Source organism: Magallana gigas, chromosome 1 (assembly GCF_963853765.1).
Source record: "Magallana gigas chromosome 1, xbMagGiga1.1, whole genome shotgun sequence".
Taxonomy (NCBI): domain Eukaryota; kingdom Metazoa; phylum Mollusca; class Bivalvia; order Ostreida; family Ostreidae; genus Magallana; species Magallana gigas.
Window position 1 is genome coordinate 65,603,527 of NC_088853.1, and position 126,281 is coordinate 65,729,807.

Here is a 126,281-nt window from a genome sequence, read left to right on the forward strand (position 1 = left end):
ACCAACCTATCTATAAATGCCTCTTTTCCAAGCGTTTCTCTCTTTCCTAATTAAACGCGAGGAATTAATATCCGCGTAAAATCGCGAGAAGCAACCCTCGCGGATTTTAAAATCTCGCTTTTATTTTTCAGACAGTTTTGAACTATAGAAAATCATTAAAAAAGTTGGTGCTCGCGATTTTATATTCTCGCGATTTAATACAAAACAGCGGAATCGTGGAATTAAGTACTCGCGTAAAATAAGGAATTTACAGTACTTCCATCTGTACTGAAAGATAAGCCAAACAAGCAAGTATCCTAATAGCTTGACCTAGTTCTGTCACTGTTTACGATGCTCTCTATAGCCTCTCTTTTAATTGCTCACGGTAAAGCTCAGTTTAAATAATTGCTTTTTCAGTGCTTCAACCAACATATCATACTGTTGCCCCGTCTCAGAGGAGACATTTCCAAGCACCACTTGCGCAGCACCTCGCAATGATACGGCTAAATAGAGTCCTTCCTCTCTATCAGACCAGTTATCAATGCCCGCACAAGTGTCAAAATGAGACTTGTAATCAATTCAAGAATGACTACCGTCAAAAGGTGCGGGTTTTATATTGCAGTTTGTTGCATTCCTGTTGGTGGTAATTGGCATTTGCGTAGGCGGACGACTATTAAAATCCCTAAGCGCAAAGTCCTGATTTCGTCTCTGGCCCAAATGATCTGGAATTGTACTCAATTCACCTGTAGCTAATTGTTGTTGCGCTTGCGTTATTATCTGCAAATGCACTTGCAGTGGTAAATGGTGTTGCGCATGCACAGGGTTTTCTTGCGGCGCACTCACCGTTTAGATGCGCATTTAATGCGTCTGATAGCCAATAAGTCACGGCTACCGGTGCATCCGCTTTATACTGTTGCGCACTTTCATTATGTGCATTCTGAGCAGAAGCAGGCTTTCGTTGGGCCGTTTATCTTAAAGTAACACCATCAATGTAAATATCGTCCGCCTGAGAGTTTTCCATTTGCCTCAAATTCAAGCTAACCACTGTATTATTTGCAACTTCGTCAGGTATGCATTCCTGCACTACAACTGCCTTTAGTATAGTTGCAATGCCAGAATCGCGCATCGATTTACTCCTTACTGCTGGTGTCGACTGCTTTTCTATTTCAAGGCGCAATCGCCCGGTTACCGGTAATTCAAAAATTAATCTATATTCAAAACGTTTAATAACAGATTTAGTACTGCAGTTTAATCCATGGAATGTAAATTGTTCTAACATTTGATTCTTTCTAAGACAAGTTTTTTTATGATGAGCAAGAGTTGTCATTATGTCCGCCGTCACGATATGTCCGCCACTTTTTTGAAAAAATCGTCACGTTTTGTCCGCCATCACGAAATGTCCGCCACTTTTTTGAAAAATTCGTCACGTTATGTCCGCCATCACGAAATGTCCGCCACCTTTTTGAAAAAATGGTCACGTTATGTCCGCCATCACGAAATGTGCGCCACTTTTTTCGAAAGAAATCATCGTTATGTCCGCCTTTACAAAAATTACGTATATTCCCCCAAAAGTCATTACCATATGTCCGCCACCTTCAATTTTCAAAGAAATTGTATTAAATGCATGCACGTCGCTGAAAATGTCAGCATTGTTTTTGGAAAATGTATTGGCTAATGTCCGCCACCAGTTTTGAACACACTACTCTCTCTATTATTTCTAAATATAATATTTGCTATCCCATTGTGTAATATTATGTTTGCCATTCATTGATCTGAAATTATTTTCAGAATGAGAATTATATGATCGTATTAAACAATATACATAAATGTACACACTATCTCATAACGTTGAAACGTATGTCCGTCAAAAATTCGAGATCGTATCATGTCCGACGCGAAAATTTATTGCATAATGTCTGCACATAGGAATGCACGTTTAAATCGTAAGTCGGAACATTATGTACGCCGCATTATATAGACTATTAGTTCGTTTAACGCACACGATGCACACGCTAAAAATTGTGAAAAATCTGGACAAAATGTCCGCAAACAGGAATGCATGTTTAAATCTTATGTCCGACATTATTTAGTGCACTCCAATTTTCTAAATGTCGTTTTATAATGTCCGCTGCTTTAACTTTTGGAGAAAACGTACTCTGTCCACGCTAAAATCTGTGAAAAATTATGCATGTCCGCAAACAGGAAATGTGTCGCACCATTATGTCTGCCATTAAAAAAAAATGATCACTTCTTTCTTTAAAAAGTCGTAACTTTTTGTTTGTCGCCTATAAATTGAAAAAAAAAATCGTTTGTATGCCCACGTTATAAATTGTGGTATAATGTCCGCCATCATGACTGCATGTTTAAACCATAAGTCGTTATGTCCGACATAAAAAAGTGTTATCCTATTTTTAAAGTTACGCCGCATTAACTTTTGAAGAAATCATAAATGATTATGACCACGCTAAAAATTGTGGCATAATGTCCGCCGACTGTAATGTATGTCATATTGTCATTGTTATGTATGTCATACCTTCATCAGTGCGGACATAATGTGACGCTATTGTTGATTAAAATTAATGGCGAGTATGTTCAGTGTGGACATAATGTGACGCTCTTATTGATTAAAATTATTGGCAAATATGTTCAGTGACGGCGGACATAAAGATTATTTATGTTTAAGATAGACGAATATTTCGTAACATCGAACTGTAAATGGCGATTAAACGTAAAAATAATGAAATTTATAAGGAGGCAGACATAATGTGACGATGTCAAAAAAAAAGTGGCGGACATTTCGTGATGGCGGACATAACGTGACGATTTTTTCAAAAAAGTGGCGGACATTTCGTGATGGCGGACAAAACGTGACGATTTTTTCAAAAAAGTGGCGGACATATCGTGACGGCGGACATAACGTGACGGCGGCCATAACGTGACTCAACAGTTGTCTTTTGTTCGTATCAAACAAGCACTGAATCCACATTAGAGAGAGGGTTATGAGTAAAAAAAAAGAAAAAAAATATATACAAATATGTTCATTGTACATGTTATAAGTGATAATGTAGTAGGGGGCCTTGCTATTAAACACGTTTCGGCATTAAGAGACGTGTTGATAAAAAAGTAAAAAAAAAAAAAGCCGTGCTGCTTTTTTGTACGATCAGACGAGTCATTTTTCTTACGTAACGTCATTTCTTTATGACGTTATTTTTCTGTTTTATATACAAGTTTTATACAAAATGCCATAAGGGCCGTTTTTCTCATGGGCGCACTGATAGATAGATAGATAGATAGACAGATATCGTTAATGTTGAGTTCTCTTAGTATTTAGATATTGACAAGCAATTATAGAAAAACAGAGCTCTGATTTTACCAGGACCTTGTATTCAGGGTACCGTTTCACTAAAGCATCGTAAATTAGTTACTACTTAACGAGTCACGACACTACGTACGCACTTAGTTAAAACCGTTTCACGAAATATTTAAGTTACTTCTCACCTGATATCTAAACGTGGTGATGATGTAATAACAAGTTAAAGAGATTTTTGACCCTATGGAGAATGCATTATTCTTTGTAAAATATTTTAAAGTGATAGAGTTATGCCCGAATGATCATTTGAAACAGTGTTTTTGGTTAATCACCATTAGGTACCCTGAAAATTTCAGACCGAATACAACATTTGAGCTCTGTATACTTAAATGAAGTTTACCTCTGTTTTTAAAATATAAAAAAAAACGTGTTGAAAAATCTGATTGCCAGCGAAGTTTAACTTTTCATATTCCTAGAATTTACATACGGATGAAATGTACTGAAATCATTTGAATATTTTGTTAATGATATTTGTTTTTGTTTTTATCCTTTGTTTTTAAACACTTAGGCACATAAAGGGTTAAAAGAAGACTTTGGGCAACTATTGAATGAAGACGGAGATTTCGTGGTACGGAGACCAGCGTATGACCAGCTTGTGCTATCATTACGTCAAGACAAAGGCTTTATTCACCGTTATATAGGCATTAAAAATGTAAGTATTAAATCTTTTGGTAAAATTGCTAATTACAAGATTTATTTTATAAAAAGGACTTGTTGAATGTTTTATTTCTTTTTTAATTATAATTGTTTTGGTTTTGTTGTTGTTGCCTTGATCTTTTTTTTTATTTGTTTATAATACCGACATCTTTTTCAAACCGATGTTTTCATCTACCAATCCGTTTTAAACATAAAAAAAACTGTTCTTTGCGTTTGTCATATTTATCATAGGTAAATATGTAGGATTTTCAAAATGTAAGCAATGCCATGATCTGTGCTTTTTGTACGAAAAAAGGAATTATATGCTCTGTATTGCTTAAAGCTTGACATTTGGCACACTAATTTTTGTGGAGTCATAGAAATACCATACTGAAGCATTATTAACATTGAAGACAGAAAAAAATGGATATATATCTTGATCATGTCCTTTTAATTGTAAACGATGCTCTAATGTTGCTTTTTAATTTGATACTATACTAAGAAGGTAAATGTGAGATTATCATCAATGGAAGAATAAATATCCATCCCCTAAATGATGCAAATATTTCAATAATAGTCATTAGTCTAATGCAACTTTGTCTTATTAGAGGATTCTCTATCATTATTGTTCACTACAAAGCCGCAAAAAATTATAAGTGGGTTACAACTGTCAAAGAACAACCTTTTAAATCTTAGATTTTGAATATTCCAAAACAAACGATTTAGTCGTCTAGTTTTTGCATTTTTTAAAAAAAATCATATTTTGGTGATGTAAATTTGTAATGATGTACATTTTTTTAGTAACATTTGATATTCCAAGACAGCATTTGCGTTCTTTTAAATTTTCCATCAAGATAACTGTGTGACAAATAATTCATGTATTGAGTTGACAGTTAAATGCATTTGTTTTATAAATATATTAATTATTTAGGCTTGACATGGGGAAGAAAACATGTCATTTACATTTTTTCGAAATAGCAAATCAACTTATGTAATGCATTTACATATTTGTGAAAATGTACTTGTTCTTGCTGACATGATAATCGTACTGTTTCTTCTTATTATTATTTCTTTCCAAAAATGTTGTGCACGCGACTTCTCGAACAGTATTGGACCAATTTTTGTCATTTTCACAAGTGATTGCGAATGTTCATAATTTAAGACCTATTTGAAATTTTGAAATAGTCTCTTCCGGTCCCTTTTAACGGTTTTAAGTATAGGTAGACCATAGTTTTAAGTTGTGAACTATAGATTTATTTTACACCAGTGGTATCATTTCTTGGAGCTCGCCAGTGCAAGAAAACTAGGCACGAATTTAAAAAAAATAAATTTGAACGTTTTGGTCTGATTTTTTTTCAATTGATATTTTGCTAAGAAATAGACAACAAAAGTGGAATAGTTTTAAAAATTGATTCAAAAAATAAAAATAAAAAGAGGACTGACCCCTTTAGTTATGGGCCAAGACATTCGTAAACTCGTAATGCATTATAGAAGCAAAGTTGTTAATCGTAATAATATCTGTTAGAAATAAAAATCATTGCCAGTTTATGACAAGATTATTAAAGACACTATTATGAAACAATGTCTGCATTGATGATTCTAATTAAATCCAGTAACCAAAACCTCATTAAGGATAAGTGTAAGAAAAACAATGTTAGTATTTCCGAGACCTTTCGTATGAAATCAAGAAAAATGGGCAGACCCCTTAAGTTGGGACAAAGACACTAGATATATCTACTACAAATAGATACGATAATATACGATAAAGATTTGGTAATGCATTTTTGAATCAAAGTTGTTGATCGTTACAATGTCTGTTTGAAAAACTCATTACCACGCCAAGTTTTTATGGAATTCTAGTGGCCAAAGTCCTTAAACTTTAATGCCATATATCTAGAGAAGGAGGCAGATTTGGTCTAGTGTTGTAAAAGAGAAAATGACTGCATTGGTGATTCTAATCGATTCCCTAAATAAAACACCAATGTTGTCCTCATTGTGGATAGCCCGTCAAATATTCAATAATTTGAATCAAATTAAAATGGATGTAAGAACATAAATACTAGTTTTCTTGAGACCTTTCGTATACTTTCAAGGAAAAGGGGCTGGTCTCTTTAATTAGAGGCCAAATAACTCGTAAAGTGTGTATGCGGGTGTGTTAAGGAAGCATATGGGCAATTTAGCGTCTTATTTTTACTGTTATTTCAAAATCGTGAAATTAAATAACTATTTTGAATAAGATTAGAAACTTAGTATTATCCTTTGAATAGATGGCAGTGCAATAAAATTGGGTGGTAGTATATTACTGCCACATTGGTTTATTATCACGTGACAACTATAAATAGCGTAGGTCAACATGGTGTGTAAATTTGAAGCGAGTAAAAACTGTTTGTGAAAAAGTGTTGAATTCTTCATTAATAAGAGTTAAATGTTTAGATTTATAGGTATCTTTATAGGTATTTATAGCCTCAAAATGGTTTGTTATAAATAATTTGACTGTTAATTTCTATGCAGCTTTATACATTTTTTTCAAAAATCGTTACGGAGCGATTCTGCAATTTTTTTGGCTATTGGGAGGCATTTTAACTGTGGTGAAGGCCTGTCCCGAGACAGATTCTAACTAAGCAGAGTGGTCTGAAATTATTAGCATTATTGTAGGCCTAAAGTTTGGTTTTGTAAATGTTAGCAATACGATGTGTCGTTCCCATTTACGAAATAGTTACATGACACATCGTATTGCTAACATTTACCAAAAATAACTAGATATACGTTATACAGAAAAATAGAAATTATATATTCAGTTAGAAGAGTTTCTCGTGTCATTTTACGCCTGTAGTTTTTATGATTTATGTTTCTGATTAAAATATGACATCATGCTGATTATTGTGACGTCATATCGATCAGAGAAATTTGATTGCTGAGAGTAGCTCTATCATACCAGCGAATGTTTTTTTTTTCACATTTCGTTGTTTGACATGAAAATACGTTCTGAAAATTTTCTTTAAGGTAAATATTACAACCATTTTACTGTAAAACTCGTTTAGTACGAACACAGATATAGCGAATTCTCGGATATAGGGAAGTTTTTTGAGTCCCCGGTAAAATACTTAACAAGTCATTGCAAAATTTTACGTTATAACGAATTCGGATATAACGAATTTACGAATATAGCAAACTGGTTTTAAATCCCGTAGCTCTGAATAATAACGAAATTTAATCTTCTTTTAATGAATTTCTTAACAGTTTGAAATAGTCTGCACTACTATTTAACAGAATAGATTGAATGAATTTATGTTCATATACCTTGTTGCAATTCACAATTTAATAATTAAAGGTATTAAAGTAATATCTTTTTAGTGTATGGTAAATGAAAATATATTTTCGCTAATGTTTTTATTACGAATTCGTTATACGGAATTAACGAATTACAGTTTTAACGAAGTTAATCCATTTGTCCTTAGGACTTCACTATAACCGAGTTTAACTGTATTTTCTATTTAAATGAAGGTTTTAAGAATAATACATATTTATGAGAACGGAATACCTTTTTGTTGATATAGCAACAACAGTCTAGTAGACATTCTTTTTTTTTATTTTAAAGCCTGGTAGGGGTACTTCAGGACAGTCTTTTTCGAGTGTTCAATCTTTTGTGGAGCAGTTGTGTGACTTAACGGCGAACGATCTATGCCAGAGCTCTTTGAAAAATTGGGTTATTGAACCCAAATGGGAAGTGAGAAAAGAAGATATTGAAATTATAAAACCCAAAATTGGCGAGGTATTTTTTTTTTCTCTTCAACGATAGGCAACTTACTTTTTTTGTTTTAATGCTCAAATGAAAATTTCTTAAATCGATTTCATAAACTGAGGGAGCAGATATTTTCGTTGGATCAACATTTCGTTGTTTTTTAACCAAATAAAATTCCGTTGGCATATAAATTCGTTAAATAGTAGTTTCTTTGTATTGACTAATACTTTAGTTTAGAAAAATCGTCATTGGTTTAATTTTGTTGATTTTTACTTCCAACGAAAATAACGAAATTAAATCCTCAACTACTATTTTTGCTTCTGCAGTGTAATGACACGTTTAGATACTGAATAAGACAATTTATGGTTAGGAATCAATTTTGATGTCGATGAGAAATCAGTCATGAGGCTAAATAATATATGTTTTATAAGGGATATTCTTCAAAAGTGTACAAAGCTATGTACAATGGCAAAGAAGTAGCTGTGAAGAAATACAAAGAAAAAAAGAAGTCACAACAGAAGGAAAGATTTCTGATAGAAGGGTTTATCCTCGGAAAAATCAGCCATCCGAATATTATAGAATTCATTGGAATTGTTATGAATAAAACATACAATATGATTGTTACAGAATTTGTGGAAGGTAAGAATTCAGTTCCATATGCTTATAAAATGAATACCATGATTGTACATCTCCATCATGATTGTATACTTAGTCTAGTACTTTTTCTTCAAAGGAGGTGACATGCTCACATTTCTACAACGAAACGAAGACACTTTATTGAAAGAAAATATGATTTCGATGTGTAAAGATGTAGCTAGTGGAATGGCCGAACTGGAAAAAATAAACTGTATCCACAGGTAAAGTAAATATAAAAAACGACAATATGAGTTTCATTGATGCAAAAATCATTTGGGAACTGTATTCCTGTAATTGTTGATCTTACTTAGCAATAATTTCATTTCATAAAAAAGTATCTCAATGCGTTCAAACGGTCTGTAATCATAAAATGCAAGTAATCTTTAAAGGGAGACAATACATGTAGCATAAGACAATCAGTAACTTAAGATTGTACCTGTCGATTCATCGAATGTTAAATTAAGAATGGGTACATTTTTTTTCTAAAAACGACGGTGAAAACTAGGCAAAACTAAATTAAACATTAAACGCTGAAATAGTTATTTGGAATATAAATGCTAGTAGATCTTTCTTTCTAATTGACTAAAAAACTTTTTATATTTTTAAAATAAAACTGGTGTCAGAAATGTATCTGCCTTACGTTATTGTTTAACAATTTTAATTTTAATGACCTCATAACCGAATTTTTCTTTAGTTAATAACAGAAAATTAAATTGGAAAAGGACGACAGCAGAACACCAATTAGCAATTAGTTTTGGCATATTATCAAATTTAGCATGCTTTTTAACAACCTACCTGCAATCCATTTTGTGAGCAGGTGAATGGTTGCATAATTTATGTTGTAACTGGTATTTACTTAACAAATATAATTGAATAATACAAATTATGGCAGAGAGTAAATATATTTATAGCTAGTAAAATATGAATCCACATAAATTTACACAGTATCCATATGCGTGGAAAAATCCTTATATCTAAAGTTGTCTGCAAGATTAAAACTATCATTATTTTACTGAAAAAGCAACAGCAAGAGTATCTAAATAATGCAGTAACGCAATATTGACAGATTTGATTTGAATAAAATTGAATAAAATGAAACCAATGAATAGAGTTCATGGCTTTGGATGGAATTTCTGCGATGACTAGATGTTGATAGTATATCCTCAACTGAAATTAAACTATCTATACACTCAAATGCATACTTGAAATCATTATATTAACGAATTATGTTAAACTCTGCCTGTACGGTACGAGGCCCACTATCTGTAAGGTGACGCTAGTTAAACTGAATTATGCTTTCTGTGAGTGAACACATTTCATGAAACAAAATTTAAGTTGTACAAGATGATGTTGTTGTAGCGGCTATATCAACTGATGAGATACATAGAGTATATCTATATTGTGTGATTTTATATTTGCTGTATCTAACGAGTTGAAATGGTGTATATATTCGCGAGGCTTGCCGAGCGAATATAACCATTTCAACGAGTTGGATAAAGCAAATATAAAATCACACAATTATAGATGTTCTTTTTATCTCATACAATTTGATTTATATTATTTTTAATTATTATTTTATTATTATTATATTTAATTATTATTAATTGTTTTTTTTTTTCAAAGATTAAAATCGATGATGCAATGTTGTGTTATGCAGCTATTGTGACCTTGCGCAATACAATTTAGTACGTCATTCCTGAGATAAATCTAACTGTTTTAATGTAAAGTTTCACTGAAATAAACCCTAAAATAATTTTTTAGCTCTAAATAATTTTTCTTAGAGCTTATTTACTTAATTAAATGGAAATTCCGATTAGAAGACTTGAATAATCAAGTTTGTTGACATACACAAAGTTGCGAATGCTCGTTAGGCTAGTTTGAATTGACTCGAACGAGGAACAGTTGTTGATGTTTGATAAAACACACATAAGACTAGCCTTATGATTCGAAATTGAAAACAGTGAATACGGATGCTTACTGGTGGTGGAATAAAAGTCTTAAGAAACATTATTTCGGTAAGTTCTTGTATAAAACACAACCAAAGCGCTCTGTTTTCATCGCATCGTCAGGATGAACTCCCTGATAGTGAACGTAATTTGCAGTTTTATAAACTTCACAAAGCAAATTGAAAGTTGGAAGTGGGCTAAACTTATCAAAAATTTTGACTAACAAGAAAAAAGGGTCTTGTGGTTACGGTTATGTATAACTTTGCAAAAAAGGTGTGTGTGTGGGGGGGGGGGGTGTAACACCCCCCCCCCCCCCAACGCACAATCACAATAGCCCCCCGGTTCCGACGCCTGTGCTACGCAGTTATGTGTTTTCCTTCATATTTGTAATTTAAATCTTTGACAAAATCAATTTTATATTAATTTTTGTAGTAGATATAGTTATGTTGAAAGTACTAGCAAATCTTCGAAAATAGGTCACTGAAGCGTTGAAGCGAGGGGTTGTGTCAAAAATAGTTCGGACCGGAAGTATTTGATAAAGCATCACCCGTTCGATATAGCAAAGGTTTATCACACGAGTAATATACACCACACGTATGAGATAAACTACAAATAAAAAGTTGTTTATACTAATTGTTAGGCCATAATTAATCACCTAATTGTCTACGGACTTTTCCGATTTTTTTTCCGATTACGACAAATAGCACACGGCGGGTGTGACCGGTCAGCAGAGGTGCTCACTCTTCCTACGCACCTGATCCTACCTCTATCTATTTTGAGGTCCTTGTTGCTCTGCTTTGAATTTGCGTTTCGTTTTATGGATTTTTGAGATGGATCACGGTCTGTTATACTTTCTTGACAAGGGTATATCATTTTGAAGATAAACATGGATTTGTATGGAGCTACTTTGCGGGTGCAAAAAATGCCATTAGACAGTTGCATAATTACATGCATAATGTTAGTTCAGGCTCCATTTCACATTTTTCAAAGTAACCAGCAAAGATACCGACATTGTTTTGGTTGTAAATCCATTTCATTTTCATTTTAAAGTTTACATCATAAAACCTTGTACTTCGTAAACAAAATGTGCTTAAAAACATGAATATGAATATGCGTGACTTTAAAACAAAACGGTAAATACTAAGTTTACACATGTGTTTAATACATACTTAATTATAATACCCCTTACCCGTGATTTAGAACCCCATAAATCGAAGTAAAAAAAAATTCAGTTTCTAATCTTATCATTGCAGTCTGTCTCTCGTTTGGTATTTAGGAGTAAAAATATATAATTATGTTTAAGATCGTCAATTCTAACGACATTAATTTAAAATCAATAGCCTTTTGGACAAAGGGAGTACCATTTTCATTTCTTATTCACTTGTTCTACAAAATTAAGTCAAGATTGATCAGTTAGTTTCCTGGGAGGAGGTTATACATAGACGATAATACATGGGACAATTAAAGTTCCAAACCGGCGTATTATCACTCAAATGTATTCTGACGTGTTCTGTGAAAAATGTCAATGTCATAACGTCGAAGTCAAAACTGTAGATAAGTATCAATAAGGTAAAATAAAAATTTGAGGTATTCCAAAATCGGTGTAAAAGGTGTTCCAAAAGGATAACAAAAGGATAAATAAATTGTGATAACACAGGAATTTTATGAAGGCGCTAGCCTTTCTTGATATCAGGGGTGAAAAAACAAGGTACTTTATTTTATTTATTAATAAATCCCATTATTATCCTTTATTATAGTAATTAGTATCAAATGAGTTACTGGAAATTATTGCCACGAATGGTCAGCCGTAAACATGACCGGAATATAAAAAAAGGGGAAAGTCTACAATATACAATGTAGTAGGCTTTCCGTAGGGGTATTGTGGCTATAAAAAGGGGGAAAACCTACTATATAGTCAGCTTTTCGTGGGGGAAACACTGCTACATAGCCATTTTTTCGCAGGGAAAACTGCTATATAGCCATTTTTTCGGGGGGGGGGGTGGCTACAGGGAAAAGACACTACATAACACCGTTATGTACACCACAGGCACGAAGCATCGGGAGGGGGGGGGGGGTGGGTGGGGCAGGGGGACCTCCCCCCACTTTTTTGCGCAAAGATTTTCCTTCACTTTACATACAAAATATTGAATTAAGATGGAGTTGCCCCCCTCCACTTTTATGAGACAATGAGGTAAAAACTTGAATAGAAAATAAGGAAATACTCCTCCCCTCAGATGAGTCTGCCCCCCCCCCCCACTTTCAAAAACGATGCTACGTGCCTGTGACCACTATTATATTCTAGTATATATATCTGATACACACTATATCATTTGAATCCTGCTCGGTATTTCCGATGAACCATGTTTTATCGATATTGTCGACATCGCAATGTTGGCCGACATCGAGTCGACATTGTTTTGATATCATATCATCATTAGCAGCGAACCTCCTTTATCCTGTTTACATCATCGACATCGCAATTTTGACCAACATCGAGTAGACACTGTGTCTACATCATTCACCTTCTTTCTTCTTTACAACGTTGACATAGAAATGTTGATTGATATCAAATCGACATTGAGTCTATATAAAACTTTAAGGGCGATAACTGCTTAAAGGAGGCCTCGTACCATTTTGGTATGAATATATTGAAGGAGCTCCTAAATGTGCTGAATACACTTTGCGAATCTCTATACCTCGAACAATTTTGGTGAGTATCTATTACGAGTATGTCGTTCAGAAGGGGCAATAACTCTGTAACTAATTCAAAGTAGGAGCAAGGGCTTTATTTTAAAATATCTTAAGATGTCCTACTACATTCATAAACTATGTATATGTTTAACCCTAAACAAAAAACAATACTTTCATGGACAATAACTACTCGAAAGGGGCATCTAATCCTTTTGGTATGCTTAGATTGAAGAACATTGCGTATGTTTCGTGCTTTTAAGCAGTTCTACCTCATTCCGTTTACATGGAATACACGTTTTGTTCTCCTTAAAAAATCACGTTTAATAACATACATTGTTGGAAAATGATGTCACAGAGTACTAGTAATATAAATCAGTAAGTTTTATTTAGATCTTAACAGCCGTTAAGTAATAAATCTAAGGAAACTTCTGGTCTTTTTATATTTGATCACACGATGGCTAAAATGCTTATCCCATACAGTTACAAATTGTTTCTATTTCAATATCAATATTAATATTTCATCAAAAACTGTAATTATTATATTTGTTATTTATATGGGTCAATTATAATCAGGAGATCATTCACATTATTAATTTTTGAAACATGACTTCTCAATATGAATTTTCCCTAAAGTTTAAAATATTTTTACACCTATTTAACCCGTTATATAATTTGGTTTACAGCCACATTAACATTCAATAGTAACACAAACAAAATTGTTCTTATCATCTCTAGCTAAAATTGTAATGATGTTTTTTATTCCGATTATTCATATTGTTTGAATCAAGCGTAAAAAACATAGCTAGGCTATAATAATTTAAAATTAATATTTTTTACAGAGACCTTGCAGCAAGAAATTGTTTGGTTAAAGTTACTGATCGTTACATGTACACAGTGAAAATCTCGGATTTTGGATTTTCAAGATTGGCAAAGGAGTGCAGTGTGTCCGATGATGACCCGATCCCTGTTAAGTGGGCGGCTCCGGAAGTTCTCAATGGCGGTGAGCAATGATTAATAAAATAAATATGTAGAAATTGAGAAAGGCGTTTGAAGATATCGAAAAATGCCTTTTCATGTATAGTATTGCAATAGTATGTTCATTTACATGTGTCTTATCTCCCACTTATCTGCAAGAAAATGATTTGTTAACAGCAGTCACGTGGAGATCATTATATTTATCATACATTGTCAGTACGGAATACGTTTCCCTAAAAGCATTCTTACAGTATTATGACGTCAGGTTTTCTACACAATTTGAAACTTGAAACTTTGTTATAAAAACGCTTGAGTTTCGATGTTTTACCATCTTTATGTCACTAACACAAAGGTAGTCGGTAAGATGTTATCTCTACATGGCTTGTGGTTTACACGGGGTTAATAGATTACATATGGAGAACAAAGCTCCGCTCTTGCCAAATATAATAACCACGTATAAACATATCAGGGCAACAACAAACCATTTAACTTATAACTAAATAACATCGTACTCATTTTGTGTTGCATCACGTATTATTATGGCGCTTGGTAATGCAAACAGTTAAACAGTTAAACAGCTGTAGTATATATCGTTTGGTAAAAAATAATTTTCTGTCGAGTAAAACAAGATAAGCTTACATTTTGCATTGCAAATACATATGATGGGGGTTTTTCTCACATTAATAGGGTTTGTATTTCTAAAAATCGTTTTGTTAAAGAATGTTTAAATGAAATCAAAAAGCATCGGTCTTGATATTCAGAAGAGCGAGCACGGATGGAAATCTAAATAGAAATTGGTTATACAAGTTATGTAGCCTAAATTCTTTTTGTTCCCAAAAAATTACACCCATATAAATATTCCGTTTGTATTTTATATTATTATACTTTCATGTTAAATACTGAATTCTCGAGGTGTCAATTTCAACTGTTACCCTCCCAAACAGGCACTGTTTATATAGTGGTGACTAGAAATATTTTCATTGTTTCTATTATCGTATTGTATTTGATTGCATTTACATACTCCCCAAATATGTTTTAAGCGTCAATTTCCTGTTTTAAAAAGAAGTGAGGGAGCGTAACCCCCTCATTGATTTAACGGCGGCGTTTGATGCATATAAATTTAGATTATGTCAAAACTATATGTTCATGACTCAGAAATTAATGTTAAATTCAAATCTTTCAGTAAAACAAAAATGTTCGATCAATAGTATCTTCCCCGATACGTGATAAACCCGCCCTACACTTTCCGCCATGATGTTAAATAGTCAACCCGCGTTTTTGGGTACCCCATTCAATAAAGGTCTTTCCATCGAATCTAGAATCGCGCATTAAATAAAAAAAACCAGATTGGCTCATTTCATTTATTCAACATTTGACAAAATCTTAGTTCCTGTGATATATTCACTTTTTACGTAAATATAGATTTTGATACAAACTTCCACAGACCTAGATCCGCCAAAACGTGTCCACCACCTTACTCACTGTTTTGCTGTTTCCGACTGGTATATCAAAAATAAAAATATGTGTTTAATTTGCTTCACAACATTTACTTTTAAAGTTAAAATAAAGTTTATGGCCATCATCTCACACCTTTTGAAATACCAAAGATGTAAGCAATTACTCTGATCAATTTTATTGTAGAGTTATTCACCTCCAAGTCTGATGTGTGGAGTTTTGGAATTCTAATGTGGGAAGTTTTCTCGAAAGGAGAAACACCCTATAATAGCATAGAATGTACAGGATGTGAAGATTTCTACAACATACTATTAGAAGGTATTGACGATACAAAATACAGAGATGATCTTTCATAGTCATAAAATATGAATATTTGTTCAGTATTTTACCTCAGCATAATTATGTCAAGGTTGGGTTTTTTTTTAAATGCAATGTTCTTGCATGTCATTTATCCTGCCCGACCATTAGCCAATACATTTCAGTAAAGATTTTAAAAGAAAAAAAAAACAAATACTGTAAAACGAGAAACTATGGCGCACTACAAATTTTAGTGCCTTTTGCGCAACTGCCTCTGAACGCTAAAATTAATCGTGCGCCAACGATTTTCCATTTTTAATTTCTTCAAGTTGCATAACAATAACGTCAGTTCAATTTTAAGGCTATATAGAAGTGTTCATTTAAATATCAGATGCTGTCGGTTCTGTTTGTTTAAACAATTACACAGGTAAACGGTATGGGTTATCGAGTACAAGTGCCTAAACATGGATTAATTAATTCAGATTTAATTGCTTTTTAATATCTCTCATTAGCACCTTGAAAATTGGTCTTCTCTCCATGCCACTTCCATTTAGCGCCTCGAAGTGAAAATGTGATTAAGCGTGGCGATCGTTAACGCTGACAATACATGACTGCTCATAATTTCTTTGATCTCTGATTAGTAGATATAAAGATAACAAGACGATACCTATTTTTGTGTTTTTAAAAGTAAAATTACTGTAAAAAAGATTATCTCATGGTGATCGAAACTCATGGTAAATGTGGCATTCGATTTCACTTTTAGTTTCGGGACTCTTCTAGTGTTATCCAAGTCGACACGTTCAATTCAAAGTCCTATAACTCAAATTTGTTTACCAACAGAAATTACACATCATCGCCAATAAATGAGGTTTTCATATCTATCTACTGACGATTTACACAAAAGTAAGTGTGTTGTTCTCAACGAAAGTTTACCGTGCATGCAAGATAGAAAATCAAAGTCGTTGTATTCACGTGCTTGAGTGAACACAGAACTAAATTTTGGTCGTGATCGTTTATCAAACAACAACATTTTTTGTATTCTTTTTTAAAGAAAAGATGCATGCGTTAAAATACAATTGCGCTAATGTACTGGCACTAGCGTTTGCGCTAAAATACGTATGCGCCAAATTTTCTCGTTTTACAGTAGATGACTTTATGTGCATTATACATGTGTAATATGCAGAAACACAGTTCTTTTTCTTGTTTTCAAAACAGCTGTCAAATTTAGCATTTAATTCGACAAACAGGTTTTTAGCTCTCCTGAGCTGAAAGCTCAAGTAAACTATTATGTCTGTCCGTCTGTCTGTCAGTCTGTAATCTTTTTACATTTTGAACTTCTTCTCTAAAACCGTTTGGCCAATTTCAACCAAATATGACACAAAGCATCCTTGAGGTAAGGCAAATATAAATTGCAGAAATGAAAGACCAATCTTTATTCAAATCGGAAAAACCTCGAAACTGTAGAAAAAGGGGGTGCATTTTTAAATATCTTCTTCCCAAGAACTACTGAGTCAAATTCTACGTAATTAAGTATAAATAATCATTATGGAAAGAAAATATAAATTGCAAAACTTATGGGCTAATTTTGTTTCAAAAATGAGTTGAAAATTACGAAAATAATAATAAAGGAAAGGCGTGTTTCAATTAGTTTATAGCTTCGGGTTTGGTATTCCATACGGAGTCAAGTAATGTCGTACACAAACCCACACGTACCCAAACAGACTAATAATTCATTGGTCCACGGTGGTAAACAATGAAAATTGGATTGTAAACATAAAAGATAATTTGTTGATATATTTTCAATAACTAAAAAATGATAGTATAAATGAACGTAGATTTATGATAATATAATGTCATCTCCTAAAAAACTTCTAAAACGAGGTTCTTTGTATAACGCAGCCATGACGTATGGTAAATGGGTCAATCTGACAAAAATGAATTTGTTTGTTGTGCAACAGGTCGCGTGGAAAGGGAATCTTTGAAACATGCAAAATACATTGGTGCCGATTTCGAGAAGTAAATTGAGGTTAAATATTTCAATGCGTTGACAGTTTTCACATATATCAGTGGTGTTAACTTTGTTTTTCGTTTCGTAATCAATTTTTATGCATTGTAACCTGCAAACTATCGCCTGTGTTTTGTAATGTTTACGCATAAAATAAATTAGAGACTTCGGTAAATCTGACAGTTGATGTTTACCTGTGCAAATTCAGAAAAAGCTGATGCATTAACAAAGTTCTGAAATACAATTCATTCTATCGGTAATTCGGTATGGTCTTTTGCGTAATGGTTGATTAATGCAATGTGTTTTTATTTTATTTACGAGTATTAAGTATATATATATATATATATATATATATATATATATATATATATATATATATATATATATATATATATATATATATATATATATATATCAACGCCGAAATAAACTCAACTAGTTTCATTTTAAATCATCAGGAGTTTAAACTGCTGATGATTTAAAATGAAACTAGTTGAGTTTATTTCGGTTGTTGTGATTTTTTTCATATAATACTACGTGTGTGGATTTATACTATTTATTTTTGAATTATATATATATATATATATATATATATATATATATATATATATATATATATATATATATATATATATGGCTGCATTTTGAATTATAAGATAATATGACACTATTCATACCAGTTTTAACCGACAATTGTTTTCACTATAAAGCACTATAGAAGGGAAAGAATTCTAAAAAATCAGTCTGTATGTCTCATGACAACATATTTGGAGGACATGTTATTTGTTACCTGTATCATCAGCTAACACCATACCGAGGGAAAGCGATTTCTCAAAAAATCTAGCTCTAAACAGGTCTACCCTCAAAACCACGTGTTTTCCATTTGTAAGTAAACAGACTTCACACTCCCTAGGAAGCTGCTGCATGTGCCCTGAAAGAAGTAGTCCCTGTGAAAAAAATATCATCATCAAAATACATGAAATATCATTCTCAGTGGTACAAAGAAAAATTACAACTTAGGAAAGAAAAATGTAAAAATGCACTCAAGGAAAAAATAATTCTAAAGAATATATGGAACTACAATCGACTAAGTTCATTTTAGTGGTCAATTACCATTGTGATATCTTAATGCACTTGAGCTGGAAGGTCAAATTTTAAAGAGCTTTTTCTGAACACTGTTTATAAGGCGTCCGTATGTCTGTCCGTCCGTCCGTCTGTAATCTGTTAACTTTTTGTACATTTTCTGTTAAACATCAGGAATCTGCACAAAGCAAGAATTTAAGCTTCTTATAAGGCAGACGGGAGATAATTAAGAATCATCGAAAAAATGTTTTTCAAAAACCATTTGCCTAAAAAATCTTAAACTTTTAGAGTCTTTTACTTATAATGAAGATTTAATTGTATTTAAATCATGATTTTTAGGCTGGTGGTAGGATTATGCCATCATGGGATGCATGTTTAAACGGGGTCTTATTTTACCAACAATTAAGAAAACTTTTTTATTTGTTTTTTTCAACAACTGAACTACAAAAGAGGTTTGGTGTTAAAATGTAGAGAAAAAAATGAAATTGATTTCACTCTTCTAAATAGTTCATATGTTTTGTGTTTTAAATTAAAGCAGATGTGATTCCAATTATGTCTAGTTTTGCTCAAGTGATCGATGTGGCCCAAGGGCCTTTGTTATACCTTTTTAAAGGTAAAACATAGCTTTAGCACTTTTTGACGCCTGATCCATACTTTTGGTGTTTTTTAACTTAAATGGAGAAATTGTAACATACACGGCATTTTTTTTTTAAAGGGAACCATTCAAGCCTATGAAATTTTACGGGGTATTAAAGTACTTAGAGAGTATTAGAGAGAGAGAGAGAGAGAGAGAGAGAGAGAGAGAGAGAGAGAGAGAGAGAGAGAGTCTTAAAATTTAGGTAATGAGTTCCCGTTTAAATGATATTTAGTGCATGGTCGATCTGCTGAAAAGTTATTTTCTTTATCAATGAAGGGAATTTGGGAGATTATAATGATGTAATATCAGATAGCAGTTTTGATTAAAAAAAATTTAATATTGTTCGTAGATAAGTTGTATCAATTATTCATTATTTAGTATACAAATATCTAAAGAAAAAATATGCTAAAAAGTAGAACGCTGGAGTTTATCTGAGAGGAGTCATTGATTCCGAACGTCGTGCTATGATTAGTATGTTAGGATTGTTCAAAGATATCATAACAGGTAATGAATGTATACAATTTAATTTTAAATCAAACAACTGATTTACTTTTAGGTGAAAGAGAGAAACCGCCAGCAGAAACTCCTGATGAATGTAAGAAGCTGATGAAAAAGTGCTGGAAGTTCTCACCAAATGATCGCGACGATTTTAAAACAATTGACTTCAACCTTGAAATAATTTATAAACAGGTCATCAAGGTTCCGAATTTTCAACTATCGACCAATACCAAATTGTTTCCAAATAGTATTTAAGATTCTAAAGCTATTTTCTTGGCATTTTTAGTTCATAACTTACAGTTCGTCCTTTGGTGGCTTAAATGTTCATTTTAGGCGGCTAATATACTGGTATCCCGGATCTCGTTATTGTGTAAATTAATATTCTGTTTTAAATGAAAATACCAACTATGCATCGAATCATAAAATGCTGGAGATTGATTTGACTTATCTTTTTATGTTAAACATCGGTTCTGTTGATTGTTAGATTAGAAGTCTGTGTAATACAATTCAATGATATCAATGATTTTCTGATTGCAAATGTTTTATTACAACTTATTTTAATTGTTAATTAGGGACAGGGCAATGACCAAGCTTGAAACAAATCATGTTTGAGTTGTATTAGATACCATGCTCTTGTACTTATGTAGCTCAATTATATGTAAGTGACGCAAGAAAAAAAGAAAAGAACAGAACAGATTTTACTTATGGTATTAAGATAAAATGATTTTTAACTCAATTTTAATCAAATACAATTATAATTCTTAGTTTTTAAATGTTTTGAGTTAACAATTTGTATATGGGCCAGCAGCACTGTTTTATTTGAAAAGGGCATAAGTTTTAAATAAATCAACGAGTACGCGACGGTCAGTCGACTAAAGCCCCCGAATTGTCCTGTCGTGTAAATTTGACAACGACAACTCTGAGACTTAGTGTAGGGCATTTTCAGATTAAAATCAACAGCAACAAAATGTCCTTATTTCCAGCTTTACTTATAAGTTGTGTTCTTGATTGGACGATAAACTGTTATAAGACTGAAACGATGGCTTTGATTGTTGAAAATAAATGTCATTGCTTTATTCTTTTTTTGATACTAAATTCCATATCGCAGGTGAAATGTGTGTGTTGTATACATAAAATATTGCAGTGGGTTACTGATAATCTTTCCTTTCCTTTCCTTAAAGTCGCATAGACCTTGACGGTTGGCATTTATAAGTTTTACCAATGAAATGTTACAGAAATAGTTTGCTTACCTTGAAAGATTAATAATGGAAACATAAATAGGGGCAATAAGGGGAATGCACATCTGTTGGGTTTAAACTAAAAGGCGCGTGCTGATGTATACTTAATTTGTTAGAGAGGTAGAATTTTCACGTTGGATATGTCAACGCGTTATTTGGGTTAGATTAACAAATGGTAGGCATAATTATTATAGGAATGAAAGTTTTAAGCATTGCGAGAGTGAAGGTATATCTATATCTGCCGGTTTTGGTTCCGGTTTTATACACGAAGCCTTTTTGTTGTAATTATAACGGGCGGGTGCAGGTGCAGTTCCCGAAAAATCAACAACTCCAAATTCAATGAGACAAGATCACCTAACCAAAAAAGCAGTCCTTACAAAGTTGATCAAAACCCAGGTAAATAAGTTTAACACTAAAAGCACAACTTTAAAATTTAAGTTCAGGAGTTTGTGAAAAATAAAAGTGTTATGACAATTCACATTAGAATTATCCACAAAAATAGCCATCAAGATTATTATGCATGCCATCAGATGATGGTAAAACGGACCCATTTAACCATATTCAAAAAGCTTTAAAACGCATTTGAGTGAACGGAAAAAATACTCAAAAGTCTTTGAGATGCATTTGAGTTAACGAAAACTAAATCCTACCAATATCCCCAGAGTACGCGGATACAATGGCGATGTATTTAGTTGATTCGTTTCCAACATTAAAACTGCTCTACTTGACGTAACGTGTCTGGTGGTCAAAGTCCTCCATGTCCATCCTCAACTCATACGTCCCCTGACTCAACAGACGATGTACCTGACACCACAAATTAAAAAAAAAAATTAAGCTCACTTTTGAACCACCAAATGGCAAAAACCCAAGCGAAAAATTCAGAAATTTAAACACAGAAAATGATATTGTGAACGTGGTATATTTGGCTTGTACGATATTTGGCGGAAAACAGTTTTTGAACTAGCGTATTCCTGAATGTGACTATTCTTATACATGTATGCATGATATTTAGCAATGTGCTTAATTTCGCGGAAGCCGAGTTCCGCCAAAAACACCAAATAAAATATTCAGCCAATTCGTTAAAACAAGTACCAACTCAAAACTCTGAGGTCAGATCTCCAAATCCGTTCTTGTACTCCATCCAAGTCCTCACGAGGTCCTCAGTACCATCATGTCGCCTTTAAAAAACCTTAAAAACAACGATTTCTTGTACTGTATACAGAGTTAATTTCGTCTGGCGTAATTTTTAACTGTCTACAGTTGCAGAAAGTTCTGCCCGTCCTGAATTCGAGTAGATACGGTTGTGTTTAAAAATAGATAATTTGAGACATTGGAGTGAGAGGTAGAGAGAGAGAAAAAAAGAAAGAGAGAGAAACAGATGGGAGAAAAAAGGAGAGGGAGAGAAACAGAGAGAGAGAGAAACAGAGAGAGGAAGAGAGAGGAAGAGAGAGAAAGAGAGAGAGGTTTATTACAGACGTTTTACTTTAATAGATACCGTCCATCCCCCACCATCCGTCTTCATATCACATAATACTTCCACAAAACCTAGGATTGGTATCCTCACTCTGTGTATTCCACTTGGGTAATTATTATCTTGTTTATGTAGTGAAGTGCAGTCGGTAGGACCAACTTTTTCTATTGAGAAAATAATTAGTCATTTAAGTACATTAGTAATATAGACTTTTGTTTATTCGTCAAAGTATTTCTTTTAAATACGAATACATCACGTTAAGGTTTAAAGAATTTCGGAAGTGAATGCGAATTTAATGAATACATCACATACATGTTTAACGAATTGGGGAAATGAATGCATTTTCAAATTTAAGCTAAGGAACGTTATTGATATCAAATCTCAAAGATTTAACATTTATACATTTTAAAATTTCTTCTCCTGTCAACAAATAAAATCTTTGGATGTCAAATGAGAGTTACTAAATGTCTAATGATCAAATATCAAATTAATCAAATTGTTATTATTTAGGTCACATTTTTAACAACAAATTCATAAACTTATGTCAAATATTAACGTTTATAATTGGTTGCTGATTTAAACATGTTTAAGATCAGGTACGATCTATCTTCCATTTTTTCTATTTTTTCCTATCTCCACAATGTGAAGATTTTCACTAAGTCATTTTGTAAATAAATTTTAATGTTATATGATTTTTTTTATATTATTCAATTGAAAATGTATAGAATGGCTTAAGTTTATTTATACGCATTCAAATGCATTTTGCATGCTATTTTAAGAAAAATTCGAAATATTTTAGCTCCGAAAAAGCCTGGTAATGTACTCTAAATTTTTGGGAATTAAAAGGTTAAAATGTTAATAAATGAGGAATGAAATATCAAAGAAATTTCTATAAAATTGAGGAACGTCTCATGTGTCCATAAGAACAGATAAATGCAAGCTCGTCAAAAGATAAGATATTTTTTCGCTTGCCAAAAACTACCAACCAACAATGGACTTTTTGACTGGTAAGAGTCACACACAAATCTTCATTGGAGCATGACATGCAGTCAGATGAAACATTGTCTGTCTAGGAAATAGTTACAGGTGGTTGATTAAAGAAATGTCTCTCAGAAAACCATCATATACAAATTAAATACATATTTTTTTCCAAAAAGTGAATTGTTACCCGATGAATATGTGTTGACAAAAAGACAGATAATTGTCTTTCACCACTCCGCATGCCCGTAGGAATACAACTTGTGTTACTTTTTTTTTATTTAAACAATATCTTAATTAATATAATATGTTGATTTGGATTAGGCAGCAGGCACAGCCTATTTTAGCCCTCTCCCCGCAACAAGATCAAAATGAACAGATTGAAATATTTGAATGGTCAATATAATACAGATTTGTAGAAAAAGAAAAAAACTCTCAATATGGTACCGTTTTGTAAAGAAAAGATTAGACAACATTCCGTTCTCCTAATGTTGTGTCTTTTTATGCACTTTACCGGTAGATACACATCTCAACATCTCGTTTCCTCTTATTTTTTCTGTTTTACGTACTCTTACAATATTTTTTCTGCTTTAATGCAGGTTTAAGTATGCTGTGTTTCAAATCTATACTTATACTATTTATAAAATCTCTTAAATAACATTAAATAAGCGGAGGTTTAACGGGTAGTTCCTAGTAAATATGAAACAGATCGAGGGACACTGCACCAATAAAATTAAATAGTGTGACCTGTAACAACAAAATCAGTTAATTAATTAAACTTCGAAATGAGAGACAAAAAAAAATAAATGATAAAGAGACAGAAAGTGAATCAAAAAGAGAGGTATAAAGATTGAATTCTAGAAAGATAAAAGTATTACCTGATCAAGTCTGATTATAACGTAGTCAGTTTTTTGTTCCGTCTCGTCGTTGGCTGACACGAGAGACAGACAGACATACAGACAAAATGAGACCCAAATTGAGATGGAGGAATAAAACGAGGTTTACCTGATTAACTTCAATTCTAACGTAGTCAAGATTTATTTCCCTTTCGTTAATGGCTGACACGAGTTCACATAGCAGTTCCTGTTTCCGGTAGTTGACTCCCCGACATAGCTTTGGTCTGTGTCTACATTCCCGGACACACTGCTGTTGTCCTATTGTCTCAAACAACTTGACAACGGGACCAAGGTACTTCTCACCGGGAACAACCGTATAGGATAGACCGGAACACAGACTTACCAAGTAGAGCAAGCAAGTGATAGTGTTCGCATTGAAGGTTCGCTATTTAATCGAGTTAGGATACATCGTTTGTCAATAAATATATGTTATCCCTGGTTTTACCTATCAACAATTGTATTTAGGTTGCAGGCGTAAACCACACTATAGATTCATTTCATCTACATGTTTTTTCTTTTATATTTAGATATCTATTTATACGTTGATTGTATATTCTATTAAGCTAGTTGAGGATTTCCTACATTTTAATTCGAGAACTGTTTCAAAACAAGCATAGCATTGCTATTTAACTTGCACCGTGTTATGCAGGGTTTTAGCTTACGTTTTTATGTTTTATTCTCTTGATTTACACGTTTTGCCTGTAAAACGTAATTGAAATTGTAATTGTTTATTGAAATAGATGCAATCTTTCTGCGTATTATCTTAACGTCCCAAAACTTGATCAATTTCCAATTAGTTTAAAACAGAAAATAGACTTTGATCAAAACTACTGGGAATATATCATACAAAAGTAATTTGTAGACGTGTCAATTTCATTGAAATACTTTATTAAATGACATTGAAATGCAGTGGAGATAGAATAAAGAACTTCTTGAAACATAGATCTAAAATAGTTTTATTTCAGTTTCTTCCCATTCTTTCCCTTCCTTTCCAGATCTTTCAATACATCAGGTAGAACCTTTCTGTCAGATTTCTATTGCTTGGTAAATATATTTGCATCACATCCGTATTTGAACTAAAACATTAGTGAAACTAAAAACACTTAAAAGTAGATTACAAAAGGGTTTTTCAATCACCGAGTTTATGTTTGCAACTTGCCCGACCACAGACATGTTTGTTTATCTTTCGTCGTAAACAAAATATAAAATTATTTTTCATAACTTTAATTTTTTATATTAATAATTATAATTACAAATTTAAATATTAGTGTTGCCTTTTAATTTCCGAACCCTCAACATGTATAACGTTACCAACAGCATAATCTTGAAAACATACATTTTTAATTGGTTTCAATTACAAATATTAGAAAATGTTGACAAGGTGACGTTCACTTAGGATTAGATAAACGGCTAAAGATAGAAAGAGAAAACATTAATCGCAAAACAATTTCTGATTTTTGTAACCCGATATTAATAGTTACTTGGTTTATAGTTGATCTAATTGGTTTATACAGTGTCAGTTATTTCAATATGTGAGATTAACTGATCATTTATTAACTTTAAAATGTTAAACCATGTATCAATTTCATCTTAATGATACCTTTGTTTTAATTACAAAAAGTAAATTAAAACAATGAAAATCATGATTTTTTTGACAACATTACAGGTTTCAATTTGAGTACGTATCCTGACATCGTAATATTCTACGAATGACGTCATGATACTCAAGGGGTGAAATATTTCGTACTGACTATGTATGAGATATTTATGGTCTCCACGTGACTGCATGCGCCGATGATTTTCTTACAATTTAGCAAGAGGTAAAATATAATGCTTTATATAAGTTGAATAAGTTAAATAACAAAAATGAAACAAAAAATTTTTAAAAAGTGATTTGTATATGTATTTAAAAAACTATTACGCACATTTAATGAATTTTTAATTTAACAATGTTTAAATATATCGGCAGATGAATCAACAAATAACGAATCATTTAATCTTGGTGTTAATAGAAAACATAAACTTGACTCATACCGGTCAACATTTGCTGCTGCAACGTTTAAATATTTCTTTATTATTTTTTATATACATTCTTTATTATAATTATTTCATTAAGAGTTGCTTCTAGACTTGTACATTACATCTGGAATGAACAGACATCCCACATCTCAAATGTCATTCTTAAATATGTGACGATCAGACCACCCGTCTGACCTTTAACTCGGTAAACCTCAATGAATAGAGTGCCCCCAGCCACGGTTTATATGTTATCCCTTTACCGTATATAGCTGTCTCCCCGGACAGGTAGAGACCGTTAGGTTTGGCACAGTTGCAGTGTTTGTGCCACCATCCCGACACGTAGAGTTCTGCACAGTTATCGCCGGCCACGTCATTATCCTGATCCAATGTTGTAAACATCATGGTGTCTATTGGTATTACATTACCTGTGAAACAGTCATCTACAAAAAACATTTAACATCAGTACAACAAACTGTAAAGAAGGAACGATAAACATCACGCAGTAAATCACAATTACTATGTTGACTCGTTCAAAACACAAAGCCAAAAAGAAAAAAATTAAGCATCTGCAAAACATTCTCTATTTTATATGAAATGGAAGTTATAAATTTCTTTTCAACCTACCAAAACCACTGTTTTTATCAGTACAGTAAATTGAATATTAGATGCTGTATACCATATCTCTTAATCGAAACAAAGACGTGATTGCAAAAAGAAAAGTCATACAATAACATTTGCTTAAATTAGAATCAATTTATACAGTAAAACTTATGTGCATTTATGATAAGATTGGTACTACGGACATTTGTAAATCTCACCAACATCCCCTGAGAACCCCGATAAGGTCACAGTGTAATTGGTGAATTCGTTCCCAACGTAAAAACTGCTGTACTTGACATGATGTTCTTCGTTAGAGAAGTCTTTCATATCCATTCGCATTTCATACGTCCCCTGAGCTAGAAGATGGTGGATTTTGTCGTTACCTTCAATATTATCAAGTCATCGTCGATGATATCTTAAAAACAATCTCCGAATAGCAAGCATTTAGCTGTCAGGCATTAATTCTAAATCAAATAATAGTAAAAAGAGCTGATGCATTTGAAAAGAAAGAGCAAGAAAACATATAAATACCAAGCCAAAACTCAGATGATACATTTCCAAAACCATTCTTGTATTCTATCTATGTTCGGTTGAAATCCTCGGATCCATCGTGTCGCCTTTGGAAAACCTGGTAAGAAACATGTGCTTATATAAGGCAAACCATCTTCTGTTATGTAGGTTATCTCTATATATCGTTGTACTTTTGGATAATTATAATTCTGGCATAACAACTTTAAAATTATACTTTGAGTAAGTTGTCTACCATGAATGATACATTTAATGCAATAACTTCATATACTATCGTCAATCCACCGCCATCTGTCGCCATATCACAGAAAACTGTCACGTGACCGAAGATTGGCAGCAATACTTGATAGTGTCCACTGGGGGATTGGGTGTTAGAGTTGTATATATCGGTACAGTCTTTCGGACTTGTCACTGCATTACCCTCTAAAAGTAGTCAAAGTATATAAATAAAATAAAAATATGACTGGAGGAACTGTGAACGCTAATACCCGTTTCCCGCCAACATTTTTTCATCCAAATATTTTTGATATTTATGGAATTTCTGTCAGATATTCAAAAACAAATTTATCTACTAAAAAGTATGTTCAAATCCTAATTGATTTATACCAAAATAAAATGTGTAATCAAATTTATAATTTTTAAACAAAAGTTTTGCTTTCGAGGGTCTAAAAGATTTTCATTAAAATCGGTTTCTGTGAGTGACGGAAATATTATTTAGCGGCTGATAAAATCCCTCAAAAGGAATTTTTGTTCCACATTTCCGTTTTCCGTTATTATGCAATGAGCTATTTTAACCCAAAAATACAAAGTTATTTCTCTTTGTTTGACAAAATCATTTATATTAAATGAAAATATACTTAAATGTTTTCATTATTATAAAAAATGACTTTAATTAGACAATTTACAAAATAACGTTTAGTTAGGCGTCTAGACATTGCTTTCGTTTGCAGTCCTTTCATGTGTAAGGTTACCTGCCAACATTGCAAAACATCTTAAACAATATACACTAACCTTTGATAGAATGGAATTTTTGACAGGATAACATAACACAGAGCTCGTCAATGGAACAAGACAGGCATTCAGAGTTAACAGTTTCCTGAAGACAAAACAATCTCACAACTTACTGAATTTAATGCAAAAGGGTTGCAAATTACTGTAAACCAACTATTATTCGCGTACGAGAAATTTTTTGCATTTTTTGATATTTCTCGCCGTGAACCAGTCTTTATCGTATGGTTGTTATAACAAAATATGGGTCTGGATAAGGCTTCGTCTCGAACATTAGTCGTCGCGAACCAGTTTATTGGAAGTAAATCGCGAAATAAAGTCACCGCGAAAAAATGCTGGTTTTCAGAATTAGAATTTTTAATATAGAATAATCAACTTGGGGATTGCGAACCTGTTATACCTGTGATTCATTAAAGTCATCATGTTTTGAAAAAAGGACACCATATTCAAGCACATTATCTATCTCAAAATTCATTCTGAAATGAACACTTAGCATTTCAAAAAAATATGTAGTCGTATTTTTATCATTGAGAAATATACGCTAGATATAGCAATATTGCTATTTTGTAAACAAGAAACCTGTAATATATATAATTTTTGTTTGATTGGCTAACGAGTTAAATTGAACAAATGAGTCCTTACCTGACCGAGTTCAATCCTAACGTAGTCAGAAGTTGGTTCCGTTTCGTTGATGGCTGACACGAGTTCACACAGCGGTTCTTGTTTCCGGTAGTTGACTCCCCGACATAGCTTGGGCCTGTGTCTACATTCCCAGACACACTGCTGTTGTCCTATGGTCTCAAACATCTTGACAACGGGACTAAGGTACTTCTCACCGGGAACAACCGTATAGGAAATACCGGAACACAGACTTACCAAGTAAAGCAAGCAAGTGATGGTGTTCGCATTTTACATTCGCTCTTTCATTGAGTTAGGAGACATTGTTTGTCAATTAATATATTTTATCCATGGTTTTACCTATCAACAATTGTATTTATGTTGCAGGCGTAAACCACACCACACTATAGATTCATTTCACCCATATGTTTTTTCTTTTATATTTAGATATCTATATATACATCCAAAGATGATTGTATATTCTCTTAAGCTAGTTGAGGATTCACTACAGTTAACTTCGAGAACTGTTCAATACAAGCATAGCATTGCTATTTAACTTGCACAGTGTTATGCAAGGTTTTAGCTTACGTCTTCATATTTAATTCTATTAATTCACATGTTTCGTAATTGGAATGTTAATTGTTTATTGAAATAGATGCAATCATTCTGTTCATTATGCGTTTTATCTCAACGTCCTCAAACTTGATCAATTTCCAATTAGTTTAAAACAAAAAATAGTCTTTGATCAAAACTACTGGGATGATATCATACAAAAGTAATTTGTAGACGTGTCAATTTCATTGAAATAATTTATTACATGACAATGAAATGCAGTGGAGATAGAGTATTACATAAGATGAACATAATAAGATGACATTAAGAGCCATCTGGCTCTACGTCTATATACATGCTGTAGCACTGGATTATGCAACTTTTTAGAGATCGCCCATGGCTGCCTTTATCACGGTTATCTTATGATCGCAACCCCGCGTGTAGATAACAGACTATCAAACAAAACGTCCCTTCCTCTTAAATGAGGGTTCACCACTTACAATTGTAAGATGATATGCGTTGTAGAGGGAGGGGGTCGCTTAAGATGGTAATCGGATATACGCTTTTACCAAATGTAATTGGCAAGTAAGTGATCCTAATGTAACACAAAGTCCAGCCTGAAACTTTTGACTGATATTTGATTATAATCAAAATCATTATGCAAATCATAAAAAGAATGCACTCGTTAGAAACCCGCAATAATTCCTCTAAATAGACGAATATCATTAAAAAAACTGTCCTTGTACCGCAGGCCAGCCATTACTAAATTAACAGATAAAAAGATAACTCCCATTGCTCAGACTTATACAAAGGCAAAAACACAATACGGATAAAAAAGTATCTTATACGTAAATTATAACCACTGTACAAGTAAAAATTAAATGACATATGAACATTAATGTTATAATTTACATAAATGCAATTTAATATGTTTACCATCACGAATTTATATGTTCGTTTCGAAAAGTGTGTATTTCTTACCTTTACTATGGAAGTGTGTTGCTAATACGACAAATATTCACATTTCTTTTAAATTTTGTATTTCTGCCACAAGAAATTGTTTTTTCCTTTAATTCTATTAACATATTGAAGAAAGGTGTTTCTCTCGTGTATCCAGATATTACATTAAAGTCTTTTTTTTCTCTAAGGGGATACGTAGCAGTATATATTGGATTAAATAAATTAGTCATACTCTAATAAAACTATTAAGCCTGTTGTTTGTCTGCATTTAATATCAAATAGATTTAAGAATTGAAAATATTTGACTGATACCTTACAGATGAGAGCTTTAAGGATTTTTTTATTCTAATATTATTAACAATAGCAGAAATCGTTGCTGTCATTGGCGCCATTTTAGCATTTAACCTGAAAAATGTAATATGGTCACTAAATGTCAACTCAAAACATTACCTTTTACATTAATTTTGAATAAAATCACAAAACAAAAGTTAAGTATTACATAGAACCCACGACTTCATAAAAATGACAAGCTACACAAAGTGATTCGCACTCGAATCGTACTTGTCCATCTTAAACAAAAATTGAAAATGATAGTAGAAATTCTTATTTGTATCATGATATTAAGAAAACATATATCTCCATTTTCAAATGTTTGTACAGATGAAAATGCATTTTTTTCTTTTACCATTAAAATTCGTGCCCTTTTCATGGTAGCTTCTTGTAAAACTCCAATTATTTGCCTATTCAACTTTTATAATGAAGTTGTAAGTGAAAATACTGACAAAGAGAATATGCGTAAGAGACACCATAATTCCATTGTCTTATTCCATCACACAACGTTAATGTATCTATCTGCAAAAGGTTTATAAATCACAATTAGAATCATAAAATCAATCAATTTTTACGTCCAAAAATGTCAAGTGTCATTTGTTTTAATGTGTGACAGAATAGATCTCCCGGCTAACCTATAACTCATTAATTCCTTCACTAGATACTGTGGTTTCATCAGTATTCGTGGAATACAACTTTTAGTGGATTTCATTCAAAAGTTGATCCATTAAACTTATGTTCATTGAATTGCAATTTCTATTAACATTTTGTATTGATAGGGTCATTAGCCACGTATCCTTGAGACTGTAATTTTCATTTATCTACAAAAATTAATACCCTGGAATATGAATGAAACCACGGTATTGTGGATTCGCCTCCCACGCAGAGACCACGGATCACGTGTAACTTTTATCTCTATTAATTTCTTACTGTGTGTATGGGTGATATAGACCACTAGATCAACCGTCTAACTTTTAACTCAGTGAACTTCAATGAATAAGAGAAACCCAGCCACGGTCCGTAAATTATCCCTTTATCGTGCAAAGCTGTCTCCCCGGACAGGTAGAGACCGTTAGGGTTGGCACAGTTGCAGTTGTTGTGCCACCATCCAGACGCAGAGAGTTCCGCACAGTTCTCGGCGAACATGTCATTGTCCCGATCCTGCGTCGTGAACATCATGTTGTTAATTGGCATTGCAGTCCCTGTGAAACAGTCATCTACAAAAAAACGTATTAACATCAGTACAATAAAATGTAAATAAGGAACGATAAATATAATGTACTAAATCACAATTACTATGTCGACTTGTTTAAGAAACATTAAAAAAGTAAATATCCGCTAAGCATTCGACATTTTAAATGAAAATTGATTTAGTAAATTTCTTTTTAATTAACATTCAAAAACCACTGTTTTTATCAGTGCAATGAATTGTATACTAGACGCTACAGACCACATTTCTTAATCAAAACAAAGATATGATTGCAAAGATACAACTCCTAGAAAAATCATTTGCTCAAATTGTCAGTAGTAAATTAGAAATTAGAAATTTTATACAGTTAAACTCATTTGCATTTATAATAAGAGTGGTACTCTGAACAATTCTTTGAAAATTTTAGATCTCACCTACATCCCCAGAGAACCCCGATAAGGTCACAGTGTAATTGCTGAATTCGTTTCCAACGTTAAAACTGCTGTACTTGACGTAACGTTTTTCGTTGGTGAAGTCTTTCATATCCATTCGCATCTCATTCGTCCCTTGAGATAGAAGGTAGTGGAGTTTTTCGTTACCTGAAATATTATGAAATGAATCATTAATTCTAGTAATAACGCGCTCTTTGTTAAATGCCCCAACCAATTTTAGGTTTGTATAAATCGGGTTGCTATTGGATTCATTCAATCATAAAGTCATTGTCACCGATATTTGACAAAATACTTAATATTTTTCCATTAAGATACATTTAGCCTTAAGCAATCAATCATCAATTGAATTATAATCAACGGTCTTCGATACTTTTGACGAAAGCAAGAAAGCATATACCAAGCCAAAACTCCAATGACATATTTCCAAAACCGTTCTTGTATTCTATCCATGTTCGGTTAAAATCCTGGGACCCATCGTGGCGCCTTTGGAAAACCTGGTAGGAAACAGGTGTTTTATGTAAGGGAATACATCTTCTTTCATGTAGGTTAGCTCAATATATTGCTATACTCTTGGATAATTATAATTCTAGCATATAAAATTATAATCTGAGTAATTGTCAACCATAAATGTTCGTTTAATACAAAAAATACTACCGTCCATCCCCCACCATCTGTCACCATATCACAGTAAACTGTCACGTGACCTAAGTTTGGCAGCCATACTTGATAATGTCCACTGGGGGATTGGGTGTTAGAGTTATATATATAGGTGCAGTCTTTTGGACCTGTTGCTGCATTACCCTCTAAAAGTAGTCAAAGTATATAAATAACAGAAAAATATGACTGGAAGAACTGTGAACGCTAATACCCGTTTCCCGCCAACTTTTTTTCATGTCAGATATTCAAAAACAAATTTATCTACAAAAAAAGTATGATCAAATCCTAATTGATTTATATCAAAATAAAATTTGTAGTCAAATTTATAATTTTAAAACAAAAGTTTTGCTAACGGGGGTATCTAAACAAAAATTCATTGAATTTTGTCTCTATGAGTGGGGAAAATATTATTCAGCGGCCGATATGTGCATAAAAACTTAATAATCACATCTTTACGTGTTAAATTTCATTTTAATTCATATTTTTTAATTATTTTTCAAAGATTTACAAAGCAAAATTCTTTTTTTTTTGGAATTTATTTCGGTCTAAAGACATATGTCCCAACCACCAACCCCCTCCCGTGAAACAATAAACCCATATATACCAAAATGAATTTTTGTTTCACATTTCCGTTTTCCGTGATTTTTTATTATGAAATGAGCTATTTTAACCCCAAATACAAACTTATATCTTACTTCGTTTGACCAAGTCATTTATATTTAATTAAATTTACGTAAATGTTCTCATTACTTTAAAAACAAATTACGCTAATAAGACAATTTTCAAAAAATAACGTTTAGTTAGGCGGCTTAACAATGCTTTCGTTCGCAGTCCTTTCATGTGTAAGGTTACCTGACGACATTGCAAATCATCTTAAACAATATACACTAACCTTTGATACAATGGAATTGTTTACTGGATAACATAACACAGAGCTCGTCGATGGAACAAGACAGGCATTCAGTGTTAACAATTTCCTGAAGACAATAAAAAAAAATCTCAGAACGTACGGAGTTTAACGCAAAAGGGTTGCGAATTACTCTAAACCAACTTTTATTCGCGTGCGAAAAATTTTCGCATTTTTTAAATATTTCTCGCAGTGAACCAGTTTTTATCGTATGGTTGTTACAACAAAATATGGGTCTGGATAAGGCTTTCTCCCGAACATTAGTCGTCGCAAACCAGTTTATTGGAAGTAAATCGCGAAATAAAGTCGCCGCGAATAAATGTTGGTTTACAGTATTAGAATTAAATATAGGATAATTAACTTGGGGATTGCGAACCTGTTATACCTGTAATGCATTCAAATCACCATGTTTTGAAAAAAGGACACCATATTCATGCACATTATTTATCTAAAAATTCATTTTGAAATGAACACTTATCATTTCAAATGAAAATATGTGGTCGTATTTTTATCATTGAGAAATTTACGCTAGGTATAGCAATATTGCTAGTTTAAATAGTTCCGACATATTCTTTTGAAAACTTTAATGTTATTTTAATGTCTATTTACTTTCCTATAATCTTTTTAATCAAGTCACCGATGAACTATACAAGCTTTTAAATCTCACAACCGTCACATTGTAATCTTTAATCATATCACAAGATCGTCATAACACGTAGCCTAACATCTTCAGGACGTTTTCTTTATTGCTTTCAAGTATATATATTTTGTAAACAAGAAACATGTAATATATATCATTGTTGTTTGATTGGTTAACGAGTTAAATTGAACAAATGAGTCCTTACCTGACCGAGTTCAATCCTAACGTAGTCAGAATTTGGTTCCGTTTCGTTGATGGCTGACACGAGTTCACAAAGCAGTTCCTGATTCCGGTAGTTGACCCCACGACATAGTTTGGGTCTGTGTCTACATTCCCGGACACACTGCTGTGGTCCGATTGTCTCAAACAACTTGACAACGGGACCACGATACCTCTCACCGTGAACAACAGCATGCGAAAAACCAAAACATAGAAATACCAAACACAGAAAGCAGCAGGTCAATGTCATTATGTTTATAATTTTTTAGATCGAAATATTTGAAGTATTATTACTTCATTTGTTGATATTGGTATCCTCGAGACCAAATCTTACCATTTTGCAAGATAATGTAAGTATTTTTTATATATCTACCTATAATACTCAAATATACAAGTTTTAGGGTATTCTACCTCTGAAACGCTGAGCCACTTTAACAACTGACAACGTACAATACATCAAGTCAAAAGGGATGAATGATAGATAAGTTCGATTATTATCGGTATTTGGTCCATATACTTTTATCTTCATTACATTTATATCTGCCTACAATTCGATTTTAACTTGTCAATACTAATGGATAGATAGTCATTACTTTGAAAGCAATTCTCAAATAAATGTTCAAACTGGATTTTGAAAATTTATTCATTAAAAGAGTCTACTTGTAGAGCCAAGAAAATTAATTTGAACACGGAATTCACCATTCCAAGTAAATCACCAAGGGAAAATTATCTTTGTCGCTAACAAATTCCAATATCTGCCAATTCTTTTCATGCAACTTGATTGGATTGAACAATTTTCCAAGGCTTGGGATGTTTATTAAATAAATGATCACAAATGAATTAAGGTAAAAGCACTATCAACATTACAAAGAACAATATTTTAATCATACAAAGTTTTTTCTTAATAAATAATAAGTAGCAAAAATGACATGTTTGTATAATGTTGCGTGTTTAAATCCCGTATAACTATTTTAGTCTTGACTCGTATGTATACATTTTGAATCTGTTTACAATGTTTTTGATAACATTTACACGACATTGCACTTTAAGTCAGGAGGTCATTATTGTGTAAAATTATGTACCTGGTATTTTTCTTTATTTGTATTCAGTTAACTTTACGTTGCTTTAATATTACAAGCAATAGATAATAACTAAGATTTATTTTTACTTGGAATTACATGTAATTTAGATTTTATATGCTTCTTTAGCTCCCCTACATTTTTTTCTTTATATTTTCAACACGTTGGAAAAATTACAAACCTATTAATTGTTTTTCAGTAAATATGTTTAATAAATGGTTTATGAAAAGATTATTGTAAAAATACTATGTATAAAAATGTTACACTGCATTGTTATAAATAATTTGAGTTTCATTTACAAGGTGTTCAATGCTTCAAGCAATGAATAAAATGTGATAATTGGTAACATTTAAATGATTTCTAATCTGTTTGGGGTTTTTTTCAATTAGAAATATATTTTGATTTTTTGCTTTGAATATGTTCTGAATTTTCAACCCGTTCGATTTGTTTTATATGGTAATATAGTTAATGAAGTTAACTGTGCATGATTTTAATGTATACCGTATTTCGGTTTTATCATATTTTATTCTTCTTATATACCTCTGAAATAATATTGGGCAATTTAGAATTTTTACTAGATAGCTCTTTATAATAAGGCAATATAAGAATATCGTAGATTTCATATAAATAAAAAAAACAACAACATTTAGGTATCATTTTAGGGTCTTATACGATTTATCATTTCAAAAGTATGTAATTAAATGAATGTTGTTCCAATGATGAAAAAATAAACACAGCGTTTTCGGTTTCGATATTTCAGATGCATTAAGCATTAGATGACCGTGTACACTTGAGTTTATCTTTTATGGCGCAAAAAGGTTCAGTAAAAATTACGCAGATACATAACAGGTGTTTAATTTAAAGCTGAAATTGTATCGAAAAACAGCACTATTTAAATTTTTAAAAAAACTTTCACCGGGCGAATTGCTATAAATCTTTAATGCATATATCAACAACGATATCGAACACTATATTTAATGCATTTTCGTTACATCATATTTACTTCCTAATCACATGACATGCGTACTGTAACATGATCTATATAAATTGCATTGGCGCAAGTGATTAATGACATTTAATAAAACAACATTTTGAAAAATCCTTCGATAGTTTTTGTTGGGGTTCATATTAATTTTCCGTTTATTTGAAATGATGTAAAACATTTTGCGCAATTTTCGAAATTAGGTACATAATTAAATTTTAAGATCAGTTTACACAAAACCTGATACATTGGAAGGTTTCCCTAGCATAATTCACAATAGTACACATTTTCTACCTCAATTTCAAGCAAAATGTACTAAGATTGTATCCATTTTTCACCTTCGCCAAACTGTTTGTTTCTTATATGCATTAAAATATCTCAATTCATTTTTGTTTTTACACATAGCAGTGACACTTTTCAAACCATTAGTTTTTAAAACTGTATTACAGATGTAAATGCTTTATAACTATAGATAACATTGTTACTTGTTACTTAAAACTTACACATGGATGTATGGTATATGTACAAATTCTATCAGATTAGGCACTTACAAAAATAAAGACACTCGCTGCGGTAAACACTATATCAAAATCAGTGTAAAATACAATATTACCAGATGTACTTTCTGGGTAAATACGTTATACTATTGTTTAAATCATTTGATCGGAAAATTCTTATATTTTTAGATATCGATCTACAGCTACTCAATAAAAAAGAGAGATAACTCTTTTGGAAAAAAGTTTGTAATTACAATTTTAGGTATTTGACTAAATAAATATATATGAAAATATTACTCCTATTACATATATTTGTAATACAGTGTAAACACAACACCCTTAACTGCATAATATAAAAGTTTCGTTCATTTACATATTAGTTCTGCATATAACTATCTCCGGTAAAACAAACAAAAGTATTCTAAATATCACATTGTACAAATTATTATTCATCTTGAACTATAGGTTGTAGTTCTAAGCTATGGAAAACCGTTGAGCAGTGCTGCTTATTTTTCTATGTTAAAGACGTATTGCGGTTAGTGGTTGAATGGCCTGAAGATGCTGTATCTATTGTATGCTCTGACGTCGTTCCAAATTTATAATCACACAGCAACTCCTAAACTAAAAAAAAATTAATTAATTGCCAATTACCTCCTTCTTATTTCAAACATGGAATAATTCGCAAAAGTTTCATTTTTTTCAAGATTAATTTGTAGCTTATTTTTGACGCATAAAGTTAATTTTAAAGTACATAGTTATGAAACTCTTAATCGTGAATTTTGATTTGAAACAAAAAGGATTACAACTATCAAACGATTGTTGTCAAAATGATTCAGGTTGCTTTACAGTAGATGTATATGTTAATAGCTCGAAGTCCATGGGACAAAGGAAAAAGTTTGAGGTTTCAAGAATTCGAGTTTTCAAGAGTTCGGATTTTTCCAGGTTGACCGACGGGTTTTAAAATTAGTCTTACTGGATGTTATGATTAAGCCATTTATTTAGTGCTAACCTTATACGCGTGCTTAAACAACGTTTTCTTTTCAGTAAAATATACAGAACTGAATGTTTTTAAAACTAAATACAAACAACTATTAAATTAATTCATAACAATTATTTATTTTATTCATCATATTAAGACTAGATTGCCCAATACTACTGTACTGTGAGACGATCGACATGTTATAAATGTCATAAATGAGATTACTGAGTATCACCCATTGTTCCCATTGTAAGGGTCTTTCACCAGCTGTAAGAACTTATTCGGCAATAAATGATCTTGATAAGCATGATGTTAACAGTTTTATAATTTTAAAATTTGACCATGGCTCAATATTATCTTTTCATCTCAATTAATTTTTCATTTTCATTGCGTCTCCAAATTATCGTAAAACGGTTTGTGTTAATTATAGATTAGGTATCGGTATGGTCAATCATCAACCAATTATCACCTTGCAGGACAAGTGTCGTCTGAATAAACAACCGCTGACACGGGTCTCGCGTCTAACGCCTAGAGCCATATAAATGACCAAGTGGGTGTCAATTAGGTATAACGCTTGGAGATACACGGCTACTTCGAGATATCGAGAGAAAGAAACTATAGATTATGAACAACAGGTCTGCAGTTTGACTTCGAGGGGTCAAGGGTTTCGAAAGTTCAAGATTTCGGGAAATCAAAGGTAAATTTGCTTAGTTATAAAGGGAAAAAATCGGGACCCTAGACTCACTTCGAGCGATCAAGAACTTCAAGCAATTGAAGTTCGAGCCATCAAAAGTTACCTGTGGTACCATTGGAAACAAAATGCATAAATGTTCTTATAGATGACTTTTTTTTCTATTATGTAGTTCGAACCATTCATACCTCAAACCTTTTTTGTGTCTATTGACTCAAGCAATTTTGCTACGTCTTCGTGAAATTCAGTCATGCTTAGTGACATTTCTATGATATTATTATGCTCTGTATCCAGCCTATCGGCATCTTTTCTCATCTCTTCCAAAGCATAAGACAAATTGCTTTCTACAGCAGGTATATGTTCTCTAAAAATGATTCGATAAAATTTACGCAGATGTTTGTCATAGTGTTGAACAAACAATGTTTTCAGTGATTCCTTATCCATCGATTCCACGCGTGTTTCAAAGGAAAGTTTTATAATTGCATCCGTTTCGGGTAAGATGTTAGAAACATATTTTATTCCAACCGATACTGCCTTGCCCAATCCAAGTCCTGTTAGTACACCAGGTAAGAGTGGACCAACGAAAGCAGCCGAGTAACCAGCCCAAGCAAAACCGCTTGCTGCAGTCAAAACAGCTTCCTGCAATCCAATGCTTCCATCGTTACAGAATGTAGAAACCCCCGCAAGGTTTTCAAATACATTAATCATCTCCTCATGACTATCAGCATTTCTCGGAATAATTTTATGAAATACGGAATCAACAACTTGAGGTACGTTTGTATCAAGCCATGCTGTGACAGCGTCTGCCATTCGACTCTGAATTTCGCCTTCAATTCGGGTTTTTGAAAAAGTACTTAAATTTGGTTCTCCTTTTAATATTTGATCTGAAAACTCTTCGGAATTGATGTAGCTGTAAAGATCGTCGACGAGATGTTTTAGTATGTCCATGACTATTTTGTCTTCATTATTTTCCATCTGAATAAAATGGAAAGAAATATTAAAATTTTATAAAGGATTAGAAAAAAAAATGAAAGTCATGATCTTTCGATAATCGTTTTGTAAATAAAAAATAACTATGCGATTTAAAAACCTTGAATTATATTTTGTTTTCTAATGGTAAGCTTTTTACAAACAATTAAACTGACAACGGCAATATTAAATCAAAAACTGAGGTCAGTGTATAAGAAATCGCCAATCGGGTACAAATGGCAAGGACATATAGTTTTTCTTGCCGCTTTCATAGGACAAGGGTTTAATTATAAATACTTCGCATTTAGACTGCAAAAAAACCCCAATAAAATTCAATAACATTCTGAAAAACAGAATTATGTTTATTTCCTAATTTGATTTACATTATGTGGACATAGTTATTAATACTCACAAGGTTGATTGACTCTCTATTTCTGTTGCGTTTTTCAAGAAAGTGTGCATATGAAGTATCGTTTGCTTCCTTTTCCCTTTTTATGGTATCCTGGCCGTCGGAGAGTATCGTGATAATGTCTCCAATCACACTCTTTAAATAACTGATATAAATATTAAGTAAACGCTTTTCTTAAAATAGACCAGCATATGTTTCTGTAACATATTTTGCAATTATTGATTTGTTATATTCAAATTTTTAATTTAAAATGCTTCAGGTCAAGTTTTGAATCTAAAACAATACAATTACAACCTATTGTACACACCACCCTTATAGTATATGCGATTAAATTTAGTGATTGCATTTTTTTTTAGATTATTAACACTTCTTAGTCAATAAATAAAATTGTCGATACTTACTTTCCATGAGTTTGAATTCGAATATTTTCCTTCCTTTTGATAAGATCCTGGATTGAATCTTCCAATTTTTGAAACTGAGATTTGTATTCAATAATGTCCACAACATTAGTTAAGTCCTGAAATCCAATAAGAATATTAAATGTTTTAAAGATCTGGTTTTTGAATTAGACATTGTTTAAATGATACCCATAAATCTTTTCATTATGTTTCAATGATTTCATGTTATTGATCCTGTGATAGACAGTGTTTGTGCAAATTATGATATATATATATATATATATATATATATATATATATATATATATATATATATATATATATAAAGAAAATTTGAAAAATGAAAGACAACCCAGAGTAAAACGTTAGCGCTTTCATTCAATCTTCAGACGTTTTTTAAAATGTTTAGTTGATATAATATGTAATAACTTAGAGTTATCAATACCTAACAATATTTACGCATCAACGGAAAGAAAGTAATAATATAACCAAAAAAAACCCATTAAAACTCAGATAATTCATATTCCTAAGAATAATATAAAACCCATATTCCGTTTCTACATAACATTGCAATTGAATCAGTAGCAATTTAGGTAACTAAATTTTGTTAACACAATCAAAGATAAGAATGGATCGTGATTTGAATAAACCATAACCTAGTCTAACTATAGAAAATGTAATTGTTGAATCATTTTATGTAGGAGCTGCCTCTTCCTCTTAGAGGCTGATTACTGCTCAAATAATTTTGCATGAACTCTGACCTTTTTTAGACATGTATCGAAGATATGGTTTTCTTTCACCCAAGGCCATTCTTCTTTGATCCGTTTATTTAGTTTAATTTAAATCTTTTCTTTTTTCTTGTGGTCAGCATCTATAGAGTCCCACTTGTTTCTTACAAATAAGGTATCTTCAAAGTCAAAACACTTCATTTCTCCAGCGATTGATTTTATTGTCGAGAATATTGGTAGCAACTGAAAAATAAATACAAATTCTTAATTGACATATATTTCCATTTTATTATCCATAAGTACATTAATGAAACAAAAAAAAAAAAATAGAATTTAATTTAAATTATTAATGATAATTCATGCATTAATCAATATAGTATATACATAAGAGTTTAATAAATAGTCTCTGGAAAATTGATTGGTTCCAAGATGGAATTTTTGTTTTGTTTAGGGGGTTTTTTTTCGTTACATATAATATATTACAAAAAAAAGCATTACATTACTGGCATATAACGAGGACGCGTCTTACACTTAATCTTTTGATAATAATAAGGCATAATATAAACCAGAATGACTTTTAACTAATTTTTGATGCTACCAGTATTTAATTCAAATCAATATTTTTTTAAAAACTGAACTTTATTTATTTTACAACGATTGATAAACAAGTTCTACAACTTATATTAATATCTCTCGTTGGCACGGATGTTAGCGCGAGGGGGTCATTGGTGTGGGAAGAAGCCGGAGGACCCGGAGAGAACCCACGTGTCCAAGCGGGCGACCGCCATACCCTATCACATACTACCTCTGTCGATCACGGGGATCGAACTCGGGTCGCAGCGGTGAAAAGCGAGTGCATTGCCCACTACGCTACCTGGACACCCTTTATTTTTTTTAAAAACTAGATGCTAGTAAAGTTTATTTCTCATCTAAGTTATCATTTATTATCAGATGAAATGTCTCAAAAATTTTCAAAAAAACCCTTATATATGTCAAAGTTCTAGAAAAATGCACGCACGTATTAAGAAATATTAAGTAAAGCCATACACTTTTGTTGAAAAACGAGCAAGCAACAACCAGTTGGTCAAAATAGTGATGATAGTGATATTTTATACCCTGTCCTTTTGTAAACCTCCTGCTCTATTCACATCAACGATGAAGATGAAGGCAACAGCTTTGGGAATATATTCTTCCAATATTTGTTTAAAGTCTTCAGAATCGCCAATTCCTGGAGTATCAACAAAGACAACATTTCCTCTCTGAAATGAGAATATCCCATTGATTAAACACACGATGTATAACAAAATGAATACTAAATGAATGATTAGAGTATTTCTTTAACATATTTGTCGTTTTACCTGTATTTTTGAGAATGGCATGTAAACATCTACTTGACAAATTGTATTATCTCTTTTGTCATCGTCCTCTAACTCTTCAAGCACTGCGTGCAATTCTTCTAAACTGTTACAAGGATGATCGATGGCTTCCGTACATCCATGTTTAAATGTCTGCACTTTAATTGTGTCGGAGTATTTTATCCTATATATTTTAGTTGTTGTTTCTAAGACATCCCCAGGTAGAGTGTCACTTCCTATAAGTTTATTGATTAGAGAGCTTTTTCCACAGCTTGTTTCGCCTGTAATTTAAACTAATGTTACATTTTCCTAGTTGAAGAAAAATAATTTTTTTACTCCTTTTATTTTTTTTTAGGTCAACACAGGTTTCTGATAGTTCCCTTTAACAATCTCTTGCATTCTAAAAACTAAAAATTTTGAATTTAATATATATTTTACACATTACATGTACCAAGTTGTTGATGTTAATGTAATTTTAAAAATTGGAGTGTGTAAGGTAAATCAATAACTCAACTGGGAAATTGAAGGTTGAAAAGTGCAAAACTAGCAAATACTCTGCGCCGTGAATATTTCACTGGGTTTTTTTTGGGTTTTTTTTATAAGATACAGAAAAAATAAGAAATATTCTCACAACGATTCTGATAGAGTTGCATACCTTTTTTTAATTTTCCCACAACAAGTTATGTTAGTTATGTTAGTTATTTTCCGTTGATATTGTTTGATACTTTCAATCTTGTTTTGTAACGCCTCCATTGATTGGATAATAACGTTTTGATATATTGTATAACATTACTTGCCTACGCCACAATAGGACGCGTGTGTGAATTAGCCTGACATTATGTTAAATGTTATAAAGAGTCATCTTGTAAAATAGTTGGTATAATATTTAGTTATAGAAAATTAAATGATAAATCATTAATTTAATATCTGCGTTTGCGAGTATAACATAACTGGGTTCTTTTAAACCGCTTAGCGTAAAATGCTTTAAGCTATGTTAAATCCTGTAACGTACGTCGGAATTAAATGCATTTCTTGAATAAAACAAAAGCTTCTCTCGAAAGGTCGATTTTGCAAGCAAATATCGCTTTATAAACAATGCTAGCTTTAATTGTTGACTTTAAACCTTTCGCCTGAATGAAAATCAATGAGGACATTTTCTCTGTAAATTGATACTTCACAGAAGTATACATATTATTAGTGTAGAAACAAAGAACATGTGTAACAAGTCTGCTCGTTGAGTCAACATCACTCAAGGTCTTGCACAAAATATATATTCCACTTTGTTACTATATAGCATTTATTAAGGTAATTGATTAACTATTCTTTTAGCCTATCAATAGTGAAAGAGAAAAAATTATAATAGTTAAAAGTTCAGTTAGATAGGTTATTTTCTTGCATAAGACCTTTAACTATATATATATATATTTCTATTGTTCGTGTCGTTAGCCATTTTTAGTGCTTTTTATATTCAGTTTACTGGCTTAGTATCTATATATTAGATCCGACACTTTAAAGATGCCTAGTGTTGTTGATTCTATTCAGTGCTTTTTATATATATATATATATATATATATATATATATATATATATATATATATATATATATATATATATATATATATTATAAACATTTTTACACTTTTAATTATACATATTTTAATCATTTACAATACCTGCCACAACTATACCACAGTCAAGTTTTTCGAGGTCTTTTATCCTGTCCCTTAAAATTTCTTTTATCCCAGGATACGTTTTCTCAAGGATACATCCGAACTTTGACCAGAACTTATCGTCTTCGACGAAATGGAATACATTTTCTATATACCTTGAAAGCCTTTTCTCAGTTTCTTCTCTGTAAAATAAATTCGTTAGGCACATACAGTTTACAATTTATTAGCATGTACTTCAATGAACGACTATACCATAAGTTCATTAAATGTTATGATAAGAAATCATTCAAAATGGTTTGTGTGTATGAAAATACAATACTTTTTAAAAAAATACGCAAAACAACCTACCACATGTACGTGTTGCAATATGTAGTTGAGGAAAATAAACCAAAGTTATTGAAATAGAAATTATAGCAGACACCCCTTGCTGACCTTCACAATATAAAGGAATATATCTGATATAGTAAATAAGGTGTCGAACATGTTGATTCTCAATATAACGCAATGATTGTTGGGTCAGAATGGCTAATGTAAGCAAAAAAACCTATTCAGGTCCTTTTTTCTTTGTTTCGTTTCTTTCTTTTCATTTTGGCGGCAGGATGTTAACTTTTTTATTCAAATCCTTACCTTCAACCATTAGTTTTTTATTAAATCAAATCAAAGCCTTCATTTTCCATCATGATTGTATGTTTCCACATATTCATCAATGATTCGAGTTTTAAATCAGATCTGTTCCTGTCCTGGCTTAGATAAGCTTTGTACTGCGAGAGGTTTTACATTTCCATCTTGTTTTATCAGGAAAATACAGTTTGCATATTTTTACACACACTCTACTTATGTAACAACGATAACGATGATCATACAATCTATCACAGAAGTATTTATTATCATACCCAGCGTCCGAAGTTTCTCCAGTATCTGTATTAAGGTTATCCATAATTGTCTTAGTCGTCAGCTCCTGAACACATCTAGTCAAGTATGAAAGGAGAACAACTTGATATTAAGAACAAAATAATGACGCGAATATAAATACATGTTCAAGTTGATATCCTTTAATAAAGATCTATACTTGTCCATACGCATGTGCTTTTAACGGAAATGTGAACGCCTTAAGGTTATTTGAGATTCAACCGCGACTCTAAGACCCTACTTATTATATTATGACACGTGCAGGGGATACCTCTAATTGCGGGAGTTTTATAACAAACTGGATATTGCGTTTTACCTCGATTAACGTTGTATCACTAATAACTCTGACCCTTTTACCTCAGACTTTAAAGGGTCGATATCTTTAACATGATTGTTAATCATATTAACGGGGATAATAAGTCGGATTAAAAACAAATCTTCTCCAGATTCTTTAATTCTGACTGTCCCAAAAATCAAAAATAAAAGAATCTATAATGCTCTGATTAAATCAGACTTAGGGTTAAATATATATATTTTCAGGCATTTACCGATTTTCACTATATACGCATTCATTCAGACTCGCAAATAATTTGTTGAAGGAGAGGGAATGTCATGAAACATTTAAATTTGAATTAATAATTTTAAATTGGTTAATAACATTTGGTCATACTGTTTTGAAGATAAAATACACGATTAAACGTTTTTGCTCGTTAGAGAAATCGCTATTACTGGAGGCTGATGTGATGTAGAGCTCCCCTGTATCAGAACCTTAACACTACTGCAGTATACTCGCGCAAAATGTATTCGTCAAGTGAACAAACATGCTGTTTGTACGAAAGACGAATAGGGCCACATAAAAAAATATTTTATCTCGTAATTACGAGAAAAGATCTCGTTATTATGAGTTAATTATCTCGTAATTACGAGATCTTTTCTCGTAATAACGAGAAAATTATTTCGGAATAACGAGATCTTTTCTCGTAATAACGAGATAATTAACTCGTAATAACGAGATCTTTTCTCATAATTACGAGATAAAAATATTTTTTTAAGTGGCCCTATTCGTCTTTCGTATGTTTGTCATTGATTTGTGATTTAGCGAAAAGTCAAAGGCAAAATGTCAAACAGATAGAGTTTCTTATTTTCAACAACTTGTTTTTAGACTTAATGTCATAATAAGCTAATGCTAATGCTATGTTGACATATCAAATCTGAATGGACGATGTAACGTCAACAGATTATAGTTCAATGGCAGCTCTCAGAAATGCGGGAAATTTAAAATAAAAATTCGATATTTCTTGATTTTATCGTTATATTCTGAGGGATTTATGTAAACAAATACGATCATTTACAATCTCAAAAGATGTTAAATAATTGATTTATTATAGAATATATCTATAATTATTAAAGTTTCGATGACTGGTATACATTTTCAATTTCATACTTTGAAGCATTGTTTTAGATATAGACTTCTATTCAGTCACATGAATATTCTGTCATGTAAACTGTAAAATAATTAAAGTACACTAATTTTGCATTCTTAACGTAAGTCAAGTTACATATTTCGGGAAACAACAAAACATCGCAATGTACGCTTTTTGAACCATGTTGTACCTTGCTTCCCGAGGCCTTCCGAAGTGCAAGCACGGACGTTGAACAGGTTGGGATACATAAATCCTATCAGTGAATTTTCCCCTTTATTTATGCAACTTAGTTTAGTATTAAAGCGAATATATTCACTTATATAGGCCTATAATGAAATATGTATGTATTTGTGATTCCAACATGATATTTATGAAATTTTCATCAACTCAGAAATGAAAAGTCTCCAAGGTGTTTGGGGCTTGGGACTTAGGAACGATAACTCTTTCCTGAAGAACTTTCATATCAAATAAATTTTAAAATATTTTTTGTGCTTATTTGCAATGATTTTCATTCGATATTTTAATGTCACTTTTATTGAAATACATTTTCTTATAACATCAAACAACTTTTTCCGATGATTTGTCAACAGAGTAAGAAAATAAGAAAATTTATGTTTTGGGGAAAATCTATAAAACCAAATGCAGTAATAACGTTTTTGAATGTTAAGAAGTGTTATATTTTTTTAGGTGTCCGAAGGAAAATATCCATCATATGACAAAAAAAAATTATCTCAATTTGTTAATAGTTAATTTTTTAAAAATTATTTTACAACTATCCTAAAGTATATTTTAAGCAGTGTTTAAATACTTAAAAATCGAGAAAATTATTGCAATACATAGAGTAAAGGCAATGTTTTATTTATAAAGACTTTGAACAAAAACATAACTAAAAGTCAATATCAATAATAAAAACAGGGAAAAAATTATAAACGACAATAATATTTTTTATTTAAAAAAAGGGGGAGGGGGGATTTTAAAAAATCGTCTCAATCCGTAAACCTCTCCTATTGAATTCCAATAAGCGATCACATATTCAAAAACACAGCTTAATACACGTGAAGAGAAGCAAAAGTTAGAACAGTATAACACTCTATTACTTTTTAATGATTTTAAAGAACTACATGTACTATGCAACATGTGTTCCTTATGATCTTAACAAAAAATGTATGAAAACATGGCATTCTCAGGGGTATTGCTTAAAGAACAAGCATTCTGATAGTATTGCATAAGCAATACACGTCCCCTACCGGTTTGTATTATTCGAAATTTGTGAGACAATGTACTGTAATGCAGAATATCATTTCTTACCCCAAACCAACAGACCAACCCGATAATAAACCCGATTATTATAACACACAAATTATATTTACAACACAGTGCTTGACACTATTTACAGAACTTATTCGTTTGTTAGACACAATAAAATAAAAAGTCTAAGTAATATTATTACTGACTACATACTTTCCTCGTTTATACAATACACACCGAACCCGATAACGAATCCGGACATTAAAAAATTTGAATAGGCCTATAAGAAATTAATTTTCTCGAAAATATGTCAAGCAGACGCTACAAAAGTGTAAACTTGATCTGTGCTTTGACATTTTGAAGCTGTTCGTTTTCGGCAAATTTCATATTATTCCTCAAACACATTAAGAAAAAAAAGTGTGGAAAACTGAAGTGGGACAGACAGACAGACGGACGGACGGACGGACTGACGGACGCAGAGGAAAGCTATAGTCTTCTCCGGTGAAAACCGGTAGGGGACTAAATATATCCCATAACAATATTCCTCATTTCCTGTTTTCCTGTCTTGTTTATCAATTTGTTAATCATTTGTTTATGATCGGGTTCACCCATCTACAGTTTCACACGAAATTATTTTCCAAATGTAACGTTAGTAATCCTTTTGGTTGATATGGGTTTCGTTTGTTCTAAATTATCGTCAAATACCGGTATCTGAAAACATAGTTTTCACATTTAAGAAAATACTTTGGCAGCATAAAAATTTCTTACATTTAAATGGGCACATTTTTACCTAAGATGAGCTGTACATTGTCTAATAAAGCAATTCATTTGGATGACTGTGTATTAAACATTATACAACTCATACAAATACTTATTAAAATGAAAATCATAATGCTGGGAAGACGATCATTGCCAGTAGGCATCGCCTTCAGATCATTTCTTTTAATTCACTTGAAATACCAAAATAATTTTTTTCTATAAATTTTCTATTTTTATAGACACATCTTGGGGATTTAAATTTCCTGGTTTTCACCGTACTTGGATTTTTTCCGCTTAAGCAGAATTCATTTAACCCCATTCATTAGCTTCAATATGAAACTAAATAGACATGCTTCGAGGGCGTTTTCTCTTTTAGTAGGGGATGTTGTCAAAGAAAATACGGATTGCGTTGAAAGTAGGTAAGAGTAGGAAGTTGAAATGTGCAGCGATATATACACATTTACATTTATTGTTATTGTACGTTCACTGTATTTGCTTTCCTTTAATTCCATTAAACGCATTCTAGAATTTCGGAAATTGCATCTTTGTTTTGTTTTCAGAAGCATTTTGGAGGGATATTTATTTTTATTTTTATGAAATTAAATATTGTTATATTATTATTAATACGCAGGACCGACTACGATTTCTTCTCTTATTTATGATCTTGACAATGAGCATACGGCAGGTGCGACCGGTCGGCAAGGGATGCTTACTAGTCCAAGGCACCTGATCCCATCTCTATCTTTTTAGAGGTCCGCCCCACTGTGTTTCTCTGCTTTAAATTCGTATTTCGCTTTATGGATTTTTGAGATGGTTGACGGTTTGTTATTGTCATTTCATCATTTTGCATATAGTTATGTTATTCAATCGTTATCTTTAGGGTGCATTAGATCGTTAAATCGGGTTTTTTCTAGCTTGATTTGTACAAGTTTCCAACATAAGGAAAAAAATGTTTTAGAAATTCATTCATAGCGGAAAAAAAGAGGGCAGGGGTCGCCACATCTTAGATGATAAAATTCAGCAGTCGCTATGCACATGAAATTTTTTTTATGAAACACGTAATTTGTTTGAATAATACGCCATATTTATTATCTATTAATAACCATCAGAAGAGAAAAATCTGCGCTACCAAAAAATGATACCTATTAACAAAACAACTTGCGTAAAATAGATTGTAATGAATCCGAATTGACTGTTACGGAACTGTATACCAATTGCGTGACTTGTATGTTACAGAGGCTATATACATGTATATGATTGACGAGCCAGATTATACCAGTCAAACGATTTAAGCCATTTAAGACGAAGAAACTGGATTGTTCACACTTAAAAAAAACCCATAAGAGCGCATTAGACATAAAGGTATGTTTTGCACATTTCACCTATTAATATATTCTTATCCATGTAGAAATGTACATGTACCAGCTAGTCAGTTGAAGTGGAAATTATTCTTAACTGCGCTCGTATAAATTAAAGGTTATTAAATGTAAGGCTGTCGCAAAATGATAGTGGTAATGGTTTATAGTCATGGTTTTCCTACCAGTGATAAAGATCTATGTCGTCAATGTGATATCGTTACTTTTAGGTAATGATATTCTGTGAGGGTCAACATATAGAATTCATAATATTTTTTTTTGTAATTTTTTGTTAGTTTGTGGGTTGTTTTTCACGACATTTTTTTCTGGTCCATGACGGCAGCTTTCAATATCTGGAAAACTCAGTTACCAGAACATTGAATTCGTCATCCTAAAGATGATATGCATGTATTTTGAAAATAAAATAAATTGTCCTGTTTTCTAGAAGAGAAATGTTCATTGCTTTTAACTTAAACAAAAACTGAACTTTTTAAATTTTGCAACGATTGCCAAACAAGTTCTACAGATAATCTCAGTATTTTTTGTTGGCACGTATGTTTGCGCTAGTGGGTCAATCTTTAGTGTAGGGGACAACCAATGTGCACAGGGAAAACCCACGTGTTAAGCGGGCGGCCATATCTTTTTTTAAAATACAAACCCCTGAAGAAAACGAGGATCGAACTCAGGTCGCAGAGATGATAAGTGAATGCTTTGTCCACTATGCTACTTGATACTTAGTAGTATATTACCTTCATAGAAATATCACATTTTATATTATATTTTGAAAAAAATCATCACTAGACTAAGAGACCTAGTTAAAACAACTTTCGTTTTCAATATTGTACTTTTATTATCTATGGAACATATAAATGACATAATTAAAACATTATGATAGAGAAGGTTGTCGTCTTTTCAACAAAATTCGTCGTTTGTGTTCTGAGGGTTGATTTTTTCGTTTAGATTCTTTTAATCATTACATTGAATTTGGCTCAATTGTAATTAATAAAAAAATAAACACTACCAAATTTAAGTGCGCAATTGTGATGAAAAGTACGTTTACCCATTGTGTTGAACGCTGTAATTTATCGTACATTAACACATGTCTTTTCTTTAAATCATTTGGAAAATGATTATTTTCATAGAAAAAAGTAATCTTCTTGATTTTATAACTCAAAATATGTACATGTATTGCAATCACTTAAAGAGGGATGTGCGGCCATCTTGTACATTTTAGGATAGGAATGAAAACATTTTTTGAACTGACTTTTTTCTGTCCGAAACTGGCCAAAAATTTTGCCAAATGATATAAAAGCAATAAATATGAAGTCCTACATGTCATTTTGTTTGAAAAGTATGCTTACAAGAACAGACCAATGCCTTTTAAATCACTCAGAACAGTTGTCGAACAGCGCAAGTACAGACTTATTCTTAGGTTTAAAACTATGAACAAATATGAATGAGGTTCATTGGTGTCCTATCTACAACCATTTGTTGAGAAAAAGTTTGAATTGTACTCATTTAAAGTAGTCCGAGTATCGCACTACGTCATATTACGGATTTTACGATATTGGTTCGACTTTTACAAAGCGTTTTTGATACCCGGTATTGATTTTGCTCTACATCGCTGCTGTAAACAATGGCAATAATAAGCAATTTGAACGGTAATATATGTATTCTATGAGAGATAGAAATGAAATAATGTTGAGAAACTCGATTCTGTTAAAGTAAAATGAAAAACGAAGCTTCTGATTAACCAGGATCTCAGGTATGCTTATATCTTCTTTGTTTTGACCCCCCCCCCCCCAATTTTTCTTTTTCTTTTACTAAAACCGGTTTAAATTTAGAGACAGAAGCTATTTCGAATTTAATCAATCGTCAATTGATTAATGTTTAAATGATATCTAACATTGTTGACAGATCTAGGCAGAAAACTGTAGCAAAATGTTATTTTTACGGATTTTTTCGTCAGGGTCTACTTGGTTTAGAGCTTATAGCGTGAAAAGTAATCCGTCAACATATAATTTATTTTACCAAATCTTTTTTCTAAGATGTCAATCTATATAATAAACACCATGAATTTAAGTTTGAGTCCATAAAATAGTAACAAAATTACCAAACACGTTACTAGCATTGCATTTTTTGTATTCTATTTTGATACATCAGGTCCATAAAGCGTACTTACTTAAAAAATATTTGCGCAAAATTATTGATGAGATATGGCTTAAATAAATATTTATACTCTTTTTTGTATGTTCAGTTCTCATTTTCCCAAAATTGGTAATTATTTTTAGGAAAAACGGACATCTGGCAAATTTCATAATTGTCAATAATTTTCGCAAGGGGGGTACACCCGCCTGAGAGGTGATAACAGACAAACTAGCATGTAAACATACATATTTTCTTTTGTATATGTATTGCTAGAATGTATATTTACCTGGTTGTCCATCCGAATTTTGTCAGACCGGAATATATATTTTCATATATATTTATTTTGTCAAATACCTAAAAATATAAGAATTTTCCGATCACATGATTTAAATAATAATATTACGTATTTACCCAGAAAGTACATCTGGTAATGTTGTATTTTACATAGCTTTTGGTATAATGTTTTCAGCAGCGAGTGTCCTTATTTTTGTAAGTGCCTATATTGATATAATTTGTTCATATACCATACATGTATGTGTAAGTTTTAAGCAACAAGTAACAGTGTTATTTATAGTTATAAAGCACGTATACCTGTAATACAGAATATAAAATTAAGTAAGTTATTGATGGATTTTATCATAGGTTACCTACATTTTTCATTGAAATTCATTCTGATCACCGGCTAGAGGTTTTCATTTCACAAACTGGAATGTTTTTATAATTATTTTTTCAGTATTTGATTGATATGAGGTTTAAAAATGTGTAAATTTATAAGAAGTGTAATTAAGATTTTGTTGATTAAGATGTTCAATTAATTATTTTGTAAGTTAAATATATGCATATATCTTAAATTGATTTTGTGATTTATTAAAGGATTATTGCCAAAAAATTATTATTGCGAGTATTTATTTTTAGGATCTGTCTTCTTTTTGGATTTCTTCATTCATTTATTCAAACATCGTTTGATCATGAAAAATTACAATTCGAACCCAGCAGTGCACTTTCTTTATTTAGACAAGTGATCAAACTTGTTTTCAACAAATGGTTGAAGAGAGGACACCAATGAACCTCAGATTTTTAAATCTTCAAAATAAGTATGTAGCTGCGCTGCGCAGTTTGACAACTTTTCTGAGTGATTAAAGAGACATTTTTCTTGTTATTGTACGCATACTTATTAACCAAAATGGCATGTAGGACTTCATATTTATTGCATTTAGATCTTTTGGCAACATTTTTTTGCAAGTTTTGGGCAGAAACAAGGCAGTTCAAGAAATGTTTACATTTTTATCCCCCAAATGTACAAGATGGCCGCACATCCCCTTAATGATTTTATGGTTTGTTTTGTTGGTTTTTTTTTTTACAGAAAACTAAAATGGCGGAGGCCGTGGTTCGTTGTGGTGTGTGTGACAGCGTGGCCACGGAGTATTGTAAACCTTGCTTGCTGATACTGTGTGAAGGCTGTGCAAAAGGTCATCCATTTTATAGTGGTCAACATGACATTGTACCATACTGGGAAATAAATGTACCTACATTTCCCACCATTTGTTCTAGGCATAAAAAATACTCGTGTACTACTTACTGCAAAGACTGCAAAATTCCGGTTTGTAAGAAATGTTCGAGTCGTAAAAATGAACATAAGAAACACAATCTAATATCAATAGAAGATTTATCAAAGATAAAAGAAGCAAATGAGTCTCTAGAAAAAAGGAACTCTATGCGACCAAACATTGAGATGAAGGAATCTTCTGCTGACGATATTACTTCTACTGAAAAACAGATAAGTGAAAGTATCAAGATGAGTTATGTTGATAAAGGAGAAATTTTTAAAGTATTTGAGGAAACTGAGACAGCTCTATCAGGGAATGAACCAGAAAAAATCAAAAAGGTAACTATAAGATTTTTGTGTCCGGTTATAATCACTTGGGGAAGGTAATAAGAAATATTGATTTCACTAATATCAAAACTCCCTTATTTAGATCAGTGAACTAAAAATTGCTATAACAATTCTATATTGCAACGTTTATTTGTTTTTATTTTTTGGCACAAAGTATTAGGGAGTGCAAAATGATAATTGGTTTAGGAGTTGTAATCATCTACAAGTGTGGTTTGATTTTATTAAGACATAATAAACAGCAATTACAAACATTAATATAGAGACATGATTGGCAGACCAAATTCTATGAAAAGATCTTATTTTGCATATCCTGTTTTATCTAAAATATTTTTGACTGATTTAGACTGGTAGCGCCTACGTAAATGTGGATTTTGAAGTACAGGAGCTGGATTGCTTTCACGGCATGTTACCACGAGAGGAAGCCGAACGTTTGCTGATCGAGGACGGAGACTTTTTGGTGCGAGAGAGTAATGATCCAGAGACAAATGAACCTTGTTGTGTTTTGTCAGCGTACTTTCAGGATCATCGTCATTTTATTTTGAAATGCCCTGATGTAAGTTATGGCCGTAAGATCACAAAGCTGTATTAGATTTCGCTTGGTCGTTGTCCAAAATTGCTTATTTACCATTAAAGGACACTTACATTTTTGACTAAGCATTAGAGTTAATTTATGTTTTCGTAAAAAAAAAAAAACTGAAAAGCAATTAAAACGTACAGTCCTGTTCTATTGTCTAGTACCTTGGTAATAACAGATAAAGGCTAAATTATAATTATAAATCATACGACATGTAAAAGCATAGGAATGTAAATCGATAATTAGACACGTTTCTCAAAGGTAAAGTTTGCTGGGCTAAAATGTCTTTGGACTTAAGAAAAGGTAACATAGGACTAATGGTAATGCCTTAGCATTTTCAAAAAATACTTTTCTTATTTTTTTTTCATTAGGAACAGAAACATGCCTCCAAAGATAGACATGATTCAATATTAGCTAAGGTCAACCAGTTTTATATAACTGGGAAGCCGTGGGAAGATTGTCCTGATAATATTCTGAAACATCCAATTCCTAGAGAACAATGGCTTATTAAAAATGATGACGTCGTTTTGGAAATGGAACTGGGAAAGGTAAGTCATTAGTAGTATATTTAGAAACTAGTAATTTATATTATACATTGTTTGCATTGTCATCTCTTGTTTATTTTTAAACAAACAATTTAAGTTGTTTAAAATACATTTATCATGAAAAAAATGAAATTTTCACATGGGTTTTATACATGCATCCCAACGTTTAGTTTTTGAAGTTGAATATAGCTTAAATATTTTTAAAATATCAAGTATTATTTTCCATAATAGTAACTTTTTGGGGTGCGCATGCGTCTATTCACTGAGAAGGAGCTTTTTGCATATGTCTTTGTTTTCCTTTGATTTTCGATACTATCGATCATCCTTCTGTCACACAGGGCTACTTTGGAGTGGTTAACAAAGGAATTTATAAGCCTAAGGATATTTCTGTAGCTGTGAAAACGTGTAAAGAAACACTCACACAAAAACAGACGAAGACGCTGCTGAAAGAAGGTAGAAGCCTGGTTGATTACGATCATCCTAACATTGTAAAGTTTATCGGAATTGCGGCCATCAGGCCGCCCGTTATGATCGTTATGGAATATGTAGCAGGTAAAGGCAGGTGCAAACTACATGTGTGTAAATAGGATAAAAGCAAAATCAGACATTCTGTGGTTTCATATTTATTCTAGGATATCCATTTTTGTGGATAAAGTGAAAATCAAAGTTTCAAGGATACGTAAATTTGTATTTATAAGGGACTATATATGATATGGGCCTAAAATGGCCTCCTAAAATGAACATCATCATTTTACTGTTATTCTTTGCTTTCTTTGTACAGATGTATATGTGATGTTTTCACATAATGTTCGTTTTGATTCAACTGCCCACAATTTAGAAATATTACATCGTAAAGACAACCGTTTCCCAGCCGCCATTTTTTCATTTTTAGCATAAAACAGCTTTGTTTTCGAGCAGTTTTTCTTTCAGAAAACATAAAGCGCATGCTTGAACAAACAAAATAGTTTAATCAGAGTTGTATCTAGCCAAGGCTAATAAGTCACCAAAAACATTACATTGTAGGAGGTGACTTGCTAAGCCATCTACAAAAGCATGCAAATACGTTAAGAACAACACAGCTGACACAAATGTGTGCAGATGCAGCAAGGGGAATGACTTACCTGGAGAGCAAAAACTGTGTCCACAGGTAGAATAAAAATAATTCACTTAGACCCTTGTCATACATTTATTCTTATATTTTTATAGATACTGCGCCTATATGCTTTAGCTACTCAAAATTTTAACATGTGAAACCTAACAATGTACAATATAATATTACAGGACTACATTTCTAATTAAATTGTATTCGTACAACAAATTGCATCTACAATGTATTTAATTAAATATCTGAAACACTCAGTTTTGAATTATGTACATACCATTTTTATTGAATAATTATTTTACACACATATAACCAACTACTCGATTTTTAAGGATAATGTTTTTTTCATTATCTCAAAATTTTTAATTATTGCTTTGCATACTTGACGTTTAGCAAATTCGACACATTCTCTTCTTCTTGCATTCATTAAACCACAACATATTTCATAATAGAGAAAGAGATTAGATATAAATGCAAATATTTTTGCTTATTATACCGAATATATCAAACACAAATTTCCTACATTATGTCTTCATAGTTCTTAGTTTCAAGTCAATGTCTAAAATTGAATCATATACCATGGAAAACAATAAGTACCCAAATCTGTTATAACAAAGCTAACGGCACGGAACTAAGTGATTGAAGATGGTCTATTAGTGACATCATTTATTACTTTCCTATCAATGTAACTGGAGTATTTTTAGAGATACGTATGGTACCATGGAACACAATACTAATGCATTTAAATTTGTTGATACAGAGCAAACAGCACAGATAAATAAAGATGGTCAAGTAGTGACGTCATTAATCTGCTTTCCTATTTGTGTACTTGGAATACATTAGAATTGTATCATATGCCAGCAATATGAGCTGTATTTTTAGAATTTTATTTTGCTGCAAAAAGCTGCTGGTATGATTAGTCTGCATATAACTTAAACTTTAATGATTAATGAGGTTTGAAAAAATCATTAATTTTTGTCAGAGAAAAGATTTCTCTTCTAAGGAATATATAGCAAATCAGTTTTTGTACTGGACGACAATAATTCAATTATGCTCCAATTAAGGCTTCTTTACGGCCTTTTCACATAAAAATATGGCTAAAAGATATTTAAAAAACATGGTATTTTTGTCATTTTAGTAGAAAATACCATTTTCGTAAAAACTAATTCTTAAATGAAAATTGCAGCTCATATTGCTTTGTATTATATGCCATCACTGGAATACACTATGTATCTTTACCTGTTTAAAGAGAGCTGGCAGCGCGGAACTGTATGGTTGGAGATGGTTTAGTGGTGAAAATCTCGGATTTCGGTTTGTCACGAGAAAATGTGGTACACACAATGTCCGACGGAGACAAACATATTACGTGGAAATGGTTGGCGCCAGAAGTTTTGTTACAAGGTACAGAAAGAAAATACTAGTGGATTAAGATTGAAAAAAATCAGATAATCCACATGTTTTCAAATTTGTTACATGTTATTGAAGGGGAACAGGATAATGTTTTAAAAAAATAGCATTAAAACTCGCAAGATTTCAATATTGAAATACGCACTATAGGCTATGCAATATTCTCATAGCAAGACATTTATCATTAAAGATATATAATTTTGTCTCAAATTTTACAAAGTTAATAAAATAGCGAGAAGTAAAGACGTAAATTTTTTTGGAATTCATTTTAATAGAAGGATATTCTTTCCCCGATATTTTTTTTTAAATCAAAAAGAAGCTGATAAAAGCATAATTTTAGATACACACATCTTCGCTAGCCAAGGGTTTTCGGTCCACTTTGCTCCCCATAAACCCTTGGCGGATTTCATTATGAAAACTCGGTGACAGGCTCCGCTTTATGATTGGCTGCAGCTGCGAGTAGCTGATCCAATCACAGTGCATGTAAATATAAACTTTAAAAGAAAACAATCAAGTACAGTGCTTCTCCAACGATGGTCTAACCAGATCGCTTTAAAACCTACATGTATCTATTTTACTGGGATAGAACATGTAGCTCTACAAACTTGTCAAGGCTCGCGTGATCAGCATGGGAAGTAAACATGGCAAATGTAGAAGTTGCCTATCCCGTTAGTATATAGGCCTATACGTCCCTGCTTATGGTTATTGCTTTTAAAGATTCAATGATTTTTGTCTTATTTAATTTCTTTGGACCGCAATATTCACGACAGCGATACCTGGTTTTATGGAATGAAAACTTTCACATACATATAAATCGGCGACTTTCTCACTCCCGGTCCTTACAAAACACGATGAATAAAACATTCTGTGCTTTCCCTTGGTTATTACTTAATTCGTATTTAACATGTTTAATAGCATCGTTAATTATGTTCCGACATTTGGTAGTCAGCATGTTTTTAAGTTGTATTAATACTGTAGTGTGTATATTATCCGTTGTTTAATTCGATTAAAATGTAAATATGCAAGGGGCGCAACTCAAGTTGCTCGCTAGATAGCGCCACCACATCACCGAGTTTTCGTAATGAAATCCGCCAAGGGTTTACGGGGAGCAAAGTGGACCGAAAACCCTTGGCTAGCGAAGATGAGATACACATAGAATACAGTATTTGCTACATAACGGGATTGGTATCCTTAAATTAGAAGCATTTATGAAATCGATTTCGATAAACAACTTTTTTTTTTCTTTGTCAATGTAGTTATATTAAAAACATTTTATCCGGCTTTTATATTTTAAGTGAAGAAATTATAGAGGTGCAAACATGTTTCTGGATAAAAAAAAATTGTATGTGTTGTTATACCATTATGATCGTAAGTGCTTTTGTTTATCAATCATGAATACCTTAAATTCTAATTCTAGATCCCAGCTATAACATGTCTACAGTAAAATTGAATAGAGTTCATCTTTATGCATTTTGATATTTCAATGAAAGATAAGTAGTTTTTTTTATTACTATAGATACGTACTCCTCTCTCTCCGATGTTTGGAGTTTCGGGGTTTTGATGTGGGAAATATACTCCAGAGGAAAGGAGCCTTTCTCTGATATCTCTATGTCTGAGCTTCCTAGCAAAATAAAAGAAGGTAATGAAGCTGACTGACAATTGAAAGAGTAACAACAACCGTAAAAGAATTATTTATTTTGCAGTTATGTTTACGTTTTTGTTTCAAATTAATAGTGCAAAAAGTACAGATATTCAGACAATAGCCATGGGAAAATTCTTGCTTGTTTTAGGATGTGTCTTTGGACTCCAATAAACACTGACGCTAACACACACAACTGCAATGATTACTTAGTATATCACTAAATATATTGACATTTATTTGAAAATCATGCGTTTCACTTTAGTTTGAGTTTAAAAAGTTTGTTACGGGAAATGTAGGCATCATTATGATATTTTTTTTTTTATTATTTATTTCTTTTTCAAAGAAACAGACATGCAGAACATCATACACACACATACACACTTATGAAAAAAACACTGAAATGTATTATTTTGTGGTTACTTGCCTGTATGGGAAAAACATTAAGTATAAACCAAAAAACAAAACAAAACAACATTCATAATAATAAAAATAAATCAGATATCAGCAGCAAAGATACCTTTCCAACTATCCCATAACTTTTCAAAATATTGTTATTTACAAGTTTGTATTGCAGCATATCTTTCAGTATTGTATTTTAGTTTTAAGTTACAAAGGAAACCAAACAAGCATGGAATCTTATTTGAAATAAGACAACACAAAATATATTGTTTCATTAGGATAATTTTATTATTAATTCCAAAAAAAAGATGAACTAAAATTAATCACGTTATTATACATTTTGTTCTTTAAGAAAGCAAATGCAATAAATGCAGGTTTGAAGAAGTATCATTAAGGATTTAAATATCTTTACTCGTATGCTTAACAATATTACTTGTAATTATAGGTTACAAAATGGCAACCCCCGAGGGAACCCCTGCAGCGTGTCATGACCTGATGATGAAATGCTGGGAATACAACCCAAGCGAACGCTATCACTTTGACAGAATCCAGAAAAAATTCAATTCAATGATCAGTTCATTGCGATATAGTTACGTTGAGTTGCCGAAGAAAGTTTCATAAATGTTTTATTTTTAGGTATCATATCTTCAAATGATAGCTGCCTGACACTTTTTCATAATCATCTATTAAAACTGTCTATGATTAAGTAGATACATGAACAATAAGTAAAACTAACTTACGAATGTATCAAAATTGTTTTTAACTGATTGCAACCAATACATACGAGGTAATTTTGTTAATTTCTTAATTTCGCTCCATCCTACTTCATTTAATGAGCGAATGTTAAAGACAAATAATTGTAATATTCACTTTTCTTCTCTTCAGTACTTTTTTGTAATCCCTGATGGCCGGAAAAATATTCTTGTATATAGTATTTCAAACATTTGGTTCGGAGAAAATAGTCATGTGATTAAATGTTTGAAATACTCGATCACAACTAAAAAAGTATCAAGTCCTTCAGTTGGGTTGTTGACGTTATACGAGAATATGGTTTGAGTTTAGTTACTCTATAGCGACATCAAACAATGTATTGGAATATAAAAATATCTTATTAGTTACTATATATATATATATATATATATATATATATATATATATATATATATATCTACACAGTAGTTGGCCATAAGTATGTTCCCAAAATGGCCTCTGTAACATTTTTTTTCTGTAAGGTACATTTTAAAAGGAAATAAAGCATATTTTTCTTTGATGGCCAGATTTTAAAAATGTGTCCTATGATTCTCCGACTTTTTTCTTATTTTGCCGAGTTTTTTTTTGGAGTTATTCCCCTTTGGTAAACATTTATCGTCTTCACAACAACATGGCGACGAACGACAAAAAACGTATGGGAAGACAGAAACAAGTCGTCATACAGATGTCAGATTTGGGATTTATACATAAATAAAACTGGAAGGATCAATGGAATAAACAGCCCAAACTGTTATGTAAAGTTTAAAAATACGGAAGACCGGAATAATGGTAAAATCGTAACTCGATCTGAAAGTTGTTGAATATATATATATATATATATATATATATATATATATATATATATATATCTCAACACCAAAATAAACTCAATAAGTGTTACTATCAATCGTCAGGAGTTTGACAATATGTTGCTTAGTCACACAAATACACAAATTCATAGGTATATATAATTACACAAAGCAATATATAGTCAAACCCCTGAAGAATGATAATGAAACTAGTTGAGTTTATTTCGGTGTTGTCATTTTTTCATATACTACTAGGTGTGTGGATTTATACAATATATTTTTGGAGTATACCATTCTAGCTACTTCGAAATTATAAGAGCATAAACATTACATCTGTTACATTTTATTAGGACATTTTATAACGTACAAATGATGGTAAACAATTAAAATCAAATCAAAGACATACATTCTGTAATTACATAAACATATAATAAACAGTTCATCCTACTTTCCTAAAAAATGTATGAAACTAATTCAAGACACTATCATTATTTTTCAAAGTCAACATACATTTTGCTTAAAACAGTTTATACCATATATTTGCATGGGGATTTTAATAGATACTGGTTCTTATTCATGGTATTTGTTGTTGAAACTCCCATTCAAGCCATTTGTATGTAACTATACAACAAAATGTATTCAGAACACAGCTCAGACCAAAATAAGGCGCCTACATAGCACCGTAATAACTTGGAAAATACATTCTTCAGCAACCAACCATTGACAATCAAACATTACTGTAATCCCTATAGTTGACAATTAGAAAATACATTCACAATCTTGGTGAGCCTATTCTTTGATTGTCGGGGGGGGGGGGGTCTTAATGATGGGGATAATGGCTCTCCTGAGATTATTAAAGGCACAACATTGTGGTCCAATATTGAAACGTTTAGAGAACTAAAAAATAATCATCAAGGAGTAACACTGGGATAAACAAAATGTTTAAATAGGCACCTAATTCTTGATTAGCAACGTGATCTGAATCTTTTATAAATCAGACAAATTTATTTAAAGATAATGAACCCCGACGGTTGAATAGTTCTAATGCGCCAAACAACGATGTCTAAGCTGTATACATCCGAGCATGTATTGTCATGTCTCCGCGTGCGTGAAAAACTTTTGAATGGGCCGTCAAAATATCAAGCAGTCTTTACGAGTAAATTCCCGATCAATCAATCAATCAATCAACTAAACAATCAATATCAAAATCAAATAAAATATTTATCGATCAAAACGTTTTAAATATCATTAAAATAAATATAAGAAGGATATCAGAATGTTTGTATTATGTTTGAATGGATCGATTATTTTTTTTCTAAACAGCTAAACAACCGTAACAAAGATGCAATGTAATCAATTAATTAAATGATTTTAATAACTGCTTTTAATCTGTGTATTGTGTAGAGAGTTGTCATAAATGAAAGCCTGCAGGTTTCTTGTGTGTTTTTTGCTGCACAAATATCAGTAAGTCCTTCAGACATAAACGTTATGAGAGCCATATCTTTTGAAAAAAAAACACATTAATCTTTTACAAACAGTAAGGGATAGCAAAATACTCTCGTTTTACATAGATGTTTAAATAACAAATTAAAAGCCTGAATTCATTACGAGGTTTAATAAATGAGTTATCAATTTATAAAATACCATCTACAACTTCACTTGGGATGTAGAAGTAAAAATTTAACATAATCTATCACACTGAAACAAAAGTAATAATATGACATAGGCAGTTACAGGAAGAGATCTTATAACAAATGTAATATATAAACCGACTTCAAATGTCAAAACACTCTCCTGAAGTATACATGTATCTAAAGCAACTTTAACAAGCTCAAAGATCGAGCTAATGGTTTTAACAGTTTGCAAACATATATAGAAGGCAATCTGCTGTCGATAAAGGTTTTATACAAAGGCCCTTGCTAATTATTAAAGAAAATATTTATTCATAAAAACATGGATAAAAAAACCTCATAACATTGTTTAAATCTGTAAAATGGTTCATCTGATATCGAAGGAGTGAACACAGGTACAGAAACATGTTTTAATGTACATAAACAAATACCAGTAAATGATCAAATAGTACAAAACCCTACAACTCCTCATAACATTAGAAGACCCACATGTGCTAGACAACATGTGCAATGCAACTTGTGCTAGACAATATGTGCGATGCAATTTGTGCATTGCAACTTGTGCTAGGCAACATGTGCTAGACAACATGTGCAATGCAACTTGTGCTAGACAACATGTGCTAGACAACATGTGAAATGCAACTTGTGCTAAACATGTTTTTGACAGAGATTGTCGTGCGTTTATCAATATAAAATCAACAATTCAGGTTTAAAGACGATACATCTAGCTGAAAACGTGTGCTATAGACAAAACATTCACAATTAAAATCAAGTGTTCAAAAAAAGTTTATGGAATTGTGTTAATGGCGGAACACTATGATTAATAAACAACAAAGGCATCAGGAAATGTATGATTTGTCTAGCAAACGGAGTTTTGACAGAAAAAAACCCACGAATGTATATAATAGAAATAACATACGATATATAATATGTAATAAATAACACAGAATAGAGTGACATATTCACATGATGCATAGATTGTAAACAACAGTCGAAAACGTATAGAGGGATAAAGGAAAGATAACTGTGTAAGAACACTATAACATAAAAGTCTCACTTAACATAGCATTCCATTTACATATAATTATCAGGAATATTGAAAAACATTTTTTTTTCTCAATACATAAACTTAATGAAACTTAACTGTTCTAACCCTAAACAAACATTAATATACATGTGCCAGCAGTGTATTTCTTTTTATTTACAAATGTTCATTTTTGAAAAAAAAATTGTGATGCATGTACATAGGCTAAGGTTTTCATTGTTTATGATTCTTCTCCGTCAGTAATGTACTCACAACTCTGTGCCACAGAAAAAAAGTCTGGTAATGAGATGAAAATACAAACCACAAACCATTGGAAATAAGTGAAAGTACGTAACCTAATCAAGCAGGCTTAATGAAAAGATATTCAATGTTCTAGGTGTGGTGGATATTGTACACTACACAATTAATTTATTTGTCAATTTTTTTTTTTTATCTTTCTTTAATTATTAGTTAAAATTAAACTGATAATAAAAACTGTTCCAACGGGGTAAACATTCAAATGGTGCATTATTTCACACATGAGTATTTTCAGGTGTCAAATATTTTAATTCGACACTTTGTTCATTTCAACATAGTTTCTATGAATTAATTTATCTAAACATAAAGAATCCACCCTCAGTTTCGATCAGAGATTTTGATCGTGGTTACAAAACTTTGGTTGGGGTGAAGATTGAAGATTAAACTAATATTGCTCAAATATCGTAAAAATGAATATGATATAAGATCATACAACCAGTTTATGTTACAATAATAATGTAACCAATGTAATCATTGTATATCATTACAACATTGTTTTACATGTATAATCGTCGCAAATAAAAATTGGTTACAATAACTGATACTGTAAAAATTGGTAATTTACACTGGTGGTTAAGTACACGTTTTCTATGATCAAACAATACGCGTGGGTATTAAATACGTGGACAAGTGATTTACCACTTTAAATTGTTTAATATTTTACCAAACGTGTTGGGGTATTTTAAGCGCATTTTAGCTTACCGCATAACCACTGTAAATTTCCCCCATGCGTAAATCACAACTTTTACAGTAGATTAGACTATGAATTAACATTTTACTGACCCTTTTCCATTGGGATTCTTATGTCTAGAAAAAGCATTATTGTGTAAAGATATCCATTGTATCAAATACCAGTATAAAAGACCTATTGGAAATTCATTTCAACCGACCAAATCCTTTGGGCAATTAAGAAAAAACACACCAAAAATCCAATACACCCTAATGACATGATTTGGAAGAACTGATACTTTTGCACATATATTGTGTTACAAACATGATAAAGAAATGTTAATACAAATCATACATGAATATATATATGGTTCCATTTCATTCTCTGGATGTATTTTGATTTTGCAACACACAGTTTATGCACATGACTGCCTTGTCGGAAGTTTAAAAATGATGAAGTCTACAATATCTGCATAATTATATATTTTTCTAAATTTTAAACAAGTTGAATAATGATTGTAAAAAAATATCATAAAAAGCAAAATATTGTCAAAAGTTATTAAAACTTACTTTAAACATGTCATAACATCTCGGTTAATTTCTACTTCACTACACATTATGCATATTCTGTTAAACAAAATTGCTAAAATTTTCAAATTGCTTGCTTGTACGGTCAAAAGTCTTGGTAACTTGGTTGACATAAGCAATGACTTTTTGAACTAATTATTAGCAATGGCTACAACAAACTTTTCACAAAGTACATCCTGAAGCCATGTTTTCTTCTTTACATGACCTTCAGCACATCTGTCCTTGACCTTTGAACTTTTCACCCTTTTTCTGATGACCTCTGATTGTCCCATAGCATTCAAGGCAAATCACAAATAAGGCAGCTGTTAACTTTGTTACATAAAGTTCAGCAGTATTAGATGTGATAGCCACTCATATCACACAGCAAACTCAGTATCAGTGTAATGCAGCGGTCCAATGCATTGTGGGTATTCGCCCCAAAGAATCACGGGAGTTTCCATTTTACACACATCATGGGCACCAACGTCAGAAGCACTATTTATAGGAATTCACAAAGAATTATGGGTAATCATGAATATCCTATGTATATATATCGTGGTAAATGTCTATTGCATGATGGGAATCACAAAGCTGGACCTATCATAATGACTTGTATATTGAATGGAGTTCTTTCTGGATTCTGTCAAAGTGATAACGCTCGCTTGGGTTGTATTCCCAGCATTTCATCATCAGGTCATAACATGCTTCAGGGGTTCCCTCCGAGGCAGGCATTCTATAACCTACAAAGGAAACCAACTGGTCAGTTAATCTAAATAAATTACCCAACATCATATTTCATTTAACAATTTTAATTATGAATTATGAAAAAAAAAGAAGATATTCTTGTTGCAAAAATTTACGAAGAAATCAAACATTCATTCTAACTTAGACCAAAAAATTTTATTCAAGGTTTTGTTTCCAAGGACTTATATAATTCTATATTCCTTATGGAACCTGGGGTACAACAGAACAACTTTAACCATTACTTCATTAGGCGGCAACGCTAAAATGGGTAAGAAATACGACAAATTCATAAGAGATAACAGGCTCTATACACTTCCTCGGTCTAACTGCTTCCTGGCTTCAAGTTGGTTAATGTAAATGGAACCCTAACGTAAGAAATAACAGGCTCTATACACTTCCTCGGTCTAACTGCTTCCTGGCTTGGTTAATGTTAATGGAACCCTAACATAAGAAATAACAGGCTCTATACACTTCCTCGGTCTAACTGCTTCCTGGCTTAGTTAATGTAAATGGAACCCTAACGTAAGAAATAACAGTCTCTATACACTTCCTCGGTCTAACTGCTTCCTGGCTTGGTTAATGTTAATGGAACCCTAACGTAAGAAATAACAGGCTCTATACACTTCCTCGGTCTAACTGCTTCCTGGCCTAGTTAATGTAAATGGAACCCTAACATAAGAGATAACCTATACACTACCTCTGTCTATCTGGCTTGGTAAATGTTAAAGGAACCCTAACATAAGATATAACCTATACACTACCTCTGTCTATCTGCTCCCTGGCTTGGTTGTTGGTCATTCCAGAGTACGGTGTGACTCCACTGGAAAAGATCTCCCACATCAGAATCCCGAAACTCCACACGTCACACAGCGAGGTGTACTTCCCTGTGAAAGAAAATCACGTTTAACTTAGTAATGTGAAAAGGAAAATGCTCATACATGTGTATTATGTTGATTACAGTTTAATCTGAGAACAAGATAATCTTCAATGCTCTTTTATTAGAAATAAACCTCTATATTTTAAGGATGCTTGAGAAATGCACATTTTTTAAAGTCATTCTGGTGAAGGAATTACACCCATATCAAATTTAGCACTGTTAATTGATATTAATTACAATGTCAAGTCATTGGGTAAAACAAGCATCTCACTGGATATAATTGGGAGAGCAATTACCGGTATAGAAATGTTTTCTCTCTTACATGTACCATAATGTATGAGTAAAATCAAACATCCAATCAGAAATCATGGGAAACCCCCACTTTTGATCATTCTGATCTTTTTTGTCTCTCTTACCATACAGCAGAGCCTCGGGGGCTGTCCACTTGATGGGGATCTGTTTGAGTCCGTCGGACACGGTGTATTCTTCCTCCTCTCGGGACATCCCAAAGTCCGAGATCTTCACCACTGACTTATCCCCGACCAGACAGTTCCTGGCGGCCAAGTCTCTGTACAAATAAAGCAGATAGACTAAGTGTAGATTGCTAATCATTTGCAAGGAAATAATAGCTTAAAATCAAAAAGTACTTTAGCAGATTTTAAAATCTCACTTTTATTTTACGGACAGATGTAAACTTAATATAACTATGAAAAAAATTCTGCATTTGCAATTTAATACTCTCGCTATTTGATGCAAAATGGTTGAATCGCGGAATTACATACTTGCGTAAAATAAGAAATTTACAGTAGTTTGAATGCATAATTTTTGTCTATGTTAACAAAGATCGAGTTGTGGTTTTTATTTGCTTCCATTTTTGAGTGCTGAATATAAATACCAGGATTAAAACAAAATTGAATGTAAAAATCGCCACATTGTCAATTCAATTTTTAAAAAAACCAAAAAACATTGTATTTCACCTATGTAAACAAAAACATGGCATTAGCTCTTGTTTACGTAAGAGAAAACTGTGGGCTTTGTACCTCACATACATGTATAACTCAACAATTGAATTAAAATTTTGGCTAAGCATTACAAATAACCTAGTAAAGCATTGTACACATTAGAAATAGGAAAATAAAATTGCTCAGCTCAATTTGTGACCTCCATCCCATTAATTTACACCTGTACAATACACCTACCTGTGGATACAGTTCTTGCTCTCCAGGTAAGCCATCCCACTGGCGGCGTCCTCACACATCTTGGTCAGCTGTTTCTTAGACAGGGTTTTTCCCTGCTTCCTTAGATAGTTCAGCAGGGCACCACCTGAGCAAAAAGAGATACCATTGTCATGATAGCACTTAGACTGTACAATAAATTATATATTTAAAAATCAATTCATAATGTCATCTAATTTTACTGTGAATGTTTCTACTCTCCTTCTTCATAAAGATACTGTATGTTCGTCATTCATGAAATTTTTTTTAATATGTGCTTCTTTATTGGATCCAAAAAATCATTAACATGTTCATCAAAAACGGACAAAATGACAGCAATCACAATTAATTGAGGCATTGTTCAAAATTTACATATTATCAAAATTAAGTATTTTCCCAAAATGAAAAAAAATTCATAAACTAAAATTAATGCCCACAGAAATAAACAAGCCTAAAGCATAAGACTCCCTCCCCTTACCCTCAACGTATTCCATGACAATCATCACAGGCTGCCGTTGTGCGGCGATCCCAATGAACTTGACGATGTTGGGGTGATCGTACTGCTTCAGGATGCGCCCCTCCTGTAGGAACTTCTTTCTCTGGTCTTCGGACAGCGTATCCCTACACGTCTTCACGGCCACCACCATTCCCTTCGGCTTGTACTTACCGCGGTACACCTCGCCAAAGTTACCCTACGTTTAAAAATAAAAAGAGTAAATTTTTGTTACCGTTGAACTTTATCACATCTACTACCATTTCTTTTCGGCTTGTATTTACTCCTGTATACCTCAACAATATCACCTTTCATTTAAAAAAACCCCAGCAACTGTTTTTTACTTATGTACTTGTGTGTGTTGTGTCTATTACAGATCATCTAATAATCTACCTGATGTAAAATAAACTGTTACAGTACATAGCGACTCTTTTATCTTAAATTTATTTTTTAAAAATCTTTCACCTTCAGAGGTATATTGAATTCTTGATTTGACTTTGGTTGTAGGTAATCAAAAAGAATATATTTATACATTAACCGTAATGTAGAAAGAATGACATTAGCAATATTTCATTTACTGTTTAGCAAACTTTAAATTCTCACTTATTTTTCTTAAACTAAAATTTTGGAAGAATTATTTTATTTTTCAAACTTCAAACTTCTTGCAAATCAACCCCAAACTGAGATTATGAAATAACCTACGTTTCCGATCTTCATCTCCAGGGCAATGTCGTCGTTCCTGAGCTGCCACTGTTCGCGGAGGATGGCGTTCTTCAGAATGGTCTGTGACTTTGTGGTCACCGGCTCACCAGATGAATGCTGATGGTTCACTAACTCTGATATTGTGGGGAAGGATCGCCCCTCAAAACGCCAACCATTCTGTCCGTGAAAGTTGTCTCATTATTTTATGTTATTCATCATTAAAACAATAGCATCACCTATTAGTCATAAAAACAGATGTACACCAAAGCTTTTGTCGATTGAATTTTTAATGAACAAAAGAAAATCTTTGTTATTGTAGATATCTTATTTTACGCGAGTACTTAATTCTGCAATTCAACCAGTTAGCATCAGAATGCAAGAATATAAAATTGCGAACATCGAATTATTAGCATAGTTTCAAGTAGTAAACTTATGTTAAAAAATAAAAGTGAGATTTTGAATCCGCAAGGATAAATTTAGGAATCTACAGTACATATGTCCGCATACTATATGAAAATAAAATAAAATATAAAAATAATGATCTATGTAATCAGTATTTACCTATAATTACTATTACTTACATCAGCGTACTGTATAATGAAATGGCGGTGACCCTCCCAGAAGGCAGACAGCACGTACTGCGGTTCGTTGGTTTTGCGATTCCTGCTCTCACGGACCAGGAAGTCTCCGTCGCGGGTCAGCAGTCGCTGGACTTCCTCCCTCGGTAGTACGCCGTGAAACCAGTCCTGCTCCTCGACGGGAATGTCATGTCCCGAGCTCGAGGTGTTATTTTTAGCTAGCTAGAAGACATAGTAAGTAAGTAAGTAAATGATTAAACTTAAATTGTATCTATTTATGTATATTTTCAAAGTAAGGCCATTAAACATTTTATCTTGGTTTTCAAGCCAAACTTTATGTGGCACTGAAAAATTTGTAAGAAAAGATCAATTTTCATATTCTAGCTTCAATTTGAAAAATTGAGTTATTCCCCTTTTCAATATAGCAACAAGAATAATTTGACCTGATTTTGCAGTGCTGAAGACCAACTATAGATACTATTTGGCCAAAGTGACGGATTGTATAACAATGCACTATGTCAAAGTTAGTACTGTAAGTGACAAATAATGTTTTGAAAACAAAATACCTACCAAATTACTGAGATACATTGAATTTGTCGGTATATCTTCAGTTATTATAGAAAGACTTAAGTTAGATTTTAAATATAAATACATTGTTCTTACAAGATATCTTATATTTTTTTTTACAAATAAAAGTGTACTGTATTTTTCCGAAGTTAGGTCGATACTTTTTTTTCCTGACACGTGGACCTCGCCCTATTCATCGCTTCGCCCAATTTATGGGGTTTTTTTTGTTGGAAAATTTGATATGAAATTTTGCAAAAATTTATGCAACCCTCCAATAAAATTATGAGTATTTACTATAATACTGCTTGAATTTCAGTGTAAAAATCGTATGGATTTTAATCAATATACTGTAGTAATTTATCATTTAAACAAAATTAAATGTAAATAAATTTATTTCTTCTTACATTCTTACTTAGATCACTGACTGAATCATCTTTCGATCATTATTATATGCTGTCATGCATTTGGATTGTGTGCTTACGATAAACAGGAAATAAAATGAGAAAAGTAAAAAGAGAACCATACAAAGGTTAATTACGGGGGAAAAATATCGTCGGTAGAAATAAAAAAAAAAAATTGTTTTCATAATAGAATACATGAACAAGTTTTTTCTGTATATTCAATATAAAACTTTCAATGAAATTTTAGCCAGGTGTCTCTGAAAGCAGTCTGGGTAGCGCTTACTTTGTTTATACACAGTTGAACTCTCTGCACGTGCTACTCATGCCCGCAGGCTTCAATGAGATCAGAGGTTGACTCATGTGTATATACACAGTAAAAAGTCAGACAGAGACAAAGGGTGGCATGTGCTACCGTAGTCATGCCTCCAGGCTAAGTTACTATCCCCCGGTTAACACCAGTTTATACACATGGCAGGGCAGTAATAAAAAACGATCTTAAATTAAAACCTGCCGTACTGAATTAATTGGTTTGAAAATTTTGATGCAATTTCAGACATTTTTTTACGATGTTTCCAAGAAATACATTTTATTTCCCTTTTGTTTAAAACTGTGAAATACGATTAAAATTAGAACTAGCGGTAATTTTTCGACCAATTCTTCGAAGTCGACCTATTTATACTTTTTTTTTATTTTTTGGCTAAAAACGGCCTCCTTCGCCCAATAAACCGTATCGACCTAATTTTCGAAAAATACGGTAGATCGAACCTTAAATATCATATCAAGCGGGGAACTTAGTATCTACTGGTGCCTGGTATTTTTAGCGAGATGTACATGTACGTTACCTAGTATTTTTTACTGAGATGTGTTTTTGATGTACGTTACCTGGTATTTTGTTTGGTGAGGTGGGTTATTGATGTATGTTACCGGGCCCCACCTCCACCAACTTTCCTCAAGTCAATACTCAGCCTCAAATCTGAGGTTTGACCTCAAATTTATGCACTTTTCTTTAAAGGCTTTAATTTGAGGAATGAGCTGAGGGATTTAGAAATTTTGGTGACGGCGGAGCCTGGTATTTTGTTTAGTGAGGTGTGTTATTGATGTAGGTTACTTGGTATTTTGTTAAGTGAGGTGTGTTGTTGAGGTATGTTACCTGGTATTTTGTTTGGCGAGGTTTGTTATTGATTTACATGTATGTTCACTGGTATTTTGTTTAATGAGGTGTGTTATTGATGTACATGTACGTTACCTAGTATTTTTACTAAGGTGTGTTTTTAATGTACGTTACCTGGTATTTTGTTTAGCGAGATGTGTTTTTGATGTGTGTCACCTGGTATTTTGTTTAGTGAGATGTGTTTTTGATGTACTTTACCTGGTATTTTGTTTAGCGAGATGTGTTTTTGATGTGTGTCACCTGGTATTTTGTTTAGCGAGATGTGTTTTTGATGTGTGTCACCTGGTATTTTGTTTAGCGAGATGTGTTTTTGATGTGTGTTACCTGGTATTTTGTTTAGTGGGATGTGTTTTTGATGTGTGTTACCTGGTATTTTGTTTAGTGGGATGTGTTTTTGATGTGTGTTACCTGGTATTTTGTTTAGTGGGATGTGTTTTTGATGTACGATACCTGGTATTTTGTTTGGTGAGGTGTGTTATTGATGTGTGTTACCTGGTATTTTATTGAGATGTATTATTGATGTAAGTTACACGGTATTTTATTTGATGAGGTGTGTTACTGATGTACATGTATGTTACCTGGTATTTTGTTACCTGGTTTTTTGTTTGGTGAGGTGTGTCCCTATCGTATATTACCTGGTGTTTTGTTTGGTGAGGTGTGTCCCTAACGTATATTACCGAGTAATCCGGCGAGGTGGGTGACTGAGGCCCGTTACTCTTGTTGTTCTCTTTGTTATCCTGTTCCTCATAACTGTCTCGCGGATTTTCATCGTTTTCTGGCGCCGACTTCCGATGGATGGCTTCCCGAAGAGTTTGTGTGAGAGAGTTTTTAATTCCCTTGAAACCTTTGGAACCAAACATGCTAGGCTGAAAAATTTATTCAGTTTGTTATCATTAATGTGAATACTGGTTTTGAAAATAAATATACATTGTCAAATATGACATGTACATGTGTTTAATATTTTCATCAAGGTAATTAGTAAATGCAAAGTTGTCTTTTATATGTGTATAAGTATTACTGAACACAGAAAGAATTTGTAAGTTGAAAAAAAAATTGGAAATACCTTACCCACTTCCTTTTCATGAATAAAAATAACTTCTCATTGAATTTTTAAGTTGAATTGATATACTATGCTTATCTTTATTTCCATTTGTCAATGATACATTTAAAACTTCAGGTAACCAAGTATTATAAATCCAATAAAGATGAACAATAATGGACAGAGAGACAGACACTACACAGAAATAAATTCAACTGTCTGGTTTTTAGATATCTAGGTTCTTAAAATAACTTACAGAAGACCCTGTGTCGTCAATAGAAATGTCGGCCGAGAACTCGAGAGCTGACGGAATGTTTTCTCCCGTGGTCTCGATCAGCTCGCCGACCTCGTTCAGCAGGACTTCCTGTGTGGCGAGCTTCGCCTCGGTGTCCGCCAAATCACAGCGTAGCTTCTCCAGCTCTTGTCTCTTCTGGTGATACCTACTCAGCAATGTAACGGGAAATGTGATTGGATAAAACTATAGATTACAAATGAATGTAACATGCAAATTGATTGAGCAAAAATTTAAGATTTCTTTAAATGCTCCTGCCTAATATGATACCTGGCAATATCAGGTCAGCAATGTAACAGGCAATTTGATTGGACAGAGCAAATAGTTACATTATGTTGAAATTATCTATTTGCTTCATCAAATACATTTAGGTTGAAAAATGTGAATGTCAAAAATTGAGGAGAGAGAGAGAGAAAGAGAGAGAGAGAGAGAGAGAGAGAGAGAGGGAGAGAGACGGACGTACTCGGGTGACTGCCATTGCTGGCTGCCAATCAACTTAAGCTCCTCCTCCACGTGGTGCAGCGAGTCGCTGCGGTTCCTCAGCAGTAGTTCCAGGCGATTCTTCTCCTCCTCTAGCTCTTTCTTCCTGTAAATGGATGAAAACAACAAAATAATAGACATCAAATGTTTCAGAATCTATAAACTTGTTCTTGTTTTGAGAAAAAAAAAATGCTATGTTTTACAGCGAGAGATGGCGAAACATCCAAATAAATTCGCATTCTCATTGTCAATTTGCACACTAAATATTGAAATGTGCAAAGCTGGATCTGCCTATTAGTATCTCATTATTCATAATGCAAAAAGTCAAACACTTTGTCTACATTATGATATTAAGATGCCAACATTACTGAACAAATCATACCAAATACAGAATGCTCTGAACAATTGAGTAAAATATCTGGCCAATAAGGAATAAAAAACCTGCTTTAGGTTGTTCCCACCTGGTCTGTATGTCTGTCGTGGTGAGATCGTTCAGGGACAGTTTGTTGCTCTCCAGAATCCCCTGGTAGTCGGCCAGCAACGTGTTACCAAACTCAAAGCCGATTGGTTCAATCTTCTCCGAGCTGAAAATCAGCGAGAGATGTGTTTTACATTGTTGATAAAAGTGATATTGAAGATCTACCAGATCAAATATTGTAACACACTACTTTTGACAGTGTATTCATTTTTAGCTTATTTGGCAGTAATTCAGGTACATCATCAAATGTCATGGATTGATAGTAGAAATATTTAGATTCAGAAATGTGTTAAATCAAATCTGCAATAACTTGTTCAAAACTAAATTTCCACCAAATATCAAACAAACTTATCATACATTTACAGTTCATATGTAGAGAGACTTACAATATCACTTCCAAATCATACATACAAACTTAACATGCTTAATGAGTCAGAGATATATACATGTATATTTTATAGGCAAGGGGTGATTTACAGTTCATATGCACATACGAAGAGAGACTAACAATATCACTTCCAAATCATACATACAAACTTTTAAACATGCTTAATGAGTCAGAGATAATTATATATTTTATAGGCATGGGGTCCTATTTCTCACAAGAGTAAGGTTACTAACCTGAATGCGTTAACAAACTCTTCATTGTCATACTCCTTTTCAGGGTTGATCTTTTCGATGGCCTCTCTCGTTCCTCGGTATATTGCCTGACAAGTCTCGTCAGAATAATCAGTCAATTCCTGGTACTGGAGGAGAATTTCTTTACTGTCAAATAGAAGATGAAGTAAACATTATAGAGATACTTTTTATCCATAAGAATATCAAAATCAACTCTAGACTAACTAAACCCAATAGAGAAATGCTTTTTGTTAAGGTGCCATTACCACTGTTGCAATAACATTTCTTAGAAGGTTTGGTTGTAGTTATGGAAGAAATACAATATTTTATTTTCTATCATTTCTATATTATAAGACTCAAAGTGTGACAATAAATAAATATAGATTTTAATTAAGCCCTGCATCTTACCACAGTTGTATGAGAATTTCTGGTGATAGTTGAGGAAGATATAAATATTCCCCATTATAATTTTATATTATCAGCACATCTTATCTTAAAGTTTGCAGCATTAGGATTTTACTATCTCCTATTTGGAGGTGACAATGAATAAATGATTGTAGATTTTAGTTAAGTCCTGCATCTTATCACTGCTACACTAGGATTTCGCTATTTGGGGGTGACAATAAATAAATATTCTAGATTATTGTTAAGCCCTGCATCTTACCACTGTTGCACGAGGATTTCTTGCGACGTCTGGTGATAGTTGAGGAAGCTCGGCAAGGTCCGCGTGAGGTAGCCCTCCTGACAGGAACTGACCTCACGTAGTGACATCACGTAGTCGTTATGGATACGGTGTAGGCGCCCCGCAGACTTCTGGTACTTCACCTTGGCTTCCTCAATCTTAGCGGACTTGACAGCTGGAAAATAAAAATGAGAAAAATGGAGTTGCAATTGTACTTTCCTACCTTCTTTAGATTGAATAAAATCATGTTGATATCCTGCTGAATATTCTAACATTGTGATTTATTTATTATATTTATGATATTTATATCAGAAAGACAGAACGTTTAAAATATACGATATCGCAAAGGTCATTCTGACATCTTAAAATTGACCTCTTGACCCTAGAAAGGTTCACACAGAAATAAAACTTTTTGCTACTCATTTGGCTCATATAAGGAAATATACCTGAAAAAGTGGAATAACTTAATGTCAATAGCTATTTCTCCCCATAAAACTGTTCATTTCCCTGACAATGTAATATTTACACCAGTTAAGGACTTTAGCCTGCTGATACTTTGCTACTTCCTGGAACAATTCCTCAATTAATAAGCACTGCAGTAGTACTTGGCTTTGTCTGTACTATCTATTATTATATATACATTAAAAGTTTAACTTTGATATCTCCAACACTGATATCTCGAATACAATGGATATATCAAAAAAACTTGTGAGACTCAACCACTTTTTTTTTTAACTTTTTTACCCTCAGTATCTTAAATACTCGGATATCTCGAAGTTTTTAAACAGTCCCATCTAGTTAGAGATAACGAAGTTTGACGGTACATTACATGTAGAGTGATTATTTGACCTTGACCCTGACTGACCTTTGGATTTGACATCATTGTACTTGGCCTCGTCGGTGGTCAGCCTCATCACACAGCGACTGTACTCCTGTTTGTTTTTCTGTACCTCCTCCTGCACCTGTCAACAGTAGATTATATTTACAGTTAACAAACAGCTCTGTCAACAAAGTTGTGATTCCAGCTATGGTGAGCCAGAAATTATGTTAATTGTACATCAATCAATGTTGAGATGTTTTCAAATGAATTGGACAAAGAGTAGTAATTGACTTGCTGCTATTGGTGGTTAGTCCAAGTGAACTTATCTTTTCTACAAATTCCATTACTGTGAATTCCTTATATTACGCGAGTACTTAATTCCGCGATCCAGCTGGTTTGTATCAAATTGTGGGAATATAAAATCGTGAACGTGGACATTTTTTCTCTTTCTCTTATGGTTTTCAACTCTCAGGAAATAATGGCGAGATTTTAAAATCCGTGGAGGGTGCTTCTCGCGATTTTACGCAGATACATGTATTAATTCCTCACATTTAATTAGGAATCTACAGTACTATGAACAACTTGTTCATGGGAGCAACCATTTAGATGTTTACTACCCGTTTTTTGATTGGTCAGAACAACAGGTCACAAAAGTTAAATAATTAGTTCTCTCACTAGATGGCAAAATATTTATCACTGAAAACTTGCATTTTTTTGTCTGTACGGTTAAGGGTATATGTAGTCAGAGCGGATCAAAAACTCTTGACTTAGGAAAATGGTGGCTAAAAATTTGCCTCTGAATTCTATCTGCATTTTTAATTCCGTCAAGATGTTACTCACACACATCTTATCAATGGCTGTTTGACTGCAGTGCAATTATTGTTGAACATAATAACACCAAATTGTAAATCATTGATTTATTTTACAGTTGTATCTCATTGTACCTTGTAGAACTCTGTCTCTAGACGACTCCGTTCATCCGAGTAGAACTTTTTGGCCTCCTTCTTCCGACTGATCAGGTCGCCTAGCTTGGTCAGGGTCTCACTCTCCATCTTCTGAGCGTTTTGTTTGATGTGTTGTAGAAGGTTATCTGTCTGTTGGAGTACCACATCCCACGCCTGTCAATCAAAATGATTCAACCAATGAAATGCCTTGTTTTGTAATTTAAGCTGGTATGTACATTTATCTGTTGTTGATAAGTTTTACCGGTAATTGTCAATAGTGTAGATTTCTAATAAAATGCAAGGAATTAATATCAACATAAATTGCAAGAACTAAATCTCGCAAATTTTTCAATCTCACTTTAAATTTATTTTTAGGACAGATGTAAACTACATGAAAGTATTCGAAAAATTCGGCATTCGCTATACCATGTTCTTGCAATTTGATCCAAAACGGCTGAATCGCTGAATTAAGTATTCACTTAAAATAAGGAATCTACAGTCAACTTAGTAACAAAAATCATTCTTTTTTCCACATGAATAATTAAAAGATTTCACCATGTTCACAATTTATTGAAACAAAATTATGTTCAAAAACAATTATGAAATCTTTAGTTACTTCATACTTCATTAATCCAAAAGAAAATTATGTTTCAGTTCTTATTCATCAAGATAAATTTGACACCTTTGTGAACAAAATTGTGAATTTTTTTTTTTGAATAAACTCTTTTGGCTTTTCCTTTTTTCCAAAGTTAGTTAATGCTCTCAAATAATCAACTTTAGCAGAGAGCAAATAAAACCCCTCTTATATGGATCAGGTATTACAGTGAGACTAAAATAATGTGGAGAAATATTTCCAATATTAAGAGAGACCTGGAACTTCAAGATATATTAGCAACATTAATGATTGTGTGACCATCAGGATGCCTGGAAACACAGCCAGTGTTGGCTGGAACTTCTGACAGGTGAATTTCTGTGCCTCCTTTGTTCATAAAAAATAAACCCAACTTTTGCAGTTGGCCAATGTATAAAATACATGTACTTTAAATTGTTCTTAGAAACAGCTATTCAAGAGAGTCAAACAAAATTTGGAGTACGGGGGTAAGTAGTTTGATTATCTAAAATATACCTGGAAAACTGCCAGCATTGGCTGGAACTCCGGACAGGTGAACTTCTGGGCCTCCTTGACGAGTCCGGACAGGGCGTCCGCGTAGTTCCGGTCGGACTTGACCCGGATGTTGAGGCATCGCTTCATCACCTCCAGGAGCCGGATCTCGTGTTCCTGGATACGCTGTAGCACCTCATGGGACTTCTTCCCCTGGAACTCCGTCCCAAAACCCATGCTAAAAATGGAGCACATGCCAAGTTTTGTTAAAATTGGCATAGTAATTTTCTAAGTACTGTGGAATCACTTGAATTTATTCAATTTTTCAGGATTTCTTGTGTTTTTTCACCAAATAAAACACAGTCAATATTAATTCACTGATCACAGTTGAAAATCAATGAGCGTGTGAAAAGTTGAATATGCACAAAAATTGCTCCCACAAAATTTCATAATGAGTCAATATTGGTTTACTAACAATGGACACCGAAAGGACTTAGTCCCCACGAGATTACACTCCAAGTTAAGTCGAGATTGGCTAGGTATCTTGTTTTCAAAAAAGGGGTGTGAAACGTTCAAAAGTCCTCTAACAAATGACAACGAGAGATAGCATTAGGTCTGGCATTTGACACTGAATTAGCTAACAAGGATGCAAAAGCAGTCACATTTAGGTAACAAAAATAGAAATATGAGCTAAACATGGAAGCAATTATCTATAAATATTGAGACAACAGATGATACCCTCAAGATCTGGTTGATGGTAAAACTAGACGTCAAAGACAGTAAAAATAAAACCCTTGGTCTTAATTCTTTCTATTTTAAACTACAATATGTGCCTCATGCATACACTGTCATGACTATCTTTTTTCCATTATGAACAGGAAACTTCTAGTAAATCATGCTGTACATAATACTTAATATATGTTTTCTTAATATTAGTCATTTTAATATAAACTTCAATTCCTAGGCTAGTGGGTGCAGACAATTCAACTATATGAAAGAGGTTGCTAAGTAACAAATTTAAGACTCCTTAATTTAAAGTTTTCAGAAGCTTGGATTTTTATATTCAAGAGTTTATTTGAAGTGTCCATTGTGATATTTGCAGGATAGATAAAATATGTGTACACTGTCGACCAAACTGGAAGTGTTTGTGATATTTAGCAAAGGTCAAGGTATTGTGCTGCAACCAGAGGTCAAGGTCAATGCATCATTCTTCACTTTTTTGAAAGTTAGGTGAAAATCAGTCACTCGGACAATATGACCAATAAATGTGCTTATTCTATATAGTAAATACATTATACTGGGTGATCACTTGGAAATTTTGTTGAGACATACTATATATGTGTGTTTTAAGCTCCATATACAGTAAAACACTTTTAAAGCAAACATGCGTACATCATGAATTGACACTTACAGAGAAGTGATTCTCATTTCCTGTGATTTTTTTTTCATGTTGTAAACTTGACGGATATAACGAAATACGCTTATAACAAAGCAAAATTAGAGCCTGTCCTTTGCACTTCATTATAAGCAAGTTTTATTGTACCTATGGTAATGACAACACACGTTATTGAGATTAGAAAGTATCCTATCTTAATACACCATGTCTAAGAGGACTTTAAGAATATCAAGGAAGTAAAATATCTAAATGAAGTCATTTATAAATAAATGTGCTAATCTGATGGCAATACTTCATTCCATCAAACAGAGAAACCAAATTTAACTTTAAAGTTTCCTTCCTTAAAAAGCTTTAAAGATTAAAAAAAAAAATGTCTAAAGATCTGGAAATACATAGACCAGCATTAATTAAATTTTAAACAGTATGAACAAAAAACACATCTTATACTTAACACAACAAACAGGAGATTAAAATTTAGTTTCCTTGAAAATAATAATGTTATAGAAATTAGAGCTTTCATCAGTTTGCACAAGACAGGGGAAAGAAAGAAAAATTGAACATGTTCAAGGAAATTCAAAATTAATGACCTATAACGCAGCGTTATATTGAACCCTTCTTCCTTAGTTTTATATATTTACCGGAAACTTAAAATTTTCGCAAGTATATCATAAATAAAAGTTATACAATTGAAGGCATGTACTGAAAACCTTGAAAAAAATATTACAGCAATACTATTGATACTCTTAATATCACTGAACGTTTTCTTTTTTGTTCAATTTGGGTATTTTTTAGTGAAAGATTTTAAAAGTGTTTCCTAAGCTGGCATGACACAAGCACATTTCAATTTTTGTCTCCAGAAATACAAAACTTAAATTCATATTAAATTGTTACAAAATCATGCTTACTTCGTACGAACGTTCTTTTTATAAAACTATAGAAAATAGCATTATCATTTGAGATTCCATTATCTAGTAATACAGGATTTAAAAACAATCCAATTCTGTTGACCATTTACATCAATTAAGTGTTGAATGTCTTTATGATTACAATTGGTTGGGGGGGGGGGAGTATCAATATTAGTAGGTTATAAATAGGAATAAGTTATCGATGGGTTTTTCCAATTTTAATGATAGGGCGAAGAAGGCGAATACCTAATATGCAAATTTTAATGAGTTTTCACGTGCCACCAAAAGTTTACGTTCATAAGTAAGCCCTAGGGGTACTTTAAAATTAAAACATCACGCATATTTGGTTTACTTCATTCTAATAATAATCATTTAGTAATTTTATACAAGACATATTTAATCTGTTTTAATAAAAATCATGACAAATCATTCAAACTTGTTTAAATCTCTTTTTATATCTAAGTTTACAACTAACTTAACATCAGAAAAACACATTACGGCCTATAGATTCAAGGGCTGCTAGTGAGTGAGCACTTAATCCACTATTTGATATCTAACAATCAATTTCAAGGATTTTCCGTAATTTGATACAACATATATCTAGTCTGTCCACCTTGTATTTAACACGTTCCAGAAAAATCCAGATGTATCAATCACTTTGTCATTTAGCTTCCTGCTTTATATGTGTGTCCTTTAAACCACATTCAATCAATTCTTATACAATAGTCATCATTTTTAAGTGTACATACATACACCTATAAGTTTTGCAAAATTACAAGCCCCCCCCCCCCCAAAAAAAAATTTTTTTTTTTTTTTATAAATTCAAGGTAAAAATACATTAATTATGTGTAATCTTTTATGCCATGTTATACAAGCCCTGTACCCCCCCCCCCCCAAAAAAAAAAAAATTATATCCAGGTTGATATAACTGATTTGTATTCCTATTTGCCATTGGTGTAATGAATGATGTCGTCTTCCAAAAAATCAATCTTCCCTATGTCAAACAAAAATCAAGTCTGCTTTTAACATATATATACAAGCCAAGTTGATCCCATTGGTCAAGCAAAGTAGAGATGTATGGTCTGTTGAAAAAGTCCAGCTGTTTTTAAATAAAATTCAGTTTTCATCCAATACAGTCCCAAACATTTGCTTTACACGGATATAAAATTGGGCAAAAAATTAATATATCTCTAGATTTTGAATTCACACAATGTGACGTGTCGCTAAGTGGTCACATTAAGCAAATTATCGCTGGTGATACGAAAAAGAAGTGTCGACAAATTTTATTCGTTTAACTTGCCTGAATGAAAACTTAAAAACCTGCCCCTCGAACAAACAAATGGCTGGAGAAACAGGAAGAAAAATTTGCTGTTTTATCTTTGTTAGTAATACATACATTGGCGGCTTTTAATTCAGTTGTATAATTGATGATATTATCTAAGCCGGCGGTGTTTGCATTAGTGGGCTATGTAAATCACAATGTCTCTGCTGATACGGACAAATTGGGTGAATAAAAAAAAAAACTGTTCCTATTTACATTATGTGCAGTCCCTGTCAAAAGTCTGCACATTATTCAATCATATTAATATCAGTTTTATCATATTACAACATGTAACAAGATAAATAAATGTTGATAATGTATTAAGTACTTTGTATTTAAATATTATGTATATCTGTATATCATCTAAATATTATCGTTTGTAGTAGAAAATCACTTCAGCTTAGCCTTAATCAAGTACATTATGTATGATATAAGAATTAATTGGCACATTCAGAATTATGCTAATTATATTTAAACCCATGTTAACTTGCTGGAAAATCAATCTCGATCTGACAAATATTGTACACGCTAAATATGATACGTTTAAAGAAACTGTATAATAAGTGCTATTATATATAAACATTTAAATATGAACATAATTATATTTTAACTTTATTAATGATTTATTCTTTTTAGATAAGTAACCTATGTATAGACGTGCTGACTGCTTCCAAAGCTATTTCTAATTGTCTATGTAAGATCCAACACCCCTAACATAAAACAAACTCAAACTGAAATCTAACAATTGAAAGTGCAAGTGTCTGATATTTGACATGCCAAGATGTTAATTTTATAATTTTATTTATTGAATCAAGTAAGGAGTATGCTATCATGGCATCAAGTTTAAAGATGCTGCTACATGGTCATCATTGTTGACCAATATTCGACCTTTTCGGATCCTTACGTTCACACAACAATAAATCATATTACGTTCATATGTCACAATATGAAAATCAATAGCCTTGTTTTAAAAATTTCGAGCTCAATTAAACTTACAAAAACCAAACTTATATGTAACTTAAAGGATTTTTGTTAAAATCATTGCATTATTAATTTTTTAAAATTATGTGGGTTTTTTTTTTTCATCTCAACTGCCATTTTTTATTTTTGCAATCTTCAATTGAATTTCTGTACACATGTCAAAAACACATATCTTGAAAGATTAAATGAGTCTACGCTAATTATCGAAACTTAATTTATCAATTAGGAGTTGAGGAATACAAGTTTATTTAGATTAATTACTTCCCAATAGCTAATTAAATAACATTGTCACTCACTGATCGTACGTAATTCATAGAGCTGTAAACTTACTGTTATGATGACACGTACATGTCCCACTTCTGGACACAAACAATCAAAACTTCCATCTCAATAAAACATGCCCCAAAGTATATTCACTTCCCTTTTAGAGATAAAAATAAGTCACTTCAAACCAAAGCAAGATAGTTTTGTGCTGATTGGGCCCAGAGACAACAGGTTTGTATACAGTTCCTGGACCGACTCTAACTATACACAGCAAACCTTTAAGTAGTTAATATGTTTTTCAGGGTTTAAGTAGAGAAAACATGTATCCTTTTTGTAGAAGAAAGGTACAAAACAAATTTAAGTTGCTATATAAATATCAGCTGTTTCACAGTGTGTCATAACATTTGGTCAAACAAACCAAAAGTTATCAAGTTTTACATGGATATGCCATTCCATCTATGTCAAATAAATGTAAAAAGATTTTATTCATAACTTTATGATCAATTCTCTTTTACAGGTTTATTAAAAAAAAATTATTTTAAAAAGTAGCGCTTGCATCCCTACATCATTGTATATGTATGTATAATTTACATTGTACCAGCCCTGCACTACTGTAATTCACGGTATACAGACATACATTTCTGTTTGGCCGAATAAACAGCAGCTTTTTCAAGCATTTACTTAAAAATTTATTTTTTAAGTACTCATAAGCACAAGCTATCAGATTCAATTTAACATCCTGGTAGCTAAAAACAGAACAAATGATACAGTTATAGCAGTTATAGGCACTAACAGAGGGGGCCGGGGGGGGGGGGGGGGGGGGCTAGCAGGTAGCAGGGTTGGTATGGTGCCAAAATTGGTTCCCTCCAAATCCACAATTCCCATGAATTTTCCTAAAATCAGATGCAAGTTTTGAATTTGGGTTCATACCTGAACAATGTTTCTGTTACATTAGTATGCAATTGTGCTTTTGTCTTTATTTAGTAATGTGTTTTACAAAATGTGATTGCCAAGAGCTATTGGATAAACTGAGGGATCGTCTCTCTGCAACTGTGGATCGAGTTACAAAAAAAAAAACTTGTTTACCAAAAGTTGTTACATTTCATCTAATCTTAGACTAATATGTGGATTTTACTTGTTTTGCAAAATGAAAAAAAATCTACTTTTTGCACTTAAAATTTATATCCCATTTGGGATATTATATCCCAAACATGCTATCATATATCCCATTTGGGAGATGGCCCCCACCTGTTTTTATCAACATAAAGTTCACTAGAAACCTAGTTGGGAGAGAGAGAGAGAGAGAGAGAGAGAGAGAGAGAGAGAGAGAGAGAGAGAGAGAGAGAGAGAGATTCAATCCTCCTTTAGCACTGTTCACTCTGACCTAAAGAGTTTAATCTGATAATTGATTTTAGCATGGCATCTTTGAAACAGTAATGTAAAAGTGTAATAAATATCAGGAAATAGGAAAGAAAAATGTGCATAACCTACAGGACTCTATCAATTTATAAACATGTTTATCATGTCAAAATATACTCTACGAAGAAATGTGTAGATATAAATAAATAATGATTGATGTAACCTGCAGCTAATCATGTCACTGCTGACCCTTTCAATGGGCCCACTCAGATCCCACTCAGACCAATGCCTGACAAATTCCTATAGTATTTCTGTGACTCATTTACAACTTAAATACCTGCTCATAACTTTCTCTTATAATTGAAAACACACCTTCTTCTGATCAGCTATACGCTGAACATAAGTCAAACCCTAAACTTAAAGAAAGCGCTTCAGAAATTAGGTCAAAGTGTTGAACTGTCAACACAATATTTGTCAAGTTGCGTAATAGGTGACAGCATTGCCGCACACATGCGAGTTTTCTAGCCCAGAGCGAACGGGGTGTGTGTACGGGTGTGAATCTCAATCCTGTAAAGCTTGCATTTATCTTTATAAAACACCAACGCGCTCCATACTTACATTCTCACGTGCGGATTGCCGTCTGCTTGTATCCTTATGTTTACATAATGAATGAGAAAACTGCTTTATCAATCCGATTTGTTGGCAATCCAAACGATGGTTTTCCTCTCGGAGCTTCCGCTTTCCCGATATTATGTTGTGATGTCATCAATTTTCGTGGTGACTTCGGAACTCCTTCAGAAATTAAAAAAAAAAACAAGAGCCCGAACCCGATCATAATTCAAACTCGAATATAGTCTCGTTCAACCAGACGCTCGGATGTCTCCGTAAAACTCCGACGAGCAGAGAGTCTCTCTGCCACTCGGAACTACTCTGTCTCGAGCGTAGCGGAATCAGCCGAGGATTGCCGATTGGACTCTCTGCTCGTCGTAGTTTTATGGAGACAGCCGAGCGTCTGGTTGAACGAGACTAACTCGAATAATGAGGTTACAATTCCTGATAAATGTACCATCATAGATTACCAATTTTATTCAAGAGAAAAATGTAACGCGGAAGATACACCGATATTTATGGCAGGAGTAAACAGTTTATAGTCTTTTAACCACATATGCCCTCCCCACATTGCGCATCTTTTCATGCTACTATACGGCATAACCCTCACATATATATATAGGGGAGATTGTACATATTGGTCGTGGTTTACGATGATAACACTGTTAGGCCTTTTAAACATATAAAGAGTACAGTTTCCTATTACGCATAAGCGTTACCTTAAAAGTTTAAAATTTATCAGTCAATTTGAAGTTTATAAACTGTTATAGTTAAGTTCAAACTTTTAATGTAACATATGCATGTAACATCATTTATTTATAAGATACATCAATCTCCAAAAATCATAATCCGGAGGGGGGGTGGGGGTGGGGTTGTGTTGTACATGCATTGGAGGGGGGGGGGGCTGCTACTTTAACACTATAATATTCAAATTCCTGTGTATATCAGTGTTCCAATTATCAACTTGGCATTGTATTTTATGTGAAAGAAGGGAAATGTACTTTGCTGCACTCATATACATTGCTTTAATTCCACATTATATATAATCTGACGTGCTGATTCTTGGTGAGAACTCGCTTGACCTACATGTAGATCGCTTATAAATGTGACTGCTCATGCGTACCGAGACGAATGTCACGTGATTTCTGTTAGCGTGTTCGATTTGACTGCATGTACAAGTATGCCATTGTTCTTCATTTACACAGAAACATTTTTTGTAAGGTATATTTTTATTAACTGGAATTATTTCTAGTCAAAATAATAAGTTATATAATTAAATAATTCCTTCAATTAGCTGAAATCTGATCATCGTCGCCGGCCAATTTTCTTGTTACCCCTATTCCCTTTCGGAATAAAAGACCCGTACTTGCATGTGTTAAAAATACAACTGAAAAAAATATGTGTTAAAAAAGTTTGCTTCACCAGACGAAAAATTTCAACCCTCAATTCAATTTCTCGCAATAAAAGACAAACGATTGAACAAAATTTAGATGAAAAACCTGACATTTCATTTTATTCAGGTAAATATATCACGTACAGATTGCCATAAAATACATTAAATTAAAGAAAAGACATTATCACAGCATCGTGCAACTTCATAAGAATCAATTTGTACCATATCGTTATTACATTGTATATAGATTACATGACATACTAATAATAGTTACTACCTAAAAATAGCACATTAAATTAAAGCCTTGTTAAAAGCTTATTTCCAATGGGGTCTGTATATAACAGTTCGGTTACTATAACTACGAAAGTGCACTACAAATTTACATAATGGAATTTAGGCAGGATACTGAAAAGGAATATAGCATAATGCTTTGAAAAATGACATGTTTCCTTGATCATTTTTATAACTTAAAAGTAATAACAATACATAAGATAAAAATGGATTTGGACAAGCAGTCATTTAGTATCTCTCGCATTAGTAGACAAGAAAGATTTTGCAGCTTTCTCAAATTTTTGTTTAGAATTAATTTCCTTGATCTCCAAAGGCAATGCATTCTGGACAGTCTTTGATAGCATTATAGAAAAAAACACGAAGACTCTTTATAGCTTTTATCTTAATAAAATTCTTATGGTTGCATATTATTAATATTTGTCTGAATTCAAAATTGTTCAACATACATGCACTTACCTTTATAAATAAAAGTGTAAAAGACAAGTAGACAATTTATCATCTCCACATTTATATTTAAGAACTAAGAACTCGATTTAAAAAATATGAGGAGTGCAATATGTGAATGATCGAATAATATGTTCGTCAATGCAGAGCTGACATAAATATATAACATGTTATTTATGTCTCTGGTCAATTTATTGCTTTTTGGGTAGAAAACCTACACGTACAAACACTGTTGTTTCACAACAGTTCAATGTTTACAAATTACATGGAAATTTTTGAACAATCTCTTCGAAGATAATTTTTCTGAATACTGCACTCTGAAACCTCGGGTGGGGGAGTAGTACTAGGGTCTCTTGCATCTTCGCTAGCCAAGGGTTTTCGGTCCACTTTGCTCCCATATGGGGAGCAAAGTGGACCGAAAACCCTTGGCTAGCGAAGATGGGTCTCTTGATGGAAGAGCAATGAACTCATAATGGGGCCTGGGCTTCGCCATTAATTTAAATGGCGAAATTGCATTGACAACGTCTGAGATATTCATTAGCGAGTTATGTATTTTTTTCTTTGTGTTCAACTAAACGCATTTTCACGATAGTTTTTGCAAGTCCATCCGATGAAAGGTGTAAAATTTTGATCGGGATCAAAAGACCGAAGAAAAGGATAAATACCGAGAACTATCGAAAAAAAAAGATTTACAGTCAAGTCGTACACAGACCAACTCGTATACAGGTCAACTCGTATACAAAATTTTCCGCATAAAAAAACGAAAGTCAACTCGTATACAAAAAATTCCCGTATACTAAATCGACAGGAAACACACAGGTGTCGTACCATGTTGAAAAATGTTTGGGAAATGACATTTAAAAGCGGAAAGTTGGATATATTTTTTTCAAAAAAAATAACGAGGAGTATCTTAATTAGCCTTTGAGAAGTCATCCGTTTGGAGAAGCAAGAAACACCGTGCTTGTTGTTTTAACAATTATTGTTTTGATGTGTAGAAATAATTACCCAATAATAATGATTGGATTGACACAATTAATTATCGCTAATTTTTTTGTTGTAATTTCACATCGTTACCGAGTTTAATCATAATGCACAATCATACATCTATGAATTTTGCAATCTTTGTAATGGTTGATGACATCCATTTTATTCTTATGTGTAATTTAAACATATTTTATTGAGTAATCAAGTGGATTAGGCAACAGGCAAAGCCTATATAAACCCTCTCCAAAATATGTTTTGTAACGGGATTTTTTTGTATACGAGTTGACTTTCGTTTTTTTATGCGGCAATTTTGTATACGAGTTGACCTGTATACGAGTTGGTCTGTGTACGACTTGACCGGACACCAAAAAAAATAATGTGACGTAGTACACAAGTTTTCCCCGAAATGTCAGCACAATAGAGCCACAGGCATTGGGAATAGTGCTTTGGATTAAAGTTTTCATGCAAAGAAACAGTGAACAAATTTATGTGAGTATATGGACAAATGCGGACACTTTGCAGGAACAATACTACAACGTTAGATTCTCCAGGCAACTTCAAATTATTTTAACCTTGGGTTCACAGTGGGTATGTACGTTGTCTCCATAAATGATAAATTTTGCTCGCAGTTAGATCCTACGATTTTCTCAAGTCATACGTACCGTCCTTGGAACTACGACTATCTTAAGTCTTTTTCCAGAAGAGAACAGCTTTGCACATTTTGTTCTGTCAGGCCATCAATTTTGTCCATATTCCTTTTCAGCGAGATTTATCGGATAAACTTGATAAATGCTTTGATATAGTAATTTCATAATACGGCTATAACCAGTGTATGACTTGATATATAGTTTAAATTGACTGAATTCTCAGGAGTTTCCGTTAGAAACATTACTAGAGATGCACAACATGTGACTATTATATTTAATTTGCAAAATTGAAACATTTTCCAGCTATTTCAAATATGCTGACTTTAATGTTCTGTAATTTATTTTCAGGTAACTCTGTATTTTCAACAATATATCAGGCAGAGGAATCTTCATGAGAAAAAAGTGAGGTTTATAAAGGGGAACAACTCGCAATGGAGGAGGGAAACCGTCCCTGTAAAAGGAAGCGGACCGACCAGGAGCGGGAAGGCTCTCCAGAGATACACAGAAAATCCGAATCCCATCTTGATATCCAGACCTCGAGCTCCGGATCATGTGGATCAGGGGGGTTGGAATGTGGGAAACTCTCGGGGTCATGTGACTGTGATAAAAATAGATTGAACAGTAATCAGAACTGTTCATTTAGTCTAAGCCAGTCTAACTGTAATAAATGTAATCAAGGTGAATGTAATAACTCAGATGGATTCTGTGATTGTAAACGATCATGCCAAGAGCGTAATATAAATATTACCTCAGTAACCTCACATGAACTCTCCCCTTCCACTGCTGATCTTCCAGAGAAGGGTGCCTCAACGTCAAATTCAAAGACAGCATTACAAGTTTTAGAATCATTACAATTTTTGAATTCCACACCACTTAGTTTACCTGTATTTAAACAAGATTTGGTACAGTGCTCTTCAAAATTGACAGCTAGTACTAGTGCATTGCCTAAAACTTCAACTGAAAATAGTAGGCTAGGCAAACTAGACACTGCCTCTGTTTCATTACAGGGTAGCTCTAAAGCAGATTTGTCAGCCGATTGTGATAAGGCAAGTCCTTTAGATACTGAAAATTCTGTCGACTCAAATGACCTTATGAACTCTGACCCTAAATTACCCCTGGACCCCTTGATGAACTTGTGTTCTTGCTCAAACAGTGGTAGTCCTAGTCAGGAGAGTGTAGCTTATAAGGTCTGTAATCCTGGATTTGAAGTTCTCTGTTCCCCTTCTAGAAATAGCTCATCTAACAATTCAAATGAGGATCACATTAAAGAAGTAGACCTTGAGAATGGAGAAGAGACTATCAGGGGAGGTAATCAGAGCAGCCTGCACAACGAACCCTCATCCGTGACAGATTTGATCACTTCTAGAAGAGCAACTAAATTCCGAATCCAGAGAAGTCTTGGGGAAAGTTCGGAAAATATCCGACGGACATCCTGGAGTTTATTCCATGATCAGAACAATAGTGCGGACAATGTTCCGAACTTGAATAAAAAATCAGATCTGGTGTCTGAACCTGTCAAGTCAGAAGGCTCTTTAGGTTCAACGCTGAAACTTAGATTTCGAGGTGAGAGTTCTGTGAAGAAGGAGGCGTGTCCTAATGTGACATCAGTCAGTCATATTAATGATCTCCCGCCCACAATACTCGTGTACATTCTAAGACATTTAAGAATGAGTGATTTACTACATAGGGCTTCATTGGTGTGCAAACTGTGGCATCAGCTTGTGTACGACCCTGACCTTTGGAGGAGGATCGACCTTAAGTATCAACACAAGGTCACTGATACACAGCTGTTGACCTTGACCCAGATAAGTGACAGAGTGACCCACATTGACATCAGTGACACCCACAATCTGACCTCTGAGGCCGTGGAGCATGCTCTGAAGTGGTGCACTCATCTGAGGTCACTCCATATGTCAAGGTCAGATTTTATCCTAGAAATTGCATTCTTTCAAATACATTGACATATATGAAATATTTTGTTATTGCTTTTCTTTGTATACTCCACAAGTCAAGGTAAGATGTTAAAATATGCTCTCTGTCTCCAGGGGTTACAAGCTGAGTGATGGCGTCCTAGAGGTGGTGGGCCAGAATTGTCACAGACTGCAGACCCTCATCATGGATGGCTGCTACAAAATCACCAACAATGGGCTCTTAAAGGTATAGCCAGATAACAGTATACAGGGTTATTTTTTCCATGTAATTTTCGCTCCATGTAATTTTCGTCCTTTTACACTTGAAAAGAGTTTTGCTCCATCTTAAGCTCATCCAATTACTGTTGTATGTGTTGAAAGAGATATCATTTGAGACAGTGAAATTTGTTCAGTTTAAAGTTCGCCAATTGACAACCAAGGCAAAATAAAACAGGGGCAAATATTTCTTTGTCTACAGTACTAAGTAAAAGCGTTTATTCCACTAATGGTTCAGAACGCGTTTTCTATGGTCAAAAAACACGAGTGGGTATTAAATACACAGATCCATGATTTACCACTCTTAAGTTTAAATTTTTTACTACATGCACAGGTGTTTTTTCCCATGATTTTAAGCTTACTGCCCAATAAGTGTAAATTTCCCTTTGTGCATAAATAAGCCTTTAACAGTACTGTAAATTTGCTTGTCATTGAAAAAGAAAACTTGATTACTACATTCTAAGCACAGCAGAAGTATTTATTTTAGATATCTTATTTTACATCTTTATTTGATTCTTCAGTTCAATCAACCTTTCTGTATCAAATAATTTTAAAAAAAATTTTGTAAGCATGAGTTTTAAACAAGAAATCATATTACAAGACAGTAATTGTATTTTTAATGGTACATGTACTGAAATTTAACAATCTAAAAATATATGTCATTTTAAAAGGATAAAAAGTTACAGAATATCAAAACGGGTACTAAATAAATCTGAATTAATTGTACAGTTATGAAACAAGTCAATATTTGATAGACTTATGTGCCTGTTCATCATTTATTAAACAAAAATAACAATATTTATAGATGGCGGTGGGCTGCCCTGATCTGAGGAAGATAAACCTGAGTCGGTGTTCGTACCGCGTCACAGATGACGGTGTTCTGGCTGTCGCCGAGAACTGTCCACGACTGAGGGAGGTCATTTTGGCCTATCTGTCCGAGGTATGAACATATCTTTAGTGTGAACATGTCACTTATCGGTGAAGATATAAGCACAGAGGTATGAACACCTTGATCATGGGTAAGATTTTTTTTTATCTGAGGCATGAACATAATTTGTATCAAGGATTCATCAAGTTCATGTATAAACATATTTTGCATCTGAGGAGTCTGAGCACAATGATTTTAATGGAATTTTGAACACAACTTATAAATGAGGTTTAAACACAGCTGTGAGTAAATTGTTTGACAAACTGAGTATCTAAACTAAGAATTCATTCATCTTTTACTTGAAAATATGAATACATCTTTTTCACAAAGGACAATACATATTAAAAAATAAACATGAATCATGAGCGTATCATGAAAACATTATAATTACATGTTCTTTCTGTTAACCTTTTGAGTTCCTCTATCATGTGTTTGTTTTTCTCTGTTTCCTAGGTGACAGACACTTCCTGTGTCAGGCTGTGCGAGATGTGTCCTGATCTTGAGGTCGTGACCTTGATGTTTTCTGGGGTCAGCGAGAAGGGAGTCCGGTCCCTGACCAAGGTATGGTTGAGGGACAGAGATTATGCTTTACTTACAAATGTAACTGAAGTTGTTATAATGTCCAGTAAACATTTTGTTATCAATGGATCTTTTTGACTTTTTTCATACAAAAGTTGATTTATTACCTGGTTATTTAAATGCACTAGGTAGAAAAAGAAATAAGAACAACAGTTTCCATACTGTATACAAGGAAATATTTGCCCCCTTTTATATTGACCCATGTTGTCAGCAGGCAAATTTAATACTGAGCAAATTTGAATGTCCCAAATCATCTCTCTTTACACACAAATTTGTGTGGATGAAATCAAGACAGTACGAAACTATTTGCGATTAAAGAAGGGCCAAAATAACACTGGGCAAATATAACACAGGGCAAAATTGAGTCTGCTCACAGTAGCAAACAGCAGAATTAAAACCTTTTATCTCACTCAAAACCTTGGGCTAATATTTCATTTTGATATATTAATCATAAATGGCATGAAAAGAGACAAAAGTACACATTAATACTGTATACAAGATTATTTTTGCTGTGTGTTATTTTCGCCCTTCTTTATTTTGCAGTTTTGCCCTGTCTTGAATTTAGATTAAATTGTCTTGTTTTAAAAAGCAATAATTTGAGTCATAAGAATCTTTAGTTTGCACTCGGACATGCAGCAGTAATTATCAAAGTATTACTGTAGTATGATACATCCTTGCATATCAGGTAATGTTTTACTTTACAGCTCCGTAAACTTAAGGTCCTTGACATCTCCAGCCTGCCTGGCATCTCGCCAGCAGATGTCGCCTCCCTGACCCAGTACTGCCCCGACCTTGAGGCGATGAACGTGTCCTTGAACCCACAGATAGATGACGCGTGTCTGCTGCAGGTCGTTAAGTACGGACACAAGCTCCACCTACTGCAGTGTGTGTCCTGTCACGTCACTGACCATTGTAAGTGGATCAAAACTATTAGCTAGCGCTTTCTGCCAAAATTAAATTAAAAGCGTTGTTAGTTATGTTAACAATGTCGTTGACAAGGTAACTAACAACATTTTATAGTTTGTATAGCTGTCTGAAGGGCCAATTTTGCTGAAAGCGCTAACAGTAAACAATTTATTTAATTTGGACTGTCGTATTCTGTTTTATTTATTTAGATATTTTGCTGTACCAAGACTTTATTGACCTACATATACTATGATATAGGTTATACATTTACATGTAGCGTTAAAATGTTTATGATACTGAGTATGACAACTGTCTGCCATCACTCGTTGAAGATTATCATAATTTTGTTTTGTTACAGTTATGAGTGAGGTAGGAAAGTACACAAAGACCCTAAAAAACCTGGACATAGGGTGGTGCCAGGAAGTGACTGACAACGGAATCCGCACGCTGTCTGCCACCTGTCAATCCTTGCGGTACCTTGGTCTGATTCGATGTGATGCAGTCACCGCAGACGCAGTAGAGGAACTCGTGGCGAAATATCCACAAATCACGTACTCAACATTTATACTCGAGTCCAAGAAACTGATCGAGCGAGCCCGGAGGGAGGGGTTCATGTTTAATGATGATCAAGTCAACATGCTGGTGTAGTCTTTATATAGAATTGTCTTGTTAAAATGGATAAATGTATTTGTGGTTAAAGTGGAAGAATTGAATGGGAAATATTATCTACATTAATACCGTGAAGTTTGATTTTATGTCTTACTGATTAAAATCATGTAGACTTGTTGATGAGAGGAAGATCGAGTCAAGACTTTATATGCTGTATGGGATGTGTAAACTATTATTGTGAAATTGAATGCGTTGGTTAATGGTAAGAACCATTTTAACAAGATCTGGACTTTTAGTAGGACGTAACTATCTATGTCTTGCGTCAAAACAAGTTAAAAATGATGTGGTTTAAAGCTAAATATGCACTGATTGTGTAGTCTTTGCTCAAAAGCAAGACAAATCTTGTTGATTTCAAAGACCCATGACCGAGTGGCCACTGGCCAACAATGAAATAGACATATGCCTGCGTTACAGTGCTGTTTGACACAACTACCCAAAGTCCAAGATCTTGTTAAAATGGTTCTATATATATGATCATATAGCTTCTAGCACCTAGTACCTCTGGCAGATAAAAAATTATAAAGATGGGGGCGGGGACAATATATTGACTTTGCGAGATATGGTACATTAGTGCATGTTAGGGAGGCTCCATGATTATAGCAAATTAACCATCAGATCTAACTTAATTCTTTTAAAACTATGTTCAAGCTATAAACTTTCATTTAATAAAGAACAATTTCAGAACTTTGTAAATTTGATAACTTTCCCATATCTTTATAAATTTTAGAGTTCTTCTTCTTAGGGAGATTCATAAGGTCTAAATAAAATGGCCACGACCATTGAGCCTTCTTAATTATAATCCTTCCCTCAACGCTCACAGAGGGTGTATTTTAAGGGGCATTTTGTTTGTTATTGAATACCTGTATATTTGTTATTATTGTTACATGATTATATAAGATACCTATAATTGTCTGTTAAATCTTTTGAAAATGAAATAAAATTTACAAACTAGACTTTTTCCTTGAATGTCGAGCAAGTAATTGCACATGTTGATGCACTAGTGTTGTTACTTTGTTGAAATCAATACTGTAAACCAACTTTTATTGGCGATGACTTTATTTCGCGAATTACCGGAGATAATCTGGTTCAAGACGACAATTTTTTGTGACCATGTTTTATCCACACTCGATATATCACAAAGCCTAGTTCACAACCAGAAAAATTCTCAATAAAGAGGCTCTCGCGATTCTTGCAAATATTTATCGCTTGTTTGTTTACTGCAGTACAGTATATATTATTGCATACAGGGTTATTTTTGCCTCGTGTAATTTTCGCCCTTTATACACTTGCAAACAGCTTTTCGCCGTCTTAAATTCAATCAGATACTGTTGTGTGTGTAAACTGTATGGAGAGATAATTTGAACCATTAAAATTCGCCCAGTCATGTATATATTCAGTCGCTAACAACAGTTAAGAGGTCATAGAGTGACCCTCCCCCACCCACCCATCACTGATTTATGCCCTGTATCCGGGCGATTAATGTCTACAGGGAACAAAAATATTCATCATTTTGCATAAACCACAATATACTAAAATACCCTAAAAGTTGCATGTTTCTACAGACCTAACAGGAAGTTTATGCTTCCAAGGAGAAGACCCACATAAACACAGCATACAAATAAAAACTGGCTCTTGTGTATGATAAAGAACACCATTTATAAAATTATTAAATTTTTTGATATATTTCATGCACAATATTTGATCAATTTTAAAAAATGCTATCGTCTTATATAAGTTTTTTCTTCATCAAACTATTCTCATGTAATTGCTAACAAATACATTTACAGTGGAAAACAGACAATAGCGTTCTGATCACTCAGGTGTGAAAATCAAAATATTGGCCAGCAGGTGTGAATTGAGAATTTCATTAGCTGGCTAAATTAATTAGAATAAACCAACTGTGATATGGATACACACCGAGACATATCGAAAAAGTTGTGTGGCTTCCCCCTGAATGTCAATGCCAACACAACAGAGCCATATGGAATAGTGCTCGGAAGTAAAATGGTTATGGAAAGAAGCATTTCGAAACAGAGGACACATTTATGACAAATGACGGATATTTTGTACGATCAAAAAATCGACAACGACAGTCAGACACCGTCAGAATCAACAAGCAACAACATATGGTAGTTAGTTTAACCTTTTGTAAACAGAGGTATGTTTGTAATCTCAATATATCTCAATTATGATTTTAGTCAACAAATGGAAAATCGGATGAAAAATTGCATCGTGTGATCCCACCATGATAGAATCGGGGAATGTTCTAGGACAATTTACTTGACTCGAAATCCTTAAGTTTAAAAACGAACGTTCTACCAACTGAGCTAAACTCACTTGCTATATAGTGCTCACTTCCAGCAGAATTATGATTGTTCTAAACCTTTATATAAGGAATAAGGAATCATTCTTTGAGTAATTTGAGGTGATAATTTTGGTCGGGGCGTTGTCAAATCCAATAAAGCTCCGACCGAAATTATCACTTCATAATATTAAAAAAATGATTCCTTATTACACAATGTACTCATATTTATATTATTTCCAATTTGTACAATTTAAAACAACGTATTAAAAGCATAACTTTTCATGTACAACATGCTATGTATTACTACGCGACACAACCAATACCGTTTTTCAGTTATGCTATATGACACGCCCATTTTGTCTCGCTTATCTTTTATGAAGTTATTGGGCTATAACCTTTAAAACTGATTCCTTATGTTATATCACAGACAAAGAAAAGCTGAAAATGTAAATTTAGTTTGTTTAAATTGGGCCTCTCACTGACTTTAATTCTCAGCATTTTCACTATTAAAATGTGCATAACATTATACTACCGGTTTATGTAATACTTGAATTGTAAAATTGGAAAAGATTTAAAGCTATTTCAACAACGTTGACTAAGAAATTAATGGTCTGTTATTCATTTCCAGGTAACTAAGTATTTTCAACAGTATATATTACGTGGCACCTGAAATCTTCGTAAGAACACAAAAAGATAAAAGGGATAACAGGGAAGCAACTCACAATGGAGGGAGGGAAGCAACTCACAATGGAGGAAGGGAAGCAACTCACAATGGAGGAAGGGAAGCAACTCACAATGGAGGAAGGGAAGCAACTCACAATGGAGGAAGGGAAGCAACTCACAATGGAGGAAGAAAACCATCCTTGTAGAAGGAGGCGGATGGACCAGGAGGAGAACAATTCTCCAAAGCTGCATGCAGCTGTCAATCATATTAATGATCTCCCGCCCACAATACTCGTGTACATTCTAAGACAGTTAAGAATGTGTGATTTACTACATAGGGCTTCATTGGTATGCAAACTGTGGCATCAACTGGTGTACGACCCTGACCTTTGGAGGAGGATTGACCTTAAGTATCAACACAAGGTCACTGATACACAGCTGTTGACCTTGACCCAGATAAGTGACAGGGTGACCCACATTGACATCAGTGACACCCTCAATCTGACATCTGAGGCCGTGGAGCATGCTCTGAAGTGTTGCACTCATCTGAGGTCTCTCCATATGTCAAGGTCAGTTTTTGTCCTAAAAATTGTGTCACAATCATGAACATATATATAATATGTAGATATTATGAATTATTTTATTTATATTAAAAAGGTCAAGGACAAATTTTGTCACAGAAATTGTTTTATTCATGCAGTTATATTCATTGATAAATATTTTTTTTACGATGGTCATGCCAAATGCCAATTATCAAGCTAAAGTCCGATGGAGACGGACTAACAACATATATGCCGTCATATTACATGTAAGTAGTCTTTTACTAGTAATTTAAAATTACCAACTGCAGGCTGTCCAGACAATTAACGTTTTTGACAAAGCGATGAAAGAAAAAGGGATTAACAGTCACAGTCCAAATTAAGCTGTATGTCCGTTTTAGCGATGTATCATAATTGTACAAATAATGGCGGAACATCTATACTCATAAATTGAGACTTTTTGCAAATAGACTACGAAATGCCTGCACCACTGTTTCTGATTATATCTTTAATAGTTCGACACTTGTGGGATGATGTCCGTTAGCTGTAACTGAATTATTCCTGATAAGTAGTTATTGTGAAACTAATCAAACAACTTTTTTCATTTTTTGATAAACAAGCCCGAAATAGCAAAAATGAGAGTAATTAAGGTGGTAAACACACGCTTTGGCGGATCCCAGTCAATGGGAGTTTGCATCAAAATGATTATATGTTTGCAATGAAATAATGTAGATTGATTAAGTTAAGAGTGAATATATTTACTCGGAACTTACTTATAGTGCCTATAAAAGTTAAGATTTGACAAACGTTAACTAACAATAATAAGTCAATTCGTTTCTTGAATGCACGATTTTAGTTTTGATGGTTTTGACGCTTGCGAAGCGCGACCTCTGGTGCGGGAATGAGATAGAACTTTCAGGAACGGAGAAACCAAGAACGCGGATTGACTACTTAGCGTTCCTCTAAATGTCAAGCCATATAAATGCGGTTGTTTCTTTATGTTATTTTCAAAGAATAGGTTAAGAAAGCAATTTTAAAAAAATTGGACACAGTAAATACAATGAATGAACAAAATGTGGTTCAACAAATTAAGCATTGTATCCTCTTAATGTGTAAAGTGTTTAATATCATCTACTACATTATGTTGCATTATATTTGTAACGTAAAGGTGTTTACCTTTACCTTGGAAAGCTGCAAATAAAAATCGTTTCCAAATAGAACCATTTTAACAAGGCTTTTGTCTTTCAGTACGAAGAACCTATCTATTTCTTGCGTCAAAACAAGTTTTTTAATTTTATTTTTTTAATGATTTTATTTGAAATTACATACAAATTGCTTGAGGTAATACCTCCGCAGAGGCCCTCTTTGTATACCTTACCTGGGATGCCAGGGGCCCCCTGGATCGGTAACTATGTAACAAAAATATGAACATACCTTATACATTTATATTTTGACAAAGTAAAGTTAATAAAGTGAAGTAATATAATTATAATCATAGTAGATCATACACATATCTAACTTAACAGTGCGAATTTGTCATTTTTTCTTATGTAAAGATTTATTGAAAAAAATATATATGAAAACAATTCTAAGTCAAAATTTAAATACAATTTACGAATATACATGTAATAGGAATTGATAATTGTGAATATAGAAAATATAAAATGCGGTACTATGCGGTAGGACTTGCTTCTACAGTCACAGTTCTTTTTGTCCTATACCGCATGAAAGTACGAGAGCCAGGCCGCCCTCTAGTTAATTATATTCTAATACTAATAATACAATATTAATTTTTTTTAATTATTATTGTTATTACTATTTCATATTTTACAATTTACAGCCTTTCAAAAAGAGTTCTAAGTATACAGTAATCAAAATTGACAGTTTGTGGTTGCTGATTTACAAGGAAAAAGCTTGCAAGCGATGACCTTAAAAAACAAAATTAGGCCTTCATTTGTGACATTGTCTTCTATCAATTTACATTTCATTTTGTATTTAAGAATTTTACATGCAATGAATGATATTACATTGTTTAAAACTACATTGTTTTGGTTTCCATTATAAATAAAACCCAAAACAAGATGTTTCCAAGAAATATTAATTTTAAGTACAGCAGAAACCTTTTTCCAGATGTTTTTTACAAGTATACAGTCGAAAACCATATGTTTTGTATTTTCAATTTCTCGACAATACGTACAATATTTATCAATATTTTTTATACCATTTGCTTAGGTATAGATTATTTGGCAACAGATTGTGCAATAATTTAAAATTAAATTCAGCAATGCTTTTATCATTAATTTTTACAATTTTTTCATCATATATTTTTCGCCAACACAATGAGTTTATATCGCTAAATTCATTTTTCCATTTACTCTCCATGATAGGTTTTTTTGATTTGTCATCAAGTAGTATTTTGTAGAAGAAGCCAGATTTTGTATTACCGATATCTTTTATTTCTTCTTGTAATTTAAAATGAAATTCATTTTTGATATTTATATATCTCCTCCTGCTTGTATCATTATGTATTTTAGAGTGAAAAACGTTTTTTAGTGTTAGATATTCACAAAGATAATTTCTTTTCGATTTTAATATAGTGGCTATTTCATTGAGCGATTTAAAACCATTATCATTCACAAGGTCTTTCACATAATGAAAGCCGCTTTCGAACCAGTTCTGAAAATATAAGACTTTTCCCTTGTCTTTAAAGTTTACATTAAACCAAATATTCTGCCGTAATATTTCGTCCAAAGTATCAATGCTTTTTGGATTTTTGCATTCAATAAATGCAGTAAATACCTCTTTGTAGAATTGTGGAAGTCCTTTCAGACTATTAAAATCAGAAGTGTTTGTTACATATGATTCTAGAATATATTCGATTTTCATCTTATGATTTGCTAAACATGCATTTAAAAATTTACTTAAATTACTCTTATTTTGTGTAAGTTTTGAAATCCAAGCTGCTTTAGTAGCTTTAATTTTGATTTCTGGGTCAATTATTCCTATACCCCCCTCTTTTATCTCGCAAATTAAAGTGTGCCTTTTGATGCGTTCACGATTGCCCCATAAAAATGAAAAAAAAAATTTTTAATGTAATCATTTCCCGGATTTTCTAAAACCGTTGCAGTGAAAATGATTTTTGATAGAATAATCGAGTTTACAATTTGACATTTACCGAAGATAGTAAGTTTCGACACCTCCACGAATCCAGTATCTTTTCCAATTCCTTTAATTTACATATCCAATTTTTTTCGTTACATATATTTTTGTTCAGTCCAACATATATACCTAAGCATTTTAAAGTATCTGTATTTATTCTTACTTGATAAACGTGTGTTTGGCGATCTATTCTTTCTTTAAGAGGTCCTAAAATGATGCATCCCGTTTTAGTCATATTTAAATTTGTGCCCGACATTTTGCCAAAAAAAATTAAAATGTTTAGCGCATTTTCCAATGATAATTGATCTTCCAATGTAAATGTACTATCATCAGCATGTTGTATACATTTAATTTCTTTTTCTAACGAATTAATTTTGAACCCTTTTATATCTCCACAGTTCTGTATTTTTAGATTCAATATTTCCATTACGAATAAAAAGAATAAGGCTGATACTGGACAACACTGTCTTATTCCACGTTCCATTCTACATTTCCGTGACAGCCATCCATTATTTTTACATAAAAACATGGGTTTTTGTAAAGTATTTCTATCCATTTCATAAAGTTCGGCCAGAAATTGAATTTTTGTAGTGTTTTAAATAGGAAGTTCCATTCAACCGAATCGAAGGCTTTTTGAAAATCAGCGAAAAGTAATATGCCAACTTTGTTTCATTTTCACAGTACTCTAGAATATCTAATATAAGTCTAGAATTATTACCTATAAATCGACCTTTGATATACCCTGTTTGGTTTTCATTTATAATATTATCCATTACTTTTTGTAGCCTTTTAGCAAAGACACAAGCTATGATCTTGTAATCTATATTAGTTAAACTGATAGGTCTGTAGTTTTCTATTTTTTCTAGAGAACCTTTTTTATATATAAGTGATAAAATTGAGCATTTTTGTGTTGTGGAAAGTTCACCTTCTTCGAAAGAATGTATCAGAGCATTGTAAAAATATGTTTTTAAGTGTTTCCAAAACATTTTATAAAATTCTACTGGTATACCGTCATTGCCTGGAGATTTATTTTGTTTCATATTGTAAACTGCCTCGGCACATTCTTTTAAAGTGGGAAAAATTTCAATTATTTCTTTTTCTTTATCTGATATTTTGTTATCAAGATTTATTTCACTTAAGTAGTTTTCAATATGCGCATCTGGGACGCGTCTGCTCGAATAGAGATCATCATAAAATATGTAAAGTTGTTTTAAGATTTCATCCGTTTTAGTGTATATATGTCCATTATTATCTACCTTATTGAATACATTATGAGATTGGTGTTTATTTTCAAGCCTAAGAAAGTAGGACGTATTTCTTTCCCCTTCATCGATCCTCTTTGCTCTCGATCTGATCTGTGCGCCTTTCGCTTTATATTTGTATAATTCGTCTAACCCGTTTTCTAATTCTCTCTTCTTTTTGACATTAATTTGTGCATAATCAGAACTTTCAATTTTTTCAATTTCCTTTTCAATCAATTGAATTTTATTTCTTATTGTTTTACCTTTTTGTTTACAAAAATTATACTTAAATTTCTTATCTGTATCTTAATTAAATCCCATTTGATATGCGGATTGATCTCATTTTCTATTTCATCTGGTAGGTTGTTTAAAAAATCATTCATTGTTTTAACATAATTTGCATCGTGTAAAACAGATACATTTAATTTACAAAAGCCTTTTCCTCTTGTGTTACCCGATATTCTAAACTTAAAAACTATTGACAGGTGATCACTCAGTCTGCAATCATTCACATTGGGAGCTTTGCGTAAAAATATGTTAAGAAAGCAATTTAAATTGGACACAGTAAATACAATGAATGAACAAAATTGGCCTATGTGGTTCAACAAATTAAGCATTGTATCATCTTAATGTGTAAAGTGTTTAATATCATTTATTACATTATGTTACATTATATTTGTAACGTAAAGGTGTTTACTTTTACCTTGGAAAGCTGCGAAAAAAAATCGTTTCCAAATAGAACCATTTTAACAAGGCTTTTGTCTTTCAGTAGGAAGAACCTATCGATTTCTTGCGTCAAAACAAGTTAAAAATGACGCGGTTTCAGGCGAAATATGCACCGATTGCGTAGTCTTAGCTCAAAAGTCAGACAAATTTTGTTGATGTCAGAGAGCTGTGGTTGAGTGGCTGACAATGAAATAGACGGGCCTACGTCACATTGCTACCCAAAGTCCAAACTCTTTTTAAAATGGTTCTATCTGTTGCTGCCTGTTGCCCTTATATAGTGTGTTTCAAGTAAGTGGATGACAATCAAATATAAGATGCATGCGGGAAACTTGGTATACGGGCTGTTGATTAGAAAAGTTATCACGTACCATTTCTTAATTAAGTTTTTTCCTCTTTTTTTAAAATTTAAAATACATTAGTCTAATTTCTGTATGTATTTCATTTTATCGGCCTTCTAGTTTATCGTTACGCACATGGACATGCCATATTGATAATGGAAACGGTGATTGTGTTTCTATAAGAAAAATTAGAAACCATGATATACTGACTGGTTTCATTAATTTTTGTTGGTATCAATTTTCATGGATTTTCTGAAAATCACAGTTTCAAGGATACGTAAATTCGTGACCAATGATCCTATCATTACAAAATGTTAGTTGAAATTCAACTACAATAAACATTGTTTTAATTTCGTGGATCAACTTAACAACGAAATCCACGATAATTGGTATTCCTAGGTGCAAGCCCTGATAGAGTAGTGTACTGTCCGCATTGCAACCCTTACCATGGTGTAATTAAAGTGAAGTGTCCGTACAGCTTTAAAGATGTGCATCCAAAAGAAGCAGCCTTAAGTGACAATTTTTTCTGTTATTTAGATGAAAATAAGAAGTTACGACTAAAGAAAAACCATGCATATTATTACCAGGTCCAAGGGGAAATGGCAATTACACAAAGAAAGTGGTGTCACTTTATTGTATGGACAAATAAAGGTCTAGAATTTGAAACAATTTTCTATGATGAAGAACTTTGGGAAAATGTTATGTTACCAAAATTGAATACTTTTTTTTTGCTCTGCAGTGTTACCTGAACTTTTTTCAGACAGAGTTAAACGGGGTCTTAAATTGAAAACTCTGGGCCATGACAGTTAATCCATTTTTTTAAACCCATATGCAAGCTAGTAGGGGTTTTCTTGGGTGTTGTGTATTTTTTCAATGCATTTAAACGGGTAGTAGCTACGATTTTGGAATATTTTTAAAAGTTTTTATTCAGCGAAATAATACTTTAGAATGATAAATTTTGTAACAAAATACAATTTCTGTTATGTCCCAATCGATAGTTTTGACGAACTTGGTCAGTATAGGCAAGTGACTTGAATTTTTGTCTGGTAGAGAAAAATTGAATTAAAGTCCGTTCGTATTCATATGACCTTTTGTGAACTCATTCGACAGCCTCAATAACGCATGCGTAGATTGCTTTATATAGCAGAAGACATGGCCGACACGGGTATGTCAACTCGCGGACGAAAACGTGTTCTCACAGATTCAGTCAGAAAACGAAATCGGCAAAACATTCAGGCGTCTTATAATAAGGCGCGAGTAAATATCGGCGTCAAGTTTGAACGTTGGAAGGGGTTGAAAGACACTCTGAAGCTCGAGAGCCATGCAGATGTCGCGAACGTTTTACTGGACAAGTGAGTATTAAATTTTGAGTAAAGTGTGATAATTCACGATATTATACAGATTATTTCATTAACAAATTTTAATCTAGGCAGAGAAAAACATGCATGCAATCTATGATGTCTTAATTCCTTTCCGAAGCATCTCTATCGATAATGTTAGTTATGGGGTACCCCAAGGGGTAGATGTCATACCGAAAAACATTGTAATGATAGAATTGAATTGGACTTTGAAAAAGGATATCGCAGTTGTTTTGTCATCGATTTATATTGCACACTAGTTATGCTTTATGTTTATTACATAGGTATGAACTGTATAGAAAAGACTGCTTCGGTTCTCCCAAAGGATCTACAGTCGAGCCCATGAGTCCAGCGGGTGCACCTATTACCTCTACCCCAGGACCATCGTCTTTTCCATACAAGTGTGATGTGTCATGAATTACTTCTTCAGAGGCGGAAATAACTGAGTTTATCTTTATTCTGCAAATTTCTCAAAGTTTTTATGTAAACATTTTGATATGCAATGTCTCATTGATATGTTGTGTAGCAGAGAAACTACAAAACATACATAGTAAAAATACCTGATGTCTTACCTTACCTTATGTGGAAGACAACAGTCGATATATATATATAAAAACATTTTCACTACAGATATTCCATAAATGCATGAACTAAGTAATATAATATTTCTGCAGCCAGATAGCTAGAGTCTGGGTAAGGATTTCAGTCCTTTTCCCTCTCAAATATAAGTTTTTCCAATTGAACCATTATTTATCCATGATCCATCCCCACCCACCCCTAAAAAAATTAATATCAAGAGCAAAAGAAATGAATACTAAATAATAATACAGTGCACAAATTCTTGCAAGCGCATTTTTACTTCATTAGGGTCTTCCGTTTCCAACGGAAGACCCTCTTGTTATTCTACGGTTTCTTTTTCTTTATTATTCTTTTTTTTCTTTTTCTGACTTTTTTGGAGCGCTATTTCTCAAAAACTATCCAACCGATTCGCACAAAATTTTCAGGATGGATATAGCATGATCGGCGCTACATTAAATAAAATTTTTAAATGATGACGTCACTTCCGGTTTCAGATATTGACGATTTTGTAAATTTTTTAGGGTCATTTGGTCCACGCATCTCCTCCGAAACTAATCAAGATAGAAGCTTGAAATTTTCAGGGATTGTAGATGAATGTATGTAGATGTACCCACATGCTTCCAATGATGAAAATTGCTAAAGGCCTCCAAGCTCGCCTGAACCTGAAAATTGGCAACTTGTACAAATATGCCCCTCTGTTGTGCCCGTCTCTTCCTCTGGGCCAGGGCCTTTTCTTCTTTTAAATTCTTTCTTTTTCTTTCTTCCGGCGCACCTAGGCGGAAAGGTACACAATGTCCAGGTTCAACGTAAAAGATGTTTTCTTTTTCCTGAATCTCTAAAATGGCTTCCCTGTGTATGCAAATAAGAACGCGACCTTAATTTTGGATCACAAAGTTCTTATGACACACAGAACATTTAAAGATATTAATATATTTAGTATGGACTTTGCTCCAATGGAATTAAGTTTTTTCCTCTTTTTTTAAAATTTAAAATACATTAGTCTAATTTCTGTATGTATTTCATTTTATCGGCCTTCTAGTTTATCGTTACGCACATGGACATGCCATATTGATAATGGAAACGGTGATTGTGTTTCTATAAGAAAAATTAGAAACCATGATATACTGACTGGTTTCATTAATTTTTGTTGGTATCAATTTTCATGGATTTTCTGAAAATCACAGTTTCAAGGATACGTAAATTCGTGACCAATGATCCTATCATTACAAAATGTTAGTTGAAATTCAACTACAATAAACATTGTTTTAATTTCGTGGATCAACTTAACAACGAAATCCACGATAATTGGTATTCAACGAATATTGATTGATGAAACCACAGTACATGAATACCATTTGACTTTAGCATGCCACGCCCTTGTACTTTGGCGACGGCATTGGAACCATCAATCTTTGGATTGCTAAACCATCAGGCTTAGTTTAGACCAATAACGATCTTTGGCGTGGCAGTTTGACTTTAGAGTCCCATTTGCGCTTTGTATTTCTTTGTATACGACATTCATTCATTTTCTGTCCTTTGACTTATTTTTATGGGTCAGATTTTATATCGCATGTATGTGTTAATGTCTTGTCAAATATTTACAACTATATATCTAAAATCCTCGAAATAAATTATCTGTCTCTCCTCCTTCCCCCTCTCTTTCTCTCCCTTCCAGTAAGTCCATGTTGTATGATGGAATCCCAGAGGTGGTGGGGAAGAATTGTCACAGACTTCAGACCCTCGTCATGGACAGTTCCTTACATATCACTGACCGGGGGCTCCTACAGGTACAGTCTAATTCAAAATCACCGACAGGGGCTCCTACAGACTTGTACAAAATCATTGACACGGGGTTCGTACAGGTACAGTATTTTACAAAACCACGGACCATGGGCTCTTGGAGGTACTGTCCTATATAAACAAGTTGCCTTCAGGATCATCCACTCTATAGTAATACACTTATATATGAATCGTAATCAGCAGTTTATTATGACGTGTATCTATTATCCCTTTCACATTCCTAAGATTTAAATCATTCTGAAGGGGGGGGGGTGCTTTTTAGAATCACATTATGCATAAAAAAGGAAGCTTACGTTATTTTACACTTATTATAATGGAAATACGTTGGAATGATGCAAAGCTTTATATCTATTCTTGACCTTTATGCAAATTAAACTTAAAATATGTCACCTATATACGATGCTATAATGAAGTGAACAACTGGCTTACTAGTTAACTTTGAATTAAATAGCGAAACAAAATGTCCAAAGGGGAGCTATATCGATAATTACCGTTTTATCCCTATAAAGCACCCGAAACGTATCTAACATGAAAAAGAGTAAAATGTAAAAAGATGTCAATGAGTTCTATATGATAAAGAGGTAGAATATCAATGTCTAAGAGTAAACATGTATATATTATTCAGTATCCATGTAAAAGTTAAGAAAACATGATATATTATGTGAATAAACATAAGTATATAATTATTTTTTAGATCGCACAGGGCTGTCCTGATCTGAGGAAGATAAACTTATCACTTTGTGGGGCCTTCGTCACAGATAACGGTGTCCTGGCCATCACCGATAATTGTCCGAGGCTGAAAGAGGTCATGCTGGGTTATCTTTCTAAGGTTTGAACATCTCAGTCACTAATTTATGTTACCCATAGTAGGAACATTCATCTTATCTTAAATATAACAACATGTACGTCTTTGATCTTTAGTAAAAACACATTGCTTATTGGAAGTACAAAAACCTTATATAAATGGTAATTGAGGCAGTGCATTGAACATCTTTCATCAGTGGTAATTGAGGAAGTTCAAACAGCTTTCATCAGTGGTATTTGTGGAAGTTCAAACAGCTTTCATCAGTGGTAAATAAGGAAGTACATTGAACAGCTTTCATCAGTGGTAATTGAGGAAGTTCAAGCAGCTTTCATCAGTGGTAAATAAGGAAGTACATTAAACAGTTTTAATCAGTGGTAATTGAGGAAGTTCAAACAGCTTTCATCAGTGGTAAATAAGGAAGTACATTGATCAGCTTTCATCAGTGGTAATTGAGGAAGTTCAAGCAGCTTTCATCAGTGGTAAATAAGGAAGTACATTGAACAGCTTTCATCAGTGGTAATTGAGGAAGTTCAAGCAGCTTTCATCAGTGGTAAATAAGGAAGTACATTGAACAGCTTTCATCAGTGGTATTTGAGGAAGAGCTAGTGCTGAAACGAATGTTCGAATATTCGCGAATGAATAGTAAATTTCTAATATTCGAATGTATATTTAGCATTCGAATATTCGATCAAATGTTAAACACCCATATCAAGCACTGTAAACTATGCAGTATCGTGTTATTTCATTTTACTCGGAACGAAAGTAAATATAAAGCCATATATGACTGCCATGCTTGGTAGAGTCTATTACTTAACCCAGTAATAGACTCCTCCGCCATGCGTGTTTACCTTGAAAGTAAAAGCAGGGTTTACATCGAACGGAGACAAACATTCTGGATTTTTCAATTCATGTCAGACGCTGAAGAAAAAAAATTGCTTAACTGTTTGAACGAGTGTGAGCTACGGAGAGTTAATATAGAAAGGTACATCCAAAGCTTTTTTTAAAAGATACTTCGATATAATTTGGTTTTTTTTTTAAATAAACAGAACATTTCCGGAGTTATGAGCGTTATAAGTTTTCTGTTTAATACTATATCAAACATGGCGGAAATATTTGGACTGACTTACGAAGTTACGTATCAGTCTCATCAGAGACATAAATAACATTATTTATGTCTCTGGTCTCATCCAGGAGTCAGGACTGCAGTATATTCAGTATAATATGTTTTACGGTGTGACCGTTGGGGCGAGCGCAGAAGGAGCCACACATCTGTCATCATTGTTAAATGCAACCCGTGGACTTAACCAAACCAAAAAACTTTGGCTTTGTCTCGAAAACTTTTACCACCGCAAGGAACCGGAAGATATCAAACTTTTATTCCAATGGTCCCTTCCTAGGCTTATACACTTAAACAAAAAACTACCACTGAGCATTAATAACATGTTAAACAGACTTATTAAAATATTTTGATAAACACAAAACCGGTTTTTTTTTATCTCTTCTTTACCTTTTAATAATGATCATTAAATCAATAAATTGTATGTCTGTGTTATTTCTCATTTTGTTCCTTGTTGTTACCGGTGTTTTAATTATTTTCCTCTGTGACATCAATTTTGTTTTTAATCTTTTTAATTTTTGTACGCTATATAAGCCTTGTAGACATATGTGCCCCCCCCCCCTCTTTTTAGTGTGTGATATCCAATATTATTGAAAGGTTTGACAACATAATAATGCAACTATAACAAATACATGTAGATATTTTAACAGTTAAATTTTTTCTATTATTTATTAATTACAAAATGACGTGGCTACACGTAGATCTAATAACGATTAGACTTTTCTTTTTTGATAATTTTTTGTCACCTACCTAACGTATACAATGATTGGATCAATACGACAATAAATTTAGCATGGAACTAGCTTGTGTATTTACTGAGCAAAAAAAAATCGAAACAAAACTAATCAGCCAAAGAGTCACCGTTAATAGCGAGCGCAGTATCAGTATTAGTGACTCCCTACTGAGTACATCCTACACGTTACATTCAGTACAGATGCTTGATCCACCTCTAAATGTATCGCGGGAATATAAAAAGCGAGATCACTGTGACGTCATACTTAACTTTTTGCGCTCGACAGTTTTCGTAAATTGTCGGACAAATTGGGGGAAGGAAATGACGTCATAGGTACAGTTTTTTACGTAAGCATATGTGTTGTTTACTTTAATGTTTTTAAAAGGATTTTTTATTGTTAAATGAAAATGATGTATGCGATTTACAGGTAAGAATTTTCCTTAGAAACGCTTCTGTTCCACCATGTTGCTATGCACCGCAAAGGATCACTGGGATAGTAGAACGTTTTCACGTGGCCTCATAAAAATTTCTTTGAACAATGTGCAGATTTCAACTCGAATTTCCTCCGTTCGTACACGTTGTCTATGGAGCTCGCTATGCGAGCGGCGCTTCGCGCCGCCTCGCTGCGCTCGCTATAACTAAATGTCGCGTGCTCAGTCTACATTATGACGTCATGTTTCAGACGTAAAACGTACACGTTTTGTCTTCGGAAATAGCCGAAGAGAGTTACGTTATTCCGAACTTTTTTAAAAATTTCTTCTTTCATTGTTTATCAATTTAGTTCATATAAATGCCGCGGTAATAAATATGAATACTTTATTCAGTATCTAAAATTACAGTCCCCTGATCTTAATATTTTTATTTTCCATCTAATAATTTGATAAGACATACACAGAACTAGTCGTGTTTCTTGATTAAAGCACTTTTGAAACTTATCTGGTGTCCTCTTTTATTTCTTTTTTAATTCAAATTACCTTCTATTTAAATACTGGAACATTTTAATCGAGTTTAGGGGCAACAAACATCGATAAGTACCGGTCAAACAATGATCGAATTAACTTTTTAAAAACAAAATGGCTGCCAATATGGCGGCGCCCATGGCTGGAAGAAAATTTTTTTGGCCTTAGTACCCCTGATTCAACTTTCATTTTTCAATGATTTTTTTATATATACGTGTTACCATTAATCCTCGCTTCGCGAGGCGGGCTTCGCCCGCCTCTCGCTGCGCTCGGTATTATTAAAGAAGTAATAAATCTTTTGATTGTAGTTGATGAAATTTTTTAAAAAATCGTTATATTATTATTTGCTTAAAAATTAAATGCGTACCCAATATATTCAATAGATACTCATGCATTAAGTGTCAACTTCGAACTGACATGTTTAAGCAGTCTACACATACACCCACTTAGTATTTACAAACTATCATTTATGCTTAATACATTGTCTATGACGTCTACGAATATTCGAATACGAATCGAATAGCACTCACGAATATTCAAATACTGATTTATTCGTTTCAGCACTAGGAAGAGCACTGGTTAGCTTTCATCAGTGGTAATTGTGAAAGTACATTGAACACATTTCATTAGTGGTATTTGTGGAAGTACATTGAACGGCTTTCATCAGTTGTAATTGTGAAAGTACAAACACCTTTAATCAGTGGTATTTGTGGAGGTACATAGAACAGCATTTGTGAAAGTACATTAAACAGCTTTCATCAGTGGTAATTGTGGAAGTACAAACACCTTTTATCAGTGGTAATTGAGGAGGAACAATCAGCTTTCATCAGTGGTATTTGTAGAAGTACATTGAACAGCTTTCATCAGTGTTATTTGTGCAAGTGCATTGAACAGCTTTCATCAGTGTTATTTGTGCAAGTGCATTGATCAGCTTTCATTAGTGGTATTTGTGGAAGTACATTGAACAGCTTTCATCAGTGTTATTTGTGGAAGTACATTGAACAGCTTTCATCATTGGTATATGTGGAAGTACATTGTACAGCTTTCGTCAGTGGTATTTGAAGCATATTCAACAGCCTTCATCAGTGGTATTTGTGGAAGTACATTGAACAGCTTTCATCAGTGGTATATGTGGAAGTACATTGAACAGCTTTCATCAGTGTTATTTGTGCAAGTGCATTGAACAGCTTTCATCATTGGTATATGTGGAAGTACATTGAACAGCTTTCATCAGTGTTATTTGTGCAAGAGCATTGTACAGCTTTCATCAGTGTTAGTTGTGCAAGTGCATTGAACAGCTTTCATCAGTGTTATTTGTGGAAGTACATTGTACAGCTTTCATCAGTGTTATTTGTGCAAATGCATTGAACAGCTTTCATCAGTGGTATTTGTAAAAGTACATTGAACAGCTTTCATCAGTGTTATTTGTGCAAGTGCAATGAACAGCTTTCATCAGTGGTATTTGTGGCTGTACATTGAACAGCTTTCATCATTGTTATTTGTGCAAGTGCATTGAACAGCTTTCATTAGTGGTATTTGTGGAAGTACATTAAACAGCGTTCATCAGTGTTATTTGTGCAAGTGCATTGAACAGCTTTTATTAGTGGTATTTTTGGAAGTACATTGTACAGCTTTCATCAGTGGTATTTGTGGAAGTACATTGAACAGCTTTCATTAGTGTTATTTGTGCAAGTGCATTGAACAGCTTTCATCAGTGGTATATGTGGAAGTACATTGTACAGCTTTCGTCAGTGGTATTTGAGGCATATTCAACAGCCTTCATCAGTGGTATTTGTGGAAGTATATTGAGCAGCTTTCATCAGTGGTATTTGAGGAAGTATATTAAACACCTTTCATCACAGTGGTTATTGATGAAGAAAAAAAACACTTTTCATCAGTTATTGAGAAGGGACAATCACCATTCAACAGTGGTAATTGAGGAAGTACAAACATTATTCATCAGTGGTAATTGAGGAAGTACATACACCATTTATCAGTGGTTATTGAGGAAGTACAACACCTTTCATTAGTGGTTTTTTAACATTACACTACTATCTATAATTTAAATATATCTGTGATTAGAAGAATGAACATATCAGATTACGCCTCTTATCAATAGTATTAGTACATAAATGGAACTCACTATTGAGGCGTGAACAAATTTTTGTAAGAAGAATGAATACATCTCTTATTTGAACATCTTTCTATCTCAGATAAGAATGTCTCTTGTTTTTGGCATGGCCACGATTTTGTGTCTGAGGTTCATGTATGTGTGACCTAATCTGAGGTATTAACATATTTGTTGACAGAGATATGATCACTCCTCAATTGTATAAATTATGAACACAAATACACAATTTATCTGGGAATTGTTTGCATAACAAAAATGAAAGCTAGCACAAATAATTCAAAAGATGATCTTTTTTCTAGAGAGAGGTACATTGACTCAATGCACCTGTCAAATTTTGATATCAACACATTTTTCTAGCTATAAAGATCCGAATTCAGCTTTTATATACTAAGTATGCATTAACTCTGAACACATTAATTTTGTATCCCTACTCCGAAGGGTATACGGTACTTTTTTCCATTTGTGTTTCGTGTGTGTGTCTGTTTGTCCATATCAAATTCACAGAATTAATTTCTGTTGCATTTTTCTCAGCAACCTTTCATTACAGATTCTCGAAATTTTAACGCACTCGTTTTTAAAAAGTCATGTGATGGGATTTATTTTTGTGCCAATAATTTCAAGACGTCAACTTCCTGTTAACAGACAAATTTTTGTATGTAGGCCTCAGTGTCCTCTAAAATAAACACAATTTAAACATAAAATTTATTTTTTCTTAACGCGGCAGGATTTTGGCTCAAATCATTGTAATTTTTAGTTAAACCTTAAAGTTCCATCTGTTAAAGAGGCATAATCACGATTTTGGTCAAAAATTATTTTTCCCATTTTGATTTTTACAATGCTTCAGAAAGGCATTTTTAATAGTCAACCAAAATTTGAGTGTCATTCGTTGAGTAATAAGGGAGTTAAAGTGCTTACAAATCTTTTCTATGTTAACAAAGTGTTTGTTTACATTTTGCATGTTGAAGTTAAAACTCAAGTTTAAGACCTAAAATGAATGTGTTAAACGTTAAGAACTGTTTATTTATGCTTAAAGTGAATCAGAAGATAGCTAGCTGACAAAGCAGCTTTAAAATATTGTAACTAGTATATTGAACCAGTTTAAACAAAAACAGGGTACGATCCATGTTATTTACATGACAAAGAATTGTGAGCCCTGTATCTTGCTTATAACTCTACGACTGACTCAAAGAACTATATATGATATTAATTAGTCAAATTTGGCCTCCATAATTCGCTATTATTAAAATGATTCAGGTACATTAATTTGTTGTGTTAATTTATAAAAGAGTTGATATAAAATATGTTTTTCACCTATTTATTTGATTTATATGCACTCACTGGCAGTATATGACGTCAGAAGTGACGCTATTTTTATAATTAAATCAAAAATCAGTCAAAAATTGTCATTTTTCTTATGTTTTTTTTCGAATGGGATACATAGAGCGACTCTTTGAACAAGAACGAACTTTTTGGCACTTATAAGTATTGGAGAGATACATCTTTAGTGAAAATATTTTGTTTGTTCAAGCAGTCGCTCAATGTTTCCTTTAAAAAAAACTGCTTCAAAACAAGTCGTTTTATCCTAGAAATGAGAAAATGGCGGGAAAAGGTAAACTTTATGATGTCATATTTTTAAATTGTGGGCACTAAAACCAAAATGAAAATTATGAAAAAACTTCAAATGTATATTTGTACAAATAAAACATAGAATTACAGTAAATTGACAATATTCATTTAAGGGGGCCATTTTAGGCTCAAACCATATATAGTCCTTTCATTTGATCACTAGAAATGCATTCCTAAAACATTAAATTATAAAAACAGAAAAATAGAATTTAAACAAATTCGTGACGATGCCTCTTTAAGTTACTTCCTCTTTTTTCTAACAACTATATATAGACTATATATTATGTTTGTAATGTTGTTTTCCTCTGTTGTCAAGGTGACAGACACTTCCTGTGTCAGGTTGTGTGAGATGTGTCCTGACCTTGAGGTTGTGTCCTTGGTGTCATCTGGGGTCGGGCAGAAGGGAGTCCAAGCTCTCACAAAGGTACGGTTAAGAGAAGAGACACAAATGTTTTTGTCATTCAACTTTCATTGTGGACATTTGTGTCAACATTTTGAAAATTAACATTTTTAACCGGGTTTTCCAACTGAAAAATCCGGTTATTAAAATGGTGAAAATGGCGGGCGGGCGGGCAGCTGTCGAAAGGGTACCCGTATTGTACGGATAACTCCTCCTACAGTTTTCAAGATAGGAAGTTGTGCATAATGCAAGGATTTTGATTTCTGATACTTTATGGAAAAAACACCAGTTTTTGAACTTAGCCATTTTTTGGCAAAATATTGCATATAGGGTACCCTCATTGTACGGATAACTCCTCCTAGAGTGTTTGAGATACACAGTTGTTCGTTTGCAAAATCAATTGCACATGCACATGCAGAACTATGCATATTGCTAGAACTTTGATTTCTGATAATTTGTGAAATAAATACCAGCTTTTGAACTTAGTAATTTTTTTAGCAAAATATTGCATATAGGGTACTCCATTTCACTGGATACGGGTTGACATGGATTATGGATACAGTTCAAATAAAAGAAAACCCGGTTTGCTGTCTCATTGACAGCTTTTCGCTGAATTGTTATTTAGATGATCAAATGCTAATTTATTTATAATGTTTATATTTCATTAAAAAATTTCAAATATTTCTTTTTTCTAAGCTAACTCGAAGCATAGAGCACACAACAGCAATTCAATGTTTAAGTTCACTCACACGGAAAATTGAAAAGAAGCTTAAGGTTAATTTTGCAAGTGATTAATTTCTCACTTTGGTTAAAAGAGCTACATGGTTATAGACATTTTTATCTCCTTGTGAAGAAGAGCTTTATATAAAGATATAGCAAAGTATTCAAAGTTTAAAGCTAAAATACATGGGAGTTTTCTTTAACAAATTAAAGGTTATATCTTAAAAATTCAAATTTAAAAACTAAAAGCTAATTTGTTGACCAAACTTACCACAAGCTTAACTATATCCTGCTCAACAATTTTTATACAAGTAATGCCACGCAGTAGATAAGAAATCAGTATTTTACATATATATTTTGGTTTACAGCTCCGAAAGCTTAAGGTCCTTGACATCTCCAGCCTTCTTGGCATCTCGCCAGCAGATGTCGCCTCCCTGACCCACTATTGCCCGGACCTTGAGGAGATGAACGTATCCAGGAACCCACAGATAGATGACGCGTGTCTGCTGCAGGTTGTTAAGTATGGACACAAGCTCCACCTATTGAAGTGTGCGACCTGTCACGTCACTGACCATTGTAAGTGGATCAAAAATAGCCCCCCCCCCTTCCTTCCTACCTAAAGACCATTCTTTCCCACATCCATCCCCACAAAAGAAATTTATTGATAGACAACATATATATTTCCCTGAAAGGCTTGTAAATGAAATTTAAAGCAATAGGAGCTGAATTATTCATGTTTATATTTCCAACCCTACTCCCCCTTCCCTTCTTAAAAAAAGAAAAGTTTGATTTAGATTTTTTTACTTCATAAGAGGTTTTTTAGAGCAAATTATGAGCTACAATTCTCATGTTGATTACCTTTGGTTTCAAAATAGAACTTGACAAACATGAATACCGGAGGGAAGGGGGTAGGGTAGTGCCGCAATTGGGGGTCGAATTTTTATGTAGGAATATAGAGAAAATCCTCAAAAATCTTCTTGAAAACATTTACAAATGCAGTCAGAACAGCTGTAATGTGTGTGGAAGCATTCTCAGGTAGTGTAGATTCAATGTAGATGTAGTGTAGTTTGTTCAAATCATGATTCCCAGGGGTAGGGTAGGGCCAGAATTGAGAGAATAGAATTTTACATAAGAAATCAAATATTCTCAATAACTCATGTGTAATAATCTACGGCATAACTTAAATGCAAGCTTCTAGACATGTTCGTTGATTCTGAATTGAATAGACTGTAGCACTGGGTCAATCATTGGGCCCCGCAAGGGTACATAGTATGATGTAGGTTTATATATATATATATATATATATATATATATATATATATATATATATATATACATATATATATATATATATATATATATATATATATATATATATATATATATATATATATATATATATATATATATGACCAGTTGCTTAAGATCTTCTTGAGGACTGTGATGCTTAAAGGGACCTGGACACGATTTCAAATGAATTTTTTTTTCATTTCTTTGTATAAAATTGTTTACTTTTGTATTTTGAATGAATCACCATGCGAGAAAGGGAGGAAAGAAGTCATTGTTATGTAAACAAAGCTCAAGTCTACTTATTTACAGAAATTGCCATTTCTTTATAAAATAACTTGTGGAAACAAGACAGACTGATTCAATGGGTTCATAAATAAATTCATCACAACAAACAGCAACATTAGATTGAAACTTATACCAATACAAATATGTAAACATTAACAGGACTCGAGCTTTGTATACAAAACGAAGAATTCTAACCTTTGTAACTTGCTTGTACCTCGATATTTGACTTACAAATTTTGTCAAATCATTGAAAACATCTACATTAACAATTCTAGACATAAAAAATGCCAAACAATTTTTGGAAATTTTGAGTTTTAAATCGTGTCCAAGTCCTTTTTGATACATGATGTATATGACATGGCAATTAAATCATCCTGTTATAAAAGACTACCTGGAATATAAGAGAGAGAGAGCGAAAAAGAGAGAGAGAGAGAGAGAGAGAGAGAGAGAGAGAGAAATTTGAAAATCTCTTTATACAGGATTTATTCTTCTACATTTTCCCGATACTGTGGTTTCATTAATATTCAAGGGCATCAATTTTCATGGATAAAATGATAATCCCAGTTTCAAGGATACGCAAATTCGTGGCCAATGACCCTATCAATACAAAATGTTAATAAAAATTGCCCTTCAATGAGCATTTAATTTCGTGGATTAACTAAACAACGGAATCCACGAAGATTGGTATTCAACGAATATTGATGAAACCACAGTATTTTGCATATGACTACATAAGCTGATTTTATAATGGTTGCTGCTCAGGTGAGCAATGTGGCCCATGGGCCTCTTGTTTTATTTTTTAATCAAAAAACATTGAAAACATAAACATGCCTGAGTAAAAAGTCAAATGCATTGTTTGTTTTAATATTTAGTTATAAATGCTCGAATATGGTGATGGTGAGTCCCGGTGACCCCATGGTCTTTCACATATACTAGACTTAAGTGTCTTTTCACAAATGTTTATTTGAAAATAAAATTTGGTGCTTTGACACCACATTTAATTTTTTGATAAATATTTGTTGAAATACATAACCAAGGAATGATCGATGTTTTTCTTCTGCTTCTACTTAAATGTTTGGGTATTTTTTAGTTATTTTAAATGAAGTTTGAGAGAGAGAGAGAGAGAGAGAGAGAGAGAGAGAGAGAGAGAATTGATCATAATTCCACGGACATTATCACTCCCTTCCTATTAAAGTTGTTTTCATCGGTATTTTTCAGTTAATTTAAACTAGACTTTGACCCGTGCGTGCACGGGTTGACATTGCATATGATATCGGACATTTACAAAATAGATACATCGAAAGACCATATATTGTTGATATTTGCATAACCAAACTTCAAGCCTACAATAATTCTATTAATTTCACTACACTCTGCTGAGTTGAAATGATTTAACTGTGTCTCTGGAAAGGCCCTCACCACATAGTTAAAATGCCCCCATATACCCGTAATGTAGCAGTAAATTGCAGAATCGCTCCAAAACGATTTTGTAGAAAATTAATAAAGTTTCATTGAAAATAACAGTCAAAATGATCACAACAAACCATTTTGAAGCTGTAAATACCTTTCTTCGAAAAGTTTAATTATATAATTGCAGAATTCAACATATTTTAACAACGTTTTTACACACTATGTTGACATTCGAAACTCTCGGGATTTTTTTTTATAGTAAATGCACTGTGTTAGAGTTTTCTCCCGTATTTTCTTTGATGAACGGAAAAAATTTCCAATGAAAATTAACACGCATTTATTTTATCGTTTCCAAGTTTATCCATGCAATTGTGATATTGTGGAAATGTAATCCACATGCGCAAGATTGTAAAATCCAAAATATTCAGATGATTTTCGGAATGTTTTGAGGAATTTTCGTTGATTATTAATCAATGAAGCTTGATTGAGAACAAATGAAAACAAATTGTTAATCTTCAAGTACCAATGATGTTTAAAATATATAAAACAAAAGACAGTACTCTTCCGATTTATCGGTATTAAAGCTAAAAAATTCGAGTATATTATTCTAATATACTATGAGAGAGAGAGAGAGAGAGAGAGAGAGAGAGAGAGAGAGAGAGAGAGAGAGAGAGAGAGAAACAGAGGGAGAATGAGAGAGAGAGAGAGAATTGATCATTATTCCACAGACTTTATTACTCTTTTTCTATCAAAGTTGATTACATATTTGCCTCCTACCCTCTTTTCCAATAACCTTTGACAAAATCACATAAATAGCCTTCTTTGATTTTATTCTACTGTACACTATTTTTTAAAATAAGTTTTCCACTTATCGTCTTTGTTGCTTTTAAATAAGAGTTCAAGGTGTTATAGTATTTTTTAAAATAAGTTTTCCACTTATCGTCTTTGTTGCTTTTAAATAAGAGTTAAAGGTGTTATAGTCTGTATTAGGTATATTACAGGCTCAGCACTGTCATGCTCCTACAAGCACTAGCTAGTAGGTCAACCCTTAAATCAAGTTCAGTCTGTATAGAGCGTTGGTTTTTAAACTGAAGTGTCCCCTGTTCGAGCCTAGCTGTGGACATTCTGCTCTTCTATTACAAAACATTATAAATTCAAACATCCTAATGCTTGCAGATGAAAAAAAAAAGGAATTTGTACATAATGTTTTATATTTTGTTGATAAAAAATATATCTGAATACATGTATAGTTTTCCCACATGCCAAGACTAATTACATAAATTACCGTACGCGCGCGTGCTCTATCTCACTCCTAAACGTAAAATGTTTTCGCTTTTTGGAGAAAGCTATAATAGCGGAGAACGTGCTCCAAATTTTCTAAAACCTCAGATTTTAAAGTTGTACTCATCAGCAGAGCAGTACGGAGAGAACTAGTTTTACATTATTACGAATATAATAAAGAAGTTTTGTAACCTCAGGGCCTGAAAACAACAATTTGTTTTATTACAGTTATGAGTGAAGTCGGAAAGCTCACAAACACCCTGAAGAACTTGGACATTGGGTGGTGCCAAGTGACCGACGACGGAATCCGCACGCTGTCCGCCACCTGTCAGTCCCTGCGGTACCTCGGTCTGATTCAATGTAGTGCTGTCACCGCAGCGACAATGGAGGAACTCATGGCGAAATATCCACAGATCAAGTACCGTTTTCCGGACATTGAACGACCTGTTTTTTATAATGAGCCTACAACTGCATTTCCTTATGCATTTTGCAAGTACAATGTGAAGTAATGCATTGCATTTGCCATTACTTCATAAATTTGGGTATTTAATTACCATTACTTGATTTTCTTGAAGTAATGCATTACATCACCATTACATGAGTAAAGTAATGCATAAATATACCATTACCATTACTTTGTTTTAAAAAAGTAAAGCTAATATAGATTTTTTGCTAATGTTTCAAATATAAAACACTCTTTAACATATTCACAGGTTTATGGTTCAGTATCAGGTTCAAATTAATCATCTTGTGGCAATTAGGAACAACATTTTACATAGGTAAAAAATATCTATAGACATTTGGCATGACACAATGTTTGATATAAAATAGAGACACAGAATTATATGCATAACAGAAAACAATTTATGGAAAAATGTTGCAGTTTCCAAAAGCTAAATAGAGATATTCCCCCAGATCACAATTTTTTTTTTTATTTTGGACACTTATCTATATTAATTAATTTATAAACAGGGGTTTTTCCCCAGTTATATTTCTTATATATTTTAATCGGATTTCTCTATACTGAGGACACCTGAAGACAAAATATTGCTGTTGCACTTCATGATCAAAGTTTCGAAGGGTTCATCTTTTAACTGCATCCATTAGTTTGAAAATATTCCCAGCTATACTAAATAAATATATTACAGGAGCAGTGAAAGCTGGGACTGAAAGATATTTTGGCAATCTTTATCTTAGGATATTAAGTGCAATGATAGAAAAAATACATGAATCTTGTATTTTCTATCAGCTCAAACTAATATAATATACTTAATATACAACAGAGAGAGAGAGAGAGAGAGAGAGAGAGAGAGAGAGAGAGAGAGAGTAAAATTATTTTCAAATGGGTTATAATTTTGGAAGTGATTTTGGTTTTCATCATGGATGAAATGCAGTGCATTCGTTTTGCTTCTGTCCTCTATTCTGTTGGGATATAGCCAAGGAAGGGGATTGGGGAATTTAGCACTTCTTATAACAATAGATTGTTTTGATACTTAGATGATCTTGGGGGCATAGTGTATTATTGACACATTCTTTATTGAAGTGCAAACTAATTGGAGTAAATTGTTCAAATGATTTTAAAACTCTTGATAACAACACTTTTAAAAATGTTATGAAATAGTGTTATTATATCTAGTTATTTTAACAATTTAAAAATGAATTTTAAAAATCTTTTTAAATAATACAACAAAAAACATTTGTATCTCAATAATTATTTCCTTTTTCTTTAAAATAAATTTGATCGAATTCAATTTCAGCTATTCATTTATTCATTACATTTTTTAAAGTGAACCTGCATAATAAGCATAGTAATGCAAAGTAATGCCATATAATGCCAACATTACACTAGATTTTGGAAAGTATTGAACTACATTACCTTTAATATAATGCTAATTTTGTGGCATTACTCATTACTAGCATTACTCTGAAAACATTTAATGCATTGCAATGCATTACCATTACATTTACCATTACCCCAAGCCTGGTATAAGCTGCAATAATGTAGCCCTCTCCCGATTTTTTTTTTTGATTTCCAACGAGTCGGTGAACAACATAAAACCCATGGGTCCTGGAACACACCTTGCAATGAATTGTACTAACATCTCAGAAGCTGGTGTCAACAAGCTAATTCAAAGTCTTCAAATCCACAAAGCCACTGGAGCTGATGGTATTCCGGTAAGACTGCTGAGGTTTCTTGGGGCGGACCTTGCTCCGGTCCTCACAGTTTTCTTCCAGGCATCCATAAACCAAGGAGTCACCCCAAGGGAATGGAAAAGGGTAAATGTGGTACCTATATTCAAATCAAAGTACTGAAGAACTGACGGGAGTTGATTTTGTCGATGTTTATTTATTTTAAAATCAATGATATGTTTTTTTGCATGACAAGTACACGTATACGTAGTTTCTAATTTGAATTACGCATATTTTTATAATATGAATTTTTGAACTTTTTCGACTAGAATGTCGAGAAACCTCCATATGAATCATGTTAAATAATATTTAAAGATAAAATTAATTCAATCAAAGTATGTATCAGTTGTAGAAATATTTCTCGAAAATTGTATGGATCCAAGCAATATTGAACTATAGTCTCGTTCAACCAAACGCTCGGCTGACACCGTAAATCTCCGACAAGGGTTTACGGAGACAGCCGAGCGTCGAGTTGAACGAGACTATATTGAACTCTGGCGTAGGAATACATACGACTACAAAAAATATTTAAATTGTTCGTACCATTTAAAATCTGACTATTTTTAAGGTATTTGTAAATAAGTTTCCTTGAAAAACAATGCTTTAGCATACATTACATCGAATTCATCAATTATTTTCAAGAACTAAGTCTTGTCAGTAGCATTGATTTGTGCTGAGGTCCAAACACTGTTTCACTTTCGGTTTGTCTGAGTAACTGCATTGGATAATTGATTAAAATCAACTCCCAAAAATCAGAGAGGCCTATATTATTGCAGCTACATTTTCATCTTCCCAAGTCAAGGGTTTCTGAATCTTGATTAACATTTGAGTTAACAATTACGCCATCTAGTGAGAGTACTCAGTTTTAAACTTTTGTGACCTCTTGATCTGACCGTAACGTGCAACGCGGTCGAGCTGTGTGTGTTTTACACTGGTGTATGTCTTACACCCAAGCGTTTCACCAGGTCCGTTAACCTGTTAACTTAGATTTTTGTTGACCACGAGAATAATACGAACAATTTCCTATTGATTGGATGACCACTAACTGTGGTCGACGGGTATCTCCCGCAAATATAAATCACTGTTGTCCAGCCTTCCAAATAATAATCAAATCACTGTGTCAATCTTGCGCTTCCTCCACCTCTGCCTGTGGTGCGCCTCTATGTCTGTGCTGTACTTGTATTGCCTTATGCAGGACTTATAGCCAAGAAAACACAAACTCAGGGAACACAGTAATCTATTCCAAAATGCCTTATTCAGGTCTTATAATTGGCATTAGACAACCGTATTCCTCTACTATCTATTCGTAGCAATCAAATGTGATGCATACAGTGCAGTCTCTCTATCTACGATTTGGCAGTTCTGACACATTAATAAAAATTATTAACATTCACCGTGGTGTTTCAGAAAACGTTGGTCTTACATTTTGGCAAAACTAAAAATAAAACCAATTTCGTCACATGGCCAATTGTAAAATGCTTTTAAAACAGCAGCAGTATGACTGCTCCAATGAACAATATCAAATTCGTAGAAAAATATGGATTCACTCGGACTAAAAACGGATAACAGAAAGTCAAATACTTACTATTATAGTCCGTCTCAAATCTATTTGACGGTTGATCAATTCACAAAACCGATATATTTGTATTCACTTTAAATACTGCTACAAAACAATGCGTACGTATTTTGGAATTTATTGACAATTGTTGATTTCGAAGTTGGTAAAATGGGTAGGCAAACCCGGATCGACATTTTACGGCTTTGTGGACTTATTTAAGAGGCCGAGTACAGATCGAGTACGCACGCTTTCGCGCAGTGTTTCATTTGTATTGTGACGTCATCTTTTTGCTTGGTTGAAGCCATGGCGTGATAGTTTCAACTGCAGATATTCAACAAAAATTGTTGAAAATAACTCGTTTGATGCGTAAAATTGATATTATATTGTAGAATAAACATAAAAGTCTCAAAGTTTAAGCTATATTTGGGCTCGGGTCGGAAAGGTTCAACATGCCTAGCTCTCTGTCACGTTTTCTTAACCCGCCTAAATATATATAGCTTTATTCATATATTTCAAGACAGTAAAGATGCATTTTATATTAATGACCCTTCATATGTGCATTATATATTTATTTATTACTTAAATATGTCTGAATTTTTTAATAATACTATAAAAATCACCATTTCCGTGTTTGTCAAATAAAAAATAGCCATTATCTGACAAATCTGTGAAATTGGGCATACAAAAACAAAACAAAATTTGATAAGACCCCCGGAACAAACCAGGCGGTAAAAGGTTTTTTTTTTATTTGACCATTTGATGCCTTTTAGCAATAACTTTAATATGTAGAGCAGAAAAGGAAATCCCTTGGGCAAAAGTTTTTAAAAAAATGTGCAAAATTGATACATTTCAAGCAAAATCCCATAGGGTCCCATGTTTAAAATTAACAAACTTTGAGATGACCCCTTAAACAAACGGTGTGGTACATTTAACTGTCTTACTTTTTTATCTTAAAATTATATTTATATCCGTAGAAATTCATGTAAAAAAATTCATTCAAAAATCTATGGCAGAACAAGGTAGACCCGGCCTCGTTAAGAAGAAACTGACTAATTCATGTTTAATTCCGTTAAAACATAAAATACTTAAAAAAAATAATTTTGTCAAACAAAATCTTACAGATCAATTTGTCCACAAATGGAATAGTGAACTAGATAGCGCCTCAAAAGCTGCTTTATATCGTATTTTTAAATCCAGTTTTTTGTGTGAAGACCATTTACTACTACTACCATATACTAAATATGATAAGAGTTTAATTTGTCCCCATAATTCGTCATTTTAAAAGTGTTTCGGGTACAATAAAGTGTTATGTTATATTTTAGATGAGTTGATGTAAAATATATTTTTCACCTATTTATTTGATTTATCTGCACTCCCTGGCAGTATATGACGTCAAAAGTGACGCTATTTCTATAGTTCAATCAAAATCAGTCAAAAATTGACATTTTTCTTACCTTTTTATGAATAAGAAATATAGAACGCATGCTTGAACAAGAAAAAAATTGACACTTATTAGTCTTGGCTAGATACATCTCTGATTAAAATATTGTGTTTGTTCAAACATTCGCTCTATGTTTTCAGAAAGAAAAATTGCTTGAAAACAAGGCATTTTATGCTAAAAATGCAAAAATAGCGGGAAAAGGTTGTCTTTACGATGTCATATTTCTAAATTGCGGGCAGTTGAATAAAAATGAACATTATGTAAAAACATCACATATATATCTGTACAAAGAAAACAAAGAATTACAGTAAAATGACGATGTTCATTTCAGGGGGCCATTTTAGCCCTTTAAGAAACTTATTACAAACCATCATCTCCCTATAGAAATTGGTAGGTGGAACAATACTCCATGTGAAGACC

At 33.0% G+C, this 126,281-nt stretch overlaps 6 protein-coding genes across 10 annotated transcripts; 3 read left to right on the forward strand and 3 right to left on the reverse strand.

Annotated features, from left to right (window-relative positions):
* Window positions 1-33,447: 33,447 nt before the first annotated feature.
* On the reverse strand, window positions 33,448-35,628 carry LOC136274067 (uncharacterized). Its single transcript, XM_066080178.1, has 3 exons — window positions 35,199-35,628; window positions 34,339-34,423; window positions 33,448-33,592 (listed from the first exon to the last, which is right to left on the reverse strand). Exons 1-3 carry the CDS (start codon window positions 35,405-35,407, stop codon window positions 33,494-33,496), a joined length of 393 nt encoding a protein of 130 aa, XP_065936250.1. The 5' UTR covers window positions 35,408-35,628; the 3' UTR covers window positions 33,448-33,493.
* A 1,099-nt stretch (window positions 35,629-36,727) lies between these two features.
* On the reverse strand, window positions 36,728-46,005 carry LOC105343937 (uncharacterized protein in xynA 3'region). The gene is made up of 9 exons (XM_034464606.2): window positions 45,863-46,005; window positions 44,973-45,151; window positions 43,303-43,580; window positions 43,060-43,203; window positions 41,978-42,187; window positions 41,220-41,335; window positions 40,822-40,963; window positions 39,629-40,415; window positions 36,728-38,391 (listed from the first exon to the last, which is right to left on the reverse strand). Exons 1-5 carry the CDS (start codon window positions 45,904-45,906, stop codon window positions 42,056-42,058), a joined length of 777 nt encoding a protein of 258 aa, XP_034320497.2. The 5' UTR covers window positions 45,907-46,005; the 3' UTR covers window positions 36,728-38,391; window positions 39,629-40,415; window positions 40,822-40,963; window positions 41,220-41,335; window positions 41,978-42,055.
* An 8,015-nt stretch (window positions 46,006-54,020) lies between these two features.
* On the forward strand, window positions 54,021-61,521 carry LOC105338293 (fer-related kinase 1). The gene is made up of 8 exons (XM_066085999.1): window positions 54,021-54,697; window positions 55,050-55,259; window positions 55,652-55,828; window positions 56,164-56,377; window positions 56,849-56,972; window positions 58,177-58,328; window positions 59,851-59,973; window positions 60,821-61,521. The coding sequence occupies exons 1-8, from the start codon at window positions 54,185-54,187 to the stop codon at window positions 60,994-60,996; spliced, it is 1,689 nt and encodes a 562-aa protein (XP_065942071.1). The 5' UTR covers window positions 54,021-54,184; the 3' UTR covers window positions 60,997-61,521.
* A 740-nt stretch (window positions 61,522-62,261) lies between these two features.
* On the reverse strand, window positions 62,262-86,349 carry LOC105338275 (tyrosine-protein kinase Fer). 3 transcript variants are annotated; one of them, XM_066086080.1, is made up of 17 exons: window positions 86,190-86,349; window positions 79,370-79,583; window positions 78,244-78,417; window positions 77,345-77,441; window positions 76,462-76,654; window positions 75,801-75,944; window positions 75,163-75,285; window positions 74,685-74,807; window positions 74,186-74,369; window positions 73,526-73,756; window positions 70,755-70,973; window positions 70,174-70,350; window positions 69,457-69,670; window positions 68,964-69,087; window positions 68,181-68,332; window positions 67,649-67,771; window positions 62,262-66,883 (listed from the first exon to the last, which is right to left on the reverse strand). In XM_066086080.1, exons 2-17 carry the CDS (start codon window positions 79,580-79,582, stop codon window positions 66,744-66,746), a joined length of 2,631 nt encoding a protein of 876 aa, XP_065942152.1. In that variant the 5' UTR covers window position 79,583; window positions 86,190-86,349; the 3' UTR covers window positions 62,262-66,743. The 3 variants fall into 3 exon arrangements, with proteins under 3 accessions (XP_065942152.1, XP_065942220.1, XP_065942186.1); XM_066086148.1 differs by having other exon boundaries at window positions 73,568-73,756; window positions 86,190-86,348; XM_066086114.1 differs by lacking the exon at window positions 86,190-86,349 and adding an exon at window positions 84,279-84,415.
* Window positions 86,350-89,663: 3,314 nt separating this feature from the next.
* Window positions 89,664-96,160, forward strand: LOC105338268 (uncharacterized). 2 transcript variants are annotated; one of them, XM_066086271.1, is made up of 7 exons: window positions 89,664-89,781; window positions 90,288-91,857; window positions 91,985-92,096; window positions 92,931-93,065; window positions 93,507-93,614; window positions 94,337-94,544; window positions 94,897-96,160. In XM_066086271.1, exons 2-7 carry the CDS (start codon window positions 90,371-90,373, stop codon window positions 95,184-95,186), a joined length of 2,340 nt encoding a protein of 779 aa, XP_065942343.1. In that variant the 5' UTR covers window positions 89,664-89,781; window positions 90,288-90,370; the 3' UTR covers window positions 95,187-96,160. The 2 variants fall into 2 exon arrangements, with proteins under 2 accessions (XP_065942343.1, XP_065942287.1); XM_066086215.1 differs by having other exon boundaries at window positions 89,679-89,880.
* A 970-nt stretch (window positions 96,161-97,130) lies between these two features.
* Window positions 97,131-121,407, forward strand: LOC109619985 (F-box/LRR-repeat protein 17). 2 transcript variants are annotated; one of them, XM_034464730.2, is made up of 7 exons: window positions 97,131-97,365; window positions 98,141-98,983; window positions 107,791-107,902; window positions 108,610-108,744; window positions 115,603-115,710; window positions 116,775-116,982; window positions 120,901-121,407. In XM_034464730.2, exons 2-7 carry the CDS (start codon window positions 98,919-98,921, stop codon window positions 121,179-121,181), a joined length of 909 nt encoding a protein of 302 aa, XP_034320621.2. In that variant the 5' UTR covers window positions 97,131-97,365; window positions 98,141-98,918; the 3' UTR covers window positions 121,182-121,407. The 2 variants fall into 2 exon arrangements, with proteins under 2 accessions (XP_034320621.2, XP_065942456.1); XM_066086384.1 differs by having other exon boundaries at window positions 97,131-97,336.
* Window positions 121,408-126,281: the final 4,874 nt, after the last annotated feature.

Coding starts and splice junctions, on each gene's coding strand:
- LOC136274067 (XM_066080178.1), bottom strand. CDS start 35,407: ATGCTGTTGTTCACGGTGAGAGGTATCGTGGTCCCGTTGTCAAGTTGT. Junction 34,424..35,198: donor TTAGGATTGAACTCGGTCAG/GTAAGGACTCAT, acceptor TATTGTCTTCAG/GAAATTGTTAACACTGAATG. Junction 33,593..34,338: donor ACAATTCCATTGTATCAAAG/GTTAGTGTATAT, acceptor GACTACTTTTAG/AGGGTAATGCAGCAACAGGT.
- LOC105343937 (XM_034464606.2), bottom strand. CDS start 45,906: ATGGATAACCTTAATACAGATACTGGAGAAACTTCGGACGCTGG. Junction 45,152..45,862: donor GGAGAAACTTCGGACGCTGG/GTATGATAATAA, acceptor TTTATTTTACAG/AGAAGAAACTGAGAAAAGGC. Junction 42,188..43,059: donor GAGGTTTACAAAAGGACAGG/GTATAAAATATC, acceptor TTTATTTTTCAG/TTGCTACCAATATTCTCGAC.
- LOC105338293 (XM_066085999.1), top strand. CDS start 54,185: ATGGCGGAGGCCGTGGTTCGTTGTGGTGTGTGTGACAGCGTGGCCACG. Junction 55,260..55,651: donor TTATTTTGAAATGCCCTGAT/GTAAGTTATGGC, acceptor TTTTTTCATTAG/GAACAGAAACATGCCTCCAA. Junction 55,829..56,163: donor TGGAAATGGAACTGGGAAAG/GTAAGTCATTAG, acceptor TCTGTCACACAG/GGCTACTTTGGAGTGGTTAA.
- LOC105338275 (XM_066086080.1), bottom strand. CDS start 79,582: ATGGGTTTTGGGACGGAGTTCCAGGGGAAGAAGTCCCATGAGGTGCTA. Junction 77,442..78,243: donor TAGAGACAGAGTTCTACAAG/GTACAATGAGAT, acceptor TACTGTTGACAG/GTGCAGGAGGAGGTACAGAA. Junction 74,370..74,684: donor CAGCAATGGCAGTCACCCGA/GTACGTCCGTCT, acceptor ATTGCTGAGTAG/GTATCACCAGAAGAGACAAG.
- LOC105338268 (XM_066086271.1), top strand. CDS start 90,371: ATGGAGGAGGGAAACCGTCCCTGTAAAAGGAAGCGGACCGACCAGGAG. Junction 91,858..91,984: donor AGGTCACTCCATATGTCAAG/GTCAGATTTTAT, acceptor CTCTGTCTCCAG/GGGTTACAAGCTGAGTGATG. Junction 93,066..93,506: donor TTTTGGCCTATCTGTCCGAG/GTATGAACATAT, acceptor TCTGTTTCCTAG/GTGACAGACACTTCCTGTGT.
- LOC109619985 (XM_034464730.2), top strand. CDS start 98,919: ATGCCAATTATCAAGCTAAAGTCCGATGGAGACGGACTAACAACATAT. Junction 98,984..107,790: donor TATATGCCGTCATATTACAT/GTAAGTAGTCTT, acceptor TCTCCCTTCCAG/TAAGTCCATGTTGTATGATG. Junction 115,711..116,774: donor GAGTCCAAGCTCTCACAAAG/GTACGGTTAAGA, acceptor TTTGGTTTACAG/CTCCGAAAGCTTAAGGTCCT.